This window comes from Amblyomma americanum, chromosome 8 (genome assembly GCF_052857255.1).
Source record: "Amblyomma americanum isolate KBUSLIRL-KWMA chromosome 8, ASM5285725v1, whole genome shotgun sequence".
Taxonomy (NCBI): domain Eukaryota; kingdom Metazoa; phylum Arthropoda; class Arachnida; order Ixodida; family Ixodidae; genus Amblyomma; species Amblyomma americanum.
Window position 1 is genome coordinate 134,897,665 of NC_135504.1, and position 144,179 is coordinate 135,041,843.

The 144,179-nt window shown below is 47.0% G+C and overlaps 1 protein-coding gene and 1 pseudogene across 1 annotated transcript; both read left to right on the forward strand.

Moving 5' to 3' along the window:
• The first annotated feature begins 16,483 nt into the window (after positions 1-16,483).
• On the forward strand, positions 16,484-94,674 carry LOC144100700 (uncharacterized). Its single transcript, XM_077633548.1, has 9 exons — positions 16,484-16,619; positions 24,712-24,773; positions 31,733-31,771; positions 75,695-75,730; positions 79,701-79,788; positions 83,332-83,471; positions 92,646-92,693; positions 92,778-92,813; positions 94,428-94,674. Exons 1-9 carry the CDS (start codon positions 16,544-16,546, stop codon positions 94,614-94,616), a joined length of 714 nt encoding a protein of 237 aa, XP_077489674.1. The 5' UTR covers positions 16,484-16,543; the 3' UTR covers positions 94,617-94,674.
• Positions 94,675-128,548: 33,874 nt separating this feature from the next.
• On the forward strand, positions 128,549-129,898 carry LOC144100701 (uncharacterized; annotated as a pseudogene).
• The last annotated feature ends 14,281 nt before the right edge of the window (positions 129,899-144,179 follow it).

Sequence of the window (144,179 nt, forward strand, 5' to 3'; positions counted from 1 at the left end):
TCTGTAGTATCCACATGTGATGGATGCACTGGACGTTTGGGCGTACCATTTGATCCGGGAAGGTGAGCCGCTTGTGCATATGTACGCTGGCGAGGAGACGTATGGTGAGCAGGGTATGAGAGGGTATATTAGGGTATGAGAGCTAGCTCGCCTGAATTTTAGCTATTCTTTTTACTTTTAAAGAGCGTAGCGGCATTCAAACGGCCGACATCAAAAAGTATTCGCGGATATAAATGTTTAAGTTTATTCTTTTAATAATTATTTAAGAAAATTTCATATAGCTTCCCTCAGAAACATTCTGAAGCTGTTCAGCTGTTGTCGGGCAGAACACAGAATTTGGAGTCTAAAAGCAAATAGCGTCTAGATAGACGTTCAGGTTGTCACTGGCACGTTCACCTGTAATGCTTTCAAATTAGTGACTCAAGCGTTGTCCGAATATGGTGACTCGAGTTTGCACTTAGCGTTCTAACCTGGGTTCAGAACCTTTTGTTTTGGTCAACTAATTTTAATAAATGTGCTCGTTTCTATAGAAAATATATTAGTATGAATGTATGAATGAAAAATTTCACGCATGATCACTATTTATACTTTTATTGCTGCAGCTATTGGCGACTTTTTTTTCTGTTCTTTCCTTCTTACTTCTGTAATATGCATGCATGACGTATTGCCGGGATCCATCCTGTGTAACACAACTGAAAAAATGAGGCTTCGCTTTTGAGGCACGAAACTTCGCTTTTAAAGATACCGCAAGATACCGGCAACTCTTTTGCATTTTTGCAAACAAATTGGTGAATTTAATTGTGTCCACTTCTGTGCTACGAAAAAGCGCCTTTACATGAAAGTCATCAAGGAAGCAGTTCATAACGGTATATATAAATGGTAAAATGGTGGCTGTCGCAATTTGCGACGCTGCCAGTCGCTGCTACGCTGCTTCGTCGGCCGATTGTCATGATATCGCAGTTAATTCTCCCGCACCTCCCAGAGTAACATCGCAATGGGCCGCCAGGTGCAACAGGGTTAACCACGGATTAACAGGGTTAGTCGCGATGTCTTATCAATCGTCTTAAGCGACTGTCTTGAAAGCCTCCTTTGAAGAACGTTTGCATCTGCCCTTTGAGGCTGGGCTGTAATCATTTTAAGCAATAAATTTTTCTACTCCACCAGTATAATAGATAAGTTGCGTTATCGCAAACAGCTTGCTTTTAAGGTTCATCTTCTTCGAAATGCTATGAAAACGTGTAAAAAATTGACCGCCAATAGCAAGATCAAAGGGTGTCAAGGGGTATAAATTACAGGGCGAAGAAAAATAAAAAACAACTAAGTGTCCTGCCCACGCCAGTACAAATACTACATAGAGACTGTTAAAAGAATGAAAACTAGAAGTGCCCCCCGTTAGGACGGCCAATAAAAATCAAGAGAAACACCCCCAAAAATACATTCAAAGAGAGAGAGAGAGGCGGGTGGGGGGTGGCAAAGTCTTGCAGAAGGTGCCGGGTGATGTAAGACCGGCTCAGGACCCAGCCGCTATGCCCACATTTCAGCGTACGCGAAATGCAACAACGCTCCGGCTGTTTACCCCCGGGGGGTCGAATTAGTTCGAAGCGCTCCAGTGCGCTGTCCCTCATAGCCCGTAATGGAACGAATTTGTATTATTTCATTGTAGCTTTTCCCAGTTCCCAGGTTACTCTGCCTGCAGCAGCTTTGATTTCTGTGGTCACGTGAAAAACTAATTATACTGCACTGAACAATATTATCGCTTACTTTGGAAGCAGCAGCGTTTGGTAAATCAAACCAAATACAATTGTAATAGAGAGGTAGAGCGCAACAAAAATAACCAGAGCTAAAAAGGAATGTATAACAATAAAATAAGTCACGAATTGCATTCTATGTTACAAAGTTAATGAGAATATCAAATAGCCGGGATGTCATTATAGCAGGCGGGGATGTCATTATAGCACGTAGCGGAAAGCACAATGTCAGCATATTACCATGAATGAAGGGGAAGCCTTCGTAACGATAACACTCATGGGAAGTGATTTGTTACGTTTACAGTAATATTCGAAGCCTTGGAGGTTATATTTCTTTTCTCCTTTGCACCTTTGGGGAGGAAATCGAGCAAATGTAATGGGTCTATTTTCATCGCGTCGCTGTCAATAAACTTGCACTTGTCACACTATCTGATAGCTGGTGCGGACGGAGTTATAACTTCCCCGCAAAAAGGCAAGGACAAGGGTTATAGTGCCGACATAAAATATTTTATTATACACTTTTTATACAACATTTGGAAACAAAATGTGTACAGTCAGAATCACATAGCGTCATTACCTTGTGTTCATGTTACATGTACAACCAGAACGATGCACTCCAAACGTAACGAATATGAATATAACTAAACACACTTCATAGCAACATGGCATACAAAAGAAGCAGTACTTTGCGAAAAGAATAAAGAACAAGGCAAACTTTTAATCGGTTGCCAAACAAAATGAGTTTGCAAAGAAGGACATACAAATGAACATAAATGATGGCATTGAATGTGCGTAGTACTGCTGTCGTCACTTTTCTCGAGCCTGTTTTTGCGCATTGTGCACTTGATGCCAGTATCATATGATCTACGCCCGATACGCCCAATCAGTTTTCTTAAATTCGCTGCAAAATTTTTTCCTGCTGCCCCGCAAAACTTAAAGACGTGTGTGCATGTTCATTTTCAAAGCACCCCCTCCCCCCCCCCGCCCCCCCCCCCCCCAAGTACTTTTTCTAGCTGTACTGATTGCGTTAAAGATCGGTTATCCATGGTTTGTTTACATAAAAGAATTTTCTTACGCAAAAGACAAGCCAAAAGATCATTTTAAAAGTGACAACGGCAATACTTACAAACTTCACATATCACATTTATATTACACCAAAAAATTGCTCAGGGCATATGTGGCAGGTAAACAGTCACATAATACAAATACACTATTTTTAGTACACACCGAACACTTCTTTAGGGGCAGGTTACATAAGGAATCAGGAACAGTACTCTTCATCTTCAAGCAGTGATGCACTTTCTAAACTAGAGGTAGAACACAGCACTATAAATATAGGAGGAAACTCATCTCACCACATAACTGTTATCTCCTCCTATGGCTACAATCATTGCTTTTCTCTTCCTTTCCGTACAAGGTTGCGAAGTTTTTCAATTGATTTGACTTTCGTCGACATTCCCATAGCCTGAAGCTCCGTGCGCAATTCTCCTGCATCCATGTCGTCCACATTTTGTAGACAGTTTCCTTCGCTCACTTTTTCTTCTGCACAGCGTAGCCTCTTCGCCCGTGTCTCTTGAATAAGTCCCTCAAACCAATACTCTTGTTCCCGCTTTTTATATGCACGGCTTAGTCTGATATTCTCACTCATTTCAAGCCTTTTCGCCAGCTTGAGACCGTCAGCGGCTGCATTCCACTTGTTAGACTTCCCATGGTGTAGATGCTTTAGCACGTCGTTTTTTTTGTCTAACCCTTGGCTTGAAAACCAACCAAGGCACTTGAACCTTTCGTGCTTTGCGGAAGCGTGGTGCGCGAGAATATGAATGTACGGCGTAACTCTATCGCCACCATAGCCTTTGCAAGCTTGGGCTGCTAATTCTAAGAACGTGTGGAAGAATTCTGAGGTTTCTATTTCTATGCTGCGACCTTCAACATTATTTTTCAAGTGGTACAAAATTTTCCGCATAAGCTTCCAAAGGAGCAAAGTTTTTTCCTCTCTTTGGGGGTGCAATTTCCCGGCCAGTTTTTCAGGCAAAGCCTTGAGCAGGCGCTCACAATCGCCCCCCGATACCGACGTGAATGTTTTTCCCTTGTTTGCTTCATTGGCTTCCCAGACGTGAAATTTAATCCCACAGTTATTTATGGCGTCAATGATGTCATGAACGTGTATGGTAATACAACGTGGGTTGCGGACTTTTTCACGGTAATCTCTGTCTTCTGCTTCTGAAAGCAATCCATCTACAATGCTGTTACTATTCTTAACATCATGTGGAATACATCAGGAATTATTAAATCAGAGTCGAAGTTAAACAATGGACGTTTTTCATCCCGTTCGCCTCTGCGCAGCAATCAGCTTTCATGTTCTCAAGAGTGCGGATCAAAGGAGGATCATTAAAGCTCCTGTTACTTGTCAGAAATGAGCACCTTGTCTGTGGGTTCGCTCGACAAAATTGACAAGGATAGTGTGATGCAGCAGACTGCAGACCCTGAACAACAAGCAAAATTTTCAAATCTGACCCTAGACAGATGCGAATCGGAATCTAATGCGAATGCGAATCGGAATTTTAATCGACGGCGACTCCCTTCCCTTCCGCGACGACTAAGCCTAGCGAATCCTCAGGGTTACATCTTCGAATTAAAGAGCGAATTCACAAGTTTGAGCGAACGCAAATGATCGACGAGTGTAGTTTTGACAACAATGACCTCAAATCAACTATTGCTCACATCGCAGGGCACGCATACGATGAACGGGAAGCGCCGGTGTGACTCAAACCGCCGAGCACTGCTTTACGACCTGCAGCAGTCGTCGCCGTTGCTATTTTGTGGTTAACAAGTTATGCCGTTTCAATTACCGCGAACAGTCCCCAATCATACGTCTGAATAAAGCAGTTTAAAATAAACTACTGATCGCGTCGGACGAAGTCGGGACAATTAGCGACAAGCGCCGATCGTACACGATGTCACTGGCCCAGCTGTCAAGTGTTTCTCAGGCGAGCGATCGTATCGGCGCTTCCTCCCACAGATTGTCGCACTGCCTTAACAAGCCACGGGTACAACCAGTACAAAAAAGATGAGCTTATTTAATAAAAATAAAGCGCCGAATGTGTTTTAAGTCATGCAAACGAGCGCTAGCTGTTCGTACGCAGCGATGTAAACAATAGTATATGCTTAAAGAAGGGAATTGCGCTAAAAAAGACATGGACGAGAAAAGACAAGGACGGGCGCAAACTCGCAACTGATTTTATTCAGAAAGAACACAAATATATATACACCTAGATTCTTATCCAATCATTGCCTAAGCGCACATGCCAGGAACGTTTTCTCTTTCTTATACAAATTGATACTAGAATCGCTTACGCATTCATCACCGGACTTATCAATGAAAAAAGCCTCTGCGAGTTCACGTGCTACCTGGTTACGACTGGCCTTAAGATTTTTGTTCTAGCCAGCAAAGGCTGGCATGCTTTATCAGGCGTAGCCAAAGGGCATGCGCCGCAATGTAAGGGCAAATTTGACCCTTTTCCGTTAACCATAGAAAGCTTGTGTTCTCTTAGTCGTTCATTTATACAACGGCCCGTCTGGCCGATGTAAACTTTTCCACGTGTCAGGGGAATTTCATACACAGCCCCGACAGAACACCTGACAAACTGGGTGGCGTGACGTTTCGTGCAGTCTCGCACGCATTCCTCGCCGGAGACAATCCGGGGGCACAAAGAGGCCAACTTGCGCGGGGCAGAAAATACCACCGGCACACCGTAGCGATTGGCTACATTCTTAAGGTTGTGGGACACCCTATGAATATAGGGGACAACCGCCGGTCTGGTCTTCGGTTGACCGCCACCTTCTTGAGGTGTTCTAAGTTTCAAGCTTTGCAGAAGCTTCTCTGCCACAGCAACCACAACGGAAACGGGAAAACCAGCTTTCTGTAACCTGCCAATCTGATTGTTGAGGCTGTCCTTTACCAGGTGAACACATGATTTCTGCAGGGCTTCCTTCAGGCACAGCATAACAATGGCGCGTTTAACCGTCTTAGAATGAGCAGACTCAAATGGCAACAGGTCTTTCCGGGCTCGTGGTGAGTATATCCAACACGTGTGATCTGGTGTTAAAGTGATGTTAATATCTAAAAACTGCAATCTATCTTGTTCAGGTAATTCGTGGGTGAAGGTTAGACCCCTCCCGTGTCGTTTAAAGACAGATAAGGTCTCTTGCACGGTAACCGTGTGCGTCAAACCAGGCTGCTTCTTAAAAATCACCAAATAATCGTCCACGTATCTAAAAACTCTCAGAACTATCTTGTCGTCCAAATAACACACCAGATCACGATCAATGCTGGCCAAGAAAATGTTAGCCAATACCGGTGCCACACAAGACCCGATGCAAATGCCCTGACGTTGAATATGAAAATGGTTGTCAAAAGTTACAAAAGTGGACTCAAGATAAAATTCTAGTAGCTTCATGAAATTGTCCACGGTTAGGCCACTAGTATTCTGAAAATCTACTACACCATTTTCGTCGATGCAAGACCTAACTGCACAAAATAGGTCATCGTGCGGTATAGAAAAGAACAGGTTTTCTATGTCAAAAGAGACAGCGTAACCTAAAGATGAGGAACCCTGTAGGAAAGAAACCACATCACCTGAATTCTTTACAACAAAAGGGTCTTGTATAACTAAATTCTTTAAACACTTTTGGAGAAAAGAGCTAATCTCTCGTTGCCACGTATCCCTTTCACTCACAATACACCGGAACGGCTTGTCATCTTTGTGCGTCTTCACGGTAAAAAACAGCTCTAGGCTGTTGCGTTTACAGTTGTTAACAGCTCTTGAAAGTCTATCTAAAGCTAAGTCCTTGCACAGTTCTATGGCTTGAGCCTTCACCTTGGAAGTCCTCACGTTTTTGGTGACAAAGTTCCTTCCGACGGCTTCAACGGCCTTGTTGTGAAACATCCCCTCTGGTAGCACGGCAAATCCTCCCTCCTTGTCTGCCTGTAGAAGCATCAGCTGATGTTCTTTGAAGAAAGAGACGACTTCTTCGGCGTCCCTTACCACAGTTGACTGTCTTCGGCATGCAGATACTTGAGGCTTGGTGGCCGTCCGCAGCAGGCAGTCGACCCCATCAAGAAGACACCTTTCACGGTCCTCTTCACTAGCTTTGCGCGCCACTTGTCGATTCAACGACAGCAACTCGTGCGCTGGCACATTAGGCTCCATGCTGAACTTAGGTCCTTTCTTTAGCACATCGGCTATCTTGGGTGGTAGTTCCGTGTCGCCCAGAAGAGAAATCGCACAGCCAAGACTTTTTTCTCTAGGCCTGCCTTTTGGAAGCCGCAGCAAAAGGCACTTCCACCAAAATTCGACCGCTTGGGAAGTCTGGCGCCGATAGGACTGTAACCTGGCTTTACCTATCCACTCGGAGTCTGTGCTAAAGGCGTGCAAACGCAGCCAGTGATTTAGAAGTCTGACTTGGCGCCATAGCTCCGATCTCAATATCTTGCAGAGGCGCTTCAAATAACCAGCAGACGGTAACACGTGGCCAAAAAGAGCTGCGAATTCTATTGGCACTAAATTCTTCTTGAGGCAATAGCCGAAAAAACGGGCACGGCAGGTCGCAGACACAATGGAGCTTATCAAAGTAGGTATATTACAGTTTGACGTAGAAACACAAAAGAAAGGGCCCACTGCAGAAGAAACGTAATTCAGGAGTGCACGTTGTTGGGCGAGTCGGTCGTACATACTTAAAGAAGGGAATTGCGCTAAAAAAGACATCGGGTCTTTTGTGGCACCGGTATTGGCTAACATTTTCTTGGCCAGCATTGATCGTGATCTGGTGTGTTATTTGGACGACAAGATAGTTCTGAGAGTTTTTAGATACGTGGACGATTATTTGGTGATTTTTAAGAAGCAGCCTGGTTTGACGCACACGGTTACCGTGCAAGAGACCTTATCTGTCTTTAAACGACATGGGAGGGGTCTAACCTTCACCCACGAATTACCTGAACAAGATAGATTGCAGTTTTTAGATATTAACATCACTTTAACACCAGATCACACGTGTTGGATATACTCACCACGAGCCCGGAAAGACCTGTTGCCATTTGAGTCTGCTCATTCTAAGACGGTTAAACGCGCCATTGTTATGCTGTGCCTGAAGGAAGCCCTGCAGAAATCATGTGTTCACCTGGTAAAGGACAGCCTCAACAATCAGATTGGCAGGTTACAGAAAGCTGGTTTTCCCGTTTCCGTTGTGGTTGCTGTGGCAGAGAAAGCTTGAAACTTCTGCAAAGCTTGAAACTTAGAACACCTCAAGAAGGTGGCGGTCAACCGAAGACCAGACCGGCGGTTGTCCCCTATATTCATAGGGTGTCCCACAACCTTAAGAATGTAGCCAATCGCTACGGTGTGCCGGTGGTATTTTCTGCCCCGCGCAAGTTGGCCTCTTTGTGCCCCCGGATTGTCTCCGGCGAGGAATGCGTGCGAGACTGCACGAAACGTCACGCCACCCAGTTTGTCAGGTGTTCTGTCGGGGCTGTGTATGAAATTCCCCTGACACGTGGAAAAGTTTACATCGGCCAGACGGGCCGTTGTATAAATGAACGACTAAGAGAACACAAGCTTTCTATGGTTAACGGAAAAGGGTCAAATTTGCCCTTACATTGCGGCGCATGCCCTTTGGCTACGCCTGATAAAGCATGCCAGCCTTTGCTGGCTAGAACAAAAATCTTAAGGCGCAGTCGTAACCAGGTAGCACGTGGACTCGCAGAGGCTTTTTTCATTGATAAGTCCGGTGATGAATGCGTAAGCGATTCTAGTATCAATTTGTATAAGAAAGAGGAAACGTTCCTGGCATGTGCGCTTAGGCAATGATTGGATAAGAATCTAGGTGTATAAATATTTGTGTTCTTTCTGAATAAAATCAGTTGCGAGTTTGCGCCCGTCCTTGTCTTTTCTCGTCCATGTCTTTTTTAGCGCAATTCCCTTCTTTAAGTATGTACGACCGACTCGCCCAACAACGTGCACTCCTGAATAGTATATGCGCGCAGGCGTCCTCGTCGGCACAATGCTGGAGAAATTTCATGCTCACGCGGTAAATGTTCTTTGGTGCACTGTTATCTTCAAGCACTTACGTTGACAGAACACGAACTATTTGCTAAGTAAAGAGCAGGAAAAAGCGAGCAGCAGATATCAAAATGAGCAGCCACAGAGCCGAAAGCACTCGTGCGGCTGTGGGCGGGGCGAAGCGATGGCGGCGGCAACGCCTATTGGTCGGTTTGGGCAGCGTTCGCGTTTCGACGGCATTCCAAAATCTGGAATATCTCCGCTGAGCTCCGTCGACTCGAATGTCTTCCGAACCGAATGCCGTTGAGAAACTTCATGTAGCAGCATAAGTTCGGCAGTCGAGTCGAATGACATTAGGTTGGAAGGCATTCGAAGCGCCCATGTAGCAGGGGTATAATACTAAATTCGGTATACTAAGGTCGGTGCGACTTACTAATATCAAATACTAAATTGAAGAACTATTTGCCGGCACGCAATACTACGCGAAAATGTTGTGACCCATAACAGAAGCGCAACAAACATTTTTATAACAACATTACAGAAAACGATATGTACATGAACTTGTACATTTTTGTCAATGATACGATGTTGTCTTGCTCGGGAGTAGTCCGGTGCAAAGTGGAGCAAGAGCATTTGAATATGGGAATGCAGTTCGCACCTCGTTCCTAAACCGGGTGAAAACAGTCACTACTATTAGACTAAATGATGCATGAGCGGAGTAAATATAAGTGACCCTCAATGTTTTATTCCCTACCACATGCATACTGTCCTTAACAAGTCTCTGTGTTCGGTGATAGATGAATCATCCACACTTAAAGCAGATGATCTAATACAATGCGTAATTATTTTTTGTTCTTGCGTTGCCGTTATTTTAAATGGAGCGAGTTTTCCAGGGTACATTTTTAACAATCTCTGAAAGACCACTACTTAGGTTTCAAACTTAGTGCTGCAGATGGAATAAATGAACTTTATTTTTCTGATGAAGTATATGGCTGCACATACCAAAATCAAACCACAGGTAATGACTAAATGTACCCAGCAGTGCGTTACAAATATAAAAAAAAGGTTTTAATGTTACAGTATTCAAACAAAAAAGTTAAAAACTTACCGTTTTCGCGATGACTCTCTCGACGGAGTGGTACATCAGTTGCTTCTGGCAGAAAGGTGAGGCTGCAGTTGCTGGGTGTGGACGAATTGTGTTCAGCATCACGACGGTACTGTATTTATAGTACGCCCGCGAACAACCTAACATAAAAACAGCGACAAGGATTCGGGATCACGAGCAAGGCTCACGTGCTTTCCCTTTTGTCCCAAGACGCCTCCCAGAAACTACAATCGCGAAAGAATTACTTTTTTTTTAATTTCGCTTTACCTTCCCACGAAACCGGTTGTGTAAACCAAAGCATTGTCACTTTCTTTACAGCGGGGAGAGACCTATCCTTGGGGTAAACAGCGTGACGTGAAAGGGGAAAGGCCCGATGAGCAGAATCGTCGTTTTCCTTCTAAACTGGCTTTGCACGTGACGAGCACCTGCTACCCATCCATGTCAAAACGCGCATTCCAGCCGCCTGATTCGAAGCGACAAAGGCAGCTACGGGAAAAGCCAAATACCTATGTGTCCTCCTCATTCCCAGCCCATGTTCCTTCAGCTGGTTGCCGACGCCATTTATTATTCGCCATTTTTTTCTACTTTATTGCCGTGCTCCCTGTTTTCCTTTTTTTTTATTTTGGTGCGTCTCTGTCAGGAACTCTGCCAGGTGCGCCAGTCCTTATACTAGTACTGTTGAATGTGGGCGAGTAATTCTCACTATTCAAGCGGCTTTGCCTCCCCAAATCTCTCACGGCGCACAGAAGAAGGCAGCTGGTCGGCCCGACGATTAAGTATCACTGTTTAGTTATTGCGGCGATAAACTCCTCCCCATGGCATAAAGTGGACATGTGCTACTACCGGCGCATTTCGCGAGTGACTTTGGGAATTGGATCCTTTTAAAGACTTTGTATCTATTAAAGAATTTTGAAGACTTGGTTAACTTTCGATGTTTACAGCCTTCAATTTATAGTTCATTAATAGTCTTTTAAATGGACTTTATCACGGACATAATGTCCGCCTTGGCGCACAATCCACCTGCACGGACCACGATGATGCATCTTTTACGGCTTTTAAAAGAAAAATCTGTATACATTAGAAAAAAAAAGCACGCGCTATTTGCTGCAGCCAACACGATATTAATGAACGTACGTCACGTATGCAGCTTGGCAGCGTTCATACCTAGGCACAAAACAAAGAAAAAATTCAGTATACACACCAAAAATTTTTAAAACAGTATGATACAAGCAAGAACGCGAATTCAGCTTCTCATAACGTAATGAAGTGTAAATGCTTACCCATGTATTCTCTCTAGAGAGGCTATCTGTTTAGTTATTTTTTTGTTAAAAGATTTCAAGAGTGAGTTAAGAACGAATTCTTCTAACAAGCGAGACACTATCCTAAAATCGGGTCGCAAACACTCACTGATAGCAGTGCATTGACAAGGAATCACCGTTCGAAGTCTTTACTTTATTGTTATGGGGCCGCCGCCGGCAACTAATACAGCAAACGGTTTCATCACTTTTGCAGGAGCATGATAGTATGAATGCAAGCATGCAAATACTCAGAGAGTAGTTCTACCATCCTTCCGTTCCGCAACCAAGCGTGCTAACGACTACGCTACTTCCTGCCAACGCATGTAGGCACCATGTAGGAGTAACTCCGGCGCGATGCGCGCGCCCCTCGCTGCGGAAAGGGCAGACCGGGTGGGAGACGCGCGCCGGCCCCCGCCGCTGGGATGCAGCAAAACTGCCCGGGAGCGCGTCGTATTCTTCCTTCGCTCGTTGCTTTGGGGATATTCTGTGGTCACACTTCACGTAACTCCGGCGCGATGCGCGCGCCCCTCGCTGCGGAAAGGGCAGACCGGGTGGGAGACGCGCGCCGGCCCCCGCCGCTGGGATGCAGCAAAACTGCCCGGGAGCGCGTCGTATTCTTCCTTCGCCCGTTGCTTTGGGGATATTCTGTGGTCACACTTCAATTGCTGCGCAGCAGTCTACAATAGCACATACTTGAACTCCCCAGGGACAATGTTTTTCACGTCCCCAAACAAGTTCTACGACCCGAAGCGACGTGAATGGCTCTTGTCCCGACGGGCAGTGAGGCGGCGATCATGTCAGGATTCGCCGCATGACGTTGCCAAAAGAGAAAAAGAAGGCACTCACAAACCCCTGCATTCGTAATTTTTCTCACCATCTGAAAAAAAAATCGAGCTATTCGGCAATGTGGTCCTTGTATTTTGTGTTCCCATTTAGCCTAGCCGACAGAACGAAAGGGCGTGCTCTAGGAACCACAGAACGCGCGTGGTGGCGCGCGCCGACGCAGGTTGTTTTTACATAATGCTCAATTAACCTGTGGTTTGGTCACGATATCAGCAAGTGTTAATCAGTGCTTTTGTTCCCTTTTGTGGATTGAAACTTTTTTTTGCGGGAAGGGCCCCACAAACACCAAGCTCCGACACAGGCTAAAAAATATGTATCCATTTTCCAATAATAATGCAGTCTTTAAATAAAACGATACGAAATTTTATAGTTACAATGATTTCCTCAATCATCATACAGATGCGAAAACAAAATTTTTAAAGAAAAGTGTATGTCGAAGGCAAATATAAAATTTAAATTCGTATGTTCCAGTCGGAAAATTTGTAATTAAGGGGTCAACCTAGTATACTGGATCAGCCACTTCCTGTGCGCATACCAGTGCAGTGTGGCGAGAATGATCAAAGGACGTCTTATTAAGATTCGCTGCGAAGACCACCACTACATGCCGTACGTCCTTTAAAAATTAATCTGTCATCAGGAGAAGAGGAATCCGACCCACCGGAGAGATAATTGAAGCCTTTGAAAAAAATTCTGTCAATCTACTACGTCAGTTATCTCAATTATTCTCACAGGCAGGGAGATGTCGCTTCCTATGAGCCTAGCTGGCCGACGTACGCGAATTTTCAGGTCTTTCGTCAGCTTCTGGTATTTTTTCTCCGTTTCAGCTCCTCCTTCGTTCATTCCTCTCTTTCTTTCGTGCCCTTTCCTTCCTTCTCCGCCGCCACTTCCTTCGCAGTGTTCTTTTTATTTTCATTCTCGCAGCTTTTGCCTAAGTGCGTCTTCACCTCTCACAACAATCCGGCCGTCCCGCTTGATCGACTTGCTCGTGGCTGGCATTGTGTCGCGTTGTACCACATGTGGGGGGTGCCACAAATCTTGTTCTGTATTTTTCTAGTTCTTTCTTCACCATATTTTTTATCCCCTCCCTTCAATCCGTTGGTGTGTGTTGCTTCTTGCCCTTGGGCACACTTCTCCTTGTGTCGTCTGCTCCGTTTCTCGTGCTTTGCTACTTGGAAACAGACACCCAGCATAACACCACGGCTCATCCATGTCTCTCTGTGTGGTGTCTTCATGTTCCCGCACTGTTTATTTATCGCTGTGTCACTCCAACTAGGCCAAATCGCCACCACTTCGCTGCAAATATCCCGAAAACTTCCCGACGGCCGCCCCAAACTGGTAGCGCGCCCGACCGAGGCGGCCGCGACTCTCCCAACGCATCTGCTCCGGCGGCCACCGGCGGCACTGCCTGTTCGCCGAGAGTGCTGCCCCCTGGTTTCCTGCACGGTGCCCATGTAGTTCTGCTTGTGTAGGACGCTGGAGAGTGTTTGCAGAAGGGCGTCGAATCAGATGCATGCCTCCCAAATGCCCTGCACTGTCTCCAGCCTTTAAGATTCACAAGCAATTGTGTACTTAATTAACATCTTAACCCCACATCAGTGACACAAGCAGCAACACCGCGCTAAAGGCTTTCGCCTCGCCGCACTTTAGTTTAACAAAGTGCCCCCTGAATTTTTTTTTTCTGGTTCTAACGTAATATTTGTTTGCAGCCTTAGACTGCGATGCAAATGTTACATTTGCGCAGGTAAGAAGTGTATTACACTCCGCTTATTCTGTATAGCAATGTTGTGTCCATTTTCGCGGGGTTACGTTGCTGCATGTCCCAATTTTATCCACAGATTCCCTTCTGGAACTATACTGCAAATGCACAAACGGCATGCAGTGGGAGACCGAGACAGGCAACCGTAGAGGGATATAAAGTCGGAACCCGACGCATGGCGTTGCAGCGCTTTTAATATTGTCGCAACACTGAAGTCAGTGTTCTGAATAATTGTCCGGCCCGATTACGATGTACAAGAGCTGTAGTACACAAAACATGATGAGGACGGTTAGTTTTTTTCTTTTGCTTTGGGCTAGTCTGGTTTGGTTTATTGAGTTTAAACGTCCCAAAGCGACTCAGGCTATGAGGGACGCCGTAGTGAAGGACTCCGGAAATTTCGACCACCTGGTGTTCTTGAACGTACACTGACATCGAACAATACACGGGTCTCTAGAATTTCACCTCCATCAAAATTCGACCGCCGCGGCCGGGCTAGAACCCGCGTCTTTCGGGCCAGCAGCCGAGCGCCATAACCACTTAGCCACCGCGGCGACTCTTCGGGCTAGGCTAATTGAACAAACAAGCGCAAACAATGGTACATTGATTTGTTTGGTAACTACGTAACAGAACCAATAAACAATCCTACTCATGCTCTGTGCAGCTTGTTGGGAGAGCAGTGGTGGTGGTTTCAATGTACATGCGGTATTACCCTTACTGTGGTCTGTCGGCAATTGCTCCATCTGAGCCCCTTAATTTAAACAATGTGTTTCAACCACTGTCCCGCAAAGCAATTGTTGGCAGCTCAGTTCATGAACGCTGAGGGTACACGATGAGAGAGACGGTGTCCAAGAGAACGTTCAGTCTCCTCAGATTGCACAGGAGTGTCTCACTACGGTCACAAAAAAAAAAAAAACCTGGAGTTCGCCGTTATTCTTGGTTTCACCAGTTGATGTTAGATACGCTAAGTTCTGGACATGAAGTCCTGTATTTATTTATTTATTTATTTATTTATTCATTTATTTATTTATTTACTTACTTATTTACCCAATACTGCAGACCTCTAGCTTGGGTGCAAGCAGGAAGGGCACAAAGATGTAACATACAAGGGCAATAAGTCAGTAATAAGAGCATGCACGAAAAATAAAACTGAATATCTCTATACAGTAACTAAAATACATCATCAAAGGCCTTCAGAAAGTCAACAGCGGATATCACTCTCTCAGGAAGAGCATTGCAGTCAGTACCCGTCCTCGGAAAAAAAAAGAAAATTTAAACCGTTACTTTTCGCGAAATATAGCGCTGAACTATAGTCGTGCTGATGAGGATTTCCACGTGTTTCTGAAAACTGTACATGGCATTACGCCGATAAAAGAGCTGGTTCACTGATCCGCCATAAAGATAGGCGACAGCAATTACACAACCAAGACGGCATCTTGCAACTAACTCCCCAAATGATTGTTGAGATTGGCCTTTTGGACACTTCTATTGCGTTCGCCCAAAAAATTCTTCTACAAGCATCTGACATCCCTGCATTCGGCGTCCTTGATTTTTTTTATTTTTATACATATTTGGCTTCTAATCACGAGCCTAAATCCAGGAGTTCACTAAGGTGGCACTTTGGGCTAGTTGTAATGCAGCGAAAAGATACGGCGCCGGTGAGACAAGACACACTGTATCACTGCGCCCTGCTTCTGCTGGGATGTATCTCTTCTCTACCTTACAACGCGTCAAAAAGAACCACGCGTTTTCACTCCACACAGCGTCCCTATCGAACGGCCTCAACAAGCCCTTCAGCTATATTGCCTTTTCCGTCCCCTCTTTCTCTTCTAACTGGGCGCCTTGCTCAATATCCTGCTACTGAACATGCGTTCCTTAGGCGCAGCGAAGGCTTCACGCCGCATTGATAGTTTTTTTTTTCGCCCACAAAGCCCTACTTGATCCTTCCTCCTCCTACAGTGTGGAATCCGAACAATGGTTAACCATCCAACCCAACCCCGCAGCTGTGCGCCCTCCCGTCTGCCCGCGTGCGGCTATGCGAGGCAGGAAAGGGGAAAAGAAAAGAGAAAGAAGAAGTTCAGGGTGAAGCGGCCCGTGGTGGCAGTTTGCCGAACTAAACGGCCATGTCGCTGAAAGCTGGGCTTGACGATACAAAAGGCAGCGAAAAAAACGTGGTTAACATATCAGGATTAGAAAAAGGAATAAAAGTGTTGTTCAGTTGCACATGAACGCACATAAATGCCCTGTAGTCAAGGGACAGCTATAAAGACCTTTTGCAGCTATAGCGTAGGCAATACAATAATCTGCTCAATCTGCATTGTCAGGCATCTTCTAGGAAGTTGCTGCATGTTCCGAAAGGTTAACCATTAAACGAAATAACGTAGAAACATGCCGAGTTTATTGCGTTCAGGAGGAAGTAGACAACATCCCTGCCCCGCTGAGCAGCCATGCGTTTTTTTACAAGTACGCAAGCTGTGTCCCTGGCCTCACTTCAAAAGTTGGATTTGTTTGTTTTTTCTTCGCAAGCGTGCTAACAGCACCTGTTGCCATGGGCAGAAATTTTCCATTCATGACGACACTGCTGAGGTTCGGCGTCGCAGATGCTCAGTTGCGCATATATATATATATATATATATATATATACAGCACGGTACGCTTTACAATTAGGTGCACTTGTGGAGCAAAGGCGGGAAATTTCTCGCTTCAGCATCCTGTAAACAAGACAAAGAAACCCGACTTCGATGGCAAGGCTTACCGCACCAGTCATCATCGGCGCGATCGCCTTGCAGATGAGCAGCGTCTTTGGAGCAAACGAAAGTACGTAACCAAAAGCAAGGATAACTCGTCTTTATAATATCTGGCTTTTATTATCCGCCAAATAGGCGGCAAGAAATGTTTCCCAGAAGTACATCTTGGTACGTGCATCTTTGTGTTGAGTTCACCATAATCTTTCTTTATACCACCTTCATATATTCCGATAGATAAGATAAGGAAGATCAATCAGACATACTTGATACAATGAGCGAAAAACGTAAGAATTTATTGGTGGGAAATTCTTTTCTTAGCATACAGTGTAAGCCAAAAAGCAATGTGATTCCGTTTTTCTAATGAGTCGAAGGGATAGAAAAAAAAACTATTAGTTCTTCGAAACCTTTTTCGAAGATTTAGCTCAGTCCTGATTAGGATGCATTTATCGAAAAGAGAAATAAAAAGTATTCTGGTGCTCTTTGCGAATGTTTAAAAAAAAGATTGCTGATCAAAGTTTCCTTCCAAGGCTGATTTTCTTGTCAATAGGTATGACCACTGTTACAGTTTTAACCGCGTCCATTATCTTTTGTTGTTTTCTTGTGTGTCTTGGGCGTGGCTGTGCATTTTCGTGTAAGGACTATGTTCATCTTTGCATCAAATTACTGATTTATACGGCAGTAAAATTACAGGTAACTGCTATCCCAAGATATTAACAAAAAATATTTCCACGTTCACTCACATCACTCAATATGAATGCCCTTAGGCAGGTTAGCCACATTTGGAAATCTAATGCATTCCTGAAGGGTGAAACGTTTAGAGAATCCTTATTGATGTATTAAAGGCACACTGAACACTAGTCGAAGCTATATTGTATATATCGATTCCGGCATTCTAACGGAAAAGAGACCACTCTCACCCCATACGGTACTTTTGTAATGTATAAAAGACCCCAAAAAATTAAATACACATGTCGCTATCGCAGGGTTATTACACGGACTTATAGCGGTCATCCCCCTGTATACGCAACAACACCATTCGCTTAAAAACACAGGGAGCCAGTCCTTTTCGGCGTGGACGCCGCGATTGCGGGCTAAATTTTTAAGCTACATTTTATCAGCCTTAAATGTCATTTTTGCTCCCGCAGAAAAGGTCACATACAAAGAAATAATCAGAGAATAATATTTATATCTTTTTAATGAGAAATATAATAGAATTAAATTGTCCTAAGTGTCCCTTGAAGACGTCACTGAGCGAAACATTCTCAATCATCATTGTTTTCGGTGTAGAGCAACAGAAACCGACAGGAGGACAAAAATGAGTGCTGAAATCAACTTTATTTCTCTAGACTGCGGATCACCTCCGCAGGTACCCGCGAAATGACCAAGAATAGGTATTACTCAGAAACCTGGCCAAGGGACTGACACATGCACATACGAAAAAAAGCAAGGAAAAGAACAAATAATTGCGCCTTAATTCGTTACCTGCGCAGACAACACCCAAATCCCGCGACATTACAAAGGCGACGGAGAAGTTCTAAACCATAGAGCCTGGTCCTAAAGCACAGGAGAAGCCGTACCCATAAATAGAGCACTGAAATCATGTCTAGTAAACTCTCGCAAGGAAAGAACCCGCCTACAAGTTAGAGCAGATATGCATAAAAGATACGAGCAAAAAATGCAAACCTAGCGAACACATTTAAACGAAAGTTCTTCGTATAAGAGGGTGACACGAAAACGTCAACATACGGTGGCTTTGAATGGTCACTCAGGGGGAAAGCGATGCACATGATAAATAAAATATGCGAAAACTAAATGCTGACAATAAATACAGCTAGAGAATTAAAGACAGAAGCTGGTAACGTCTCTAATAACGTCTAGACAGTAAAAATGAGGCAGGCAAAAAAAATTTGAAACCAGAAGAAAATTAAACAGTCTAAATGGTGGAGTGTAGATGCATGCAAACGGAGGCAAAGAGAAACAGGGTATAGCCACCCTGAACAAGCCTAAAGCCAAATCTGTTTACCCGAAAGGAAAACAGAGGACATTCTGACGCATTCACCTTCAAGGATCGAAATGTTGTCGGCTTGCACTATTTCGCTTCTCAACTTATTGTGGAATGCTTTCAAAAACTACTGTTCGATTGCACATAAAAGACCATTGTCACTCATCACAGCATCTTCGAAAATGGGAGGGCAAGGTCATCAATGATGACTCTGTTAAATAGTTTTCGCTCCCCTTTACCTCATCAATGAAACATCGGGCATTTTGGCTGATCTAAGCCTTCCTGTACGACAGTGAGATTTCATCTGCTTATCGTATATAGCAAGGCGCAAATCAGCCAAAATGTCCGATGTATCAATCTTAAGCTTAAAGATGCCCTATGGACACCATCTCACTCTCCGGAGATTCCACCTCCCGTTCGTGTGTCCGCGTTTGTGTCAGCGTTTGTAGCGCCGTTTTGATATTACTTTCACAAGCGGTCTCCTGTGTATATCATGCTGTTAGAGCTAGTAAAGAATTTTTACTCGCTACTACGTACAAGCAAGGAGCCGCTGCTGTAACAAATACATCGAATCAGATCTCTCTTTGCTGCCCATAGCTAATACACTGCTGTGTTTTCTTTTCACAATACGGAGATCACAGCTGCTGTAAAAGTGCAGAAGGCTTTTTGTCGCTAATTTCTTTTTAGGCGGTCTCAGCCTGCACTGTATTCAATAATCACTTGCCTTTACTTTCATTGGAACGGTTTCCCTGAAATCTGTCCGCCTGTGCAGACAACTGTTAGGGCGATACTAGTTGTTGGGCTAGTTGGTTAGGATTCATGATAGAAGCGCACTAAGAACGAGGCGCAAGAACAAGAAGTATGATGGGACGATGCGCTGAACTGTTAACTTTTATTCTGAAAGGTGAGGCGGACCGGTATTTAAGAAGTGTCATATCAGGCCACATTACCACGAAAAAACAAATCAAAAACCATACGAAACAAGAAATAAAAATATCAGGTACGAAGAAGTGAGGGCGAAGCCTCAGGGGCCTAACAAGGAAAAAACAGAATCAGAACAAGGCAAAATATAAAGTATCTTCCTGCAAAGGAAACCAACCAATGCAAAAAAAAATTGCGCACCTGAAACTTATACAACAAGGTGAACCAAGAACAAAAAACCAAATCTACAGAACATATTTTGCCTTGTTCTGATTCTGTACTTTCCTTCTTAGTCACGTGACGTCTTGCCCTCGCTTCTTCGTACTTGAAATTTTTGTTTCATGCTTCGTTTGGTTTTTGATTTGTTTCTTCGTGGTCCGGTGGCCTGATATGGCACCACTTATATACTGGCTCGCCTCGCCTTCGAAAATAAAAGTTGATAGTTCAGCGCCCCGTCCCGTCGTACTTCTTGTTCTTGTGCCTCGTTCTTAGTACGCTGCTAACACGAACTCTTAGGGGTCGGTTATATCCTGCGTGTTTATTTATCTCTACCGGGTAACAGAGAGAGATTGAGAGGGAAACATTTATTTCCCCGCTTATGAATGAGGGAAGAAAAAATGATAGGTGTAACGTTAAGAGACGAAGCAGGCGCTGTGAATGAGGGAACTAAAGGTGGGTTAATGATCTCCTAGTCGAAATCAAAAGGAAGAAATCGGCTTGGGCAGGGCGTTTAATGCCAAGGCAAGATAACCACTGGTCTTAAGGGCTAACGGAGTAAATTCCAAGCGAAGACAATCCTAGCAAGGGACAGGAGAAAGTTAGCGGGGCAGAGGAGATTACGAAGTAAGCGGGGTTACGGTATCCGCAGCAGGCAAAGGACAGGGTTAACTGGAGAGACATGGTGAGGCCTTTTTTCTGCAGTGGGCGTGGACAGAGTCCTAACGATGCTGTTTAATATTATGATCAGTATTATTTCTGAACCTACGTAGTCGCCCTTTTAATGGGTGCTATGTAGCGGCTGAGGCGGAGTACGACCACATGTCCCTTGGATGTGAGACATGTGGGTAACGAGAAACGGCCAGATTCACCAAGTCTAAGACGCTATCTTGGGCACTAAGACCTCGGCGGAATCCTGTCATACATGTTGGCAGTGCCTTGCTGTCCTCAAGCCACCACGATAAGCGTTCATTTACCAGCTTCTCCATCAACTTAGCTAGACAGCAGGTCAATGACACAGGGCGATACGAGGCAAGGTCTTTCATATCTTTGCCAGGCTTCAGTACTGGAACTACATGTGCCACCTTCCATGACGGAGGAACATCGCCAATCTCCAAAACACGATTGTTGAAGTTGAGCAGCTCCTTCCTGAGTTGCAAGGGCAGATTATTCAGCATTTGATTGGTGATGGCGTCGGGACCTGGTGCACACCGGCACCGCAGGCCACTGAGCGCAGTCTGAAGCTCACGAAGCGTGAACGGGACGTCTATAATAGGCCTGGCGGAAGCAGGTGGTGTATATATGTCTATTCCAGAGTTAGCACGTACGAGTGCGTCTGCAAATTCCTCTGCCAAGCAAGCAATAAGTTTCTCCTTGCGTATTGCAAGAGCTTCAAAAGGCTTCCAAGGGCGAGATTCTCCAGCAAGGCTGCCAATAACTCGCCATATTCTCGTCTTCGGTGAGAACACAGTCAAACTAGCGCAGAATGAGGCCCATTGCGACCTGTACAGCTTGTTCGTGTGTCGTCTAATAACATATTTCAGCCTATTGAAGGTCGTCTTCAGTTGCCTGTCGTCCTTCTTCCGCACGAGTTAGCCATTTTTCTTGACGTTGCGAAAGCTTACGACAACGTGCTTCAGAGCTCAATTCTAAACAGTTTGCAAGGCATGGGCATAGATGGTCATGTGTTAAGATTCATTTACATGTTTATAAGTGATCTCGCGGTTCGTGCACGGTTAGGGACTACGTTAAGCACCGAAAGGGTTCTATCACGAGGTGTGCCTGAAGGAAGTGTTCTTTCCCCCATGCTCTTTAACGTCGTAAAGGTTTGCCTTCCCGATTCGTAGAATAAAAGTTGCAGACAAGTGCGTATGTCAATATATGCTGACGACATTTGTATTTGGATGACTGGCTACCAACACAAGCGATTATCCCTGATAGCTCGACAGGCTCTACTTTCGGCACAAGCTTACCTTCAAGATGTGGAATTGTCTCCTTCAGTGGAAAAATCCGGCTTTGTACTGTTCCCAGGTGCAGGAAGACGTCAAGCGCGGTTGAAGATAGACCTCTGTCACTCCTGCATCCGTCAATTCAACCACACGCGTTTTCTGGGCGTCATTATTGACTCCCGTCTACAGTGGCGAAAAGCTGTAGACGCGATTGTTTCATTTATATCTTCGCGTCTCAATGTGATCCGTTGAACTGCACGTGAACAATGGGGAAACCTTCCTTCTTCAATGGTCAAACTTAATGAAGCGCTGGTGGTCAGTCGCATACTGTATCAATTACCTTTAATTTCCCCCTCAGCATCACAACTTGAACGTCTCGAAGTTGCCCACTGAAAGGGCCTAAGAAGAGCCATTGGAGTTCCTCAGGCGGCTGCGAATAAGGCAGTACTTCACGATGCTCTATCGAAACCTCTTAGCCTTATCGCTTCTCAGAGACTAATAATGCATCTTGGCTGCCTAGGAGAGACAGTAGCTGGGCGATCCCTTCTCCAGCGGCTCTGCAAGAAGCATGAGTCGAAGGCTTACTTGACACTCGATACTCCTAGTTCTTTAGGCCTTAATGTCCGAAGGCAAAGGAAACGGTTGAAACGCCCCTGGTCTTTTCTGACCCTCAACTGTAAGGTCACAACTCCCCATGTGAGGGCAAAGCGCAGCTCTCCTTTGGCAGCAGTGCGTTCGCTTGTACTTGAACACTTGGAAACAGAGTATGACCACCATCTTCAAATTTTCATGGATCGTTCCGTGGACAAGGTCAAACAAGCTAGAGCAGCTGCTTTTACATTCCTTTTTCGGACTGTAAGTGGTCCGTACGCTTTACTGCTGTTGTATCCTCCACAATGGCTGAAAGTGTTGCTATTGAGGCGGCTTTACGAAAGGTAGGGTCTTGTCCGGCTCAACCTGTTATCATCCTAACTGATTCAAAACCTGCCCTTCAGAGGTTAGAGCGAAGTTTCCATACTGACGCCTTGTCTATAAGCTCTCTGCGCTTGCTGCAGAATCTGCACAGCAGAGGCTTTACGCTATACTTCCAATGGGTGCCCTCTCACATAGGAGTCAACGGTAATAAGATGGCAGACAATCTCGCCCATAAAGGTCTCTCAAGGATTGCACCAAAAAAAAGTACCTCAAGATGGAAAAAGTCTCTACAGGAAAACGGGGCTCGATCATTTCAGTACCCTGTGGAGTGCGCCCCACAAACCATGTGTGACCAAGGGACTGTGAACATCTCAGGCGACCCTACTACATCGAATTCGCACAGCCTCTGCTCGCACTATTGCCTGGATGCATAATACGGGCATAGCATCGTCTCAGCTCTGTTCTTTATGTGGTGTGTGCGGGGATGTCGAGCATTATATTATGTACTGCCCAGAGTTCAACGCGGAAAGGTATGTGATGTTCGCTTCCTTCAAGAAGACAGGAACCCGTTACAGTGCAGTTCAGGACATTGTCTACCCGAGTGGAAACCAGACATGCAGTAGGGAGGCTGCCGCCTTCTTTTAACATTTCTGCAGGACATGTATCTTGTTTCTAAATGGTGACATCAGGAACAGACTATGGCCTACTGTGATTGAATGTGTGCGTAGATGGTGTCTTCCGAAGTGGACTACGTTATACTGTGAGCGAATGTGTGTATGGTTTGTGGCACTACAATGGCCTATGTTCTACTTTGACTGAATATGTGCATAGATGGTGACTTCTGGAGTGGACTGTGATGTGGACTGTGTGGATTGATTGTGCGCATAGATGGTGACTGAGGGAGAGAATGTGTTCTATTATAAGAGACTGCGCGCATAGCGGGGTAGATGCGACCGGCTTTAGGACATTGTCAATATTTAAGGGACGCTACGGGGGAGCAATTGCCGGCAGATAAAGCGAGGCTAACCCCACCAGTAGCTTTCAACACCTCAACTCAGCTCAAGCGGCCAAAGAGCGGGCTGCAGAGGGGTTGCCGGAGAGGTCCATCGAGTCTTCGTGACGTGATAGGAGAGAGGCACAAAATGTGAGGGAGGTATGGTGCGGGATTTAGAGGCAAGGAGGCATAACCAATATGTATGAATGCTTGAAAATAGTTTAATATATTCTTCTAAAGTATCTCATTCTGTTTTCTCACAAGGCTATAAACGTCATCGCTAATGGTGTCCAGAAATGCGCGCAATATAACTAGCCGCCCTACTTAGTCTTCATCGATAACAAGAAAAGATTTCACTCAGTTGAAACCTCAGCATTCATACAAGCATAGCGGAGCCGCAGTGCTGAAGAGGCATATCTAAAGGTCTACCAAAAAATTAATGTAAAGACATCTGAAGTGTTCAGTAGTCTCTGAGATACAAGATTTGCGGTAGGCAGCGAAAAACTAAACAATTTTTGGGAAATAGATCAACTTAGGGCAGGTAGCTACCACTGACTCGGGCGACTCGGGAGAAGGTTCTTCACTCCTTCTTTTAACTTTCAATCCCGTGCATTCCTTCCCCCCTTTCCTTTTTCAACTTATGCCTCATGGCACACTTCTCGAATAAAAAAAAAAAAAGACTCGGGCGACTAGTGTGAAATGACTAGGAATATAAGAATGGGGTGGAGTTCATTTGTCACGTACTTTCCATTCACGAATAGCATCATGCCAGTATCCCTCAGGAAGAAAGTAAACAACACTTGTAGCTTGCCAGTACTCATCTATGAATCGGAAACTTCGTGGATAACAAAAGGCTTGGAATTATACTGAGGACAGCGCAGCCAGCAATGGAAAGGACAATGATATGTGTAGCGTTAACAAGCAATAAGAGAGCAAAGTGGATCAGAGAAATAATTGTTTTCGGTGACACCCTAGCTGAAACTGAGAATAAATGGGCATGGATAGAGTTTGAACCATGTTTCACTTTACCGCGTGCACTATGCTTGCTATCCTCAATTTAATATTTTTTTTTTCGGGAAAGAGGGGGAGGCCTGTTTTGTAATCACCATGGCCAACGTGAGCGCATTCATGCTGACTATATGATTCTCTATTTCTGTATTTGCAGCTTGGACGCCAGAGGAAAAATGCCTCACTTTAACGCTGCCCAACTTCATCAACCTTGGAAAAGTAAGTGAGGCGGCGCATTGTTGGCATTTAAATTTAACGTGCGTATGGTGTACGGTGCGTGTGCGTACGGATCAAGTCTGCCGGGACAAGACCATCGCGGGTGGTAAAGGAGAGGATTAATTGGAGAGATATGGTAGAGATCTTTGTCCGGCAGTGGACGTAGTCAGGCTGATTATCATGATGGTGATGATGACTGGTAGTATCTTCCCTGTTTGAATTGCCCAGGCAGTTAAGAACCTTTACCTCAGCACAGTGTATCACTAAAAGAGTAAAGATTTAATCAGTTCACAAGAATTTTTTGGCGCTGCAACGTGACTACGGGACGACGGCAAAAAGGAACGAAAACCATACGATAACACGGTTAAGAAAATGGTTATGTGTTGTTCGTGTGTTTTAGTTGCTTTTTACCGTCATCTTGTACTAATGATGCCGCGCCAAAAAATGCTTGTGAATGCTAAACAATTGGCCCGAACTAGCCCCAGAGCAAAAATACATGAGTGCCCACCAGTGTTTTGTTGCCATAAAGAATTAATGGTTTTCGAGATTTATTTTTATTCATGCATGTGTTGCGTTCTATCGCCAAGGACGGCGAGTTACGGAAGGTGTGAGCAGGAATACTACTCGTAATTCATGCTGGTGACCTGTACATGTCGCGCAAAAATGTAGTCAATGCATGTGGCGCTTCTGATGGTTGCTTGAAAAGGGTTGTTAAAAATCGTGATGCCGAGATGTTTGCGCATAAACTTGTGCAACCATTGGGATTGCATATTGTCGCCGTTAAAGTATCCAAAGATGAAGGAGGGAACGTCAAATTTTCCCCCGATGCACATGTCGATATTAGCATAGTTCATACAGACCGTGGCCACGAAATCACTTGTCTTTCTGGGTGGTATAGGCGAAATGTATACGCAGGCTATCACACATCTCGACCGCGGGTTCGGATTAGACATGACGCTGCCGTTTGACAGCTACCAGCGTTCCAAAGACGTTGCCCGCGAATGTGCCACGAACGCAGGAGCATGAGGATGCGGGTACTTGTCGTCGAATACGTCTTCGTCGAACGTCGCTTCCTGAGATTTGGTTATTATGAGTGAACTTGCCTCTATTATTGGCCTGCAGATGAAGGCCCGTCTTGATGATCACAGTTCATGTTACCTTTGCGAATGGCGCTCGTCGAGTATGTCGCGGACACGTCGGCAGCTATCCCGAAGTAGGGTGCCTCATGCAGCTTTCCTGTCCTGATGCAGCAAGTTACGCCATCTGGCGTCCTCACGGCGTATCTTGTACGTACACTCTATAGCACACCCTCGCAGCGCGCTGCCAGTGCGCTTGCTCTTCACGTTCCCCCCGACTTACGCTGCCAGACGGAATACAGCAATCTACTTTAAGATGCCGTGCGTATCTATTGCATTATTGCAGGTGATAATTCAGAAACCTACATATTTGGTCCCGCACAAATTGATGATATCGTGAATTACTTGAAGCATCAAGCTAATACTTGTGTACCTCGTTGCAGCACTCTAGTTTTCCACATATGCACGTCCTGCGTGGGCGAAAACTTTACATAGATTTTGCGGACAAAGACGGGCACAAATATAACCGTCAACTTCATTCCTAGAATAAAATTGCACCAGGCAACTTGTGGCGCTAGCTTTGGGATCCGTAAGCTATCGTTATCGTCCTCTGCAGAGTCGGTATTTTAAGCGGGGAAACCTGTCACAGTGTCTCCAGTTGTGCCAGTGTTTTGTGAGCTACCGACATCCTAGTGGAGCGAACTGTTTAGCCTCATTACCTCCTTGCGAAATTTCAAATCGTTTCCCTTCCCCTGGTGTCCATTCAAGCCCATTGATAGCCTTCTCGATATTGCTTTTCCGCCGTGCTTGTTTCCGAGTTGATTCCTCTGCAGTCAATAACCGGTGTAATAAACATTCGCGTCTACTTGATATCCGGACATTTTTGTTGATAGTTTTCAGTGAAAAATAACACACCTGACCTCTTAGGCAATACCGTTTTGCCGACAACAGATGCCTAGAAAATTTTTTTGATGGACGTTATCATGAAATTGCGACAGCTCCTAGCTCGCGCCTGTACGCCTGACGGCGTATGCCCCTTGAATCGGAAAAGTGTCGTTACAATGTAAAAGTAACTCGGCTGATCCTGAACTGTTTCTTTCCAGAGAATTCGTTTAGGTGATGTCCCTAACATGTCAAAGGTAGCAGCGTCTCGATTCCTCGCTCAATAATTTTCTCTAAAAGGATCAAAGTTCGAACAATTGATCTCTTTGTAAGCGGCGAAAATTTGGAACCCTTTGCGGTGACAAAAACATTAATTTTGATAAATCTGCGGCCACATAAGCTTCTTATCAGCGGATTCAATTAGAACATAGACTGAGCTTGGCTTTCTTTAATGCCACGTGTTTCGTAGCAAATTGGAAGTTTGTGCGAAATTGACATTTTCACAGCACGGTTACCTAATCTCAAGTGGTAGGCCTATAAGCCTATGCGCCCACACGCAGACATGCATCGCCCCGTAGCCAAGCGGTCTAATATGCTGCATCGCCCAGGTAAATAGGTTCACATATCGAATCGTCACTACCGCTGTGTACGTCACGTGGTAGACCTACAAGCCAATGCCCCCTTACACAGAAAAGCGTGGGTTCCAAGCGAAGCCAAACTGTAGTCGGAGACGGCTGAAAGTGATGTGAAGCCATAAAACTATAGGGCGTTTGACTTCATATAGGGCTGTCGCCCTTAATACATGAAAAGAAGAATTGGATGGTATTAGCAGTAACGTTTATCCTGTACTAGACCTAATCTAAACGGCGCGAATGGTGAAGGAGTGATAGAAAGATCCTGCGCGACGAACAGAAAAAGAACAGATATCCACGGCTATACCAGTAACTACATCTGTTTGTCGGTTTACTTGTCAACAGATTGTTACAGGGTAGAGCACGAACTAAAGCAGCATGCCGAAAGTTAACCCCTAGTGGCTTTTATAGATGTGCAAGTGTCAGTAAATGAACCAGAGGTCCATAGAGAGAGCAGTTCACTGTTGGATATATCATTGCTATTTAAGTTCTCATCAAATGACATGAAATCATGCTTGACACGTTGCGATGGTGACGAGCATCTCGAATCGCTTCCTATGAGAGCCTTTAGGTCGAGAATGTCGGTCTCTTATTGCACTGCTGAGCCAACTTTCATTGAATCTAAGTGTCTCAGAACTGCGCAGTGCTAAAAGGTTATCCCGCTTTCAGCCAAAAACCCGCATAGAGTTGTCCAGTTTCCGCTTCAGGTTTATTCCCCATATTGCGAATGGAAACCATAACAGAACTATTTGTTTAATTTTTACTTTTTACTTCCACGGTATATGTGCACATACATTTCCGAGGGCTGGGGCATAGCAACAAATACATGTACGAAAGGACAGAACAGCAAAAAATAAGACTACTTCGTTGAAATGAAAAGACAAAGGATAAAAGACACATAGACAAAGCAACATAATGTAATGGTATTGTAGTAATGAGTTATTTACCGCATTATTAAAATGTGCTCATTATATCATGCACACGAAAACTGAAGACATCTTATTACTATCGATATTGCTCTGAGCGAAGGATGGGGGAAAAAGTGTTGTGGTTTCAAAATGCGGCATGGTTAATTTGTGCCTTGTGGAGCGAACATAAGAACGAGGCTGGACGTCACGAAGGAAGGAGAGAGCCGGTTATGATTTGAAAATTCCCGATCTTCTCATGTGCAAGTGATATCGATATTTTATATGCTCTAGACAGTTCATTCATGGATGACAATTCATGGATGACCAAAGATATTGCACGTATGGGTCGTAAACTGAAGAAAGCGAGACAGCAACACCCAAAGTGTCCTTTATCGGCCACTGCCAATAAGTTTCCAGTGCAACGCCTGTCGCTGCGGAACGCTATCAATAAGGCCAAACACCAATTCCACACTGTACATATGAAAAATTTCCTTGTTTCCTCTCCAAGCAAGTTATGGCCACATCTGGCACCATGCAAGGAATTAATTCTTCGCCTTTCTGCAGATATTGCGGGTATGCACGACAAGTTAGAAACAGCACAAAGGCTCAAATGGTACTTCAGCTCGGTATTGACTCACGATGACGGCTGCACGCCACAAGTTCCTTCTTTTGATGATTTGGCACCAATCAGTGATATTTGTATAACCAAGGAAGGTCTGTTAGCTCTTGTGCTTTACTTAGACACAAGGAAGCCGCCAGGGATTGACGAAATACCTAACACCTTTCTAGTACGGTAGCTGAATACTGCGCGAAATACTCAATTTAGTATTGAGAAAATCACTAAATTGCTCAGAATTGCCGAGCGATTGGAAACTCGCGAAAATCGCTCTATTCCTAAAGAACAAAACAAATCAGCACCCTCTTCCTGCTGGCCAATTTCTCTTTTGTGCACTTCAGTAAAATTGCTTGAACACGTCATCTGTAAACACATGACTAAATTTGTCGAGGAGAACCACGTCCTTGATGACATCAGCACGGATTCCTTCGCGGTATTTCCACAGTAACACAACTCATTGTAACTGCTCACGATTTGGTGGCAGCACTAGATAGGCAAAATCAAGTTGATGCTGTTTTTCTTGATTTCTAGAAGGCGTTCGACCATGTATCTCATCACAAATTCTTGCAGAAGTTTTACTAAAACCTTTTGCAGAACCTTTACCAAAACACGAGTGCCAACTCGCATAGATCGAAGCCTATCTTTCGCACAGATGTCAAAGTGTCAAAGCGCTGCTGTTGATGGCGTCCTTTCTGATGCTGTCCCAGTAGAATCCGGCATTCCGCAGGGCTGAGTCTTGGGTCCCCTTTTCTTTCTAGTATTTATTAATGACATAGTTCATAATGTACAAGTTAAAATACTACTTTTCGCGGGCGATTGCATAATTTACCAAGAAGTTTCTAGCCCCGAAGATCAACTCCTTTTGAGCGAATCTCTGTCTGCAATAGAAAAATGGTGCTCCACGCGGCAAACGACTTTGAATCACAATAAGACGGTAGCAATGACCTAGACACCTAGAAAGAATGCTTTAAGTTTTACATACCGTATTGCCAATGAACCTCTCTTAGTGGTCAAAACTTTTTAATACTTAGGAATTCAGATAACATCTGGCCTCCGATGGAACGACCACATATAGCATATATAAAAAAAAGCCCCAAGACAACAGCACTATTTGAGAAGAGCGCTGGCACAATCCACACAAGAAATGAAGCTTTTAGCTTACAAAACATTTGTTTGGCCAATATTGAAATACGCTACGGCAGTGTGGAATCCCTGGACCAAAACTAACAAACTTATAATAGAAAATTTACAACGCAAAGCAGCGAGGTTTATCTGCAAATTCTACTGATAAAATATTTCCCCAACCACTCTACGGCAAACCGCAGGACTTCAACAACTGGTCATGCGTTGTCATCGCGAAAATTAAAGTTATTCTGCTTTAATTATCACAATAACACAAAAATAGAGGAAGGAATTTTAATTTAGCACACACCTCGCCGCCCTGCACGCTCCAACCATTCTGAAAAACTTGCCCCGTTTTCATGTAAAACCAATGTTTTTAAATACTCGTTCTTTCCACATACCATCGCTAGCTTCAACCTGTTTACTAGCTGATGTTGTCAATTGCGAATTGGTAAATTTGTTTTTACAAACACTCAATGAAGCATAGGGCTCCCATGTATCTCTGTTCTCGAACAAGTTCGATGCCACCGTTGCCAAGTTCGAAGCCATGGACAGTTCTCTGCCTTTGTAATCGATTTTGTGTTGTATTCTGCTTTTGACTGTTCGCCAGCTACTTCTGTTGCAATTTAGTTCTCGTTTTAATTATTATGTCTGTATCCCACTCCTGCCTAAGGTCTGTAACACAGGGCGGCAGTATTTGCTAAATGAATAAGTAAAAGTTATTTTTTCTGAAATAAAATTGCTTCTTCGGATTACAAGTGATGCTGAATTGGAAGCTTACTTCATATGCCTTGCTCTAGCTCTTCTGTGGTAGTTTGCTGAGAAAGAAACAGGCTGAACGATTTATACACTGCTCATCTATCGTCGCCCAATGCTACAGAAAATCAGCTGTACAATACCAGGCAACACCCTAGTGCGATGTGCGGTGAATGCCGTTTCTTGTCAGCTGGAGCTTTTGTCATTTCTGGGATCTTGGCCAGAGCAAACTATGCAAGGATAAACGCTAGAGGGACAGGGCATACATTAGCCTGCACTCTCCTTTATTGCTTTCTGTTCATCTTTCTTGTGTCCTTGTCTATTTTATTGTGGTCGACTTGCCTGTAATGACGACTAACCAACTGTAAGCGCTCTCCTATTAATTTAATAAGCAGTGCTATATAGGGTCGTCTTATTCAAACAACTAAAATGTATTCCATTCCTGGAGAGCACGAGTTCCCTACATAGTCCGGGTGCATTTCCTCAACTTTTGCAACAGTATCTGCATGCCCTAGCAGAATCAGGCCTCGTGTCCATGACGTCAAAAACCCACAGCGTTGTTTATGGTTTCCTTTGTCGGGAACTGCGCTTCCTACAGGTGGTGTTTCGTCCTGAAAAACACCCAGATATCTGTGTTGCAGGCCCGTGAGGCTAATAGCTGCCCTCCTCATTATATGAAAGCATGAAGTGTGCAAGTGGTGATGGTGCATTGGCGGTGGTGGCGACAATGTGGAAATATACAACGCTTTGAGATAAATGTCCCCCGAACTTCTTTTTTAGAGTGAAGCCTCTGCACAAAACCACGAAGTTCAGATGAAACAGAAAAGAACAAAACAACGTATTAAGGACATCAAGCTATCACAGCAGAACAAACTAAAATTATATTGCAAGCGTCAAACTGAGCACACTAATTTTTCTATCGCCAAAGCTTTACTCTAATATTGTCTCTTCTCATTGTTTTTATTCCTAGTGCACCAAGTCATACAGCGACCTTTGCAGATCACAGAACGTAAGTAAGATATATTGGAAAATAATTAGCGCGCATTTCCGTTATGAGCTGCCGCAGTGTAGGTCGATCTAAAATAATCCCACAGATTATCTGATAGAGTTCATTCAACTAGGTTAACGAAGCTTACTATACAATTAGCATTGCAGCGTTTAGGTTACAATTTTAAACTTTGCGCTAAGTAACAGATATTTTTTGTGCGCAATGCCCGATTCAAATTATGAGCGTGTAAAGTTATGCACACTAGAAATGCTGCACAATTGAACTACTGTTGGAACTATGCAAAAAAAAAAAAACACTTCTGAATGATTTCAACTTCAGCTGGAAACATCTCTTCGCATTTGAAAGGGAAGAACTAACCAAAAAACTGCGCTTTAATTCTACCTCTGATTAGTCCTACTATACACACAATCTGCCGCCCCGTAAATCTGCGGATTATTGGGCAAAACATAACCGCTGGAGCGGGCGGCGCTGGTGTCGATTTTGCGACATAGGCAGGATGTCTTGACCTCTCATTATAGTCAATTAATCAATCAATTTATTTAGCATTTCTTTCAATACAGAAATAAATGCAAGGATAAGAACAAAAAGCTGCTTCTCGAGCAGCTTGACAACGGTTCTTACCCCTTGTTTTCTCTTGACAACGGATAACAGCAGAAATAATACAAAGCTGCGATTAAAAATTGTACAAAGATAAGAGCATGCAGTATACATAGAAATTGTAAACACAAAATATATAGAAACACAAAATACATAATATACATAGTAATTCCAAACACAAAAATGCCGCATATTAGTAAAAAGTAATAATACCGGTTCAATGTAACTGATAGACATGGATTCAATAAGACAAATACTAATACTTAATCACCAATATTTTGCACACTATATGGCTATATATGGCTATACAGGACTACAAACATTTCCTGCTACATTTGCAGGCATAGAAGCGCAGACCACAGTTTTACGACACACAGCTGTAATACAGCCACCATTGAAAATACGTGTACAAAAGGCTGCAATAATAAAACAAGATTTCAAAACATTGATGTTACCTTCATAAATTGTAAGTGAACAAACGCTTAAGGTGTTGTTTCGATAGTGTGTGGATGTCCGTGTTTGAATTATGATAGTTGTTAAGTAAAGTAGGCATAATGTATTGTAGTCTGTTCTGACCATGATTCGTGCGGGAAAACGGCACCAACCATACTTCTCTTGTTCTTATATTGTACGGTACCTCGGGTGGTTTTGTTAAATTGCATAATCGTAGAAAAGGCATCCGATTAAATTTCAGGGAATATTTGTATTTTAATAGGGCATTCAGCTCGTACATATGTGTCACAGGAACAACACCAAGTAAGGGGAACAGGTCACTTGTGTGAGCGTCGTATGGAGCATCTGCTATGTGACGGAGAGCTCTTTTTTGTAAAAGAAGGAGTTTGTTATGTTCGTTAGTGATGTAGTTCCCCATACAAGATTACAATAGTTTAGGTGAGGATTGAAAATAGCATTATAAAGTAGCAGCTTTATTTTGAGTGGAAGAACTTGTCTAAATCGGCAAAGTATCCCGCAAGCCCTGGCCAGACATTTAATCACAGTCTACATGGATATCCCAGATCAAGTTCTCGTGAAAGGTGACACCGAGCGTTTTCACTTCTTTTGTTATTTCTATCTTCTCAGATCCTAAATAGAGATTAAGATAACGGTCAACAAATTTTTGTGATGGCGAGAAAATGACAGCCTTTGTTTTTTTATTGTTTATTGCTAAAGAATTAATTTTGCTCCATTCTGACAATTTATTCAGGGTAATATTTCCTAATTTCTCGAGTTCCGTCGTATCGTCACATTGAATGAAAAAGCTCGTGTCATCTGTATAAATTACCAAAGAGGCTTCTGGGGATACCCGTGTTATATCATTAATGTATATATTGAAGAGTACCGGTCCGAGGACACTGCCCTGTGGTACTCCGCATGTTATGCTTCGTAATGTGGACTGCTCTTCTCCGATAGAAACGCATTGTTTTCTGTTTTCTAAATAAGATCTTAGGAGAGCAAGGACAATGCCACGAAAACCGTAGTGCTCTAATTTAGCGAAAAGAGTTTGATGATTAATTCTGTCGAAAGCCTTTGAAAAGTCAACGTAAACACCTAATGTTATTTTTCTTTCTTCGAATCCTTTGATAATGAAATCTTTTAGGGTTAGAAGAGCCAGTTCCGTAGACAGATTTTGGCGGAAACCAAACTGGCGCTCCGACAAAACATTATGCTTATTACAAAATGACATATTCCTTTTACAGATGACTTTTTCAAATCCCTTTGAGATAACTGGCAGCACCGAAACTGGGCGGTAGTTCGAAAGCTCATTTTTGTTTCCAGATTTGTACAGGACAGTTACTTTAGCCCTCTGCATGTTCACTGGAAAGACACCAGTGGCTAGACAAACATTGAAAATATGGGCAATAACATCTTCCAGGAGGTCGACAACAAACTTAATAGGCCTGATTTCCAGCCCGTCTATATCTCGTGCTTTGCTGTTTTTGCAGGACATAAAAACTGAGTGAGTTTCCTGTGGTGTAATAGGTTCAAAAAAAGCAGAGTTTGCATTAGGTGCACCTAAAAAGAGTTTTGCATTTTCATTATGTTTGCTATTTGCAAGAGTTGTGAAGTATTCGTTAAAATGAGATGCTAATTGCATACCAGTTAATTGCTGATCGTTGATCGTGATTTGCAGACTATCATTCTGTTTAGTACCTGGTTTCAATAAATGATTTATTTCACGCCATATGAGGTCACTGCGGCCAGATGCCTCATTAAAAACATGTTCGTAGTAATCTTTCTTAGATTTCCGCAAGAACTTCGTGACATTATTTGTGTATTTTTTAAAAGCAGAAAAGACTGCGGGATTTCTAGTTTTCACAAAATGAAAGTACATTTCATCTTTTTCGCGTATCATTTCGAGGCACTCATCTGTGAGCCATGGTTTGCGAATAACTCCAGCAGGAGCGGGTGCTTACAGAAAAGGCTACGGAAATAAAATGATAGGTGCAGCGTTAAGAGACCGGAAGAGGGCACAGTGGGTGAGGGAACAAACGTGGGTTAATTATATTCTAGGCGAAATCAAGAGGAAGAAATGGGCTTGAGCAGGACATGTAATGCGAAGGCAAGATAACTGCAGGTCCTTAAGGGTAACGGAGTGGATTCTAAGAGGGGGCAAGCGTAGCGGGGGGCGGCAGAAACTTAGATGAGCGGATGAGATTAAGAAATTTGCGGTGATACGGTGGCCGCAGTTCGCATGGCAGAGATATGGGAGAGGCCTTTGTCCTGCAGTGGGAGTGATCAGGCTGATGACGATGATGATGACCATTACCACCGACAGTTTTCGTGGGCAAATTTTGTTGAAGCAATAGTTTATCAACTAGCTCAGAGCAAAAACCTTACTGAACTTCAGTTGCATACATTTCTGCGTCGACTGAGATTGTTCTGATGGCACAAGCTCGCAGTTTACACACCTCCGCGTAAGTTTGATGCATCTGCCCAATTGTGTTCAAAATAATAATAATAATTGGTCTTTGAAAGGAAATGGCGCAGTATCTGTGTCGTATATCGGCGTACAACTAAACCGCGCCGTAAGGGAAGGGGTAAAGGAGGGAATGAAAGAAGAAAGGAAGAGGTGCCGCAGTGGAGGGCTTCGGAATAATTTTGACCACCTGGGGATCTTTAACGTGCACTGACATCGCACAGCAACGGGTGCCTTAGCGTTTTTCGTCCATAAAAACGTAGCCGCCGCGGTCGGGTTCGAACAGACTGACGCTTTTGCACCCGACGGCTGCCAAGACTTGCTGTCGTCGCCACTTATTTTTTTTAAAGAGCACCTGATCAAAACCTTCTTTTCAAGCCATTGTTTGATTTCTTGGTAGCCAGCCTGTCGTCACGTTTAGTTTAATCGCAATTTCGGATTGGTGCCTTCTTCACCGGTGCTTACAGATCGAAGTACTGTAGCCCTAGCCACGCCGAACTCGTCGAGACATAAAATAACTTGCATCTCAAGCCAAGGGCAGACGACGCCCTGGATCGACTGATACTTGCGAAGTATGATTCTTGTCTATAAAATTAAAGAGGAATACTGCTAAATTAAGATGATGAAAGAAAGCAGAGAAAGACAACCTTTTTATCAATCCTGACAACCTGCTCCAATTATGGCCTGTGCCGTATGGCATCCGATCTATACCAGCCTCGTTCCATTGGCAGACAAGGCACTTCAGGGTCGGGCAGCAAACTTCTGATGTCTACCTTGAAACCATCGCCGCGTTACAGAACTAGCGGACTGGCAGCAAAGATTAAAGGAATCAGGTTCTCTGAACTCACCATGCAGTCACGGAAATGCCGCTTTGCTTCAGAAGAGATGGGGTTTCGACTCGACTCTATGCCGTTGGCACCATGCAAAAATTTTAAATCTCACAGAAGGATTAACCGCTGCTTTACACCCTCCAACCGCTGCGTAGTCCGTCTAAACTACACGAAGAAGAAATTGCCCCTGTAGGCATTCAGGCCGTAAAACAGTCCGCGCACTCCCTCCGCAAAAAAAAATAAGAAGTTTGAGGATGGTCATATTCCTTCCTCTTATTCCTTCCTCTTCTGTAAATACATCTCAGCATGGTCTCTTACAACCTGCAGCAATCGCGAAATTTTTGTCAGCGTCGACAGCGATGAAGACGAAGACCTAACCGCCAATCTCTTAAGAGACCACAATAAGTTTTTCTCTTTCTCTTGTCAGAGAAACCAGCTACTGTCACTAAGGAAAGCTGTCAGAGCTGCAGGAAAAGTTGTCTCAACAAGTACCTTTGATCTATTTAGTCGATGCATACATTTGGGAACGTAAGTTTGATGACACAACGCTTGTGAAACTATCTCATTTATATCACTATGTGAAGAGATTCTACGTTCTTCAAGCGTTTTGTCCTTGCCGCCGCGGTGGCTTTGTTATGGTGCTCGGCTTCTGGCCCCAAAGGCGCGGTTTCAATCTCGGCCGCGGCGGTCGAATTTAGATGGAGGCGATATTCTAGAGGCCTTTGTGCTGTGCGAAGTCAGTGAACGTTAAAGAACCCCAGGTGGTCGAAATCTCCGGAGCCCTTCACTACGGCGTCTCTCATAGCCTGAGTCGCTTTGGAACGTTAATCCCCCTTAAACCATCAAACCATCAAGAGTATTGGTTAAATTTTACTCCCTTTCTTTCGGAACAGACACCTTCTGAGATAGGACAGCTTCTCACAAGCAACAAATGCTCCGCTCAAGTGAAACACTTCCACTAAGCGCACATAAATCTCCGTGATCTGCGAAACCTCGATATGAATAGTTCAGAGTGCAGTGCGAATACAGGGTGAATGCGCTACATGAGCCGTAAGAGAAGCTGAAGTGAATTTTTCTGCGGAAACACTTCTACGGTCCTGCCTTTCCTCCACGCACATCCTCCACCCTATAACTCCTCCCTCCAGAAACACAACCCACCAGCCACCTTCCTACCACATTTCCTAGCTAGGGCTGGGGCCACCTAAAAAGAATGAAAAATAATGAGCCCCTGCCTGCACAACTGACGTGGAACAAGCTTAATCCAATCTTAAAATAAATGAAAAGGCCCGAAGGCAATGGTATTCTATTGCCACCCGTCGGTGGGGAAAATAGAAAAAAATGAGGGGGGCGGTAAAAAGCTACATAGCGACCCAGAGCCGGGGGAGTGCGCCCGGGGAGACTCTCCTGATCTCCCATGGGACGTAGCGGAAGGGGTTGGATGACGGGTATGGGAATTGGTACTTGGGATGGGGTTATCGAAATTGGGAAGGGAATGGGGACAGCGAGTTTTGGCTCTGATCCTTCACTCGTCTCGACTTCAATGCTGGCCTGTCTGGCCAGAACAGGGAGAGCATCGAGATTGCCCAATGGTACGGCTCCAATCAAGGGATGCCCGATTACCCACAAACGATACGGGCTCCGACCGCCGGAGACAAGAAAACCTAACCCTGGGTCAGCTACCTCCGGCTCCTCTATGACTTTGCGGGTTTTTTCGGACCTACCAGCTAGTAGCCGTCGAGTGCTTTTCCCAGTTTTTCAGACTCCGGAAGTACGTGTGGTGTGGTCCAGCTAGTAGAGGCTTAGGTCGTCGGCCTATCGGCCCTCCGGCCTTCGGCGCCATGACCTAGCTCCTCCGGGGGGACCCACCTGTGCTTCCAACCAACCCACCGTACACTTATTTTCTCCCCTCGCTTGTTCCACGCCTACTGAGGAGGGAGTGTTCTATGCCGGGCGACCGGGCCACAAACCAAGAACATGGCTTTGGGGTGAGATGACTGGGCCTACTCCGCCGGTAGTCCACAACTTCGACGGTTTTTGCACTGGCCGTACTACGCACCCCTTACCAAGGCGTCCCGCAATGGCCCCATCGGCACCGTGGTCAGCCGTGAGGCTGCCTCCCCGAGGACGTCGATTCTGAGAAGCCTGGCTGCTGTAAACCCCCGCGCGGAACTGGCCTATCCGTAGCCAGAAACTGGTGCGTGTCTGGATGCATGTATTTTAAAACCTTTTCACTTTTGACATGCCTTCCGTGCCGGATTCTGTGGGTCCAGCCTGATGATATAACCAGGCCTGTCTCCGCTCAGGCATCGAACCTCAAAGGCGTGACTGGCCCTCACAGTCGCTTGGGAATCGCTGCCACACCATTGGGGTTGTGGATCCCCAGAGGATGGGCCCCGGCCAACCCATCCGCACTGCTAGGAAGCTGGCCACCACTCCACACTCGTGTACCTTAACCCTCCAGAAACACCATCCACCATCCACCCACCCATGCCTGTCTTCAGAAGGCACCACCTATCACCAATCCACCTACCACCACTCTCCATAAGGCGTACACCCACTAGAAGCCCTCGCAGCAGCAAAATGAAGTGACGGCCATATCGAATTTAAAGACTCGCTGGGAAAAGCATCTGCACACTAGAAGCATCGCCCACCAGCCACCTCGCCCCCACATGCCATAGATGTCACCACTATTTCATTTCCGCCCATCTTCACTTCGCAAATATGTTCTGTCGCGCATATCAAGCTTCAACGTACAGTAACAGCATCAAAATAACCATTGCGGCTGAATCCAAATGATTTCACAGAATTGTCACATGAGATGTCTGATCGTCCTATAATTTTCTTTCTGCCCCTAATTACATAACAGAACTACAGTATCAGCTGTTGAAAGGGCATAGGACGTATTCCATGAACTATCTGCGCGATGGTAATTTGCTGACGCGTGCAGTCGTTTTCTAAATTCTCTTTTTATGTACCGAAATGTGTAACTGTTAACGCAGAAGTGATCCATAAATAACTTGCCAGTCTGATCGCATGAAATCTCAATAGATGTACAGGAAAAACGAAAGGAATGAGAGAGCCCAACTAAATTTAATGGACGCTATCTTCGGTTCGAGAAAACGAAACTATGCCGCCATTTCGTCTTCTGACGTCAAATACCACATAGTGCCATCTCTATCCACCATATTGCACCCTGACGTCATCATTGGCACGCGGCAGGCGATTGTTTCTGCTATGCTATTGTAGTCTCAATGCGAGATGCGCTGTTTTTTAGTTGATGCCACAGATGGCGCTGTGATCAAGGGTGGTAGCAGACCCCACGAAATCTCGAAACGTGATAAGTGCTAACGTTCTTAAAAGCAATTTTCCGTTGCGCGTCTAGAAATTATTCCGGAGCCCTCCACTACGGCACCTCTTTATTCCTTTCTTCTCTGAATCCATCCTTTACCTCCTCACAGCGCGGTTCAGGTGCCAGCCGAGATGTGAAACAGATACTGTGCCATTTCCTTTCTCCAAAAACCAGATCCATTCAGTTGTGCGTCTCCGTCGTGATTATGATTTTAGAGGAAAGGAAAGGCGCAGTAACTGTCTTATATATAGGTGGACACCTCAAGCACGCTGTGAGATAAGGGAGGAAGTTTGTAGTGAAAAAGACAAAGGAAGCAATAGAGACCTGTGTCTCGCTGCTGTTCTGGAGTACACGAGTTCGAACCCGACCGCGGCGGTCGTGTTTCGATGGACGCGAAACGCACAGGCGCCCATGTGCTGTGCGATCAAAGTGCACGTTAAAGATCCCCAGGTGGCTGAAATTATTCCGGAGCACTCCACTACTACACCTCTTTCTTGCTTTCTTCGCTCAGACCGTCCCTTATCCCTTCCCTTACGGTGCGCTTCGGGTGTCGGCCAAGATGTGAGTCAGGTACTGTGCCATTTCCTTTCCCCAACAACCAATTTTTTTATTGGCGTCGCATTCGTTGACCACAACAGCACACACAGGCGTACGTACATCACAGGCGCTCGGGTGTACAGGTTCCATGATACCGCAATGGTTGACATCCGCACAAAACATGCACAGAGGTCCGGACGACCCACTGCGGTGGCTCAGTGGTTAGGGCGCTCGGCTACTGATCCGGAGTGCCCGGATTTGAACCCGACCGCGGCGGTCGCGTTTCGATGGAGGCGAAGCGCAAAGGCGCCCGTGTGCTGTGCGATTTCAGTGCACGTTAAATATCCCCAGGTGGTCGAAATTGTTCCGGAGCACTCCACCACGGCAACTCTTTCTTCCTTTCTTCTATCGCTACCTCGTTTATCCCTTCCCTTACAGCGCAGTTCGGGTGTACGCCGATATGTGAGACAGATACTGCGACATTTTCTTCCCCCCCCCCAAAAAAAAAACAATTTATTTATGCCCGGTTGCCGCTGCCTGCCCGTCCGAGCTCGAAGAGATCGCTAAGGGTTGCACCGACGCTGCCGCACGCAGAAGCGAGATAATCGTGTCATCATTGGACTCCGCGTTTGGACTAGTTGACGTCTTAAAGGTTTTGTTTGCCAGTCCTGAAAATTCAAATCCACAATCCTTGTACGATGTCCGTGCACGTTAATGAACCCCGAGTTGCCGAAATTACAGAAGCCATCCACTACGGCGTACGTTCCTCATTGCCTTTGTCGCTTTGTCGCTTTGGAAAGAAGAACTCCATAAACCCCAAAAAACTGAACTAAGGGTCCTCTATTTTGTTGCGAAAGCAACACTACGCCATCCAGGCAGCCAGCTCGGCTCGTCGCGTGGTCGCACTTCAGCCGTATGCGGTGGCGGACGAACGACCTTTCAGCCGCCGTTGCCTATAGAAATGCCGCAGCCGCGCTCCAAAAGATTGCGCCGCCATCGACGCTGCTGCCGTCAGCGCTTGCTCCACCAGATGCGCTCCGCTGGGGTAGAGGGATACAACGTGTAGCCTCGCGGGAGGGATATATGTATGAGCTTCGCCTCAGTGTATTACAGCCATTATGGGGAGCGCGAAAAAGACGCTATAACGACAGAATGGAGGGAGGAAGAGAACTTGTTCAAGAGGGGCCAGAAGAATGCGCCGCACGACTCGAGAAGCGTCGTACGAAAGATGCGGCTAGAAGAAGTCGTGACACGTCCCGGAGTGACTCTTCAACTGCGGAAGAGGTCGGTTTCAGTTCTTTAAAGCGTCGGAATGAGACGCTGCGTACACGACGTGCCGATGAAACGAAGCTTTAGCAATTCAACTAGAGTTAACCAGAGCTTAACCACAGCCAATTTTTTTTTAAATGGAAGCGACCACTACACGTGCGCCCTCTGGCGGGGTCCAAGGAGCAGCGCCAGTAGACTACACGCCGATCTCTTCCGTGCATCCCGCGGACGCCTGAAACCACGCTCGGTGCACACATGAGCAGTCAAAAGAAATTTGTAGCCTGTGCTGCTCAGTAAACATTAAATGGCAAGGACAATAACTAGCCCGAGTGCACCACGTTATACGTTGAAATAAAGCGTTACTGAAGCAAATAATTCTTCTTAACCGTCCTCCAGAGATGCGGTCATACAGCGAAAACGAATTTCTTTTCTTGCTTCAGCATTCAAGCATAAGCTTGGAGTCGAGAGAATGTTTTGTTCATCTGACTGTCCTAGTTTCCTGGTTCGAAGGAAATAAGCGCATTTCGACCCATCTGCTACTTTCGGGAACGTTGCGCACCAAGTGCCTTAATAGTGTGCAGTGAATAATACGCACATTAGGGGCTTCATTTCGTTTGTCTCTGTTCGGCACAATTCGCATGGTTACGCGGTCCTTCTAACCTGGGGCTATTGTGTAGGAGTACTAAATGGCTTCAATACGGAGCAACTATGGATGATCAGCAAGAAAAGCTGAGTTAGGTGTTTATTACGCAGAATACTAGAACATAGAGGCCTTAATCTTACCTCGTGCTCAGCCCCCTGATAGAACATGGCAAGGTGTATATAAAAAAAACTAATCCCAAGGGGCCCTTTTTTTGTAGCGCAAAGTCACCTCCTCCAAAAAAAAAAAAAACAACAGCTGCATACAATACGGCCGCCTGGCGTGTGGCGCATGTGCACCGCGATAATACCGCGTGTGCCTGTAATGCGCAGAATTAAATCAGTGCTCGGCACCTTTGACATAATATTTAGGTCAACGAGTACGTGCCGGTGATATCGAATATCTTGTGCGCGCATTAATTCGAAGTTCGCGTATGTATGCTATCCCTTTTAAACGCATTAAACGGCAGGGACACGTTGAAATAACGTTGCGTATCACAGCCCGATGCATTGCAGTCGCGTTATGTGCTCTAAATAAATTATTCACCTGCATGGCTGTTTCAAACAGGCGGTCATATTAACGAAAACCCATGGGTCGCAATAAAACAATATTCTAGGCCTCCTCATTTTAATCAATGCTCGGCCAAAATGCGGGCTGTTATCGCAGCTAATACTCGCGTCGCAGGCAGCTAAAAGAAACGCGCTCTGTTGAAATCCGAACCTATTTATTTTTATTTATTTATTTGCTTCAGAAGTACTCCCAGCCGTCGCACTCGTGAGAATTAGTGGCTGCGAGACCACAATGCTTATTACATGCAAATCTACGTTATAAGAATTTTGAAACAATACAAGTGTTGCTGAGATATTGGTGATGCAACTGTATATGCACGAACGAAAGCACACCAACCAGGAGAAAAGCTGCCTGACATTAAGCTTATCGCAGTGTTTATGCTTAGAAAACATTGCAACTCAACCGCTTCTCAATGTAAGGTGTTTGCGGTGGGCACAAAGGCATCGCGCCTGATTCCGTGAGGCCGTGCCTGCATTATTTATTTATTTATTTATTTACAGAAGACTGCTGGCTTTATTGCAAAGCCTTAAGCAGGAGTGGGTGTAAAATACACTTTGACAAAAAGAAAACCTCCCTGAGGTACACGCAACTCAGCACACAATACCGAAAAAATGAACGACGAAAAGAAACAACATTATACAATATTAGACGACGCCTGGCGTCAAAATGAGCACTGGGGGAAAAAAAAAGGAAAATGTTGAATGCTGCAAAATTTTTACGAATTCCTAAGCGACTCCGTAAATGACTCCACAGTAGAAGCCTCTACAATATTCGCTTTGAGGACATTCCATTCCCGTACAGTACGGGGGAAGAAAGAATTCTTGTATGTTTCAGTGCGGCATGAGTATTCCTTCACTTTTAAAGAATGGTAGGATCGTATCGAACGACCCGGGACGAGCTCAATGTACTTGCTGCTGTTAATTCCTAATTTGTTGTGAACAATCATGAACATGTATTTAAGCCTCTCGCGGTATCTCCTGAGCTGCAAAGAATCCAAATTTGCTTTCTCAAGTAGCATGGTAGGGGACGTCTGCCAGCTGTATGAATTATAAATAAATCGCACTGACTTTCTTTGAATATTTTCGAGTGTTTTAATGTTTTCTTTAGTATAAGGGTCCCACACAACAGAGGCGTATTCTAAAACAGGTAGGATAAAAGTTTTGTAAGCTAGTAACCTTATTTCCTGCGTAGAGTACCGGAGAGATCTTCTTAAAAAGCCAAGTTTTTTCATAGCTTTATTTTTAATATTAGAAATGTGTTTGTTCCACCGTAGGTCAGAGCTAATCGTTAATCCCAAGTACTTGTAGCTGTCCACGGTAGACAGGGGATGGTTATTAATAGTATAGGCAAAACTTAATGGCCGCTTCTTCCGCGTAATAGACATTGAAACTGTTTTTTTAGTATTAATACTCATCTGCCACGTTGAGCACCAATCATGAATTTTAGCCAAGGCGTCATTAAGAAGAAGCTGGTCAGCAGGAGTTCGTATTTCATGATATAATACACAATCGTCGGCAAACAGCTTGATTTTGACAGGAATTTCTTTAACAATGTCATTTATAAAAATTAAAAAGAACAATGGCCCAAGTACTGAGCCTTGTGGGATACCGGAGCTTACCAAAGCTGGGCTCGAACATGCATTGCCGATTGATATGGACTGATATCGAGACGATAGATATGCTTGTACCCACGCCAACAGTAGATCGTTTTTAAAGATAGTATATTATATAGTATATTAATATTATCTTAACAGCTAGTACTGGAAAACAACTTTTCCGGTCTTCGTGCGGCTGCGGCAACCGAACGCAAAGCATCCCGCGGCAAGTATAAGTTTGTCACGCTTCAAAGATTGAATTCCGACACATAATTCCTGCGTCCGGTCGAGCATCGGGTACATAGACACTTCTAGTTTACAACAACAGTGCAATACAGGTGCGTGAAGTACTTTTTTCCCTGCATATCGGCCCACTTCCCGCTCGCAAACGCATAGCTCCATGTGTTTCGCCGGTGCACCGATCACTGCTGCAACATTTGGGCGGAGCGCGAAGCCGATGATGTGGCGAGTCGCCAACGGGCCTAGTCCAGCGTGCGGGGGCTGGATCAAGATTTTTTGGTGAATTTAAATAAGTAGAGGAGCCTCAAACCGAACTTGGTCATAACATCACCTATCCTGCATCAGCGCAAGCTATTCGCATTTGCTTTCATGTCTACAACACAGGTCGCGCTGCGTTCAACACCTCATTACAGCTCATTAGGGTCCCTTGATGTGCGCTCGCCTCCGCTTTCAGCGTAGAGACACCCTTTGTACCACCCTGCGCCGCCGTTTCCCCCTCGCAGCGGCATGTTGGCTTCCACGAGCCGGTCGCGTACTACGCGCTATGCTTTCTTGATGATTACAGCTTTCCAGGCGTACATCGTCGGTTTCCTTGCTTCTGGTAGACGAAACATGCCACTTTTGACAGTGTGAATCTGAAGCTACGACGTGTAGCGAGGCGGCTGCAATGCAGGGAAAAAATGTCGCGACGCGTAACGAGGCGTCTCTAATCGGGGGAAGAAAGGTGGCGGGGAACGGTCGAAACAAGCTAAATTGTGACGAAAGAGGGCAATTTCGTCTGCTGGTCAACGGCCCTCTCTTTGATGTGAGCTTCTGTGGTGTGAGTAACGCAGCTGTCGGAGATCAAGCAATGAGGGCCTATTGTGTTCCTGGCTGTTCTGGCCACATTAAAAAGCAGAGCGGCTGTTCCACTTTGCTCGGGATCGCGCACGGAGAAAAAAGTGGCAATCGCAGGTCAAGCAGAAGGCTGGAAACCAACGCATAGATCAAAAGTAGGCTAGCTAAGTCTTGCGAAGTGCTTCTATTCCAGAACAGGTCTTATTGGGATGGCATCGGGAGTATAACGCACTACTTTGGCCTTGCATCCTCATAATTCCTCAAATTTTAGCAGCCGTCAAAGGCGACTTCTTGCACTTGGTTTCATAGTGAACGAAAAGCTCTGAGTGGCAGTCAATGGCAAATGTGCAAATGCAGCTGGGAATAAGTAATTGTTATTGTTCGATCCCGGTATATTAGTATCCGAGTCAAAAGATTGCAGTGGAGTACGCCACGCCCGTTGTATGAATTTACCGACTGCTCACAAGGCGGCGAGTTCCTCGGCAGGATAGCTGCGAAAGATGATATACTTTAGCGCATCTAATTCAGATCACTATTTAAACAACCTCGGCCCCCCCTCCCCTTCTATCTAGGGAGGACACCAAATTTGTGAAATCCCATTCGGTAGCAGCAGTTCTCTCTTCAAAACGTGCCGCCGCCGCATTGCGCCTAGTGCATCCCAACGGGAGAGTGGGACACAACATACCGCCGTCGAGAGCTGTGGCTTCATCGCGAAATCGGCGCTGGCCATCGAGGCAGGATCCGGAGTTCCCGGGTTCGAACCCGAACACGGCGGCTGCGTTTTTATGGAGGCAAAACGCTAAGGCGCCCGTGTACTGTGCGATGTCAGTGCACGGTAAAGATCCCCAGGTAGTCGAAATTGTTCCAGAGGCCTCCACTACGGCACCTCTTTCTTCTTTTCTTCTTTCACACCCTGCTTTATCCCTTTCCTTACGGCGCGGTTCAGCTCTCCGCAAATATTTGAGACCGATACTGCGCCATTTCCTTTCTCGAAAAACCGATTGTTGTTGTTGTTGTTGTTATTATTATTATTATTATTATTATTATTATTATTATTATTATTATTATTATTATTATTATTATTATTATTATTATTATTATTATTATTATTATTATTATTTTCATTAATATTATTTCTTTATTACTGTGTACTCACGCCTGATTGTCTGTAACGCGTTCACTAATTACATTTCTTATTGTGTATGATTGTATTTCTAGCTTGTATTTCAGAGATCTCTTATTCGTTCATATTAGTATTGGCTTTATTCTTGTTTGTATTTTGATATATGCTGTACTTAGCTGTTATCGGTCGTTCTGTTGTTCATTCTCTTTGTTTATTGTTTTATTAGTTATTTATATGTCTGTTGCCTATTCTAGCTGTTTTCATTTATCGCTGTTCTCGCTGTTTCCTTGTTCTCGCTTTTTTGTTTCATGCTTGCTGTCGCGCCTAGTTTATGTGTCTTTTTTTTCTATCGCCTTGACTGCTGCATTACCTCCCCTGAGTGTCTTCCTTTGTAGTGAAATAAATGCACATTTTGTGCGTGTGAATGGTGTACCAGCACCAAGACCTTTGGGTTGTTCCTGGGCACCGAAAAAATAAAGATTGATTGATTGATTGATTGATTGATTGATTGATTGATTGATTGATTGATTGATTGATTATTATTATTATTATCTTCATCGAGACACGCTACAACTCATCAGGGTCACTGGAAGCTTTGAAAAATTTTCCAATGACTCCACAGCTCATTGAAGTATATTGAAACGCTTTATAGCGTTGAAAGCGATATTTATAGGGTCTCATTGCAAAATTTGCGTGCTCTTAATTACTCATGCACGCATCAGTACACAAAGAACATTGACGAAGTCGAACACCCCTGCGCATTCACTGCGTCCACTTTTTATTCAATTCAAACCAACGAGCCTTCGTGGCCTTCGTAGCGTATTGGAGAGTATTGTCGTGAATCTGTTGGAAGAGTTATTGAAGGCCACAAAATAGAAGACCCAGTGCCTGAGTGGCTTCTGATAATAGAAGCTTTGTTATACAAGCGCAAATTTTAATGTGTTTACGTAACCCCAATTTCGGGTGACGTAGTTAAGAAATCTGTGTTGTGTTGTTCGCGGGGATTGGTTTGTAAATGACGCTCTGAAGTCGGCAATAAAAGAAAAAAAGACAGCTTTCGTAGCGTGTTCTGCGCGTGCTCACCTCACAGTCTTAAAGACATTGGTTCAATTCCTCCAATCTCCAGAAGAATTTTTTATTTGGAGGTTATCCTGTTTCGTGTTACGACGACAACGGCCCACAATGCCGACATCAGCTTACCTGCGAATCCAGCATTCTTACCGTTATCGCGCTAATACTATCCTGGTAATGTGCTGATTCTGTTCCAGAGGGTGCCAAGAGGTAATGCTTTCGGCTCCCAAACCAAGTTCTGTTGCTCCGTTCCCCACTCAAGTGGAGTGTCCGTTGCCATTGTTTCGTATCTGGGAGAGAGAGAGAGAGAGGAAAAACTTTATTACCAGGAAGATGGTGATATTCTTTGGTCACTTTAGCCGCTCCAGGTGGTCGGCGCTCTTGCTGTGGCACGGGACTAAACGTCCGGGTCAGGGCTGGCGACGACAGCTTCCCGTTTTTCAAGCGTGGGAAATGTGACTAGATCTGCCGGAGGCGTGTCCTCCATGCAGTCCCAGATAATGTGGTCTAAGGTTTTTAGGGTTTATAGGGTTTTAATGTTCTAAAGCGACTCAGGCTATGAGGGACACCGTAGTGAAGGGCTCCGGAAAGGGCCCACGCCCGCGTGGGCCGAGACCCACACCACATCCACTTCCTTCCTATCTTTTGGCATCGTACGAATAATTTTGTATGCAGTGGCGGAGGTACGTCTAATCGCGAAGTTGCGAAGAGCTGTTTTGGAATCACTGAGACTTGTTCTGGTGCCTTCCTGAACGAACTGTAGTGCTATTGCAGCCTCTTCGGCCTCCTCCACTCGGTCCGTGACCACCGTAGCCGCTACCCTGCGGGAGATGTTCACCGCGCTCACAGCGAAAGCGTCTTTTCCTGTAATGTGATAATGGGGCGCATAAACATACACGGCACTATTGTCCCTCTCTATATTGTTTCCTTAGCGTCATCGCCCTTGCCCTCTCCGGTTTTCGTGACGGTCCGCTTGATGTTCTTGGGGATCGGTTTGACCCGAATGCGTTCGCGCATCTCTCTAGGTATAATCACCTGGCCTGAAGGGTGCTCGCCCTGTATGCCTAAGCTTCACAAAATGTAGAGCCCCTGTCTGTCTGCCTGGGCCGCTGCTCTTGCGATGTCAGTTGCGCCTCAATATCTTTTCAAGGGTGTTGCGGACCCCAAGAGACAGAAGTCTCCCGGTGGACGTCTTTCTGGCGAGGCCGAGATCCGCATTGTACGCCTGCGTTATCAGGCAGTTCAGCTTTTCTCTCTCTGCTCTCTTGAGATCAAGGTAACAGGTGGCGTACACGAGCCGACTGAGGACGAAAGCCTAAACGAGCCTTCATGCGTAACGCTCTCTCATGCCCTTTCCCCGAGTCGCCACGTGCTTATTGAGCCGTATGGTTTGCTGGACCGAGATCGTCAACCTGTCCAGCGTTACTTTGCTGCATCTGTTGGATTGTATAAGCATTCCAAGCACCCGTATCATGTCTACTTCCGTAATTTCGTTGCCTTGGATTTTCAGTTGCATCCTATTCGACTCAGTTTTATAGGCCCATCCTTTATTACGGACGACCAGCATTTCCGACTTTTGTGGGGAGCATTCCAGTCCTGTACAATCGGTGTGGGCGTCTGCGACAACCGCCGCCTCTTGTAGGGCCGTCTCGATCTGCCCGTCCGATCCGTGATTCATCCAAATCGGGACGTCATCAGCATATACGGCATGTTTAATACCATCTACGCCGTCAAGTTGTCCAGAGAGCGTGATCAGCGCAATGTTGAATAAGAAGGGCGATAAAACTTATCCCTGCTGGGTACCCTTACTTCAGAGTGGTATGTTTCCCGATTTGAGTTCCGCTATAGTTAGCTGCTCTGTCCTGTTAGACAAAATACCTTATGTACGCGTAAGTGTGTCGCACTACGTTTAGGTTCGAGAGGTTGGCGAGGATCGCCTCGTGCGGGACTTTTTTCAAACGCTTTCTTTAAATCCAACCTTAGGATGGCCCGCGTACCGTGGCCGTTCCCTGGGTCTACGGTTTCCCTAGAGAATTGCAGTATTACGCCCTGCGTGGACATTTGTGGCCTAAATTAGATCATCGTGTGCGGCATGAGGCGATGAATCTCTACGTAGTTCTGCAAACGCGCGAGAAACACGTGCTCCATGAGCTTACCCAGGCTCGACGTGAGGGAGATAGGTCGAAGGTTCTCGATGTTCAGCTTCTTTCCGGTTTCGATATGAAAGTGACTCTTGCATGTTTCCATGCCGGCGGGAGGCTCCCTCCTTTCCAACACTTGTTCATGTAGTCTGTTAGCGCCTGAACCTAGTCGTCATCCAGATTTGTGAAGATATTGTTAGTTACTCCGTCCGGCCCCACGGCCGAGGACGTCCGAAGTCTCCCCATCGCAGCCAGCAGTTCCGTAGCAGTGATTTCCGCGTATAGTTCCTCATTCTGCGCCCCAGTATGCACCGCGCCTGCGTTCCTACCTTGTGTCGGTTGAGGTACTTATCCTTCAAGTCGTTCAGTAGTTCTTCGTCCGTGTCATTGCACTGATGTACTATCTGGTTCAGGCGCGTCCGAGCCGTGGACTTATTCTGAGTCGGGTCTAGAAGGTGCCGCAGCAGAAGTCACGATTTCCTATTTCCTAGTTGCCCGTTCAATCCGTCACATATCTGCCACCACGGTGGCCTGTTCAGCTCATTGGCGTGATCGTCAATCCCCCTTTCCAACCTGGAAATGTGGAGTCTCAGCTTCCAACTATGCTTGCCCTACTTCCACCTGGCCGATAGGGACGCGTGTGCCTCCCACATGTTCATGAGCCGTTTGCCGTAGGGTGTTATTCGATGGTATCCACCTGTTCGGTGGCGCGCTCTGCGTCTTGCTTAAGATCGCTTACCCAGTCGTCCAGATCGGTGATGGTGCGGAATCTATCTCAATCAGTAATTTCAACAGTGGTCGTTCTGCGTTTGTGTTGCACCGTGCCGAAGGTAACAGAGACCACATAGTGGTTGCTGCCCATTGGCACTCCATAATTGAGCCACTCAGCCCTCTGAACGTCCGCCGCCAACGTGAGGTAGGGGATCGTATCTTTACTAACGATATTGCCTATACGGGTTGGTTGTTGTGGGTCGTTCAAGATGGTTAAGCCCAGGTCTTGAATGATTTCGAACAGATTCGTGCCCTTCGGGTCGCCGTAAAGTATCCCCACGCCGGATGCCACGCGTTGAAATCCCCAGAGACGACAAGCTGCGCCCTACCCGCAAGCTTTACCGTACGCTTGAGGTGGTCCGGGATGCCCGAGCTCCTGTCTTTATGGGAGCTGTATATGTTAAGGATGAAGACGTTTGGTTCGCCTTTTTTTCTATGAACCGTCTCTACTTGCGTGTAATCCGCAATGACGCCTTCTATCTCATGCTGGATCGCTGTGATATTCCTGTGAACTAGGATGGCGGTAAGTTTCGCTTCTCCTCTATGCCTAATTGATGATGCTCTTGATAATTGGCTATAGAAACTAGCCCCCTGTTTTTTATAGTGCTATAATATCGGGCTTCATCTCGACATTTTGAATGTCCAGGTGCAGGGGGCCCTTCTTCCTTCCAAACCCCCTGCAATCCATTGCCGCACCCTAATTTGTTTTGGGCGTTTGTTGCGTGCCATCTTGAATTCCGAGTTTCTGACAAATGAGCTGCGTGAGCTCATGAAATCTTACGCTAATATAGATAACTAAGTGCTCCAGTTTGGCCTCTAGGCCGTTGACCCTGGCTTCTAGCCAGTTTTCGAGTGCATTTATTCTAGCGTCTTGAGCGTCCATGCACTCTTTCAGCTGCGTTAAGAGGTCTGACCTAGCCTTGAAAGTGGACCTGCCCTCCTATCAGGAAACCTGCCTCCTCGTCGGCTCTTTCTGCTCAACGTCCTCCTTTTTATCGGGAGGGGCCTGCCTTTTGAGCGTGTTCACTATTTCGGTGTCCGCCGCGTTTTAAAGCGAAAGCTTTGCTATGCCAGCCAGCTACCTATTTCGGCTCGTCGCGCCGTATGCCGTATGCCTATGTCGTATGCCGTGTGTCGTATGCCGTGGTCGATCTTTAGCCTCTGTTGCTTAGCAACGCCGCAGCCGCGCTCCAACAGATGGCGCTGCCACTCCCTCCACCTGATGTGCTCCGCTGGGTAGAGGGAGAGGAGGGGTCGCCTCGCGGTGGGTGTATATACATGTCCTTCGCCGCAGTGTATTGTAGTCGTTATGGAGAGCGCGAAAGAGACGCAAAAACTACAGAACGAAGCGAGGAAGAGACAAAGGGCTCAAGAGACGCCAGAAGAACGCGCCGCACGGCTCGAGAAGCGTCGTAACGAAGATGCAGCTAGAAGTCGTGTCACGTTCCGGAGTGACTATTCAACTACGGAAGAGGGCTGCCTGTTTGAGTTCTCGAGAGCGTCGGAATGAGATGCTGCGTAGACGATGTGCCGAAGAAACGAAGCTTTCGCAATTCAACTAGGGTTAACCAGAGCTAAACCACAGCCACTTTTTTCTTCTGGGTTCCACCCGCGGAGTCAACCTGCGTTCCTCTCGTGGGCGTTGCGTTCGTAATCGCTTTTGGTGCCTGTACTGGCGCGTCTGCCGTCGCTTTTGCGCCCAATTTTTAAAGCGAGAGCTTTATTGGCCATATAATTGGTTTTTCGGGAAAGGAAATGGCGCAGTATCTGTCTCATATATCGTTGGACACCTGAACCGCGCCGTAAGGGAAGGAATAAAGGAGGGAGTGAAAGAAGAAAGGAAGAGAGATGTGTCGTAGTGGGGGCTCCGGAATAATTTCGACCACATGGGGATCTTTGATGTGCACTGACATCGCACAGCACACGGGCGCCTTGGCGTTTCACCTGCATCCAAACTCGCAATTTCGCCGTGGCGGTACTCCATCGATGCACGTGACATCACAACGCGCGCCTCGCCGCGGAAGGTTACTGTGCTTCACGCGCTCGTCGCGTCATCTGGCATGACGGCACACCGCACCGCTCGCCGCCACCACCGTTTGGTAGGACGTGACACCGCGTTCCTCGTCGTTGCGCTCGCCTACGGTCACTTCGACAGTTACGTCGCATGCGTGATAAGATGTCACAGGATTGAAAAGGAGAGCTGGCGTGCGTTGCACCCAAAGTTGAGGCGACAGTATGGATGGCGACAATTCTGGTGAGCTGGAAGAGGCCTGGAATCGAGAGCGGAACGAGATGAAGAGGAAACTAATCGCCCAGGAAACAGATGAACAGCGCGCCGAACGACTGGCTAATCGCCGCCTGAATATGCCGCCGCGAGACAGGCACGTTTAGCGTCCGGTGTCTCGACCGCTAGCAGCAGCGACAACAGCGGGAGGAGAAAGCTGAGTCCTGCTTCACTGAAGACGGCCCGTGATGAACGATAGAATGCGACCAAGGGACTTCAGCGGCGGGCTCAAGAAACCGAAGAACAACGTGCCGTTAGCCTAGGGAAAAGGCATAAGAGTGACGCGACCCCTTCAATGTTTGGATAGCCTCGGTGCTGAAATCAGACATGGACCTGCAGGTCAAACTGGACGTTTATGCCTGTGCTTCATACGTTGCGGAATATGTGAACAAGGCCAACCGGGGGTTTCACACTTGCTTTCGCTACATATATACTGGCATAGCCGAGCTAAGCCACTGCCATTTTTTTAATTTTGGCTTGGTGCCTTCCTTAATCAGGGACTGCAAATCTAGTATGGTGTCAGACATCTCCCTCACCTGTTTACGAAGAGCTGCTATTTCCTCGTCCTGTTTCCACCCGACCGACTTGCGGCCGACCGATGGGCTCCTCTCCCGGCTGGAACTCCTCTTTCCGCAGGGGTTCCCGCCTTTTGACGAGGACCCTCCACGATCAACTTGCAGAGGCGGGAAGGCCGATGAACGACTCCTGTTCCTGTTCTCCAGCTGGTGCTTGTCCCGGGGTCTGGACCTGCCCCGCTCATCCACTCGGTCATCTGTCCCTTGCTTCACATCGGTGTCAATGCTATTCCAGTACTTGCGCTTCATGAAGCGATACTTGCAGTTTCTGCTGCCGGTGGTGTGGCCCCCGGTGCATGTGATGCACTTGGAGGTGCCTGTAGGCTGCGCCCTTCCGGAGGGGGTGGGCGCTCTCCGCCACAACGGCGACACAGGTTCCAGTGAGGTAACGGGCACACATCTGTCCGATGCCCCGTCTTCCGGCATGTAAAAAGATCCCTCGACACGGTCATGAAAAGGAAAGAGTCAACGGTCACACGCAAGGCATGGGATCTACTTCGGCAACTGCCTCCCTGCTTTTGTGATTATCATGTGTCTTGATTTACCCAGCCGCCGTCCGCCGACCACGTTGAGCTTGGGGTTACGCTTCCGGAACTCGGCATAAATCGCCTTATCCGTTTTGTAGCTGTAGGCATTGCAGACAATTCCTCGCCCTGAGTCGTCTGGCGGTGGAACATACGCGTTCATCTCGTACTTTTCTTCTCCAACGCTGAAGCGCTTCAGCGCTGCGTAAGTTCTGGCACGCGTCTCGTCCGGAGTACTTACACACTAAACACGAATGACAGGAGATGGGAGGTTTATCCGTGCTCGTCCGCTTTAAAACACCGCATCGCCAGACGAGAACACCGGTAAAACGGTGCACATGATATCATGAACACCGAAGCAACACCAGCTAGAACTGACAGTGTGCTAACGATGTCCGCAATCGTTCATCAGCCGTCTCTAACGGAGTGGTTGTCGCCATTCGGAACCTTCCGAACGGTGTAGAAAAAAACACCGTACGGCAACTGAGACGGAGCGAGGTCGAATTCCTGCTCCTGTTCAATAGAATGCGCCAGTGGAACTGTGTACTTTTATCTGTTTCGCTTAGTTCCGGAACGAAGCAGCAAGTTTTGGTTTCGGTCGAGATGTAATCGACAGCAGGCGGCGCAAAGGATCAGAAGACGGCGAGAGAGTCGTGACTCGTGAGTGCGGACGCTGTGACCGAAGCGGCGTAGGCGCTAGGCCTAGCAGCGCAAGCGGGGCCATCTCGGATTGCGTCTCAAAATTGAGCGCGGCTGGTTGTCTGCAGCCTCTCTTGGAACGGATATCGTGAGCGGCGACTGTGCGTTTGCCGCTGCTGCTTTTCGATGCGCGACGGAGAAAGGAAAGATGGATGCTTAACCGAGTTCACCGAAGTGGATATCGTAAACGACGGCTGAGCTTGCCCCTCGCTCTGGTTTGCGAATGGCGGTATGGCGCCGTTGTGAGCGAATTGAGACAAGCTCTGGCATTGCCGCGCCCTTGGCCACTGGGAGAGAAATTTCTACCTCGACACTGCTGCCTGGAAGGATATTTTTGAATTCCTGCCGTCTCACTTCCGCCTCGCCGTCATGGTAAGTGATTTTTCGTCTTAAATATCGTTGTACGATAAAGACGTGAGCAGGCTTGTGTGAAGCGCTGAAGCACTCTGCTGCGGAATGGAGCAAAACATTAGCGCAGTTTTCTTAACGACGCGCTGCCAGTGTAAGGGTTGTTTTATTTGACTATGCGCCAGCGCTTGTGCACCTGCATTGTCAGTCAATCCCACTGCCTGCGTTATAAGTTCGCCTTCATTACGCAAAGAACCGCACGAGCGCTCTGAGTATAAGTCTGCTTGAGTCTGCACTGAAGCACTCCTTGCAAGCGGCTGTATGTTTTCGGCATTGTTATTTTAGTGCCCTCCGAAGCATTTGTGTGATTTTAGTTTGGATATGTGCAGCATTTTTGACCACTCTTAATTTCATGCATGTTCGCAGAACGAGGTATGCGGCATCGCTATTAACATAAAAAACATCAGGTTGCTTTTTCTAAAACGCCATGGTTCCCCACAAAAAACATAATTTTGCTTATCGTGCGCGTCGCAGCAAATGAATGTGCTGAAAGCTTCTGAAGTGCATACTTGTATTCTGCCGTCATAGATTCGGCCGCCACATTTAGAATTCCGATCTGATTATTTGTTGCTTTCAGTCAAAGGCTCAATCCCTTTGTCACTGGAACACGAGTGAAAGCGAGAAAGCAACGGCTGTCAGTTCTTGCCTTATGTTCAGCAGTTCTCTGCGGCATAACTTCGATGGGTGCAGTATAAACGTGCTGTCACTATTTGTGAAAATATAACAGCTGCTTTAATTTCAAAGCATCACATGCTTCATTGCCTTGCTCACCTATCATTATTGGAGTCAGTAATCAGAACGACATATATTTTATTCGTAATGATTTGTTTCGTATCAAACGTGACTGGACATTGTTCTATACAGGTTCTAATCTATGAAGAACTCAAAGGTTGCATCAGTTTAATCTAAAAGCAGTACCAGACAGTTCAGAGTTAAGTCGCAAAGAAAGATGCCCCCTGCAACACTTGTTGGTATATTTGTGCAAATTATTGATGAACATAAGCAGGAACTGAAATTGTTGTACGAAAATAGCAGCTGAGTATTTATCTGAGCATCTGTTGACTACCTTTTAGGCACAGAAGTTACTCAAATTTAGTCATTGATGTCACGAGCTTTATCGAAGCTTGAGTTTTGTGATTATTTATTTTAGAATGGGGCTGGCACAAAGCCCTGGGGTTTCGTTATCTTGCAAAGAGGCGGGATGCAAACAGTGACAGTAACGAGCTGCAGGCCCCCAAGGGATTTTCATTAAAATTCAGGCATAGTTACTTGTGCAACTAAGAAAAGACAATAGTAGGAATAAGGAGCCAGTGTAACTGCTGCAACTATGCTCAGTTCTGAAAGTAGAGTACTTTCATGACTAAACCATATACAGCGTACTGACACGCTGCTATTTTGGGATTTGCATTGCTACTGTCTCATTTTCACGCGTGTTCACTACCACTCTTTTCAACTAACCAATAATCCAATGTTGAGACGGTTGTGGTTTCTTTTCTTTAGACTTGCACAAAATTATGGAGAGGTGATCATCATTACTTGCTTTTGTGACTGTTTTTTTTTCATTTTATTGACAAATGGTAATGAGGTCTGGATACGGTGCAGCTATTTTTTATTTTCAGTTGTAGGAGAGTGTTTTGTGTTGTAGTCTTCGGTGGCATCCAATCATTGTGGAGTGCTACTTTACAAGCTGTGTATAATGGCGATATACTTTGAACAACACCATACCAGTTTTGTATTTTTAGGTCTTCATTATACACACGCAAATATGATTCATGGGGAGTACTGATTGTTGCATCCCGGGCTGTTATAGGTGCTCAAAATGTGATTCCCTAGAGAACAATTGCTTCTTCGATGCTCAGCAAAAATTCCTGTAGTCAGCATATGTATAAAATATCACGGATAAAGCAAGAGTGGTAGATTTCGTGTGCAGCTGTAGCTTTCGAATACGCACCTTGTATCACGTTCCCTTATGAGCAGTGGCTCACCATTGTTTCTTTAGCCTCTAGTTTGATTACAGTTAGGCTGTTGCTGCACTGGTTACAATTAAATGAGATTGAGCAGCTCAGTTGTCTTATAGCTGGAATAAGGTTTTCAAATCTTTGGCAGGGAGGCCATTGCAGCATTTTGTTTAACTTTTGCATAGTTGTGGTGGCCCACTAAATGTGATCATGGCTCTAATGGACAAATCATATGTACAGTTGCACCTCTGTAATATGGACACTTTGGTTTCCGAGCAAAACTCTCGCAAAGTGATTCATCCATACTAACGAATCATGAATGAAAAAGTTTTGATAGCAAAACTTGTCACCAACGTCTCCTGCACATAGTGGTGGGCAATGAAGTGGAAGCTAGACAGTGTTGATAGCTCCAATACATTAGCCTGGTTACCATTATGTTTAAAAATTGGTCAGCGCCATGTTTGAACCTCGCATTTCTTTGATTTTATTCTTGAAAAAATTTTGGTTGAGCATGGTTTTTCTGTGTCAAATTTTTCACTTTGAGGAGGGGAGACCACCCCCTCATGAATTCGTCCCTAGGATAGTGCAGTCATAATGTGCATTATACTGAAATGCGACAGTATTTTTTCGCACTTCTACAAGTGGTAGAAATGTCAGTGATATTTCGTTTTTAATTTTGCAGGACCAAGCACTTACAGCATGCCTCCTCACCTATCAAGACGCAGTTTTCCTCTTCATTGGTCATCACCCTGTAGTGAAAACCTCATCGCTTCTGTGGGGATTCTGCTGTTTGCAGCCTTCTGGGTGTTCCGTTTGGAAAATCTAAAGAAGGCACTTTGTCTGCTGACCTTTCTTGAGAGTGCTTTTTGATATTTGGATTAAAATAAACCACGCTTCGATGGTTTCGAGCTCACAAGTTTTTAAAAACCACTTCGTCTTTCCTTCACAGCTGCCTCTTCTATCCGCCTGTACGTGTTTTACATGTCTAGTTTTTTAGTACTGTTTGGAATACTGGTAGTGGAACACAAACTGTGCTGCTATAACTTATTAATGTTAACATGATACAGTTGGCCAAAGCGAAGAAAACTGAAAACAATATCAGCATGAATCTGTGAGAAAACTGATGTATAGCCTAAGTCAAAAAGAACAGAGCTAAAGGGTTTGGCTTCTAAGCTGTGTAATAAGGCCTCTGAGCATCCATGGATGTCCAACATTCACGGTGGTCAGGGCAAGATTTTTGGTACCTTCAAGAGATCTGAATTGCTAACGATGCACAACAAGGCTCAGAAGCGAATTCCTTGGGCTCTAACCTTCGACAAATGCTGTACTCGCATTATGTGACAGCATGGAAAGACATGACAAACAGGAACAGCAACATTTCATTGACCGTAAGAATCATCACCCCACTGATTTCTTGTCCCTGCATGGGCTAGTCATGGTTTTTCGCTTTTTGCATCTAGCTTGGACAGCTTCCTGCGAGCACTGTCAGCATTTTGTAATTTTTTTGTTTTTTAATAGACTTCCCGTTCTGCCACTTGACACATTTGCTAGCATTTATACATATGCTGTAATTAGAAAAAAAATAATGGTGATAATGGATTTGGTGAACAATTATGTTTTCAAGCAAATATGTGCTTAAACACAGGTCTTCAGAAATTCAATTACTTATTTAATCACAAAGTTACTTGTCCTTAGTCTGATCAGTTGCCATGGGAACTTTTCTGGAATTTTTCTGCACTTCGTCCTAAAGTGAAGGTGATGAATGCCTTCTTTGCGATCAAAGAGAATGCCTGTGTCCTGAGTGCTTTGACCTTAGCCAATGTGTGTTTGCTTTGCTTGTAGTGCGCACAGTCACGTAATACCACGTTGACTGATTCCTTGTGTTTCAGCATTAGTCATTACTTGTTAGCTAGATTGAAAAGCATGTGTGCATGTGTTTCTGTATTCTAATTTTTTCCATATAAGTTATGAGTGCTGCATTTTATTTCCGACAGGCTCCTTCAAATGGATGGCTAACATATCTTTCGGGACACATAAACTTTCTCTAGAGCATAGGCCTCCATATATTGTGTGTAAAGTTTTGTTATGTGTTCTTTTTATGTGATTGTGTGTTAAATTGAAAGTATTGTATACGTTCTCTAAGGTTATGTTCATGCTATGTGTTTTTCAAGAATACACACAAACATTAGAGGTTGGATACCTGTGATATTTTACTGCAGATTTAGTGGGCTGCTTTAGGATGTCTGTTTAGTATTTCCTTTACTGTAATTTGTAAACTGCATTTTGAAGTTAGCCACTTGGAATTAGCCACTGGGAATTGTCTGGTGCATAACATTTTTTAGCTTATCTTATCTGACAGCACTAGTTAGCCTGAAGTGTAGCGAAGAAGTTTTCAAGTCAACTCTGCATTGTTTTTCAAGATTTGCTATTGTATTGTTTTGGTTACTTTTAGGTCCTGATTTCAAGTTAGTCCCTATCTCTAATACCTGTCCAAGAATTGTGGTTTCCAATGTTGTTTATTGTCCTCCATTTAAAAATAAAAAATTGTAATGGTTTATGGTTTATGGGGGTTTAACGTCCCAAAGCGACTCAGGCTATGAGAGACGCCGTAGTGAAGGGCTCCGGAAATTTCGACCACCTGGGGTTCTTTAACGTGCACTGACATCGCACAGCACACGGGCCTCTAGAATTTCGCCTCCATCGAAATTCGACCACCGCGGCCGGGATCGAACCCGCGTCTTTCGGGCCAGCAGCCGAGCGCCATAACCACTCAGCCACCGCGGCGGATTAAAAAATTGTAATCTACAGGTCCTTGTGACCTTTACTTTATGCAGGCTCTTCAATTTCTCTTCAGTTGAATAAGCTTGACATGTTAAGCAGCCTTTTAATGCTGCTGGTGTTAATATTTCAGATATGTGTGTAGGTTACTAACTGACATTTGTGATAATCCAGTGCTATTTGTAGCGGTGGTCTGTGTAATTCAGTATTTTCGAACATCCAATGGAATGAATGTAAGTCGCATGCACAAGTTAAATTGCGAACAGTGTTTTGAGGACGTGCTAGTAACAATGTTCTGTAAAGTGCTTAAAACTGCAGTCTTCAAAAAATATGTAACGAACTTACACAGCTACCTTGCACTATGAAGGTAAAATCCAAGAACTATATTTTTGTTCGAAAATAAAACCATGGAGCACAAGCTGTATGCAATGTTTTTGTGTAATCCTTACTGCGAATCCTGCCTTTATCGACTTTGAGGACTTATAGACTGGACGAAAATAGTGCTCGAAAAATATTTTCAAAGGGCGAGTGGAACACGGAATTCAAAATTTTCTTTAAAAAGGACCATTGTGGACTGCAAAAATAAGAAGCAGTAATGAATGGATTTTAAGGATACAATATACGAATGCATTCTTTTAAAAAACTTCTAAAGGCAGAGAGACAGCAAACATTATTTGTCCAATGTGGAGCTGCCCGAGAGTGGCTTGTGCACCATTCAGGTTCTTTAACTTCAGGGATTCGGTTTTTGGACCACAGTGAAAAGATGGTATACTTTTACGAGAATAAAAATGTGGCAGGAATTTGGCACGTAGATCCGTTACCACGGTCTTTTTTTCAGTTTCATTGCCTGTCGTCTGCCCAACTCTGCTTTTCTTTCCCATTGCGAACCACCCCGTCAAGATACTTTCGGCTAGCGCCGGAGCCATGGTTTGTGCATTTTTTACAGAAGTGCCGTATACTTAGCGGAGTCAGATTAAAGACGTTTCCTTGCCGCCACCGCTGGTGTCGTTTTGTTTCCGCGATGTACGGCAGTACGCTGCGACGTGACAGGGACGTCGTGTGTATGCATTGCGCCACGATCGTGCAACGCAGACATCCAGGAGGAGGTGAAGACAGCGGTCCGATGCACTTTGTATCCAGCGTTCTTGCCCTGTTCCTTACAGTACTACTTCATAACGGCATGGCCGGAACGGGGCTGGTTGTTATATCTTCACATTCAAGTTCGATTGGGCTTTATTCATGATTACAAAGCACATTCTAACCTGATTATTGTGACTAACTATCACCGTTCCGCCTATATAGTTAGCAGTTCTAGTAGCCCTGTAAGAAAGAGCAAAATTGCAATATAGAAAAACGGACCGCTGTCATCACCTCCTCCTAGATGCCGGCGTTGCAAAATCGGCGCCTGCATAAACACGACACCGCATCCACCGCTCAGCGTATCGCCGCGGTTGAAACCTCCCATTGAAAACAGGAAGAGCATCGTATATTTTGGTGTAAAAATCTACACCAAATATACTCCCATTGTCAACCGCAAGTGCTTCATATTTTTTGGTGTAAAAATTTACGCCCAATCTGCTCCCTTCGCCAACCGGAAGTCCTCCGTATTTTTTGGAGCTGAAATCTACCCCAAGTCTGACGGTGTATATCGAACCTCGATTTGGGAGTACGCTAGAGGACAAGCCAAAAACACCCATCTTTGTTGATTTGTGTTTAGTGTGTACGGTAAAGGTATTGTTTTCCGGGTGGATCCACTGGTGGTCATTGTCGGCCGCCACCTGTCCCGGATTCTTCTCTGTGGTGCAAACCACGTGTAGTAGCTGTGCCAAGCCGAAGTCCATGACCTCGACGGGGCAGCAGGGACAAAACACGATCTTTACTCCCCGTCCGGCAGTCGTAGAATCGGGCCCCTTCTCGTCTTGGGTGGAGGTCGGGGCTTCATTTTGCTTGCTGTGTAGGATGTGGTCTCCTCCTTCTTTGTTGCGTCATCGCCCGTACTGGCGGTTGGCTGGGTCGCTGGTGGGGAGGAGGGTGGAGGCACTGGCGTCCCTCCCGCGTCTCTTGGGGCGCCTTGACAAACGATCTTCTGCTTGCGTCCGAATTTCTTTTGCTGGGAAAGCATTTTCGAACTCCCTTCGAGGAGTTCGGTTTCAGTTACGGTGGTTCCTTCAACGACATATGGTGCTGCGGGTCCCGAGAGATCCATGTAGACCAGCGTGGTGTCAGCGTTAGGCGTAGCCATGGGTGGAAATGCCGGCGGCGGCGCCACAGGCGTCGTGCCCGCGTTGGCGCCGTCGAAAAAGGGCCGTGAAATGGCCAAAATTCGCTTGCCTCAGCCAAAAGTGGTGCCCGTCAGTGCCTCTTGACTTCACAGATCTTTGCTTGTTCGCTCCTGCAGGAAGGGCACTGAGAACAGCTTGCTACATTGTGACTCGTATAGAGTTCTCATTTATCTCAACAGTGTAAATGGTAGATATGAATTACTAGGTCAGGTGTAATCACTGGAGCTCCTTTCATCTTTTGTTACACACACCAGAACTTTCATTGCTGATTTTAAGGGCGCCAAAGCATAGCAAGTAACACAAAGGGAGACAACAGGATGAAACGCCACTTGCACCGTATTCTGGTTTTTAAAGGTACCATACCACAACACAGATAATGCAGTGGCGCTTCGTCCTTTCGTCTCCCTCTGTGTCGTGTCCTATTTTTTTTGGCACGTTTATAATAAATAGAGAACCAAAAACGACTTGAGTACCAGCAACTACTCTTGTTTATATTGCAACTTTTCGTTTATTTTACATTTTTGGCTGGTTGAAATTTAAGTTCTATCTTAACCGCAGCCAACATGGCAGAGCATCCGCGACCAGTGCAACATGGCTAAAAAAAAGTGGAAATCAAAAATAACAAAATACGGTCAACACATTGTAGCGCAGCAGGAGACGAGGACACAAAACAGAGACGAACGACACGAGTGCTAACATGCAACCAATTTTATTCATCTCAGGAAGCAGATTTACATGCTATAGCATGGAATATTAAAACAGTTAGCATACCGTGTTACCGTTTCCGTGACCAGAGTACCAGGAGCCCGCGCGCCGTCACTGCGCATGCACAGAGCACCTAGAGGCTGCCAAATAGCGCTAGGTACCCGACAGCTGCGCGTAAGCTTTCCGCACCGGGATCAATCAGCGTATGCTTATTGCCGGTGGGCCGGGATTCCGATACTGCGTTCGCGGTAATGGTAACACGGTGCACGGTATGCTAAAGGTGTCTATTAACACAAATACGGAGAAGTTCAGTGCCTTAGATAAAAGAGCTTTTTATCAAAAATTGCTAATGGTTTAGCACCGGTTAAACCTACTTTGTACGCGAAAGTTGACGAGACGACATGGCTTCGCTCGCGGCTTGTTGCTGTCGTTTCGTCGCTTGACGGCGTCTTTTGGCGAGCCGTTTTTCTCGTTCTTCAGGCGTATCGGCCGCGCGCTTGGTATACCTTGATTCTTGGGATCGTTGTCGACTCGCCTTTTACCACGCCACAACTTCGGGATTCGGCGACGTGACTTTGTGCAGTCGCCGTTGATGTCGGTCGCAGTATACACGCGGACCTCCGCCGCACCACCCAGCGTTCATCTGTAGAGCGAGTGCTTCGCATCCTCAGTTTAGAAAGTGGCCGAGCAATGACGCGCATCTATTGCCCAACTGCGCATTCGCGACGCGCGCAGTGAGGCTGTGGAGTCGGCGGCGACAGTGGCGACGATGCAACTCCGACGTCACGCGCGGCAGCAGCGAGGGCGGCGGAAGCATGTCGTCGTGACAAGTGCGCTTGCTCTCGTTATAGCTGCAGATCGTTGCCGGCCGGAATCACTTACAATTTCGTCACCGCTCCTACCAGCTGACTACTCCGGATCACCTAGCAAGAGACGTCATCAAGAGCGCCGCCACCAGGGGGCAAAAGTACTATAAGAATAGCACTGCGGACCAGCGATCACTTGGCAACAGCGGGGGCGGCGGAAGCATTTCGTCCTGACACGTGCGCTTGCTACCGTTACAAGTTCGACACACTTCTGCATTGTGCTCAAGCCACTGTAATTGCACTTCCCTGGTTGCTGCCCCTGTGTTTTCTGTTTTGCCTGTTCTATTTCCCATGTCGGAATTTACTTGGTTCCGTGATGAACTGCAAGCATAAACGAACGAATTCAAAGGAAAGCTTGAGCAGGAGATGAGAAAGGAAATAAGAGAATTTAAAACTGCTTTGGAATTTTTCAATATTGATCTTAAGGAGCTAAAGAAAGAAAAACCCCAACTCATATATGACACCAAAGCTCTCAAGGAGCCTAATGAGGCACTGCGAAAAAAATGTGAAATGCTAAAAAGAAAACCACAGAACATGAACAACACATGACTGCCTCAGAGCAGTGCTCTAGAAAATGCAATCTAGAGATAAAAGGGATAACAAAGTAGACAAATGAAGATCTTTCCAAGACCTTGCATCAAATCGGCGCGCTGAAAAACGAGCCGATAACCGAATCAGACATTGAAGTGTGCCATCGCATCCCCGGAAAAGAATAGAATGCGACTCCTAATAACATTATGCAGTTTAGGAACCGTTCCAAGCGTGACACGGTGCTACAAAAAGCCAAGAAAATTAGAATTATAATGGAGGATTTCTGTTTCTGAACCAAAATACCAATATACATAAATGAACACCTCTGCACTGCTCTCGAAGCCCTGTTGAGTAAGGCTGTAGCACAGAAGAAGGCCGCAGGCCGGAGCATTGTTTGCACAGTTGGCGGGAAAATCCTGGTAAAAAAGACGAATCGTCATCTACAGTGCGCATTCGAGAGGAACAGGATCTGGCAAAAATTGCATATGTAAAGACATCAAGCGCTTCTTCGTTTTTTTAGCATGGCAGTTTTACCCCGTGACGTAAACTCTGTGAAACGCTCTTACACCGATCTATATCTAACCTGCTTTCATCTAAACATTCTGTCTTCAAAACACGATTAATTCAGTTTTGACATCGAGGCCATACTTTTGGCAAACTTGGTACACACGCACCACTGAAGTTTACAAACGAGACTGCTACCAAACCTTCTGCCGTAAATTGGACATTTAAACATGGAGGTGGCGTGGCAATACTAATTAAACATGCTCTTAAAAGTAATATTATACCTGAATTTTCTTTCGTAAGTGATGATGCAGAATGTTTAACAGTTGGGTCGCAAAGAAATCTGTTTTCAGTCATGTCTTGACCACCGTGTTTTTATGATGATATTTTTATCTGTCATTTAGATCACTTCATGAATTATGTCAATCAGAAAAACCCTAACCTAATTCTCGGTTGAGATATTAATATCTACTTGCTGAAGCCATCTCCTGCTCAAAGGACGTTTGCATTAACGGTAAAGTCCAGTGGCTATCTTATTTTAACCCAAACTGCAAGCCTCGTCACAATGCAAACTCCTACCCTTCTTTATATCTTTGTAACCTACAGAAATAGTAATTATGTTTTCCCCTGAGTTCTATGCAAAGATATTAGTGACCACTTACCCGCCGTGTACACAACACAGTGCATCACACACGCGACTCTTGAAGCGTTTCGTTCAAGTATTATAAACGAAAGTTGGAGTGGTTTATTTTCTTCCCATGGAGCCGATCATGCATATGAGCTATTCATTTCTCGTTTTAAGTCATTATATCATGAACAGTTTAAAGAAAGGCTGATTAAGAAATCAAAAAGAAATTGTAAACCTTGGATCAACCACGAATCTCTTAAGATGATTAAAAAGAAATCCAAGTTGTTCAAGAAATTTCTGAAAATAAAGTAGCTGGCTGATCGACAACGATTCGAAGAGTGTGGTAATAAATTAACAGCTTACTTAAGAAACGAAAAAAGAAAGTATCTGCATAACGAGTTTATGAGCGAAATTTGCAATGGAAGCGCTCAAACCTGGATGAAAATCAACAAACTGCTTGTTCGCAAATCAAGTTCTGCAGGTGTTACTAGTAGAATGTCATAATGTATAACGAATCGAGCTTGCAGAAAAGTTCAATATTTTCTTAAGGATGCTGTTTCACAAAAGACACCACCGAAATCTGTAAATTCGAATATAAAAGCCAATGATCACAGTGTCTTTTTAGATCTTACGAGTAAAAATGAATTTCGCAGCACTTTTGGCTACTATAATATTAGCAGAACTTCTGATATAGATAACATTCAAATTGCGCCGATAAAATACGTAATCGACTGCATAACTTGTATTCTTACCCATATTTACAACCTCCTCATATCTAAGGGTTTATTCCCAAACTCAATGCAAGTATAAAAAGTTGTCGTTCTCTAAAAAAAGAAGTTGAAAGTGATTTGTCTAATTATCGATCAATCTCAATAATACCAGCCTTTTAAAGAGTATTAATTACCGACAATGATCTACAAAGGAATAATTATTCTTTGCTTAAATCTCTTTTTCTCTTCCTAGCATGGCTTTATCCACGAGGAATCAAGCTAAAAGGCGTTATTGCTGTAAAAAAATCATACTGGTTGCAATTGAATATCGAGAAATCTGTATCGGAATTTTCGTAGACTTTTCAAAGGCTTTCGACCGCCTCAATCACGGTATTTTACTGCAGAAATTGGAATTATAAGGCATACGCGGAACGCCCCTAAACCTTATAAAGTCTTACCTTCAACATCGTTCTCAGGAAGTCCAAATAGGGTCCCATCTGTCATCATCTGAAGCAGTTTGCACTGGTGTGCCGCAAGGCACCATTTTAAGGCCTCTCCTCTTCATATTATATATAAATGATAGAGTTACTGTACATGATAAGCCAAAATATTGTCATTTACGCAGATGATACGTCTATTTTTTCCAAGGCACGTCATTTCAGCTTCTTCTCTCAATTATAAATGACGCATTGAATAGATTGAAAACCTGGAGTGAATATAATGTACTACCTTTAAATAATGAAAAAACTAACGCCATACTTTTCATGCAAAGCATTCAGCAATTATTCAGAACTTCGACATAAAGCCTGGGAGCACCAACATAGAATTCAAAGGCATGTTTAAAAAAGTAGGAATACTTTTCCACAATCACAAGAACTGGAACGCCCAAGTTGATTCTGTCGTCGCTTATCTGTTACGATGTGTTGTATTCTCGCTATATTCTGACACTCCCTTCCTGTCTAAGCCAAGTTAAAGAGATATAATGCCATTTTTTGTACCATTTAAAATACTGTTTCTTGGTGTGGGGCACTACAACAGAAACAAATGTGCATGAAATTTACATGCTGCAAAAGAACGCTATCTGTTACATTGCCAGTGTTGACTACCATGTCCCCTACCGGTCACTTATTTGAACACTACCTGATTATACCATTTCATAGCATGTACATATATTACTTAGCAACCAGATACAAAAATGTCTGCAATATAATAACCGAGGGTTTCTAGACTTGAATTGCCTCACTCAAACTCTACCGGCTTATACCTTGCGTAATACAGAAAAATGGTTTATTCTTTTTTCCGCGCCAACTATAGGTATCCGATGTTTCGGTACAATATGCCCCACTTGTTAAACCAATCACAGTCTATGAATGTCGATATTTCGAAGAGCAGCTTGCGCGAAATTAAAGTTGTCTTTGCATAAGCAGCAAAACGTTATGTTTTATGTATAATATATTTTGTATGCATATCTGTGCCTGTGTAAAAGGTTTTGTCTGTAGTGTTGGCCGATCTTCCGAGTTTTGCAATCTTTTACATAATACACATATTTCCTGCTGTATGCCATGTAAAGGGATGTTGGGGGTCCATCAAGTGATCTGCGATCGCTCTTTATGCGGACCTATCCACATCTCATCATCATCATCATCATCAGCCTTACTACACCCACTGCAGGGCAAAGGCCTCTCCCATGTCTCTAATTAACCCTATTCTTTGCCAGCCGCATCCACCCTTTGCCTGCAAACTTCTTAATCTCATCCGCCCACCTAACCTTCAGCCGCCCCCTGCTACGCTTAATTTCTCTTGGAATCCACTCCGTTACCCTAAACGACCAGCGGTTATCTTGCCTTCGCATTACATGCCCTGCCCAAGCCCATTTCTTTCTCTTGATTTCGACTAGGATGACATTAACCCGTGTTTGTTCCCTCACCCACTCTGCCCGCTTCCGATCTCTTAACGTTACACCTATCATTTTTCTTTCCATGGCTCGCTGCGCTGTCCTTAACTTAAGCTGAACTCTTTTCGTTAGCCTCCACGTCCCTGCCCCGTAGGTGAGTACCGGTAAGATTATGCTGTTGTACACTTTCCTCTTCAGGGAAATTGGTAAACTGCCACTCATGATCTGCGAGAGTTTGCCATATGCGCTCCACCCCATTCTTATCCTTCTAGTTATCTCCCTCTCATGATCCGGATCAGCTGACACTACCTGCCCTAAGTTGACGTATTCCGTCACAATTTCTAGGCTCTCGGTGCCAATTGTGAACTGTTGTTCCCTTGCTAGGCTGTTGAACATTACCTTGGTTTTCTGCATGTTTATTTTTAGACCCATCGATCTGCTCTGCCTGTCTAACTCATTGATCATGATTTGCAGTTCACCTCCTGAGTGACTCAGCAAGGCAATGTCGTCAGCAGATCGCAGATTATTTAGGTATTCTCAATTTATTCTTATTCCCAACTGTTCCCAATTCACGCCTCGAAATACCTCCTGTAAACATGCGGTGAACAGCATTGGCGAGATTGTGTCTCCTTGCCTGACGCCCTTCCTTATTGGAATTTTATTGCTGACTTTATGGAGGACTGTAGTAGCTGTGCAGTTGCTATATATATCTTGCAGTATTTTGACATAAGGCTCTTCTACCCCCTGATTACGCAATGCCTGTATGACTGCTGAGGTCTCCACTGAGTCGAATGCTTTCTCGTAATCAATGAAAGCTATATATTGTCACGCTGCTGACTTTCTGCCGGCGCCACCTGGAGTTCGAACTGTGTTCCCGAGCGCGTGGCCGAACGTCTTCTTTGTCCAGAACGAGCGCGGCGGTGTTGGCAAACCTCGCCCGAGTGAACAGCTTTGTTCTCTGTATTTTCGCCGGTGACATTTTTGGTGGAGGTGCTGGGTATCATCCCATGTACGCTGACCGGGACGATAGCCCTGACGCTTCTCCCCGACGAGCAGACGCCACACCTGTCCACAAAGCGAGCCGTCGCCTGCGAGGCCTGCAACCCGAATTTGAGCCACTCACGATTCCTGCTCGGGCCATGACTTCCGCCACTGGCAGCCAGACAGGTCAGTCCTTCGGCAGGGCCCCGCCGTTCGTCTTTCTTGCACCTCGGTCGCCACCATCCTTCCACGGCGACCGGTTCGAGGATGTAGAAGATTGGTTGGCCGGTTTTGACCGTGTGGCCGCGTTCAACCAATGGGACGACGAGCGAAAGCTGCTGAACGTGTACTTCGCACTGCAAGACTCGGCGAAAACGTGGTTCGAGAACCACGAGGCGTCCTTCTCTAACTGGGCAGCTTTTCGCCGCGAGGTGCTCGCCACGTTCAGTTCGAGCGAGCGAAAGGAGAATGCAGAACTTGCCCTTCGCTCCAGGTCACAGCAGTCCAACGAGAGCGTGGCCATGTTTATTGAGGACATGACCCGCCTCTTCAATCGGGCCGACCCAGTCATGCCCGAAGCTACAAAGGTGAGGCACCTTATGCGTGGGGTAAAGGAGCAGCTGTTCGCTGGCCTCATGCGCGACCCTCCGAGAACTGTCGCCGCCTTTGCCAAGGAAGCGACGACCATAGAACGTTCCTTGCAGGAACGGAGTGCCCAATACGGCCGTCAGGCAAATGTAGCGGCCGCTCAGTACTGCACGTCCTTGCCAGGCCCCGGGGATGAGGCGCTGCGAGCGCTTGTGCGGAGCATTGTCCGCGAAGAACTGCGACACCTCCACTTGAGTGCTCCGTCAGAAAGCGTACCTTCGACAGGCGATGTTCTCCGTGACGAAATCCGGCGAGCGGTGCAGCCACCCCCAGCACCCCTTTCGGAGCCGCACGTAATGTCCTACAGCGATGCCCTGCGCCGACCTGCCTCGGCGCCGCAAGCGTTTCGCCCCGTTGCCGAACAACCACCACCCCATCGTTACGTGCGTCCCATCGAGCAGCAGCAGGGCCCGTACCCTCCATTCCGCAAAGCGTACGTGTGGCGAACGTCCAACGATCGTCCGCTCTGCTACCACTGCGGGGAGCCCGGCCATGTTCTGCGGAATTGCCCGTACCGGCGGATGGGTCTGAGAGGATTCCCACCGGACGCGCCTCGACCGCGCTATGGTGAAAGACCGCGGGACATAGAGGAGTACCTGAACTCTCAAGTGCCGCCCCCGACCTCACAGCGGCGACAGTCGCGATCGCCATCCCCGAGGCGCTTTGCTACGCCCAGTCGGCCCTCAACCTCCGGTCAGTTCAGAGGCACGTCCCCTCGGCGGGAAAACTGAAGACGGCGTCCTCCGGGGGTAGGGCCGCCGCCGCTGCACGAAGTCAACAGCCTCCACCCGACGATTGGACGCGACGGCCCGAGCGTCAACGACCCGATCCGACGACCTCACCGACGTGCTGCGAACGATTAGTTTCCGCTGAAATTTTAGTAACCGTCGACAGTTATGAACTGACCGCTCTCGTCGATACCGGCGCTGATTTTTCTGTGATGAGCAGGGAGCTAGCCATGACACTCAGTAAGGTTCTGACGCCTTGGTGTGGACCCGTGATCCGCACTGCCGGTGGCCATGTCGTGACACCAATCGGCGTCTGCACTTGCCGCATCCAAATCCGTGGTCTTACTTTCACCGGCTCCTTTGCCGTGTTAGCTGACTGTTCAAAGGACCTCATACTGGGCATGGATTTCCTTCACGAGTATGGTGCGATCATAAACCTTCAGGAACTCATGGTATCCTTTTCCGCCCAGCGAGCCATTAACACAACCACCGAGCCCTGTAAAGTAATGTTGCGCATATGTGACGACCACATAACAATCCCTCCGCGAGCCAGCAAGTTCGTCACAGTCGAGTGTACTGACAACACCGGCGCTCTTGGCATTGCTGAAGCGAACATGTCCCTGCTACTCGCTCGGCAAGTTTGTGTCGCCCGAGGCCTAGTAGACCTTGCCAATGGTCGTACCGAAATCTTAGTCACGAACTTTACTCGTGAACCGCAACATTTGACGAAGTCAGAAGTCATCGCTTATTTTGACGAGCTTGGAGAGTGTACGAGGCAGTGCTCTTTATCCACCACGTCAGACCTCGCCGACGCGACGACTACAGCCATTCCGACTGACGTGAACCCGCACCTCTCGGCCAGTCAGAAAAACTGCGTGCAAAGCCTAATCTATTCCTTCCGCGACTGTTTTGCGGAAACTTCCAAGGTCCGACAGACGCCGCTTATCAAGCATCGAATTGTCGTTGCTGACGACCAAAGACCAATTTGCCAGCGCCCTTATCGCGTGTCTTCCAAAGAACGCGATGCCATCCGCCGCCAAGTTACACAGATGCTCCAGGACGACGTCATCCAACCTTCCACGAGCCCCTGGGCATCGCCTGTTGTTCTCGTCACGAAGAAAGATGGCACCCTCAGGTTCTGCGTCGATTACAGGCGCCTGAATACCGTCACGAAAAAAGATGTGTACCCTCTGCCCCGCACTGATGATTCCCTAGACCGCCTGCGCCATGCCATATAGAGGTTGGTTATATTCTGCGCATTTCTCTATCACCTGATTGATAGTGTGAATATGATCTATTGTGGAATATCCTTTACGAAAGCCTGCCTGATCATTTGGTTGATTAAAGTCTAACATTGCCCTGACTCTATTAGCGATTACCTTAGTAAATACTTTGTAGGCAACGGATAGTAAGCTGATCGGCCTGTAATTTTTCAAGTCCTTCGCGTCTCCCTTTTTATGGATTAAGATAATGTTTGCATTCCTCCAAGCTTCTGGTACAGTCGAGGTCATAAGGCATTGCGTATACAGGGTGGCTAGTTTTTCTAGCACGATGTCCCCTCCATCCTTCAACAGATCTGCTGTTACCCGATCCTCCCCAGCTGCTTTTCCCCTTTTCATTGCTTCTAAGGCTTTCTATACTTCATCTTTCGTTACTGGCGGGATGACGCATTGCTGTGCACTGCTGTCTTTCTCATTAACGCTCTGTTTACATTGGCTACTCTACAGGTCTTTGTAGAACTCTTCGGCTACGTTAACTATCTTATCCATATTGCTAATGACATTGCCCTGCTTGTCTCTTAATGCATACATCTGGTTTTTACCTATGCCTAGTTTCCTCTTCACTGTTTTTAGGCTACCTCCATTCTTTATAGCATGCTCGATTCTCTCCATATTTAACTTCTTTATGTCGGCTACCTTGCGCTTATTTATTAACTTTGATAGCTCCGTTAGTTCTATTCTATCGGTAGGGTTTGATGCCCTCATGTTTTGGCGCTTCTTAATCAGATCTTTCGTCACCTGAGAAAGGTTCCCGGTATCCTTTTGAACTGTCCTACCGCCTACTTCTACTGCGCACTCCGTAATTATTGGTGTCAGATTATCGTGCATTGAATGAACATCAAGATCATCTTCCTCAGTTAAAGCCGAATATCTGTTTTGCAGCGCTATTCTAAACTCCTGTGCTTTCCCTCTTACGGCTAACTCGTCAATGGTCTTCTTCTTCACTAGCTTCTTCCGTTCCCTCTTCAAGTCTAAGCTAATTCTAGACCTTACCATTCTTTGGTCGCTACAACGCACCTTTCCGAGGACGGCCACATCCTGAATGATGCCAGTATGAAGTCGATGCATAGTATGAAGTCGATTCCATTTTTAATCTCACCATTGGGGCTCTTCCAGGTCCACTTCCTGTTTTCTCGTTTGCGGAAGAAGTTATTCATGATCCGTAAATTATTTCTATCCGCGAATTCGACTAATAACTCTCCCCTGCTATTTCTAGAGCCTACCCCATAGTCATCTACCGCGAGGTCGTCAGCCTGCTTCTTGCCCACCTTCGCATTGAAGTCGCCCATCAGTACAGTGTACTGCGATTTTACTTTATTCATTGCCGATTCTACGTCCTCATAGAAACTTTCAACGGTCTGGTCATCATGGCTGGATGTGGGTGCGTAGGCCTGCACCACTTTCAGCTTGTACCTCCTATTCAGCCTAATAACTATAGCTGCTACCCTCTCGTTAATACTGTAGAACTCCTCTATGTTGCCAGCTATATCCTTATTAATGAGGAATCCCACACCTAGTTCTCGTCTATCCTCTAACCCGCGATAGCACAGTGTGTGTCCGTCCTTTAGTGCTGTATACGCCTCACCTGTCCTCCTAACTTCGCTAAGCCCTATCACATCACAACCTTCTATGATCAAACCAATTAACCCTCGGCCCTCAGTCCCCAACGGCTGCTGAGCAAGTGACCACGGCGGCGGTCAGACCTGTGACGCAGCGGAGGGTGCTAAGAATCTCTGGCTCCGGACAGGCCGCCATTGGAATCTGAACCTGGCAACGTTTAACGCTAGAACTTTAGCTAGTGAGGCTAGCCTAGCAGTGCTGTTTGAGGAACTAGCGGAAATTAAATGGGATCCACATCTATGATGTAAATAAGATAAACTTGAAACTTGAAACCAGTTGCTCAGCGCAGCGAGGCTGCGGAGTCGGCAGCGGCAGTGGCAGCCGCGCAACTGTGACGCCAGTCGCGGCGAACCTGTTGCTCGCCGCAAGAGCACTAAAGGTTCCGGCTCGGCCCGGTGACCTTGGCTTTGCATGGCACATTGAAGCTATCGCTTCAAAAGGAATATGGAGAAAGTGTTTGCACATATATCTGTATCTCTTCAGCTTCAATTATTTACCTTCTATTTCTCTTTTTGCTTTTTCCTACGGCGCCACAATTCCGAAGGAAGGCTTAGGTTTCTTTTACTCGCAGAAATGTGTAGCGTTAGGAAGAAAAGTATAATCATCATCATCATCGTCATTCATCATCAGCCTTACTACACCCACTGCATGGCAAAGGCCTCTCCCATGTCTTTCCAATTAACCCTATCCTTTGTCAGCTGCATCCACCCTTTGCCTGCAAACTTCTTAATCTCATCCGCCCACCTAACCTTCTGCCGCCCCTTTATATATAGCTTTCATTGATTACGAGAAAGCATTCGACTCAGTGGAAACCTCAGCAGTCATACAGGCATTGCGTAATCAGTGGGTAGAAGAGCCTTATGTCAAAATACTGGAAGATATATATAGAAACTGCACAGCTACTATAGTCCTCCATAAAGTCAGCAATAAGATTCCAATAAGGAAGGGCGTCAGGCAAGGAGAAACGATCTCGCCAATGCTGTTCACCGCATGTTTACAGGAGGTATTTCGAGGCCTGAATTGGGAACAGTCGGGAATAAGAATAAATGGAGAATACCTAAATAATATTTGCTGATGACATTGCCTTGATGAGTCACTCAGGAGGTGAACTGGAAATCATGATCAATGAGTTAGACAGGCAGAGCAGATCGATGGGTCTAAAAATTAACATGCAGAAGAAAACCAAGGTAATGTTCAACAGCCTAGCAAGGGAACTACAGTTCACAATTGGCAGCGAGAGCCTAAAAGTTGTAACGGAATACGTCTACTTAGGGCAGGTAGTGACAGCTGATCCGGATCATGAAAGGGATATAACTAGAAGGATAAGAATGGGGTGGAGCGGATATGACAAATTCTCGCAGATCATGAGTGGCAGTTTACCAATTTCCCTCAAGAGGAAAGTGTACAACAGCTTAATCTTACCGGTACTCACCTACGGGGCAGAAACGTGGAGGCTAACAAAAAGAGTTCAGCTTAAGTTAAGGACAACGCAGCGAGCCATGGAAAGAAAAATGATAGGTGTAACGTTAAGAGACCGGAAGCGGGAAGAGTGGGTGAGGGAACAAACACTGGGTAATGACATCCTAGTCGAAATGAAGAGAAAGAAATGGGCTTGGGCAGGGCATGTAATGCGAAGGCAAGATAACCGCTGGTCCTTAAGAGTAACGGAGTGGATTCCAAGAGAAAGTAAAGTATAATCACAAGAGAAATAATCGGAGCTGAAAAGTACGCAGCTCAGGCCGCATACGAGTAAGCACCCTGTCCATAATCTTTCTAATGAGATCGCGTATCTAAGACACTGATCCTGTACGTAGTTTTGATAATATGCCATATTATGGCGTATACATGTTCTTCTTGCGATAAATAAACTTTGTTGCAAGTTAGCGGTCGTGACGATCTCTCAGTTCTGTGTCCTCGCCACCTGCTGCGCGAGAATGTGTATATTGACTATGCACCAACGAACCAAAAATGACTCACTGCTGAACCAAATACGACCTCAGCAGTATGCGTTCACCGCTTAACACGGCTGAGGATCACTGCCCTTCTTCATCCCGAAGGGTTATTTCAGTCACCTGGTTTGCGCCTGTATTATAAATGCGGTAAGAGGGGAATTTGATCGGGACTTTCCTGCCTATTCAGGCGCCGCAACGATGTGTTTTTCTAGAACGACCGAGTTTATTTCCAAATATGCAATCTCCGTGCGTTTTTGTGCAAAACCTAAATAGAGCGCGATTGACCACAACTCGAAGTCGGGTACTATGATCCATAGTATACAAATATTGCGAACTGCACCATAGATTCCCTTTCGTTGGAGCTTCCAAGTTCACGCTATAAGAATTTTCCTTTGAAATCATTGGCCGTCCTGCATGTCCTCAAAACTGCTTGATAATTCGCTCAAACTTCATTAAGGCTAGCACAGATGCGTGCTGACAACTATTCATATATTGACGGTCTGCAGCCACAATGGAACTAATGGTGAATCCCAACGTTGAGTAGAAGGCCGAAGCTTATAACCAACCTTTGAACTGCTAAGCAGAAAAGAACTAAGATTTCTTTTTGAAGACATGACGAATATAGGTGTTTGCGTTGACATCTTTTCGTGCATGTTTGTAGTTGTACACATCAGCACCAAGCATTAATCATTTTGTAATTTTTTACTAAGCGGGCTAACATGCAGCTTCGACTGCTAGAAACAGTGATTATATAGTGGGGCACATTCACTACCACGTTATTTCTTATTTACTTCTGTTTAGTCAGCGCGTTTGTGTTGAACATTTCCTTTGCCTGAAATAACGAGCTTTCTTGCGTGTTTTTCTTTTGTTTTTTTTTTTCAGGATGGTGCCGCGGGACTGGTTCTTCGGATTCTCGAGGTTAGGATTGTTTGATGTCCCATTCCTTTTGGCAGTGAGCGAAAACTGCCTTGTGACCAACGCACGTGGCCGTCGCAGGCGCTAAACGGCTCCACGAGGCACCGACTGCGCCCGAGAAGTGCAGCAATGTGCCTGCCACCTGCTGCTGTCTGTCACTTGCGCCTGTCCTAAACATGTCCCCCCCCCCCCCCCCCCGCCAGCTGTATGGGCTGAGTGGGGTCTCGGCTACGAAGCTTTGTTCAGTCCCAACGCTGGCAGTCGGAATGCGACTGCCGGAGACCAGTCTGCAGGGGTGGCGAATCCATTGTAGAATTGCAAAAATTCTCTCCGCGGCATTCAGAGCAAGCTGCAGTCCACGTTGTCAGTTGCCAGATGCCGGAGCATGTCTGGTGGGGTCTGGGCTTAACACGTGGAACGTGGCTGCAAAAGACCGCACGAATTCAAAAGCCAAAATGTAATATGCCTCTAAACTCCTTCTTAGCACAAAGGGCGTACCACCCAGCTCTGGCGCGCTTGTTTTCGATTCCGTGGAGCTCGGTGCCTAGCGGCAGCTTGCGGCCTGGTTGGATCCTGAGGATACTCTCCTTTGGCAACTATCGGCGAACCAAGAGATGTTGTAAGTCGAGGCAACAAAATGAATAAGAATAATGACCTCTACCGCACCACTACTGTATTGCTGGTGTAATCTCAATGGCAACATAAAAGATGTGGCGAACAAAGACAGAGCGATTAGCCACTTCGAGGATCGGCAGTCTTTGAAACTTGGGAACGACCAGTGGTAATATCGAGTACAGACTAGTAGCCCCCGGTTCATCCGGGCTTGTTCCATGTCCTAATGTGGTTGCAGTCAACCCACGCCACAGTAAGGGACAGGTCAGAGAGGGACATTAAGGGACAGCGAGTGGGCCAGATGCCCCGCGAGATCAAACCAAATTCCACATTTTTGCCGGTTGATGACACTATCAAGAAAGTTCAACGACGGGACTAGAACTTTGGAATAGCTACCGAGCGCCCTCTGGGTTGGTGAAATCAGTCTTGTAGTAACCATAAATGCCAGGAAGAGGGAACCTGGCTTTACAGAGGGAACCTCACTTCTCACCCCGGGAAGGATCTGTCTCCAAAGGTCTGAGAATCCGGCAAACGTTTCGTGGTATCGAAGTACACTTGGAGGCTGATGGTCGCATGTACAGGCACCGAGCAAGTGCTCGCCTTTTACAGATGCCTGGAAAATACTTCGTCTGAATGAGCCCCAAATGCAAAATTACGCGCTGTTTTTGCTCCTATCGAAATTTACACAAACGACGCCTCACCAACTTGTTCTTTCTCACGCATCCCACGAGTTCAATGTTCTCCCAGAGCAAATGCGGGGATTTTACCTCTTACCCTTCGCAGCATTGTGCTTTAGTTGCTACGTGTATGATTTCTTCCCTCTTCATTTATGTTGTAGTGGGGAAGAATATATTTACAAGTAGTCACAGGGAGACATGCCTGAAACCTGGATAGCTGCGAGCAGTGCCGAGCAGACCTAGCAAGAGATCTTCGTCCTCGTCGTCCGTTGTCGAATCGTGGCATAGTGCATCTCTTGATAGTCGCCGTCAGCCTGCTACATGACCCCGGGCGGCAGAAGCGCCGTCCTGGCGTTAGGAGGCCGAAGTGTCAGCGACGTGGTAGGGTTTCAGACAGCGGACGTGGAGGATGTCGGTGACAGGGCGAGCAGACGGCGGTGAAGTAGAATGTTCTTGCGGGCTAGTTGGTTCATTCCAGATAAAACATAGGACTGCGGGAATGGACTGGACAGGTGAAACAGGAACGAAAACGTCTGCGCCTGTGTTGTCATTTTCGTTTCTCTTTCACCTTTCCAGTCCCAGTCGCGCAGTCTGGACGGCGGTGAGGACACATGGGGAGCGATTTCATAGTTGACGTCAATCACTCTGCGCACCACTCAGTAAGGACCATTGTAGCAAGAAATAAGTTTTTCGGAGAGACCAACTTGACGCGAGGGCGACCACAGAAGGACGAGTGATCTAGGTTCGTAGGTGGCTGCACGATGTCGGCGCTCGTAGGCGGACTTCTGGGATGCATGGGAGACTTGGAGCCGACGGTGCCTGGGTGGCTTGATCGATGGCGTCATGGGCGTAAGCTGTGGTGGGGACTGGAGACCGTGGCATGCGAGTGTCCAAAAGCAAGATTGGGTGGTTAACAAACAAAGGATAGAAAGGGGAATAGCCCGTGGAGTCATGCCTTGTAGAAGTTTATGCAAAGGCCACATAAGGCAAGGCGCTGTCCCAGTCGCAGTGGTCTGGGGAGGCATACATAGATAACACGTTTGTCAAAGTTCGGTTGAGCCGCTCGGTAAGCTCATTGGTTCGTGGGTGATACGCTGTGGTCAGCTTGCGCTGCTTGAAACATGTACGAAGGATGTCGTCAACGATTCTGGGCAGATCTATAAGACCGCAGACGGTGAGTAGTTGGCGAAGAGCACCATGCTGCAGAATGACATTTTGCAAGAGAAAATCCCCGACATCTGCAGCGCAGCTCACCGAAAAGGCGCGTGCAGTGACGTACTGAGTCGCATAGACCTCCACCGCCAGATCCACGGGGACGCTGGTAAACAGTGATCTGACGTTAAATGACACCATTATCTCGTCGCTGTCAATCGTGATTTTGCGTATTTTTTCAATAAAATCAAAGGAGTTGCGTACGAAAGTCGGTCTCTTGCCAACGAGTGGCGAAAAAACTTTGTGCAAGTAGCCTGAAAGCCGGTACAAGGGAGAGCGGGTAAAATCCACTATTGGTCGCATTGGAACGCCTGGCTTGTGGATCTTCGGGAGGCCATATAAAGCAGGGGCAGATCCATTGTGGCAGAGGAGCGTGAAGTATAACGACCTGTGCTGTGGTGGAACAAACTGGAAGACGTCTGTCAAAAGCCTTTGCAACTCTCGCTCTACCTTGAGTGTAGGGTCCCGGTTGAGTCGCATGTACGTGCCATCATCCTCCAGAAGCTTCGTCATTTTCTCAACGTAGTCGCTGTGGTTTAGGATGACGGTGGCGTTGCCCTTGTCAGCAGGTAGGATTACGATATCCGTATTGCTCCGCAGGCTCCTGACTGCATCACGCTCCTGAGCAAGGAGTGGGGTGGGGTGCCGATGTGGCAGGCGTGGAAGTCGAAACGTCCTTCCATCTTGACAACACCTTTTGGTCTGCGCTTCATTATTTTCGCCAATGTATTCACCCGACCAGACGAACAACAGATCAGACGCTCAACCGTAACATCGGCAATCTACCGCCCTCGTACGCTAGATGCCTGCGACGATTAGCACAACGTACTTAAGCTTTGTGTGCGAAATTTTTCCATCAGTGAACAAGACTTCCGTGTGGAAGTCGAAACGTCCTTCCATCTTGACAACACCTTCTGGTCGGCGCTTCATTATTTTCGCCAATGTATTCACCCGACCAGACGAGATTTCGTCGAACCTTAGATTTCTTAAATGGTCTAACTCTCTTTGTTATCTCGATGACGTTGTTTTCTCGCCTACCTTTACCCTGCACCTCCGCCAAATATGTAGTGGTGAAGAAAATATTTACAAGTAGTCCCAGGGAGACATATACCAGCAGCCACGATAGCTGCCAGCAGCACCGTGCCGACCTAGCGAGAGATCGTCTTCATTCGTCGTTGACTCGTGGCACAGTGCATCTCTTCATCGTTGTCGTCAGCCCGCTGCAATTTTTCCCCTGCAGATGTAGTAAACTACAACTTTCATCCTTTGGACTTATTCACTTAGATTCATTATTTGTTTAAGCCTGCTGTGCTATTTCGATCGTTTAGGGTAGCTTAGACCTATCGAATGTCCCTTACATGAATTCTGCCTGAGCAGACCAGCCATTTGAAAAAGGCGGATTAAATGGTCATAAAAACTTTAGACCACCCGGCGTGTCACTTAATAAGGTTTTCTTTATTTTTTATTTTCAGTGCTTTGTAGAGGGCATGCTGAACTTTAACTTGGCAACGCAGGCATATTTTCTCGGAGAATTTCTGAAGGAGGTCTTGCACGAAGCTGGTAAGGAGCCTGGTGAATTCAGCTGGCAGCGTTGCTCTATAGAATGTTTAGAGCGCGCAGTTCTTGAGTTTCTGACCAGATGGCGCCGCAGGTGCGATGAGAACACGGCGCCATTATGGGCCTCGCAACTCGCCGGCGTGTATGCAGTGACGCAGCAGTGCAAATATCACCGGTGGCTGCTGAATATTTTCTTTCCACGATGATGTGGAAAGGCAAAGGAAATATGCGCTGAGTTGTAGAATGCAAGAATTGCGACAGAGAGTTAAAGGTGTGGGATGTGGTCGTTTGCGAGCTTCACAGAAGCGAACTGTTAAGGCCGCACTGCCCCTTTTCCGTACACCCCTTTGCCGTACGCCCCGTTCCCCTTTTCCCCTTGCGATTTGCGCCCGTTTTCCCGTGCACCCTTTCCAAACGGGCGAACGCAATAAACACGTCTGCCAGCGCTAGACAGCGACTCTAGAAAGAAAGGTTCCTTCCTTTCCAGCTGCTGGCAGTGGCTTCTGCGTGTGTAGCTAGATCCCATTGCTCATAAGTTAAGGTGTGCGGCCATTAGTAACAGGAGCGCCCACGGTTGCATTTTGAACGGCAAGGAAGAACGATTTAGGTAGTACCCTATATACCGCTACTGTGGGTTATACAGTGCACAGCTGCGCAAGCGGACACCGCTTACCGTCAGTCCATGTGTTACATGCCGTATTGGCGCTACTGCTGAACCTCGCTTCGAGAAACTTGGCTTTCGTGGACCATATTCGCAATAAAGCATATGCGTTACGGCTGCTGTGCTAGTTGGTTGTCCCTTCCTAGCGGTCCATGCGAGACAGTCACTGAAAGTGACGTCGCAGGCCGGCGCTCGCACTGAAGTTGATTACATACGACCATCGAGACCTCGAACAAATTCAAGTCCACATATCGAGCGAGGAGTGCACCACAATTTTATGTGTGAGGCTGACAAAATTGTGAACTTCGTGTGGCATGAACGCGTTGCCTTGTGCGCGTTATAACAGTCGGGGAATGCTTCTCAACGATTGCACGCCAGTTCGTGAAGGCTGCTTGATGCATGGTACTGCTGTCATGGTAGTTAAGATTTGTGTATAGATTTATTTTTATTGCCTTTCTGTTTAACAAATCAGCAGAAAACACTTGAAGGCTTCCGAAGCGCCTTTAAGAGGTTGCAAACAAATGCGTGTGATGTGCATGTGAGCATTTTAGAGCGGTGTCTGTTTGCATTGCTCGTACACAATACGAAAGCGACCTGCACTGCCGAAAGGGCACTGAGCCTTGCCGTTCTACATCATAAAAATTTAAAATATTCAGCAAAACCTTCAGAGGAAGAAAGAGAAACTTTCAAGCGTTGGTTCGAAGAGGCTAAGGGGCTCTCCGCGACATGAAGCCCGATCATGCTTTCGCGCCTCAAGTGATCAAACTAGGGTTGTCACATGTTCTTTTAAGCTTGGGCTAAATTTTAATGCTGTCTTCCCCATGTCAGCCGTGTCAGCCGGAGCACCGAACCACCACACGCAGCAGCCGTCGCGACGAGGCAGGCGCCAAGCAGTCAGGAGGTTTGTATTGGTGGCGTGATCACGTGGCCAGCCATGGCAGCCCCTGTGATACGGCGCTGTAAATCGCCTATAGCCTAGTTTCGCGGGTTTAGCGTCGTCGGTGTCTTCGCCGTCCTGTTTGCGTGGCCCATCCCGCAGCAACTACATGCACATGGGCGAAGCCAGGAGCTAAGTTGCTCGTGCAGTCTAAAAAAAACCAAATTGTGGCCACAATGAGGCGATCTGTTTTTCGTTTCGTCGTCACGAAATTTTTCCAGTAGTTTTTCCAATTTTTCCAAGGGGCAGTACGATAGTACAGCAAATTATTTTGTTACTAGAGGAATACACGTATCTGTTCTTACTACAAGTTCATGACCAAAAATAACTGGTGGGACACGGAAAGCTTTTTGTAGTTTTGTGACGTGGCGGGTCATTTAAGCCGCTCTCCACTCTGCGGCGAATTTCAACTAGGGAAACCGAATTCAAATCGGAGGGCCTAACCCAGACCCAGGTGCAGAGTACGATACCCGGTCTACACATTTCAGCGCATTGTATCAATAGAAACCAAATTCAAACTTCTTTTTTTTTTGCCCTAGAAAACACTTATCGCCAACTACACGACCGTCTGTATTGAGAGCGACGAGGCAGATTAAAGTGCACGCCGCAGAGCAATACTTGCAGAAACTCCTAACGGCTTGCCTAGGCACTGATGCACGTCAACCAGTGGGCGAATTGCTACAATGGTGCGCACCTCGTTTGCCCTGTTTCGGTTTTGTGCGCGAAATAATTGTGGCGACTTTAAGTCGCCTTAAGAGTTGAACGCGAGGGCATCGTAAGCAACGTATCTGCTACATATTTATGTGGCTGGGTTAGTTCTTTCACCTCATGCACAACGTTGTCACCATCATTGTATCTTTATTTGCACACACACAATCAAGCACTGATTGAGTCTGCCGAGTACCTTTTCCAGACCTGCTTGTCTCGCCCCTTCCTGTTGGTGCGCTCCCTCCTTGTTTTGAATTTTCGCGAATCTGTGGACGGGGAGAGTTTCATATAATTGCATTAAATTAATTGCCACTTGCTACGGTAGAGAGGGTGTGATGACGCCACAAGGTCACGTGACCTCTCTCGATGAGTCACAGACTTTTGTGACCGACGCAGGACGCGAAATCGCGTGATATGAAGTTGAATGCTCTCCATTTAAAACGACTGATTTTCTTGCACTGCAAGGTTTTATAGCACGACGCATTCTCCGCTCCAGATATGGTATGGCATCGTGTTGTCCGTGCACACGAACTCACCAGTGGCCTTAACCTCCAGTGGGCTAGTTAATTATTAATCAGGAATTTTTGTAACTGCCTAGATAATTATCACAGTTTTCACAAATATTGACGTCCACCCAGTCTGATAATTTGCTCCTAAAATGATGTTGTTCCCATTTTAACCCCCACATATTTTGAAACTTTCGAAAGTGTTTCCTGAAATAACCAGCATTATTTTTTCTGCGCCATTACAGGATAAGGACAGGGATTCCGCTTCCTGCACATATCTTAGATGGACACTTTAAAACCAAATGGTTAGCCTTTCTGGGAGACCTCGCAGTCAATGTCCATGTTTCTCGCTAAGTTGGGAAGTCTGAGGAGCTATTGTAGTGTGTGTATAGTGCATGCGTTAATGACTTCATACATAATCCTTGCATGAATGCAACCTTCCCGATAATATAACACTGTTCTGTGTTTATCTTGTAGTTTGGGATGTACAACTCTGTTACTTTTACGGAACTTTTTGGCAAAGGTGTCATCACAGTGGAATCATGCCGCCTGAAATGCCTGTATGTTGGAACCTTCTATTGAGATTGTCGCTGAGAAGGAATAACCGTCGCAGTCATCTATTTTGTATATCGAAAAATAAAGGAGAATTTGCACTTTGCGAAAAGTTTTATGGAGAGAATCTAGCTGCGATGTCGCCCTTTTCATTCCGATTTCGAATGTATTTCTTGCTGCAGATCCTGTGACGAGCATCCTAGAGGACTTGTGCTCAGCAATTCCGCTTTTACCGACATGCGGTATATTTCAATTAGACGACGAGGCGCTTTGCGAAGGCAAGATTAAGCTGAAGATTCCAGTCACGCTGAACATCTCACAGGTAGGTGCCATGGGCAGAAGCGCGTTGATTGCAATGGCGTTATTACCTCAGGAATAGAAGCAGGTACTGCTGAAAACACAATCAAATATTTTATTTTAGTGAGAAATTAAGACCATATCACGTAAAGCCACTAACAGGTTTCTTCATGAGTGCGTGGAAGACGCAACAGTGCCCAGTCAGGCACAGTGGAATTTCTTCCGAAACTTCTTCCGCTCACCGGCTACGAAGACCTTGGCACAGGCAATCTACGAGGCAGAGAGCCCAGAGACCAGACACAAGCGGCAGTGTTCCATCCAGCACGAGCATCCAACCGGCGGCGCGAGCGCTTCGTCGTCGTTGGCTTCGGGGCTGGTTCATCTTCTTCATTCCAAGTGCCCGGCGGAAAGAGGGAGCCATCCTGGCGACTGAAGGAGAGGAGACTACGAGGGGTCTATAATACGGCTTCAAGCGGCTGACGCGAACGACGTTGCGGCCACGGCGGCGATGGTCCGAAGAAGGTGTCACCGGTTCGATAATGTAGTTGACCGGTGACGTACGCTCCAAGATGCGGTAAGGGCCGATGTGCTTGGCCGAAAATTTGGACGTATTCGGAACAGAGAGCCAGACCAGTGAGCCAGACCAGTGAGCTAGTGGAGAAGTGAACCGCGGGCGTGCCTTGATCGGAAGCATGGGTACGGAGACCATGACGTTCGGCGGTGAAGGAGCGAGCCAACTGGCGGCACTGCTCAGCATGGCGGGTGATGTCAGAGAGGGAAGCATATTCCGAGCTGTCGGGGTTGTAGGGAAGGATTGTATCCAACATAAAAAAAGGTTCACGTCCGAATAAAAGAAAGAATAGGGAAAAGCCGGTGGTTGCTTGAGAGGCGGTGTTATATGCATAGGTGACGAACGGAAGAACCTGATCCCAATTGGAGCTGTCGGAGTGAATGTACATGGCGATCATGTCCCCAAGGGTACGGTTGAAGCGTTCGGTGAGGCCGTTTGGTTTGAGGGTGGTAAGCAGTAGTGGTGCGGTGGACTGTGTGGCACGCAGCGAGAAGATCGTGAAGAACTTCAGACAAGAAAACACGGCCGCGGTCACTGAGAAGTTCGCGAGGAGTGCCGTGACGCAAGACAAAGTGATGAAGAAGGAAGAAGGCTACATCGCGAGCAGTAGCCGCAGGTAGGGCAGCGGTCTCAGCATACCGAGTGAGGTGGTCCACGGCGACTATGATCCAGCGATTCCCAGCGGTCGTGAAGGGAAGTGGCCCATATAGGTCGATGCCCACACGATCAGAAGGGCGAGCCGGACACGGTATTGGCTGTAACGGGGCAGTCGAAGGGCGAGGTGTCGACTTCCGCTGCTGACAGGCCGTGCAGGAGCGAACGTAGCGACGAACGAAGTTGTACATGCCCCGCCAATAGTACCTCCGGCGTAGTCGCTCGTGCGTTTTCAGCGAGCCAGCGTGAGCGCTCTGAGGATCGGCATGGTGGTGTTCACAAATCTCAGTGCGGAGATGTCGGGGAATCACGAGAAGCCACTTGCGGCCATCTGGACAATAGATGCGCCGGTACAGAAGACCGTCGCGAAGGGCAAAATGGGAAGCCTGGCGACGAAGTGCTCGAGGGAAGGAGGCCGTAGAGGGTGCACGAAGTACGTCGAGCAACGATGAAATCCATGGATCTTGGCGTTGTTGATGGGGCATGTCCATGGTAGTGAGCGCTGCGAGTAGGGATGCAGATATTGGCGAAGAGGGCGGAGGAGAGGGCAGTGGGGAGCGGGACAAGGCGTCGGCGTCGGAGTGCTTGCGGCCCGATCGGTAAACTACGGTGATATCGAATTCCTGAAGACGGAGGGCCCAGCGGCCTAGGCGCCCTGAGGGATCTTTGAGTGAAGCCAACCAGCACAAAGCGTGATGATCGGTGACGACGGTGAACGAACGGCCATTTAAGTATGGGCGGAATTTTGTTAGAGCCCACACTACGGCGAGACACTGCTTTTCCGTCACGGTGTAGTTCGACTCAGCCTTGGTGAGGGCACGGCTGGCGTACGCAACGACGTATTCAGGAAATTCGGGCTTGCGCTGGGCAAGGACAGCCCCGAGGCCGATTCCGCTTGCGTCGGTGTGCACTTCAGTAGGGGCACTGTGGTCGTAGTGTCGAAGGATAGGTGGTGAGGTGAGAAAATGACGGAGCGCAGCAAAAGCGCCGTCGCAGGCCGAGTCCCACGTAGACAGGTCGGCGGGACCATTAAGAAGTTTCGTCAGGGGCGCGACGATGGAGGCGAAATTGGGAACAAATCGCCGAAAATAGGAGCAGAGACCCACAAATCGGAGCACTTGTTTTGTAGAAGTCGGTTTAGGGAAGTCAGCGACAGCACGGAGTTTGTCAGGATCGGGCAGGACGCCGTCTTTGGAGACGAGGTGGCCGAGTATTGTCAGCTGCCGGGCACCAAAGTGACATCTTTTGAGATTAAGTTGAAGGCCAGCATTGGTGAGGCAGCTCAGTATCTGGCGCAAGCGCTTGAGATGCGTTGGAAAATCGGGCGAAAACACGACAACATCATCTAAATAACAGAGACAGTCCAATTCAGTCCGCGCAAGATGTTGTCCATCATTCGTTCAAACGTTGCGGGAGCGTTACAGAGGCCGAATGGCATCACGTTGAACTCATAGAGTCCGTCAGGGGTGACGAACGCCGTTTTAGGACGGTCGGACTCAGCCATCGGGACTTGCCAATAGCCGGAACGGAGATCCAGGGAGGAGAAGAACTCGGCGCCTTGCAAGCAGTCAAGGTCGTCGTCAATACGTGGTAGCCGGTAGACGTCTTTGCGCGTAAGTTTGTTGAGCCGGCGATAGTCCACGCAAAATCGTATCGAGCCATCGTTCTTTTTAACCAGGACGACAGGGGACGACCAAGGACTGGCGGAAGGTTGAATAATTCCGCGTTGTAGCATGTCGTCAACTTGCTCAGTTATGACGCGGCGCTCGTGAGGCGACACACGGTAGGGGCGCTGACGGAGAGGAGTATGGGTTCCGGTGTCAATGTGGTGCTCGACAGTGGTCGCACGGCCCAAAGAAGTCGACTGGTGGTGAAACGATGAGCGAAACTAGTTGAGCAGGGCAAGGAGCTGCGCGCGGTGAGCAGTGTCGAGAGCGCGGTCAATGCAGCGGTCGAAAATGTCCGATGACAAAGCTGGAGTAGCACCACGTGGGGTGAGGGCAGCGACTTCGGCACTGGAGGAGGTTACATCAGTGTCGAAGGAAGAGGTCAAATCAGCGGTTTCAAAATGGCCGAGGCACTCGCCACTGAGCAGGGAGAGCGCGGAGAATGAGGGGTTAGAGACGAGGATGGCGGCAGCACCGTGGTGAATGTCGATGACGGCGAAGGGAAGACATAGGTGTCGGCGAGAGGCAAATACAGGGGAAGGCATGAAGAGAACGGTGGCGTCAAAAACTGAGGCGGCGCAAACAGGGACAAGCACGGCACTGTCAGGGGGAATGTCAGTGTCCTCGGCGACAACAAGCTTAGCAGCACAACGAATCGGAGGCTCGTCGAGGAGCGCATCGCAGAGTGGAGAGATGACGTGCGCACGGTCACAGTCAATGACGGCACTGTGCAGGGAGAGAAAATCCCATCCAAGGATGACGTCATTGGAGCTGGCACGGAGGACTAAAAATTCGACAACATACAAAACATCGGCGATGACGACGCGTGCTGTGCAAGCGGAAGAGGGATGAACGGTATCGGCGCTGGCGGTACGGAGTGAGAGTCCAGAAGATGGGGTTGTAACTTTGCGAAGCGAGCGGCAGAAGTTTTCGTGAATAACAGAAACGGTGGCCCCAGTGTCCACAAGCGCAAGCGTCTTGACTGCGTCGACAAAAACGTCAAGAAGGTTCGGCGGGGAAAGGCGAGGACTTAAGCAGGGCAATGAGTGCGCAGTTTGTGCCCCCGGAACTGCGGCTGCTAGTTTTCCGAATCGGCGCGGACGTTGCGACGCCTCATGGGCGACAATGAACGGCGGCGAGGCGAAGGCGAGCGGTGGGAAACGTAGGGCTGGCGACCGTGCTCGCGGTCAGGAGAGGTCTCCTGAGGTTGTGGTCCGAAACGTGGCGAAAGGTACGGTCTGCATCAGGGTAGTCTGGCAGAGGGTGGACAGGCGCATGCAGAGTACGTCGTCAGAGGCGCGCGACGTGGCCCGGAAGACCGCAGGCGTAGCATATCGGACGATTGAAAGCCGTGCGCCAAGGGTTGTAGGTAGGGGCGTGAAGCGGGTCCGTGGAGCAGCAGGCGCAGGCACCACTTGAGGAACGTACGTATAAGCCTGCGGTCGCGGTGGTCGCGCGACAGCCTCGGCATACGTGAGAGGCACGGGAGTGGGGGCAGGCGGCACTTCAACTGGAGGACCGTAGCTCAACGGAGCAGCAACAGGCGGTGGCGGGGTCGGGGGAAGGCCGACCTGGGGATCCAAGGGGGCTGGTTGTGGAAGAGGAGGGAGGGCGTCATAGACCGCCTGCGTGATGGCGTGCCGGATCTCAGCGCTGAGGGGGGTCGGTGTCTTACGTTGGCGAGATAGGAGCGAGAGCTGCCGGCCGACCTCGTCCCGCACAAAGTCTTTGATGGTAGCAAGTAGATCTGAATTGATGGCCAGGCTGGAGATGGAGTCGGCAGGCGGAGGCCGACGAGCGCAAAGACATTGCTTGCGCAACTCGTCGAAACTCTGGCAAAGGGTATACACCGAGGTAACGGTGGTGGGACACTTCGCTAACAACAGCTGAAAAGCATCGTCCTTGATACCCTTCATGATGTGTTTGATCTTGTCAGCCTCGGACATAGCCGGATCAACACGCTTGCAGAGGTCTACTACGTCTTCAATGTAGCTGGTGAAAGTCTCATCCGTGTGCTGAGCTCGGACGCGCAGGCTTTGCTCAGCGCGCAGTTTCCGCACTGCAGGACGGCCGAAAACCTCCGCAAGGGTGCTCTTTAGAACGGCCCAAGTGGGAATGTCGGCCTCGTGGTTGCGGAACCAGAAGTTCGCGACATCGCTGAGGTAGAAGGTGACGTTGGTAAGCTTGACGCGGTCGTCCCAGTTGTTGTGGCGGCTCACCCGTTCGTATGATTCCAGCCAATCTTCCACTGTTGATTGTTGACGGGGCTGTTGACTGGCCTTGGTAGTGGACGTCGGCATTGTGCGGCTGCGAAGGTCCACGGTGATGGTGAAAAGGGGAACACAGCAACCTTCACCAAATGTAGAGCGGTTTATTGGTACGATGGAAGTGCCGGCTACGAAGACCTTGGCACAGGCAATCTACGAGGCAGAGAACCGAGAGACCAGACACAAGCGGCAGTGTTCCATCCAGCACGAGCATCCAACCGGCGGCGCGAGCGCTTCGTCGTCGTTGGCTTCGGGGCTGGCTCATCATCTTCATTCCAATATTTTTATTTGGCAGAATGAGTTGTAAAGGGTGCAAAAAAATGTGTCGCCTGAATGAAAGCAGATTGTTCGACTTGGTGGTTGCGGAATGAAACCAGACGAATTTTTCAGCGGTGAATAAATAAGAGCACATACATACTTACCGAGGAGTCAGTGGACTGTGCAACGAATTTCATTCAATGCAAAGCTTGACGGGACGGGATGATGAGCCTCAGTTGACAAACTTTATTCACAAAGAAAGGGGCAAAAGGATGGCTATCATAGAACTTCTTTGGTCACACTTGATGGGGCAAGCCTGCATGATTGCTCAGATTTTTTAAATGAATATCTAAGTGGAGGAAATGAGGACCTTATATGTTTCTCTTAATTTCGTCTATTACCTTATACGAGAATGCGAAACAAATACAAAATGCACCGAAAAGCAATTTATTTTTTTCACATACTAGCATTGTTTTCGCTCTGCAGGGAAATTCGACAGCCCTGTACTAACCTGTATATGCTCTATTTAGGAAACGAGGATACGCTGCGCACATGGCAATATGTCGGACTGCAAGAGAAGCTGGCGCGGTTTGAAGAAACACATAGTGGATAAGAATGCATTTTCGGGGCATGTCCGGCTTCACAACACACAATCAACATGGCATTTTAAAGCGATAGCTTCGAAATCACGCCACATAGTTTCGCACACTCTTCGAATTCTTGCCAACTGATAACGAACGGCAGCCTCCATGAGTGCACTGTGAAACGAGAAAAATCGCTAGGAAAACTTTGTTTACATCTCTTTCTATAGGTCGTGCTCCCGTTCCGTACCGACAGACGGGGTTGATTCCCATGCACATTTATCGCAGTGTTTTAAAGATTCCGCGTAAGAAATGACGATTCATAATTTCACAGTCTGTTCGCACTTGGTCAGTCTTCAAGAAGGGAATGGTAGGTTTCAAATTAATAAAAAGATACTCACAGCAATGTTCAAGAATTAAATGGCACTTGATTACTTACGTGCTGTGAATGCGAAAGCTTTCCGTGTCGTCATGGGCTACAAGTTAACTTTATTTGTTTTTGTACCTAGTACTACCTAGTAAGCGGCATTAATGTCTGTAAGGCGTTAGGCAGAAGGTTCTTAGGAAATACCGCATGACATAAGCGCACATATAAAGCGTAGCTTTAACCTAGCCACCGCATCAATTCCTGCCTACTTCCCGTTTCACTTCCGGCCCTGTGGCGTCACTTCTGGTTTCACTTGCTGTCGGATGCAGGCTCTTCCGGTTCCGGGACTACGGTGATGTCAAACAAACTAAATTGTGGCTGGCTGGGTTCGAAACGTAGTTCGGAAGAAATTTCATTTTTCTGTCATTCCTTATTATGTAGGCACCGCCGATGACGTCATGAGTGCACATGGGTTTTCTTGTCGCTTCATGTGGACGGTCGGTTAGCGCAGGACTTTGATGATGAACCATGTAAGGCTTTCGGCTGCTTAATTACGGAAAGATGATATTACAAAAGAGGAGAGAGAGCATTCGAAGTTGCTAAGCTATACCTATGCTGCATAGGAAACAGCAGTTCACAATTGGCAGTGAGCGCCTGGAAGTGGTAAAGGAATACGTATACTTAGGGCAGGTAGTGCCAGCTGATCCGGATCATGAGAGGGAAATAACTAGAAGGATAAGAATGTGGTGGAGTGCATATGGCAGGATCTCTCATATCATGAATCACAGTTTACTAATATCCCTCAAGAGAAAAATGTACAACTGTATATTACCGGTACTCACCTACGGGGCAGAAACGTGGAGGCTAACGAAAAGGGTACAGCTTATGTTAAGGACAACGCCGCGAGCCATGGAAAGAAAAATGATAGGTGCAAATTTAAGAGACCGAAAGCTGGAACGTGGAGGCTAACGAAAAGGGTACAGCTTATGTTAAGGACAACGCAGCGAGCCATGGAAAGAAAAATGATAGGTGCAAATTTAAGAGACCGAAAGCTGGCAGAGTAGGTGAGGGAACAAACGCGGTTTAATGACATCCTAGTCGAAATCAAGAGGAAGAAATGGGCTTGGGCAAGGCATGTAACGCAAAGGCAAGATAACCGCTGGTCCTAAAGGGTATATCAGAGTGGATTCCAAGAGAAAGTAACCGTAGCAGGGGACGACAGAAGGTTAGGTGGGCGCATGAGATTAAAAAGTTTGCAGGCAAAGGGTGGATGACGCTGGCAGAAGACCGGGTTAAATGGACAGACATGGGAGATACCTTTCTCTGCAGTGGGTGTACTAAGGCTGATGATGATGATGATGACATATGCTAAGTGCAGGTAGCAACCGCTGACCCGAATATCTGGAGTGGAAAATATTACGACGGACAACATTTTTCAGCTACTGTCATATCATGAATGACAGCTTAAGTAACGTAAATGGAAACCATAAAGGCCTGTATCTTACCGGTAATCACCTATGGGGCTGAAACGTACAGGCTAACGAAAAACCTATGGAAAGGAAAACGATGTGAGTAATGTTAACACACAGAAAGAAATAATAATGGGTCAGGGGATAAGCTTGAGTCACTGATATTTTATTTGAAGTCAAGGTGACTCAATGGGCATGTGCAGGACACGTAATTCGAAGGCATGTTTACCAATGGTTCCATAAAGTAGTGGAGTCGATTCCGGAAAAGTCAATACATGGTTGGAGGAATACAGGAGAGGCCTTTGCACTTCAGTTAAATTCTTCATGACATTGTTAGGCGGATGGTGATGATGCTGATGGCATCTGACCCGCCGCAAGGGTGGCTATGGAATTCGACTGCAGAGCCGGAAGTACTAAAACCAAACAGTTCGTGCAGAATGTTATTTCTCATAATGGCGCTGATTTGAAATGTTGACCGTCATGAAACGCTTGGCAGTTATGGAAGCTTGGTTTTTACTAATTGCTACCTACATTAAATGACAGGCATGTGTGATTAGATGTCGAACTATTTTTTTGGTCACTCTTCCTTCCTTCATTGTGCTTTTGATTTCCTTAGCAGTTTTGTAGTTGTACAATTGCGTTTTTGGATGCAAAAAATGCTTTCAATATACTTAGCAAACGAAATGAAATACTAGTGTTCTTTCCCGCACATGTTTTCGTGAGTAGGTAAGTGAGAAAGGGAAAACAATGCCTTAGCATTAGGGGACTCCTTGTTGACCACATTTATCTTTCGGTGCCACATTACTGCCACATATAGCGGTTTTTACCAAACTCCACAATTCAACTTTTTCATTTAGTTCCTTGCATGAAACAAAACGTACGGACTATCGGCTTAGGCTACAAAATAAACTTCACCCAAATAGTTCATTCATATCATATAGCATAAAAAGGCAGTCTCTAATGAACAGCATGTGATTGATAATAAATTTGCAGTTGTCAACGCTGTGTGGTTCATGGTTTATGAGTTTAAAGTTACAAAATGACTGAGGCTGCGGTTAACGCCGTAGCGGATTACCCCGGATAATTTCAGCCACTTGTTGCTCTTTAACGCGCACTGAAATCGCACAGTACACGCGTTTCTAGCATTTCGCCTCCATCGAAATCGCCGCCTCCGCTGGGGAACGCTCCACAACCACTGCGAAGTCTAAGTGGTCATGGTGGTCGCATGCTGGCCCAAAAGACGCAGGTTCCTCAACGCTGTGTATCTCATTTCTGTGTGTTGTTCTGTACAATAGTCTACTAAAGGTAAAATGTTCCCTAAAACTTATCAGGCTTTACGTCTTGAAATCTGTCCTTTTATTGCAGTGTTTCGGAGCGGTGCCTATAACATGCATCGAAGGCGAGGTGATTACGGTAAGTTTTCACGTGCTTTGGTTTTAGTGCGCACACAGTTCGTTAGAAATATACCGATTACAAGTACTCTTTCTTTCCTATAAGGAGCCCCTGCTGATAGGCTTCACAGAATTTGTAGCGGTAAGTCAGGCCATTATCTCCCATTCTAATGATATATTGTATTATCGTTTGTAATACGAACTATTCCTACAAGCGTTCTCGCTATGTGCCTTCATCCAAGAGATCATGGCCCTGAATTTTATTAAATCTGCGTCTGCACACGGCTTATGCACTTCTGATTATGGGTCTCACGCCTACAGTGACCCTTTGGAAAAACGTGTATTTATGCCTAATGTTGCACACGCTGCCACGTGGCACTTTGTAAAATGAACGCGTGTTTTTATTGAAATACCCATACAAAAGTTTCCATTTATGGTCCGGATAGTGGCCGATGAAACTGTGCCAAAAGATTAGATGTTGTGCCGTGTTCTATTCCCTTGCATTGAAAACAGGCGTAGGCACTACACACCAAGCGGGAAGAGGTGAAAATCTTCGCGCGCAGTTATCACAGCTTATTTTTTCTTCTTGTTTTCATATTAGCAGTTACAAAACAGAGAATAAGCGAAAAGGACATGCTTGCAAAAATAATAAGGGCGAGACCGAAACGAGCAGATTGAGTGAGGGAACAAACGCGGGTTAATGACATCCCAATCGAAATCAAAACTGCTACGCTGAATCCGTCACCCTCGTCTGATCTCGAATACATTTTAATGCAGACTTGTTTTTATGACATTAAAAAAAAACACACGCATCACTTCTGCAGCACCAAGCGTTTGTAGCGCCCCTCTCGCCGCACTCGGCTCCCAGGCCATGGCACGCGGCGCCGGAGAAGAAAGAGGAAGTTGGGCTAGGCTGCAGCAGAGCGATGTGACCAAGGCAACAACAACAATAACAACAGCAGCGCGAGCATCGCAAATAAACAGTTCGAACCACAACGCTGTCGGAGCAGGTTACTGCTCGCCTTAGTTCCGACACGTTATTGGATGTCAGAGAGTGCTCAGTGTGCTCCCATGTAATTAGCTTTTCAAGAATTGTTAAAGAAGGGTGCTCTGAGCAGCCATGTAGGCTGCATTGTATAAATCAAATTTCCGCTCACAGCACCAAATGCTTCTCTATTTTCTCGTCCTTTAGCGAGAGATTATTTGTAGTGGTGATTTATATCGCATTCTGTCGGTCATGTATTCAATGAAATGTGCGTAATAAGACTTCGTTGTATGTTTATATGGGCACAGACACTTAGCAAGAGCATGGAAAAACTTGTAGACGTAGAACATTTGGACATGTGGCTTTGAAATGACGTGAATGCGTACAAGGAAAAGCCACAATTGATCAATGCATTTCGGTTAGAGCTTAAGACGAACATTTGCTCGGTTCTGATAAAAAAAAATCGCGCGGAGGGCACGTTTTTGTCTTTTTTCTTGTTTTTTCATACAGTCCGCCCTAGATTTGAGGCAAAGGCAGTGCGCATCGGTTCTATTTGCTGCTTCTGTTTCTTTCAAAGAAAAGAAATGGAATGCTTAAATTGACGGACGTGTGCCTTCTCCCATTCGCCAGAATGATCTGTGGAGTAGCTAAGTGAGACTTCTGTGTACAGCGTATGCCCAACGTCGCTGCAATGATAAAGTTTGCGCAATCTTTCACCAGTACTGCGTAAATAATGTCAATTTCTCAACACCGCTCTTCGCTCTTTTACAGTGCCTCGTCACTTCTACCGTGAAGCTTGGAGTTGGCGGGACGACCACTGAGCTTTTGTGCTACATCGTCAAGATTCCCGAATTGCTATTTGGGACGAAGTTGATTAAAGATTTCGGGCTAACATCTCCACTTGTCACCGCTGTCCAGGACACATTTGGGGTCAAATGTAACAGCAGTGTCGTGGCATAAGGAACAAGGCTGTAGACCGACCCTCATGCGAAGAATTTCCATCGAGAAATAAAATGGATGAAAGGATGAATCCTCGTTTATTCCAACATGAACGCTGTGATTTACACCGTCAGGATCAAGCGTCGGATGCGTCATTTAGCTGACAGGTGCATAGGTGAATGCATGAATGATTGTTAGAAACGTTTCCTTGGAAACGGGATGGTAGCGGTCGCGGCAAGTTCAGTATTCTTTCCCTCTGCTTTTTTTTCTAACTAATCAATATACATAAAGCTGGTACCTACACATTTTCTCTTTTTTAAATAATTATTTTGAATCCAGAACATGTATTATTAGGTCCCTATTCGATATTTCAAGCCAACAATCCCCCCCAACGTTTTTTGGCTAGTGTCTACCGCAAATGCACTTAAATGCGTCTACATCTGGGTGGATACTGTTAAATTCTATAATAATATGCCGCATATGGATGCATTAAGCAAAGATATTTTGGCCGCAGCCACGAGACACAATGTATTTTACAACAAAAACTGCTCACAAAACGCTCGTGGCGTTGGCGTAGATGTCCGCACAACTCGGGTCGATGCAGGAGAGACACGCCTGTGTCCACTACCCTCCGCTCGTGTGAGGGATAGAAAAGCTGCGGGGATACTTAGGCTCCGACTTTAAGGGTGCGCGTGACAACAGTTCCTCTTGATCAAGTCACAATCATTAAGTCAAAAACGATAGGGTATACTTATAAAGCCAAGCTTTTACCAAGCCCCACGAAAGTGCCTGCGTGGCGTACGGTAGCGTGCCTTCCTCCCAACCCGAGAGTCAGGGGTTCGATTCCTTTGTAGGCTACATACGTACAGCTACTAAAAATACAGCCATGTATTGTTATGTAGCAGCTTGAAAGGCAAGGCTTGCAACGTGACTAGTCGTGATCTGCTCCGTGTTCACACAAAAAGTGATGAGGAAGACTGCAGCCTTCGGCCCCTGCGCTTGGCGCGTTGCTCGCAGTTGCCCCGATCGCTAAAGATGGGATGCGCCGCTAGTGTGGCTGGCGGCATCAACGGGAGCGTCTTCTAACAGCCACCTTTTGGACCAATCAGAATTTTTCCGTCACGTGAATGCCAATGCCGACAGTGGCTTTTCTGCAACACACGGAGTAGGTGTGAAGAGGGAGGGCGTCAGAGTTTAGAAGAGTGCGAAACACCGCCCAAGATCAGGAGACAGACCTCCTGGGCGTAGGAAGGTGAGAGTAGAAAGCGCTGCACTGTAGAGGCGCAACGCCGAGGGTAAGATTTGGTGTTTATTGGGCATCGCGGTGGGAGAGGATGAGGCTCCGCAGCACGACACAAGAGTCCGCAGAGTAACAGCTACTGCTGGGCTCTCGCATTACGCAGCAAAGCGTAAACCTTTATCAGCTCTTTCCTCCTTTCTAGCCCCTTTTTCAATCTAAAAATAATAGCTGCACACAAGCGTGCACTTACCCGGCATTGATATCTACTAGTAGTCAAATATAATCCGAAGCTCTGTATTACAGCGTTATACCTAGCATGCATATAGATAGATATTTTTAATGAAACGAAGGCACAGAGGTTCGCCAGAAATATTGATATCTGGCGTGCTACTCTGCACTGGGGAAGGGGAGGAGGAAAAGAAAGAGGGTCGTGATGGGTGACGATGTGGTGAGAAGGGAGACGAGAATATGGGCACGAACATATGTGCACGCACATGTGCACGCACGCGCTATCGAAACAAAATTTCATACACGGATCTGGTCTTTTAAAGCTGATGTTCCAAGTGTCTGGCTGGGCTCAGTGTCTTGCCGTCACATTCTTCATAAAATTCGGAAGAAGGCAAGCGGTGCCCGGTCTAGAGAGAAAAAAACAACTGAGCGCACTCTTTGCTTCAGCATCGGCCTTCTCATTTCCATCAGTGTCCAGGGATCAACAGAAATACTAATCTGTGACTTTTGTCTGGAGCAGATGAACGTAGCTGGCCAGAGATTGCCGGAGACTGGTAGGCGATGCGCTGTAGAAGGCGTCCTAAAATTTGCAGTCTAGGCTTGGAGTTCGTGAATATACACCATCTTTGAGGTTGCTGCCCACAGATGCGCCGAATCGCTTCCCTAAGAGCCACAAGCTCAGCACCGGTTGACGCTGGAAGATGACCTAGAATGAAATGGAGAATTACCTGCTGAGCGGGTGTCACCACAGCTTCTGTTGATGCCATTGGTGACACAGATCCATCAGTGTATACATGAACGTAGATCTGATATTCTGAACAGGTTTACGCCACAGCAAATTGCTTCAGGGAACAGTCTGGCATCATTGATTTTTTTAGTATTCCGGGGACATGCAGGCACACTGAAGGCTTATTCATCACCCACGGTGGCTTGACCGGGTGAAGTGAAAATGTATTGCCTGATGGTATTTGAGGCTGATGGCAGCAGAAGGCACTTGAAGAACTGCTATCCGGCCGCTCATTCAAAATTGTTGTCAGTGGGTGACATCGGTGTCGGGTAAGTAAGCGTAAATACACAGGAAGGGCTCCTGTAATAAATATATCGATGTTATTCAGGCATGTGCTTCCTCAAGTGCGCCTTTGGGCCTCTTCGGTTATCCGCCTCTGGCTGCCGGCGGGCTGCCTGCGGGCTATCTGCGGCCTGCCAGAGCGCGAAGCCAGGCGTTGAATTTTCTCGCGCTGCTCCGCGCGCTTCCGGTGGTTGCCCAGAACGCGTTCGTTTTGCAGCGATAGCTACACTGCGGTAGCATTTCGAGCCTTCAGCGTGGCGGCGCGCAACTCCGTGGCGGCGCCGCCACGCTATCACGTGCTTGGTCACGTGGTGCGGGGCCGCTGCCGTCGGCACGTGGATCACGTGGTTCGTCACGTGGCCAAGTTCCACTCGGCCAGCTGTAGCTATCGCGTCACTCATGATTTAACCAGAGCTAAACCACTACCATTTTTTTTCTCTGGCGGGGCGGTTTCGGGCTGCCAGCGGGCAGCCAGGCTCGCCAGAACGATTTTGTGCTGGCAGCGCTCGGGCCACTAGCAGAAGACGGAGAGGTGGTATGATACTAGGATGCGCGAGTGGTCATATTTATATCGACTGGAAGGAACCCGGTTCTTCATGTGACGTTTTGCGCGATGCTGGCACTTGCTTCGACTAGACCACGGTGCATATGATCTTTGGCACCTGCAATGGCGCCTTTTGCGATAGTTCTTGCTGTTTATCAATTTGTTTTGCGTGCATGTGTGTAATCGCAGTTCGACCGTCTCACCACCTCGCAAGCACAAATGCTCGCTTGATATTACGATCAAAAATAGTTCTGATGCGCAATATATTTTGGCTGTTAATTTCTTGCGCCCAGCTGATATAGCGATGGTTTTCGAGGCCTTTTGCGAAAGCGATCAGACGCGCGAATATATGCATGTCCTCAACGTGTTTGGCGATGTGTTAGTTGAGCGCGATACAAGAGCGTATGGTCTTCATTGCGTTCTGGGGACTGGAAAGGCCTATATGGTTTGAGAAACACTTGGTTGTTTGAAACATGTCCTTTATTAAAAGCTTTCACGAGCACACTACTCGATGGATCTCTGCGCGCGCATATATGTGGCCCCACCGTTGTCACTTATGGGAGCCCATCTATGGCGAGGGCTGATTCGGTCGTCGCCAACTTTCGTGCAGCTTGATGCTCGAGCCGTCTGCCACAAATGCTTAAAATATTTGAGAAGAACCGTATGCGTGCATCTCCTCACGTTTGGTTCTTTAAAGAGTTTAAAAACTTTTCCCAGCCCGGATCATCATGTATGCACACGTACAGGCGCCGACAAGCAAGGCCAGATTTTAGCGCCTTTCATTCGAGTGCTAGTCCTCTCCGGTAAAGGTGCAGAATTTTAAAATACGCTGCACAGCTAAATTTGTACAGTAAACCCACTTGTTCTAGATGAACGTTCAATCAGCTGATCGCTTTTGTCGAGATTTTGCGTGCATGAATTCCTGGCCGCCAGCAAAAGCCGACGGCCGACAGACTACAGTTGAAAGGCACATACCCCATGCTTTTCTGAGTACAGCCCTTAGGAGTTCACGAACGTAGAAATCGCAGCGACTAGAGCGTATAGAGTCAATCACCATGCAAAGTCCACTGTCTGCGGTCATACGTCAGTCTTATATATATATATATATATATATATATATATATATATATATATATATATATATATATATATATATATATATATATATATATATATATATATATATATATATACGCACACTTAAGGCTGTCTGCCATGGGCTCTACAATGAGCGTGTATTGTTTTTGCCATTATCCCGCTGAAACTCCGGTTCGAAGCGATTCATTTGCACTAATATGGCATGCATGAGTCACCTGAAATTTTGACACCTTTTCTTAAGTTTTACTGTAGTTTTCCTATTTGATTACAATTCCGATGCATTATTCACCTTAATTCATTTTATTAGGGGGGTAACTTCGAAATGTTGGGAGTCGTTAGGAGTTTTTGGGAGTGGGCCAATTTCCAAATTTGGAGAGTCCTCATATCTCAGCTTTCGCGGGGCCCTATGATTGGACAACTAGTGGTCACGCGGTGCTGGCGATGTGACGAGCCCGAACCGGCTCAAACCGCTACTGTCTTGATCTAGAAGCCGCTGACGGTAGTCTTCATGAAGCCCTTGTCGAAGCTGCCAGCTGAGTCGTAATCGTGCAGTTAGACGCCAGGTTGGGCGTCGTGGCTAGCATCCAGGATTTCTCTGGTCACCAGGGCACTGGCATTGATGATGCGTAAAAGATTCTTCAGTGGCACCATCGCCTACCATTCCCAGCTCGAGTGCTATGATGAACCACGTGATACTGATGGTGTCCTCTGCTCGCCGATATTTCCTGTTCCGACGCACTGGAAGAACATCGCAGATCGAAGCAATATAAGTTTTTCGGTATGCATGATTCATCAAGAACGTCCGAGCACCTCTTGTTTGGATTATCCTATTAGATTATACTATTCTGACGCACTAATCCACCTTAATCCATTTTCAAGAGTGGGCCTACTTCAAAATTTTCGGATTCCTCACATTTTCGACTTTGGAGGTGACCTACGATTAGTCCAGTGGTGGGCACGCGGTGCTGATTGTGTGACGAGCCTACACCGCACCATCTTGATCGAGAAGCCGCTCTAGGTATTCTCCATGAAGTCCTTGTCGAAACCGCCAAAACAATTGAATATAACCAGTCACAAAAGACAAGGGACAAGAGAAGGAGTGTTCACGCCACAACGACTGGACTATGAACTGAGGACACACAAGATATCACATCTACCGCGACCGACCTAAACAAGCAAATTCTTTCTCGAGTAAGCGCACCGAGGTTGTGCTAATGCCATCATGGTGTGACAAACTGATATGGTAAGCTTCCAAGATTTCTCGCTCTTGTTATCCCTTGCCTCTACCAAGAATCGTTACATTGCTGAACATGATTGCCATGATTGCATTAGCATGATTGCATGAGGCGATGATTACATAAGCACAACCTCGGCGCGCTTACTCGAGAAAGAACTTGCTTTTTTTAGGTCGGTCACGGTAGATGATATATCTTTTGTGTCCTATGCGCTGCGATTTGGGATGCTGCTGTTGCGCATGCTCTGCTGGCCTTGCTGGGACTATGTCTTTTCTCATAAATCTCCTTCTCCCGTCCCTTGTATTTTGTGACTGGTTATTTTCAATTTACAATGTATCAACTGGCCTGCATTTCAACCCTTCCGCCACAAGTGTCGGCGCCACAGGCGTCATTTTTGCCCCTCCGCAGTGCTGTTTCTATCCAACCGATCAGCGGGTGGCACTTAGTTTAAATTGCGAGCCCGCACTGGCTAAAATCACCGCTGTCTGGATGGAGGAGCCACTCGAAGACGTCACTGTGAAGCTCCCACCTGCGGCAGGTTGCTCACTGCAGTCAGAGGCCAGGCTGGGCATCATGGGTTGCGTAAAGGCTTTCCCTGGCCGCCAGGGCTCTCGTATCGATCTTGGGTAAGCGATTCTTTCGCGGAACCATCGCCTGCTATACCTAGTACCGATGGCATCCTCTGGTCGCCTCAAGAAAGAAGCGACATACCAGGTGTTTCATGGAAGACTGGAAAATGTTTAAAAATAGTCCTTCCGAAGTAAAAATATAGCTTCTGCGGCATACTATTATTACAGAGTCAGTTCAGCAGCAGGAACGATAGGGCGCCAACACAAGGCGCCAAAAACGAAGTTGCTCAAGCACTACCTGCACCGTCCTCGTCGTAGTAAGAAACTGTATGCCAGCGACAGAACAACGTCTTCTTCGCTTCGCGACAGCGTACCATAACAGTATTACCAGTGTTGGTGGACACCAGAAAGCAGGTGAATCGTCTTAGTAGTGAGCTGGTTTGCTCATTTTTAACAGTTAACTTTTTAAACAGTAGAGTTAAGCCTAGTTGCAATTAGATTTGTAACCGGTCCTCAGAATATCGAAAACGCGATTATCACCGCCGCTATGTCTCTACAACATATGGTTTCATCGTGCCGAAATACATGCGGTTTCGAAAGCATGCAGGCAAAGCAACCACTCCTGCACACTTAACTAGCCGAAAAAGCCAAATTTTGTCCAGCCACGGCGCAAAACGGTGATCGTGCTTTGGAAATTCTAAACACTGAAATACCTATTGCTAATGATTGGCTACATATCTCTAATCGTAACTGGGCGCATAACTCTACTTGTTGAAAACTTAGCTGAGAAGCTTAACTTGGCACTTAAAAAGCTATATATATAGAATGAGTTGACCAGCTTACTACTTAAGACGATTCACCGGTTTTGTTGTGTCCGCCGACGCTTGTAATAATATGCCGCAAAAGCCGTATTTTTACCCCAAGCACGGTATTTTTTATTTCTGAAAGTGTTCTGTGAAACAGGGGTATATTGTGAGAAGATGGCTCAGCATTGCCGCGCTTCGTTATCAGCGCTGGTGGCTAGAGTGGGAGTCTCGGGCTGAAGCTGTTGCCTCCGTCTAGCTGTCTTGTTCTGCTGCGACCTGGCTGCTGCCTGCGTCGGTTGCCTTGAGCCATCAATAAATGCGCTCTTTAGATATATCTATACATCTACATATGAGTGTCTATGTTTTTATATGCCAAATTTTATTCTGTATTCATTTATTTTATCCTCCAGGCTTGGGGCATTACAGAGGGATTACATGTAGCCATGCTTTCGAGGTTAGCAGTCTGCTGTAAAACATCAGCTGAAGAACATCAGCCCCCACAGGTGACCCCTCCGATTGTTATGGAAGGGCCATATATGAAAGAGGCTCCAGCGTGTACCACGCGTGCAGCCGAGTTGTACGGTCAACAAGCGCTGTAACAGTATTTTCCAAACATAGCGAGATGAGAAGGGCCGCACTGAAGACGCCGTTCGTTCTAGGAGACCTCGGTGCTCAGCTACAGAAGTCAACGAACTCATCGTGGCCGCGGTGGTGGCGGACCCATTTCAGAGTGCTCGAGATGCCACACTCCGCCGACGCTTGTACGACTTCTTACCGAGTGAACTTGTTCCAGGCCCCAGAATTCCGGGCCCCAAACTGTCGCTGCCTTTCATTGGAACCAGCTGGCAGTACTCCAAGTTGTTGGGCCGCTACAAATTGTACCAGCTTCACGATGCCAGTACAGGTAAGCGCCACCGGTATGGTGACCTCGTGACTGAAGAGTACCGGCCGCGGAGACATATTGTTATTTCCTTCAACCCGGATGACTTTTGAAGTCATACTCCACAGCCAGGGTCGGTGCCCAGTCCGCCCACCCAGTGAGTTTGTCTGCAAGACCTGCGTTTCTACCCGTCTTCCCCGTTTTTCGCACTGTTATTTTTGAATATGCACTGACCCCATTACAACGAACTGTTCATTCGTGGGCTGCCAACCGCAAGGTGTTACGTCATCGGCAACAAAACTACTAAAGGAGCAATGAGACTACGACTAGATCAGAGGGCACGGCACCTCAATGGCCTGTGGACAGCATGGCTCAACCGCTGTTGCTCTTTTTGCAGGTTGCTTCCCGGCGCAACTATTGTTCTTACCAAAGTGACAATAGATTTAGTTATTCTCCCGTGTCCTGGTAGCGTTTGCCAAGGCAAGTGACTGAGGGCATGTGCGTTGGTGCTTTCAATGATTTTTTGGTATTCTAACTTGCCCTGATAACTTCATCGCATCAAGGCCAGTCATTCAGTGTGGGCAATGTGGGGAATAGTTTTTGTGTGCACAGAATAGTCCTAAATATTTGTGGTGGTGACTAAGAGAAACTGGTTTCCATACAGACAACCACAAAACTGAAACCAAATACTAACGTCAGAGCCTCTTTCTAGTTGCAATTAGTTCGTTTCTGCCTTAGTTTGAGATACTTGAATCTGATAGGGTGATTTATAGGTTTGATCCTGTGGAAAAGAAGTGCTCCCACTGCAGTGTAGTGCTAAATTGTTATACAACCAGAACTGCAAATTTGGGTTGATTATTGTTTTGATCCGCATATGCTACTGGGTGGAAATTTCGCATGTTAAAATCTTGACAGTAACCTTGTATCGTAAGCTGCTTTTTACTTTATCCACCGGTCTTTCTTGTTTTCACCTTTATTTTGCAGCTGTATGGCCTACAGCACAACTGGGTGACACAGTGGGGACCACGAATGAAGCTGGAGAGGTGCGTGGTATTTCGCTAGTTTTTGTTCACGTACTGTGTTAGTCAGAGGGGAGAAATAATAATAATAATAATAATAATAATAATAATAATAATAATTGGTTTTGGGGGGGACAGGAAATGGCGCAGTATCTGTCTCATATATCGTTGGACACCTGAACCGCGCAGTAAGGGAAGAGTAAAGGAGGGAGTGAAAGAAGAAAGGAAGAGAGAGGTGCCACCTGGGGATTCCACCTGGGGATCTTTAACGTGCACTGACATCGCACAGCACACGGGCGCCTTGGCGTTTTTCCTCCATAAAAACGCAGCCGCCGTGGTCGGGTTCGAACCCGGGAACTCCGGATCAGTAGTCGAGCGCCCTAACCACTGAGCCACCGCGGCGGGGCAGAAAGGATTTCTTGAGACTTCATAATGGCAGTGGACACTGGATGCCTTCTGTTTGCCATGCTCGGGCAGCTTGCTGGCCGCTAGAAAAGTCTAGACAGGAAGGTTCATCGTAGTCGTAAGGGATCGCGGCCACGGATCACGGAAGCACGCTGCTTTGCGGGCTACTGCGTCTCGTTGCTTGCACATGTACAGCAGATATTGGCTCCTTGGGAGCAGAAGAAACGACGTGAAGTTATTGGGCGGCTGCAGGCTGTAGAGCAAACTGCTGATCGCGTTTCGCGCACATATGGCTACGACGACACGAGTGTATGGCGTTGTGTGCTGTCATGAAATCTGAACTTAAGCTTCGAGAAATCCTCAAAAGCATGTGACGGGCAGTTGCACTGGCCGCTCGCTTCCGCCCGCACGTCTTGTCCCGCAGCTTTCCACCTCCCCTCCTCCATGCAGTGGCTGAATCGCTGATGTGAAAGCTGTGGGACAAGACGCACCAGCGGAAGCAAGCGGCCCCCCTTGACAAAAGCCAGCAAGAGGCTATGCCCTATGTGCATAAATGGCACATAACCTGAAGAAGGTGGCTGCTAAGCAGGAAAACCGTCTTGTGTTCTCCGCCCCCTGCAAGTTGTCAACTTTGCAAACGTGTGGCGGACGGTCCGTGCAGCACCGCTTGCACCACTGAGGTGGTGTACCAGTTTCCACTGCAGTGTGGCAGAGTTTACGTTTTCCAAACTGGCCATTATATCAATGATAGACTGCGGCAGCATTTCTGTTCTCTGAAGGGTGAGATTGGCGCTAATTTCCCCAGACATTGCAGGGAATGCAATGGTTGCTACCCGGAGCTTAATCAAACAATTATCGAAGGAAGGGGAAAGACTAGAATTGAGCGGGAGATTTTAGAAGCAGCACACATGCACATACTTGGCCTTGACAGCAGTGTAAGTGAGCCTTATCTGTCTCTCCTAGATAAAGAGACCTGGTTTTTGATCAAAAAAATATAGTTGTGTAACCCCTTTGCAGTCGTTTTTCCTTTGTCATCATCTGTGATTTTACCACGTGTGATTCTTGATTGTATTGTTTTTATTATTGCATAGCATTGCACGCGCAGACGCAATGTTTTGCTGCTATGTGTTTATTCATACTAAAGGTGTCTACTTCTGTAATCTTCCACGGTTGAACACATAACTTACGCTGTGCCACATGTAATTGTTTTGTACCACAGCGGCAAACTCAGACATGACGGAGTCCTACTATGTTGCCACTGTTCAGAGCATGCTTTGGGCAAGTCACAATGCCTGTAAAGCAGTTAAGTTTCCGAGCATGCAGGAGAAAACTTTTCCAGTCTTTCATTGTACTGTAAACAGCATGGAACACAGCTGCAGAGAAGTAAACGGCAGGTGCTGTGCTATATATTAATTTTTAGACCTTCGCATACCAAAAAAAAAACACCAATTTGACTAACTTGCCATAATTCTACGCCTCTTGCTGTTACTGGCGTCTTTGCCAAAGGGATGCAAGTCACGAGGTGCGGTGCCTAGGTCTCCAACAAAGCTGCCCGCTTGGACCTGAGAACTGAATTTTGGCCCTTGCTAGATTGATATTAAATATCGCTGTACTGGCTATGTGTGTTAGTATTTTAAAGGCGCCGGTAGTGCGCATGTAATAAGAGCAGACAGTGTAACAGTCGGTGTGTCTTGACTGCTGGGGCCCATGAAACTAGTTGTTTTTGTGCAGTACTGATGTGATTATGGAATATACAAGAACCCCGTCTGATAGAAATTTCTGAAGCTCTCCATTCCGATATTTCTTTTAGCCTGAGTTGCTTTCACACCTCAAACCCCATAACGCCAAACTAAATAATTTTTTACCATACACATGAATACTGCAGCACGTATCATGCTTTAGGAAGCAACTAGTCTGCAGCATTTGATAGAAAATACATGGAAGCCAAAAATTTGTTGTCTCCACCCCTGCAATGTGTCTTGGTTACTTTTAGCAGAAATTAAAATGTGAAAGTGCTTCTCAGGAAACGCATCTAAGACTGTGTCCTTATTCTGTACATTTTTATGTGGCTTTTATGTTCAATCAAAAGTCAGATCACTAGCAACTATGTTTATGTTGGCATTTCATTTCGGGTGAGTTCTGCATTTAAAACATTAAAACCATCTGTGCTCTGTGTTCATATTCAGGTCCATGTAGGGCATGCGAGTTATGTGCCAGTGGCTTCGTGGAATCGCCTGCTAGCATTCGGTAGCGGCTCCACATTCTGCAAACAGTTGGCAGTGTGCCTGTGGGGCAACGAAACCCTTGCCCAGAGGAGCCTCACAGGTACGCTGTCAAATAATGCCATTTCTAAGGGTGATGACGAAAATACATCCACCGCTTTCCCCTCTACAGGTGGCTTCAGTGTCAGGTAAGCCACTCGTTCTTGTTTCATAGCTGCACGCATTTAGTCACTCTTACGGGTGACCATCGACCCCCTTTTTTTGGAATGCGGCCCATTTGAGATTGTGACTTTGTAAATAATTGCATTACTGTCATTGTTGTCAGGCTTAAGAGAGCCAATCCACACAATAAAGAGGACTTGAAAATGAAAGCTCGTTAATTAGAACCTCGATAATTTGAATTCTCGGATAATCCAAACTACATTACTTGGTCCGGCCAAGCTGCATTGAGATATGTGCATAAAAAATCCCGTTAATTCGAAAGCGAGTCGGTTCGGCTACGGATAATGCGAACTACGCGCCGCCACGTCTGGGCAGCTTTGCACACAGCACTTGGCCAAAAAAAAGCACCTCCGCATAGATATAGGTTGCGCACGTCCTAAACGAGGATAGAAGAGGGAACCAGATAAAACCGTGAAAGAGTGGGAAAGCCTAAATGGCGCCATCACCGGCGCGGCGTCCGGCGGCGCCGACGGGTTTAGGGGTTGGCGGCCGCGGTGGCGGCTGCCTACCCTCATTTCCGCGCAGCCTCCGAAACTCGCCACTAAATACTCGTTAATTCGAGCACTGTTAATTCGGAAATACGGATAAGTACTGTCGGCGCGGTCTCAGCTAACGCCCATGAAAGGCTATTACTTCGGACGGGCGCTACAAATTACCTGCGAAAAACATTTTTTTTCCTTTCCCGAGTGTCGTCCATCCTTCCACCCATCAGTCTCCAACGGAAGCACCCGGTCAGCCGCTATCATGACGCCGGCTTTTACCATTGCGCAGAGGTCAGCCTCTGGTCGGAAGCGGCCAACGTGGGCTATCAGCGCGGACCAATCAGGGCGCGACCGCGTCTGGCTTCCGCCCGCTTCTACAACAAGGCTGCGCCTGCCGAAGCAGCCTCTCGTTTCACCACGAACTCGTCGTTGCCGCTACACTGTGCCTCATGTTCACGGGAAACAAAAGTCGCACGAAGCTTTCCACTTTGTCTGAAGATGTCCGCAGCACAAATTTTTAGCGATGAATCGCGCCAGATTTTCAGAATGCTTCTGGATTTTCAAGGCTGCTAGGCTTAGCCACTACGCGTCGGTTGGCGTCAAGAAGCGCCGCAGGTTCAAACAGGTTAATTATTTTGGTTCAGAAAGGGGCCGCGAAGGATAATTCGCCCTCTTTGTCGTCATTAAATAAATAATAGTTTAATTGTAAATGCACAGCTTGTCTTTTCAGCATTTTACTCAGGATATGAAATCACGCAGTTTCGAAATCCTGGCGGCAGGCGGCCGTTTTCCGCCGCTTGTGCCGCTGCACGGCGGCGTTGCATCGGCGTTCCGCCGCGCCGCTCAAAATCCGCAGCGCAAGTTCGCTCCTATGGGTCGCCCTTAAGGTGAATGCACAGAAAACGAGGCTTGCACAACCGGACAAGCGCTGGCACTCTGCGAAGTTTGCTTCTCCCTCTTGCTAGTGCTATCGTCAAAAGGTAAACACACCGTGATGTTATCGCAGCGCAGCACCTTGGCGCACTGCCAAGAAATACGTTGTGGTCCGTGACTGCGCGAAACAGAGGGAAGTGTCAACGACTGACGCTTTTCTTGAAATTCCTAGGAAAGAATCGGGAGTGGGTGGGTTCATTATGCGAGTGGCTTCGTTACACGAGTAAATACGGTACGCATACCATAATTCAAATGGTTCTTATCAGTTTTTTCGAGGCCATTCGATATTCGATCATCGTATAATTCAAACTTTTTTCCCGATCCCGTGAAGTTCGAATTAACGAGCTTCTACTGTATATGAAAGTCACTTGAGTGATGCTCTGCTCGTCTAGCGGCAGTTGGAAAGTGTACAGTGGGCTGTGGGATCAGGCAGCAGCTGTTGCAGCCGCTGCTTTCCAACCTTCTTGCGAGGGAGATGGTTTGAGAGGTCAAAATAGAGGTCGTGAAGACATGACGTATGATTCACTGCAGTTTCTTTTGCGTTGGCTCATGATGGTAGCAAGATCTTTTGCGTCAGACTGATGTCTGCTGTAAAAATAGACTGATTGACTATACGCATTCTGTTTGCGTTGCTGTCGCAGCAGTTACTTAAGTGGGTGTGTTGTTCAACAGGTACAAGGAAATAACAGTATCGTCAGCTGCCCCATTTTAGATGACTGTGTCCCGGAATGAACATGGCAGCACCAGTACAAAACAACAAAGATGCAGCGAAAACTTGACACACAAGCACTCCAGTGCCAGGAAAAAGTGCTAGTGTTGCTATATTTAAAAGCGGAGTAGACTGCTGCTAAAACTCGGTGAAATGTATTTTGTTTTTCAACATGCGCTGTCCATGGTTCCGCATGATTCATACAGAGCAATGACTCCGAATCGCGTGATGCGCAACCAGCTTCTGGAATAGTGATTGACTTCTGTGAATCGACTGTTACTTCATCTGTTGTTAACGATTTTAAATTGGATGTTATCAACAACACATATGGCAGTGATTACATTCCTGTGTTAATAAGTTAATAAGACATCTGCACCAGAAATCATCCCAACTAAACCGCGACGTTGGAAGCTGCATTTAGCAGACTGGGAAATTTTTACAGCACAAGCCAATTCAGAAGATTTAGTTCTAGAAAACATCAGCATCGATGAGATAAACGAAATGTTCACGAATTGTATAATTACTGCCGCACTATTAGCTATTCCCAAGTCTTCATTAGACGTGCGGCAAAAACACAAAGTGTGGTGGGCAGAAGCATGCAAGGAAGAAAAAAACAACATAGAGCTTGGGGTAAATTTCGCAGGTACCCTACACATGATAGCCTCGTACGTTTTAAAAAGGCAAGAGGCAGAGTTCGGTACGTCCGCCGCCGTGCCGAGAAAGCGTCTTGGCAGTTATTTTTCATCTATAAACCGTCAAATCACATAACAAAATGTGGGAGCAGGTTCGAAAATTAAATGGCAACTTCTCACCGCTCACAATTCCTCTTCTAACAACACCTGGTATACAAGCAAGCATAGGGGAACAGGCAGACATTTTGGGGGAACACTTCGCTGCAGTTTGTAGTTCCATCTCACTATACGCAGTCATTCCTAAAAAAGAAAATTATTGCCGAAAAACAGACTTCCAACAAGTGGAGGGGGAAATGAAGAATACAACAATTTAATTACTCTCCAAGAAATAAATAGAGTACTGTCTGCCGGAAAAAACTCCACCAAGACCCGATCAGATAAGGTAAGGTAGGAAGAGCTGAGTGGTCGAGAAGACGATGACAAGGATGACGTGTACCAACGCAAAGGTTATAAAAGCGCAAGGGATACTTTCAGCACGCGGCAGCGAGCGTGGTTCAGCTTGAGCCAGTGGGCAGGCCAATGCACTTTCATTTTCTGCCTTCCTGTCAGCAACAGCAGCAGTGGCACGGGGAGGGGGGGGGGGGGGAAGAACATAGAAGCGGAGGTTCCGATGGGTCAGAGACACCTAGGATGGAAGAGAGCAACACCAGCGACGGCTCCGGTGATCTCGAGTTCTACATCGTCGCACCGTGGACTTCCTGCCGTTCCCGAGCCCGTTCCGGGTAATCAACGGTTGACGCAACCACCAGTTACAGCCAGGGGCGCCTCCAGCGCTGTGGCCACCCATCCAAGTGGTGCCCACAACGCCAACGTCACCGGCATCCCCTCCATGGGCATTTTGACCGGGAGCTCGTACGACGCCGCGAACAGCGCAGCCAGTGAGACCCGCCCGAACCCTTCGAACTCCACCTCGACGCCGGCCACGTGGATACCACTGAATGGACCCATGCAGCGCTGCATCAGCACCGAACCGTGAGCACCAACGCCAAACGCTAGTGAACTGGGTATTCCCGGGTCGTGGGTATCGGTTCTGTTTTGTGTTAGTTTTGTGTGCTAGTGTGTGTCACGTAGGGTGTATTAAATGTGCGTCTGTGTGGGTACACCTGTGACTTAGTTTATTCTCTCGACCCGACTGTTATTCGCAGATCTCTCACAATTACAACCTTGAAATGTTTGTTGAAAAAATTGCTGGTGGTTTAGCTCTGGTTAACCCTCATCGAAAGCGGAAAACTGCATCTCCCTGGCTACCTTTGTGGTCAGCGACTGGCGGTTCCCATAGATGGCCATACTGACACACAGTAGTAGGCATTTTTTTATTTGATAAACAACTTTGTTTCTTTGAAACGACATTAGAGGCGCTCACACAAGACAGTATATGTTTAATATAGTTTCGCTGATATTTAAAACTGTATTATCAGTCGTTGTATGCAAAGATATGGAACCAAATCCGGTTCCGAACGACGCGCGAACTCTGCAGATAACTTCAGAAAGACAAATTGGAAAAGAAATTTTTGCAAAGGAAATGGCGCAATGTGAGACAGGCGTCATTTCCTTTGACTTCCAGCTACATTCAAGGTCGAACTTACAGGCCCGCTGACGGCTCGAAAAGCTGGCGTAGTGAAGCTCAAAAGAATATTCAAAAGGGTATTCAAAAGAATACCCTCAGCACCGACATAGCAGACGTCACTCATTTCACCGAGTGCAACTTTCTGATGTTTTAGGCAAGACGTAACTGCAGCGTCAAGTTTTCGCTAGGACGTTCTAGTTCTAACGAAGCTGATAAAGCGTTGTTTAGAATGTGTAATAAAGTCACCCGACATGAGTCAAGCTAAATAAAATGTGGATAATATTCTGGAGCGCAGTTCAGAGTTCTGTCCTGTCGTCCTAGGGCTTCGTTTTTGTGCGCCCAGTCGTGCAATCATGAAATCAAACCAACTAGCCCAACAACAAGTATTCCGAAATTATAAGGCTTTTCGCATTGCCTCAAGAACTGGTCTTTCAGGTATTCATTCTCCTCCTTGTCGTAAACTACACGTCTTTCTGCGGTACACAGCGTCTGAAATCATAATCGATGGTTTCTTTTAGAACGCCACAAATGTTTTGTCGGCAGTGCTTTGCAGGGTGCTAGATGTCTCGAAGTGTTTTCAGTTTAGTGTGCCTAGGCGCAAGGTATTTTCTGATAGGTACAGCCACGTTGAAACAGCACATCCACTAAGGAGCTTTTGGACGCATATTCGATGGTCTCAGGGACACACGATGACAGAGTCAGCGACCCTTGCGTTGTACTGTCGGCTAAGGAAGGAATGAAGGGGGATGCCACGTTTTGCTGCTTGACTGTCCCGCCGTCGTTCTGAATGTATCTGCCGAAAAGTTTGATTAAGTACGCACGGCCAGCTGAAAGTCTTTGCGTAGGTTTTTCGCGGCGTTCTTTCTTTTTTACCATGCGTAGTTTCTCAAGGTTACAGCACTTCATCAAAACTACGTTGGCAGCCCTGGAAAAAATTACTGGTGCTTTAGCTCAGGTTAATCCTGGCCGAAAGCGAAAAGGTGCATCACCCTGGCTAGGTTTGTGGTCGAGTGACTGGCGGTTTCCATACATAGCCATACTTACATACAGTAGTAGGCATTCATTTTACTTGTTATATATCTTGCTTTCTTCGAAACGACATTGAAGGTGCCCACACAATGCAGTATATGTTTAATATAGTTTCGCTGATATTTACAACGGTATTATTGCTCGTTATATGCGCAGATATGGAACCAAATACGGGTTCAAACGACGCGCAAACCCTGCAGATAATTTCACAAAGCCAAACAAAATATTCTTGAAGGATGAAGGGGGGGAGGAAATGGCCTAATGTGAGACAGGCGTCATTTCCTTTACTTAAAACCAACCTTATTTCATTTTCCTTCACTTACGGGCGTGGTTCGGGCGTCGGTCTTCACGGCAGGCGTTGCGTCGATCACACGTAGCGTTCCGCTGAACGCACCAAAGTATACCGGCGTTTTATAAATAATTGGTTTTTGGTGGAAAGAAAATGGCGCAGTATCTGTCTCATATATCGTTGGACACCTGAACCGCGCCGTGAGGGAAGGGATAAAGGAGGGAGTGAAAGAATAAAGGAAGAAGAGGTGCCGTAGTGGAGGGCTCCAGAATAATTTCGACCACCTGCGGATCTTTAACGTGCACTGACATCGCACAGCACACGGGCGCCTTAGCGTTTTTCCTCCATAAAAACGCAGCCGCAGCGGTCGGGTTCGAGCCCGGGAACTCCGGATCAGTAGTCGAGCGCCCTAACCACTGAGCCACCGCTGGCGGGTGAGCCACCGCGGCGTTTTATGCAGAACCCACTTTCATGACTTGCGCATGTGATGCCGGCAGACGCTTTCCCACTTGACCGAAGGTCAAGGTCAAAGGGTTTGGGTTTATGGGGATTTAACGTCCCAAAGCGACTCTGGTTATGAGAGACGCCGTAGTGAAAGGCTCCGTAAATTTCGACCACCTGGGGTTCTTTATCGTGCACTGACATCGCACAGTACTCGGGCCTCTAGAATTTCGCCTCCATCGAAATTCGACAGCCGCGGCCGGGATCGAATCCGCGCCTTTCGAGTCAGCAGTCGAGCGATATAAACACTGAGCCACCGCGGCGGGCTAATCTTAGCAGTCTCTCAGACGAAGATTTGCTAACCGCACTGAACAGCAACGAGAGAGCGACGCAGAGAGAACACTGCGATCGAAGACAACGGGCGAGCATACGACACGTTGATGTGCCTTTTCGTTTCAAACAAGGCAGTCATGCAAGGATCTGCCGGAAGTATGTCTGGACCACACTGCACAACACGGACCCGGAGGATGTTTTCATCATTTCACTGCTGCTGCCACCAGAGAGAAAAGATATGATTTTCGAGTACGCGCTATACAGCGACGATGTCACGCGCCGCATATGGAACGGTGCTTTTTATTTCGTTTGTTTGCAGCATCGGGTCGATGCTTTTCAAGAGGGGAGGTAATGACACGTGTCATTTTTTTGTCGGGCGACCACGTTTCACCGCCTAACAAGTGTTATCGCACAGCGCGGCACCCGCCTGCATCTATCCGAAGTTTCTGGCAAGTCATCGATGCTTCTATTCGTTGTCTGTTGTAGCCGAACCTTATGTTATCCGATTTCATCGCCTGACGCGAATGGTGTAGAACTTTTTGGAAGGCACGCGGGTCCCACCGATTAGTCTGGAACATTCGACGACTGCTATATAACAGCCGACGGGCTTTACACGCGGGGCAGATTTTAGACGATCGCCGACCGTGTTCGCCGCTACCGTTGGGCTGGAAGTGTAGCCTCTTTTTGCGGGCACAGGTTCGCCCAATAAAAGTTAGTTTTGTCTTTCACAGCATTGCTACTGTGTTCTTCAACGTCACCACCACGTGACAACATACTCAGCAATATTCAAGAGAGCAGGAGAAGCGCTGACGCTTTCTACCGACGCAGTGACGCTTACTACCGAGCCATCGAAAATGTCAGATCTACCTTTAAAAAGTAGATATCCTATTATCATTGTATGCGGCCGATGCACTATCATAAAGCCGTAATACTCGCTTCTGCTACACATACATCTCAATCATATCCTCTTCATATTCTTCAAGCTTTATCTTGATGATGATGATGCCTGACGCCTCCAAACACATAGCACTGATGAGCCTTACTTATCAATACACCAACAATAAATTTCATTTCGTGACATCTACATTTACTGCACACCTTAACAGTCATCCACCACCTGTTGTGGGTTTGCCAGGCGCTGAAGCAGACGAATTCAGCACCTGGCGGCGGTGCTGAAAAGATACGGTTTTCGAGTACGCGCTACACAGCGACGATGCCACGCGCCGCATGTGGATGGGTCTGATGTCCGAGTACGCTCGACTAGCAGGGACGTGCAACAATCAAGAATCTAAACTCATCCGCTGGGCTGGTAAACACGTTCTCGAGCGCAACAGCACCGACAAGGACGATAATGATGAAGATGACAGATGCATTAGATATCTCACCCTGGTATCATCATCAACTAACACAATCAACAACACGATGATTGCCGGCAAAGATGTCATCTTGGATTGCTCTTCCAGTGCCCCACACAGTTATCTACTGAAAAAGTTCGGTAAAAACACCATGACGTTGTATGTCTATGAGCGCCAGGCAGGCAATTTAGTGTGCCTATACGAATACAGGGCGGGTGAGAACCGCCGCTGGTCATTTACCCAGTGTGACCCCCAGCCTTCGACTGCAACTACAACGACCCGGGTGTTCACCCCATCTATGTTGTTTGAAAACGCAAAATTCTCATGGATGTTGCCGCGACATGCGCGAGCGACTATGAAAAAGAGTCCGGTTACAGCGCAGGTCACGATGACGATGAAGGTGTGACCCTTTAATAATGGAGTGAGGCTAGCCTGTTTGCTGTTGTGCAAAAAGAGGGTTTAGACTTCAGTTGCGTCGAGGTGGTTGACGACGTTATGCCAATATCACCATGATGACGATAAACAAGTCCATGATGCCGCACTGGTGTATTCTCTCCGCATATTTATCTTTTTCGCCAACACAGGCAATTTCGCCAACACAGGCAGTTTCTCCAACACAGGCAGTTCCTCCAACACAGGCGGTTTCTCGAACACAGGCAGTTTCTCCAACACAGGCAGTTTCTCCAACAGGAAATTTCGTTTCAGGAAAACGCTCACTTTCAATCATGAACGCACCGTTCCAAGGCGCCTTGGTGTCGTGTAACAGCAGTTCTGTTTTACAATCTTGCGATGGTTCTTGAAAAAAGTGCTGGCGATTTAGCTCTGGATAACTCTGGTCGACAGCGAAAATCTGCGTCTCTCTGGCTACATTTGTGGTCCAGTGACTCGAGGTTTCCATCGATAGCCATACTGGCACACAGAAATACTCAATTTTTTATTTGTTAAACATATTGCTTTCTTCGAGACGACATTTAAGGCGCTCACACATGGCAGTATATATTTCATATAGCTTCGGTTATATTTACAACCCTATTGCTCGACACCTCGACATGGTGAGTGACATTACATAGATAATACCCGCACTCTTCGCTCCATTGCGCAATATGGTCCGGCGAGGCGCTAAAGAAATGCTATGGAAATGGTATGGAAAAATTGAAAAAAAAACTTTCAACGACTCGACCGTATACACAAAATCAAAAGTAAGGCGTTTTCCATGAGTATATGATCGAGTTCTAACTCGCTGTCAATCATCATTACTAGCCAGGACACGTTTAGTACAGGGCAAATACCTCTACTAAAGATCTGGAATTAGCGACTTTCCGCGCTCTTGCTATGGAGGACCATAACAGTCCCTATAAATTGCATTCGCCGCTCTTTTTTTTCAGGGCTCGAAGACAGGAGGCTCAAGACTGTGGTCGCCTGCGTGAAACGGAACGGCGGTGTTGCGGTTCGTTCCTGCAATGAATAGTGCGCGGAAAAATTCGAGGCTATTAGTCCCAAGAGGAATAATGGAAAGTGTCCCATAAGCTTCCCCCATGTCTAGTACTCGCAACGGCACAGGTTAGGAGTGCAATATTTATACGGCCCAGGAAATCCCTCAAAGCTCTTTTGGTATCTATTAAAACCTGGGGTCTTTTTAACCACATGCTTAGAGAAGGAAATGCGACACACTTTAGGCTGCCTGCCATGGTCCAGTCCCTACAATGAGCGTGTATTGTTCTTGCGATTATGCCGCTGAAACTCCTGGTGGAACCCCTTCAATTGCACTAATATGGCATGCATGAGTCATGTGAATGTTCCAGCACCTTTTCTTACATTGCATGGGAGTTTTCCTATTTCATTACGCTATTCCGATGCATTATTCACCTAATTCATTTTCAGTAGTGGGGTTACTTCAAAATGTTGGTCGTTCGGAGTTTTTGGGAGTGGGCCAGTTTCTAAATTTGGAGAGTTCACATTATCAACTTTGGCGGGGCCCTATGATTCGTTAACTGGTGGTAACGTGGTGCTGACGATGTCACGAGCCCGGAGCGGCTGAAACCGCTACTATCTCGACCGAGAAGCCTCTGCAGGTCATCTACATGAAGCCCTTGTCGAAGCCCTCACCTGCGTAGGAATCGTGCAGCTCACGTCCCCGAAGAAGTTAGACGCCAGGCTGGGCGTCGCGGCTAGCATACAGGATTTCTCTAGTCACCAGGACACTGGCATAGATGATGGATAAAAGATTCGTCAGTGGAACCATCCCCTACTATTCCCAGCTCGAGCGCTACGATGAAAAACATCGTACGGAAGGTGTCCTCCGTTCGCCGATATTTCCTGCGCAGTTCCGAGGCACTGGAAGAACATCGCGGATGGAAGCAATAGAAACTCGGAGAGACGCCAATGAACCGCCTGAACATCGCACAAGATGTGTTTTGCTTGATTATTCGTGGCCGATGGCAGCTATTGCAGAGGGTCGCGCCAAGCTCAGGAAAGCGATAGCCAAGGCCAAAGGGGTTTATATCGTTCTGTTTTATAACCCAATATGAGTCATCTGAACTACTGCTGCCTTGTCTGGGGTATCACATCTTCCGCAAATGTAGTTTGGCTACTCCTACTTCAGAAACAGTTTCCCAGCACAATATGTGGTGTGCTATCGGATTCCCCAAGTGAACATTTGTTCCAAAAATCCGATTTGCACTATCCGATTTGCATTATTCGATTTGCACTCAACAGCTAATCTTTAAAAAAATATACTTCATTACACAACGCGATGTCCGGAGTACTGGTATGTTGCGCACCCACGCACTACTTATGGTAAGCAAATGATCGATTATACCCTATCTGAATTGCTTATCACACTGATCTCGGAGAATATCGATGTTTTACATGTTTCCGTTGTCCAGAGTGCGCAGTTATTTTTGCCGCCAATGTTGATTGTGTGTATATTTGTTAGTCATAAGTGTTACTGTATAATCGCTACACCTAATCCTTGTGATTTTGTCAATGCTGCCTATTCGGAGATATTATGTAACCTATGTAGCTTGTAAAGTTTAATTTTTGTTGCGGTCACGTTCTTTTTGCCCGTTCTTTTTTTTCTTGACTGTGCTTTATTATCTTCGTGTTCAAATCATTGATTGTCATTTTGCATTCCTGCTGCTGCTGATTAACAGGTTTCAGGACTTTTTTCCTCAAACCTCTTTAATAATGTTTATTTCTAACTGAAAATAAATCACTTACTGATGCGGGCACTGCCAGAACAATATATGAACATATAAATGGTGTGTTGCTGTAGTATAGTGAATGGGAAAAAAATAAACGGCTGAAATTGCTGCGTATTGCGATGCAGAGAGTATATTAAAATATTAAAAAATGTATTGGAGTCCGTTCAAAACAAAGCTGGCCTACATGTTAATGAGAGAGGTATGATGGAAATTCCAAATGACTGATGCGTAGTCTATTGCAGGTTCGATTAGAGTGTTGAATGTGAGTAGTCTTGTGTCATATGTTGGCGTAATGCAAATAGTACACGAGTCCAAAAAGGTGGACTCCCCGTTCCACAGCTGTATCACGGGTAGAAGGAAAGGAAAAGGAAATTTAAAATAAAGATATATCAGAATAGTTCCGAAATATTTTATAAGTTCCTCTACCTGTCTTTCTACACGTGGCCTGATGCAGTCGAAGTTTAAGGACAAGTTTCAGGCTTTGAAGTGATTAATTCAATATGAATGCCCAAGCATGAATTACAGTTAAAATGCACGGCAAGATATTTTCCCCACTCAGCCGTTTCAATTAGGGTTATTTTGCGTTAGGACTCATGTTAGTAACGCACTTTAAACCTTTGCCTTTATCTGCGTTAATTATCATTTGCTACCTACCGCGCCAAAGAGTTAGGTCATCGAGATCAACCTGCATGTAATGATGACAGAAGAGTTATATAGTTTTTTGAAGTACGAAACTATCTGCATATAATGCTATTGCTGATGTTTTGATTTACTTAATGTCACTACTAAAAATTAAGAGAAGAAGTACACCCAGCATCAAACCTTGACAAGAAATTTTCTAGCTTAACTTACTGAAGGAGGTTTGTTATAAACACGTTAATCTGCTGCATAGTATGTTTTACTCGCTGCAGGTAACGTATTTCTATCATTAGGGCGTTATGAGACAGGCAATCAAAAGTATCCCCGAAAGCAATAATAATGGAGTTAACCTAGAAGGAAGAGAGGAATAACTGATGAAGTTTCGCTATTAACAGAAATGAATAGCACGATCAATATTTGCGGAAACCATACTGGTTGTACATGAAGTGAGTTGTGGTTAAGAGGAGTTATATTGCGAGTGGATACGTGTTTCGGTATCTTGCAACATACTCAGGCTAGTGGGATCCACCTGCAGTTATTAGGAGCGAATCCTTCACCAAGCAAGAATACCAGGGATACGTAAGCAGACCTCAAGCAGAAGCTTAAGCAGAACAATGTTGTAAGATGAGAGTGAGCACGAGAGGTGTAATGATATTCCCTGATGGTACAAAATGGGGATATGCTATAAGCAATGGTGTGTGTTACACCTTTAACTGCATAAGAACCAAAAATCAAAGGAATGAAAGTAACAATGAGCTGCAACAATAATTATTTCACTTACATCAGACAATCTATACATACACAAGATTTTCAGGTAGTGATGCAGAATTATTGGTAAATTGGCTACCGATAGTATCTAGGTTTTTTAAACTGTCGATGGTATAGTAGTATTGATAGTCCTATTGATTGTACTAATGATAGTACTCTTGATGGACAGTATTGCTATCGATAGTTATACAATCCTTACTGAGACTACCACTAATTATGCACTTGATGGCCAGCTGTATTGTTCAAAACATTTGCGATACCCGATTGGTTTCATGCGTTTATGAGGCCTAACGTCCCAAAATGACAGGCTGTGAGGGACGCCAAAGTGGAGGTTTCCGGCCACTTGTGGTTCTTTCATGTGCACTGATTCGCGCAGTGCACGGGCCTCTAGCTTTTCGCCTCCATTGAAATTCAGCTTCCCCGGCACAGGATCAAACCCGCATCTTTCGGGTCAGCAGCAGAATACCATAACCGCCGTGCTACCGAGGCAGCATGTGCGATAACTGTCAGCAATACTCACTTAATGCATGTATAAATCATCTTGTGGATGAATGAAGAGAGTAATTCCGCAGTAAAATACCTGGATTCTTCATCGTTACATTCATACTCGAAAGTAAACAGTTACTCCATGACAACTAAATTAGTGGCAGATGTTATTTTTATTCTTGTACCAGCTTCAAGGTGCCAGCACAGATAAGTACCGCCGGTATGGCGACCTCGTGAAGGAAGAGAACCAGTGGCTGAGACCAATTGTTCTTCCCTTCAACCCAAAGGCCTTTCAAGTCATATTCCACAGCCAGGGTCGGTGCCCAGTGCGCCCGCCCAGTCAGTTTGTCTGCAAGACCTGCGTTTCTACCCGTCGTCCCCGTTTTTCGCGCTGTTTTTTTTAATATGCACTGATTCCGTCATAACAAACTGTTCATTCGTGGGATATGCCAATCGCAAGGTGTTACGTCATCGGCAGCGGACCTACTAAAGGAGCAACGAGACTACGACCAGGGGTCAGATTACGTAACTCTCAATTACGAAAACCGTCAAAAACTTGTCACAAAGGTGTCAATAAGCCTCGCTCCTATTGGTCGGTCGTGGCCGGCGGCCATATTGCTTTTTTGCGTCATGGGTGACTGCAGATGACGTCACGGATGTGGCAGAAGTGATTACGTTGCACACCTAATTATGCAGCCGCTATTTGACAGCTTTTTTGTCACAGTTTTTAGGCTGTCAATTTGACCGTTGCCGTTTTGACAGAAAATGGCGGCGGTGTACGCGGCAATACGACTGAGGCGGATGCGCTGGCGCGAGCAACGGCATAGGAGGGCGCACGAAGACGCGTTTGACTTGCTGGACGAGCTGTTTCGACGCCTTTTTCGACTAGAGAAGCAGACTGGAGTGGCTATGCGACAAAGTCGCCGATGAACTTGGAGGTGTGCGTACGAGCGCGTTGTCGGTGCGGCGGCAGGTGCTATGTGCACTGCGGTTCTTACCGGCGCTACCGGCGGCTTTCAGGCTGTCGTTGTTAGCGAGGCGCACGTCGGCATCGCACAACCGACGTTGAGCAAATGCGTGCGGCAGGTATTGCAGGCAATCTGGTAACTTAGCGCGCAGAAGGGGCGGGTTCCCGCGGTCACCTCTGTGCCACAGATATATAAATAAAATAGGCTTAGGCTGGCAAAGCACTTTATATTTCCCAGCAAATCGCACTTCGTGGTCGTTTCCTGTTTCCCAAGGGGAAATAAACAACCGCACAAAACATACTGCAACACCTCACTTTTTGGCAGTAGAAAAGACATCAACAAGTTGTCTCCGTCGATTTCGTACAAAGCGCTTCATGTGAGTTCGCTCGGTAGGCACATAGCCGTCACTGCATTCCTTCAAATTTTTCTGCGCACATAGGTCAACCACACATGTAGATTCACTTAAGACGCCGCGTAACAAACAGTAACACGGTGTAGAATCGGCTGCTTTCGTTCAAAGGGACTTGACATGTTACCGCCCCCAGCGCATCCCCGCGGCAGCAAAAGTTACCTACCAGCCAATTTAATAGCACAACTTCGAACGCTTTGTTTTGCTTAATATTTTCAAACTTCAAACACAATGTTTCGGCAAAATAAAATATTAGTTATTTTCATCGTTGCTCATTTATTTCTTTTTACAAAAAATTAAGCAGAAAGCCCCTCGAATGCTCTCGGGGCGCCGCCCTCCTGTAATTGGCTGATTCCTCGTTGCGTCTCGTGGTGACGTCTTATCGTGTCGTCATTTTGACGTCACTGTCAATAACTTGTGACAGAATTTGTCACATTTGCGTAATCTAACCCCTGAACTTGATTTGCCCGTCACAAAGAATGCTGCCCTTGCACACACAGTTGTCACAGTATAGGCAAAAAGCGCATGTCTACCTGTTCTCAACTTCAGTATGCACGTCCAGACGCTTCCTCAAGGCATGTGCCTCGCCAAGCTGTCCCTGACCGAAGAGTATCTGATCTCCGCTGTCCCAAACTGTGTATCGCCTTCTTCGGACGGTCATTTCACAGCTATTTCGAGACGTGACCATTATGCCAATATGATCGCTTCCGATCTCTCCGCAGACTAAGCACAGGCGCATAAACATTTACTGGCATCCTTTCAGGAGATATTCGATTTCAATGACCGCCCTTTAGCGCGTACGACTATTGTGCAGCATCGTATCAACACCGGTGACGCCACTCCTCTGCACTGACGGCCTTACATGGTGTCCAGTTCCGAACGCCAAGTGATACAAAAGGAAGTCGAAAAGATGCTCACTAAGGACACCATCGAACAGTCCTCCACTCCTTGGGCCTGTCCCGTCGTCCATGTTAAAAAGAAAAACGGCCTTTGGCGTTTCTGCGTTGATTACCACCACCTGAACCGCATCACAAGAAGAGACGTGTACCCACTCCCAAGGATCGATGACGCTCTCGACTGCCTCCACGGATCTCAATACTTTTCTTCCATTGAACTTCGTTCCGGTTATTGGGAAATCGCCGTTGATGAGCAGGACCGCGAAAAAACAGCTTTTGTCACACTTGACGGTTTATACCAGGTCAAAATCATGCCGTTCGGACTTTGTAATGCACCAGTTACCTTCGAAAGGAAGATGGACACGCTCCTTCGCGGATTTAAGTGGACTACGTGTATGTGCTACCTCGACGATGTTGTCTTCTCGCCCACCTTTGCCTCGCACCTTGAACGTCTCAGCAGTATCCTGATTGTATTTCGTACGGCTGGGCAACAACAACTCAACTCGTCCAAATGCCGACTCGGCCACCGGCAACTCACCATTCTTCGACATCTCGTCGACGCCCCCGGCGTACGTCCTGATCCCGCTAAAATTGAAGCGGTGCAACACTTTCCTCGTCCACAGTCCCAGAAGGACGCGAGCAGTTTTTTTGGGCTGTGTTCCTACGTTCGTCGTTTTGTTCCAGATTTTGCCCTTATCGCTCGTCCCCACACTGACCTACTGAAGACCGACACCGAGGAAGGAAGGAAGGCCTAAGATATTGCTGGCACATACCCACTACGAGCGAGTGGCCAAGACACAGGCGGTTAATTGCTGGATACAGGAAAGTTTTGGAAAGGAGTGGTAATAGTATGTAGTCTGATATATTGGAAGACGGAAGAACAGGGGTCCCGTTAACTTGGAGATCGTGGACGGGACAATGGCTTAATGTGCATAATAGTATACAATGCCTGTAGTGTTTCAATGCGGAACTGACTGAGAGCGGGAAAAAGGAGTTAGAATGGGAGTCGCTGCGTTTCATGAAGAAAATTTTCCACAGCAGAGCGCACACGCCTGTCGCTTCGTCCAAGCAAAGAAGCGCCAATGGAAAGAACAACCGCGGAGGACAGAGGCAAGCCCAGTTGATGAAATGGAATTTCCAAAAGACGCCGAGTTTACCTAGGGCCCTGATCAACAAAATGCGTTTTCCACGCTTGTCCGCTTGCTGACGTCATCACCGATTCTGGCACATTTTGATCCCTCGGCCCCTACTGAACACCGCACAGACGCCTGCGGCTACGGGATCGGAGCAGTGCTCGCACAACGCTACCGGGGTCCAGACCGCGTCGTTGCGTATGCTAGTCACCTGCTTTTACCTGCCGGGCGCAATTACTCGATTACCGAACGGGAGTGCCACGCCCTTGTTTGGGCTGTAGCTAAATTCCGGCATACTTGTTCGGGCGTGCTTTTTTCTGTTGTCACGGACCACCATGCCCTTTGCTGGCTGTCCTCGCTTAAAGACCCCTGCGGGCGTCTTGGCCGCTGGGCGCTACGCCTTCTGGAGTATTGAGGAGGAGGAGGAGGAGGGGAGGAGTTGCGTAATCTAGCCCCAGGTCAGAGGGCACGGCACCTGGCTTGGACAGCATGGCTCCACCGCTGTTGTTGCCGGTGTGTTCCCCCTGCAACGACAGTTCTTACCGAATGGCAATCGATTTTTAGTTATTCTGCTGTGCCCTGGCAGGTTTTGTTGCCCGCTTATTGACTATTGGTCTGTGATGTAGCTGCTTTGTCAGGAGACGCTGAAGAAAATTCAGGGAGTAAGACAGCTGAGCTGCTGCAGATAATTAGAGACAATCAAGCGGAATCTTATTGTCGAATAACTTCTATCAGCGAATACATTTCTCAACTAAATGCTAGACTGATCACCTATCGGAATTCCTTCCGTTCATTCAGGAACTGAATAAGAAAATAATGTATCTTGAGGCTACTGTACAGCAACATGCCGGAAAACTTGTCCAGTAAGAAAATAAAAGCACGCGCAACAATTTTTTGCTTTCGGCATGCCGGAGGAAACGGTGATCCTGAGTCGCACTTGAAGGCAGCTCTCGTGGATGAACTGCATCATGAAAAGCTGGGGGTTGAAGTCAAGTCCATAGAAAGAATTCATCGCATTGGTAAAAGAAAAGTGAACGACCGAGACCTATTATGAAATTTTATGATGCCAAGGAAAAGGAACAGATACTGAAAAACCGCAAAAAAAACTGACAGCAGTTAATATCAGCAATGACTGTGCGAAAGACGTAAGTGGTAGAGGTACGACGAAAGTTGTGGGCAACTGCGTCTGAGGAGAGGGCGAAGGGCGAGAAGGTCTTGTTGAACAAGTTAAACATAAACGACAAGGTTTACGTATGGGACCTCAAGAAAGATTAGCGCTCGCTTCTAAACCACTCATCTAATAGGTAACGCGCTGGAAGAGCTGAGGACATGCATGACGATTCCGGCGCTTCGGATGGTCCTGGTTATTCTCCTCGTAATTTACAGTCCAATGGTGGCCACGAATTTTATCACTGAATTCCCACAGTGTTAACTATCTGCGTTAGAGTATGTTTTGTCGACAGAAAGTCCGCATGTCCTAGTGATAAGCGAAACATGGCTGAACAGTACAATATCAAGTGACTGTGTAGTGCTCGAAACAACCAAATATTTAGATGGGATTGAGATACTAGTGGTGGTGATGCCATTCTTTTCAAAAGAAACATCGAAGCTGTAATAATTGGGTGCACTATTCCTGAGACTGTTTAGTGCAAATTACACGCACTAACGCTACACATGTTAGTGTCGAAGTATAAAGGTCACCTGCCATTTCACCATTTTGGTTCAAGTAAATATACTTATGCGCTCATTTCAGCCGTACCACATGTCTAATAATGACCGGGGTTCTTAATTTACGAAATGTTAACTGTGAGAGATTACTACCTGGGAATGGTGGATATTACTAGTTGCGAAAAAATACTACAGATGCTCTCGCACAATCTTAAAACAAACCGTGAAACACGACACGGGGTTAACAATTGAATCTCGGTGATTGTTGGGTTTGGTGTTTCTTTCGTGCAGATTTGGTGATTGTACAGTGTCTGTGGAAGTTTTGATATATTAGATCAGAAAATTGCTATTGTGGACATACCGCTTAGTGCAAGCACTCATGCGCAACGCTTAGCACTCGTGCCAACCAAGGGCTATGGACGGGCAGATGGCTCTTCCATTCTGGATGTTTTAGAATTGTCATTTAGACACTCCGAGCTGCCAGCGATCGTGATTTGATTGACGAACTGGGGCAGCATTTCAGGAATAATATAAGACATTGTGTTGAAAAATACGTTGCCACTCGGGTGAAAAAAGATGAAGCCGCGTAATCCCTGGATAAGTCGGCCTATAATTCACATGAATCGCCAGATAAAGCGAATGAACAAAAGGGAAGGTAAATCTACTCAGGTGCCAAAATTGTGAAGGGCATTAAAACTGCTCTCAATGAGTCGACGGACCGGTGTTTTAACAACACATTGAGTAGCTTTATTAAAACATCGTCTCGAAAGTTTTCGGTATACTTGAGTGACAGGAAAGAGCAAATAAGTATTCAAATTAACAATAAAATAGTGACAGAAAAAACAGGAGTAGCGGATCAGTTGTCATTTTTTTCATTCCGTTTTTTCGAAGCCTAGCAAAAATTGCGATGACGACTATCAGCCTAATTCCTCGTGTTAAATGCAAGCTGTGCTCATCACTCACGCTGGCGAGTTTAACCAACTGTTGCTTTTAGATTCAAAGAAGGCTAGCGGGCCTCACTGAATACCAACCCAATTCATTAAATGATATGCAGAATAGGTGTCATTTTTCTTAACCCTAATCTTTGCGAATTCTGAAAACTAACTCTGCCACAAGATTGGCGTAGCGCAGTTGTAACGACTGGTTTTAAGGGGCGATGCGGGGCTAAAATACCGACTTTCAGGAAAATAGTGTGTTTATGTTTCATTTGTTTTGATTGATGGCTGAATGAAGAACTTTCTCAGCAAGTTTGGTTGTTATCTGAGCAGTAGAAAGGAAGGAAATTACTTCTTTTGACGAGGCAGTTGGACGCGTTTGCGGTCGAAGGCGTCTATGCACGCTGTTAGATGCGGGCCCCTGGTTCGCCTGTGCCGTCTCTCGCCAAGGTCGGTGTCCCCGGGTTCCGGATCGGGAGACTGGTGTTGGGGGGTGACGAAGAGATGAGAGGGGCTTCGAGGTGAAGAAGAGACTGAAAGGGTTTATTTACATTTTTACAAAGTTCGAAAGAGTGAATCGGGAGCTGGCTGATCACACGCCAGATCGGTGCTTAAATAGGGTCCGCTGTCCCCAGGTCCCTAGTTGGGGAATCTAGTTCATTAAAAATGCGTCGAATCACTGTGATGTAGATCACGTGTCCAGTCTTCCGGGTCCGCCTTCCAGGACGCCCCCAGCCACACACTCTTGCCACTTCTGGCAGATTATGGTCCGCGCTGTCCAGGCTTCAGTGATGAATAGCCCGAAGGGGGTCCCATGGCAGCGTCGAAGGTCAGTCACCTGCACTTCACAGCGGTAGCGTGGGAACGAAAGGTTTCCACCGCAGTTTGCAGAAGCTTTCACGTGGAGCGTGGGACCGAAAGGTTGCCACTGCAGTTTGCAGAAGGTTCCACGTATAAGGAAAAGCACAGTCTAAGACGAAGTTGTTTTCGAAGCACGAGGATTCCGGCGACGTTGGCTTAGTCAAACCCGGCCGCATTTGCCACGGCTCATTTGCAGTCTCGCCGCTCGCCGGCTCCCCCGTCGTCCCCTCCGGTAGAAACATGTCCCGGGTGGGTCCGGCGTTGAGAACAAAAAACAGGTTCACCAAAGCCGTTCTCAGACAGCGGAGGGCCGTTTCACCCAGTAAACAGAAGGGGGGGGGGGGGGGGGGGGGAAGGACCCTCGTAGACGCCACCACCTGCACTCGTGGCGCTGCAACCACATCGACGGCCCTTTGAAGCCTCTGTAGATTGATGATTCCCAGTGGCTTGAATATTCTTGGCATGTTGGCGTCTCCAAACGTAACAACGCCCTTCTTAACACGCGACCGCAGTGCAGTCAAAAAGCCGAAGGCGAAGTGAATGTCCACGTTATAAAGTTTCTTTTTCGCGCGTTTTGGTCACGGAACACCTTTGAGATTACGCAAGGCCACTAACGATTAACTAGGAAAGAAAGGAATATTTATGGATGCACCAACTGCAGAGTCGAAGGCATAAGGAAATAAAAGCTCGGATTGGCGGAACGGTACCAAGTCACAACCCAATACTGTTTTCGCTCATTCAGAGTTGCTGCCGCTCTGGTTGTGTTCGACCTTTATTCCTACTGTGAGTTTGTTGCGATCAGCGGGTGGCCGGTAGTGTGACCCGAATACGCTGGCAACGAAGGCTTCGAATCGGAGTAGCTTCGAAAAGCGAAAAGGCACTACGAAAGCGGGAGGCCTAGACAGCACGGTGATCACCAGCATGTGAGCGTCTGCTTGTACGTTCCTTAAGGCGCAAGCCTGGCACCAGCGTCTCACACGAACCCTTCGGGCTGCGATGATGGTTCACCACCTGAAGACCGAATCTGCATCACTAAGAACCGTGTAGACTGCGGCAGCCCTGGCTGCGTTAGAATTTAATGAGGTCACACGTGGAATCAGGGCAGTGTTTGGCAAGCTGGAACTAGAACATGGAGTCCACACGATGAAGCACGTCCAGCAAGCAACCCATCAAAGTATTTCACGACCGAACGCAAGGGCGATGAACAACTCTGAAGCGTCCTGGCTGTTTATGAACAGTATTAATATCTTTTTTTTTCAATAAACCTCAGTTATTAGCCAGTACTTGTTCTTTTTTCGTTGTCTGTTGTCCCTGCGCCGTTTTCTTTTACTTCGTCTTGTTTCGACTGAAGCAAGTAACGAAACCTCCAACTTTCCACCTCTTGAGCATGCGCTACTACATGGCCATTTCGCAGCATGTGCGTTTCGCGCTTAGTCTACTGAAGACATCGTCAAGAGCACACAGCGGGCCTATTTGGTTGGTCTTGACAGAAATAAACATGTTGCCGACACGAGAAACTATGCAAGAAGTGCAGCCACAAACGCTGAATCCCAAATAAATAAAATGCATGCACGCATGTATGCATGTTTGGATATACACACAATGAACGACTACCAGTCTAGCGTGTAATGCTCTCACGAGAGAACAGCGTATCCGGTAATGTTACGCCCTTTTTGTGAGAAAAAATATGTCAAGTTCTTTATCCAAAAATTGTTACTGTATTAATTGATGCCTTTGTGTTTTGTGACTTTTTTTGCTCATTACTGCGCAGGAAAGATGCACAAACCCTTGACGCATTGGGCATCCAAATATTGCCATGGCCCCCAAAAGGTGCAGACAAGCACAAGTGACAACGCATGGGGGCAAATGAAAAGTCGATTAACAGGTCGTCCAATATCACGTCAGACTCGAGAGGATTTGTGGAGGGGCAGCCAATGACGAACGGGATCCCCTTTGCTTCCTGGTCTCGTTCCGGCGTTGTACGCCTCCATTCCAGGGCGACTTCGTGATGTGGCCGCTGCCGGGGGGGATGTTTACCAAGCATTAGGCAAGCTTAAGATTTGGTATGTTGAGAAAGAATCTCGTATGTTAATCCGAAAGATCAACGGCTCAAAGAATGCGCGAAAATCACCGCATTAAAATGAATTGTTCAAATACTCTTGCTGTGGCAACATTCAATCGTCACTGCCCTGAAAACGCATGCATCAAGACATTTTTTGCACAGCCCACAGATTTCTCGTCATTTATTACGTAGAGTGGGTGTATGCGAAGTACCATCATCTTATTTTGGTCAGAAATGCTGTTATCATCGGCAGTTACCAAACGTGTAAAAATATTGACACGATTTTTGACGATCGCCGACCGTGTTCGCCGCTACCGTTGGGCTGTAAGTGTAGCCTCTTTTTGCGGTCACAGGTTCGCCCAATAAAAGCTAGTTTTGTCTTTCACTTTGACGATCGCCGACCGTGTTCGCCGCTACCGTTGGGCTGTAAGTGTAGCCTCTTTTTGCGGTCACAGGTTCGCCCAATAAAAGCTAGTTTTGTCTTTCACAGTATTGCTACCGTGTTCTTCAACGTCACCACCACGTGACGTCTGGTGGAGGTGCTTCTTTTTTTTGTTCATGTACCGGACGCCCACGACAAGCCGTAATCCAAGCCCTGACAGCAAAGAGAACACCAACGTACCCACGAACAATCGAGCAAGCCGCCGTCTTCAACAGCTGCCCCCGGAGCACGGACTTCTACCTGGGAAGGCCAAGAAGATTGTGGCCGAGGCAACCCCAATGGCAGCCCCAGCGTCCCCCATCGTGCTGCAGCAGCCCAGGGAACCACCGACGTTCCGCGCGTCCACATTTTAGGACCCGGAAAGCTGGCTGTAAACGTATGAGAGGGTCGCTACGTTTAACAGCTGGGCAAGCGACGACAAGCTGCGACACGTCTATTTCGCATTGGAGGACGCCGCTAGGACGTGGTTCGAGAATCGAGAAGCCACCTTGACGATGTGGGACCTGTTCCGAAGCAGCTTCCTGCAAACATTTACAAGCGTCATGCGGAAAGTGCGAGGATAAGCTCTACTGGAGACCAGAGCGCAGCTGGCGAATGACACGATCGCAATCTTAACTGAAGAAATGAGCCGTTTGTTCCGCCACGCCGACCCGGAAATGTCCGAAGAGAAGAAAGTCCGCCTACTGATGCGTGGAGTAAAGGAGGAACTTTTCGGCGCAATGACACGAAGCCCACCGGCGACCGTAGAAGGGTTAATTCGCGAGGCCACCAGCATTGAGAAGACACTCGAAATGCGGAACCGACAATTCAACCGCCGCACGAACTCGACAAACTACGCCGGAGGTCAGTCACTGTCCACCGACGACCTGCGCGAGACCATCAGGGCAGTCGTACGAGAGGAGCTTCAAAGGATCTTCCCTTCATCGCAACCTCAAGTGGCCTCAGTCGCCGAAATTGTCAAAGAAGAAGTCCAGCGATCGCTGGGAGTTCCAGAGGTACAACCACAATCATCGCAGCCCCAGCCAGAAGCGATGACCTACGCCGCCGTCGCCCGCCGTCAAGTTCCCCCTCCACGACCGCGCCAGGACCATGTAACGCCGCAATTCCGTCGACCACCGCCGCCGCCGCCAACACGCCCACCCGTCGACCAGCGCAGCTACCCGAGGAAGACCGACGTTTGGCGCGCTCCTGACCTCCGCCCGCTCTGCTACCAATGCGGGGAAGCCGGCCATGTGTACCGCCGATGCTCATACCGCGACCTGGGATTGCGAGGGTTCGCCGTGGACGCACCGCCCCCTCGGGGAGACGAACGCCCTCGTGACATCGCCGACTACCTCGCCGCTACTCAGTGGAGCCCTCGACGGCCGTCCCGGTCGCCGTCACCAGCCTGCTACCTGTCACCGCAGCGCCGTCCATACACTGGTCCAGCACGGGGCCGCTCTGCGAGCCCATATCCGGAAAACTAAAAGCAGCAACCGATGGAGGTGCCGTTGCTGTTCGTCGAACTGACGAAGATCCTCCGTCGCCGTTGAAGACGACGCAGAGGCCATCTCGACGACATAATAACGACACGCCGCCGTCCCGACGAAGTCAGGAAGCCAAGACTACACCGACGAAAGACGACTTGACGACGCGACGTTCCAACTTCAGTTCAACACGACGCAGCCGTGATCCGGCGCCAAGACCTAACTGCAACGCCAGACAAAGAACCACCGACATCGACGTGCTTCTCGACGGCCACGCAGTTACCTCCTTAGTGGACACAGGGGCTGATTACTCCGTAATGAGTGGACACATCGCCGCCCAGTTGAAGAAAGTTAAGACCGCATGGGGAGGCCCTCAAATTCGGACCGCTGGAGGACACCTCATCACGCCGACTGGAATCTGCACGGTAAGAATAACCATTCATGACCGCACATACCCTGCCACCTTCGTTATTCTCCAACAGTGTTCACGAGACGTCATTCTCGGTATGAACTTCCTGAACCAACACGACGCAATTATCTACCTGAAGTCGAACTCAATAACGCTGTCAGAAGATAAAGCGATACCGCCGGAGAGCGCTCGTAGTCACCACGCCTTGAGTGTGCTCGAAGATCAAGTGAGCATCTCGCCTCGCTCCAGCATTGTTATTTCGGTCGGCACCGAAATACCCGCTGACGTAGAAGGTGTCATCGAAGGCGACCAAAGTCTACTGCTAGACCGTGAAATTTGCGTCGCAAGAGCGATCGCTCGACTGCATGGAGGGAAAACTGAAGTATTGCTGACAAACTTCAGCCAGAAGTTCAAGCACATCAACAAGGGCACGAGGATCGCGTACATCGAGAAAATTCTGGAAACCAGTAATGCGTTTGTCCTCTTGGATTACGCCGCATCTACCCCGACGACCATGGTTCCCGCACCAGACTACGACATTAATCCAAGTCTCCCCGTGATTAAGCAAAAGCAGCTCAGAAGTCTGCTCCGACGATACAAAGGCTGCTTTTCGACGTCATCGAGGATTCGACAAACAGCAGTCGCCAAGCATCGCATAATCACCGAGGAGTGCGCTCGACCACTCCGACAGAGCCCTTACCGAATTTCGCCGCGAGAACGTGAAGCTATAAGAGAACAAGTCGTCAAAATGCTGCGCGACGACATCATCCAGCCGTCGAAAAGCCCGTGGGCATCCCCTGTTGTCCTGGTGAAGAAAAAGAACGAACCCTCCGTTTCTGCGTCGATTATCGTCGTCTGAACAAGATCACGAAGAAGGACGTATACCCCCTCCCACGGATAGACGACGCATTGGATCGGCTCTGCAACGCAAAATACTTCTCGTCGATGGACCTCAAGTCTGGCTATTGGCGAATAGAAGTCGACGAAAAAGATCGCGAAAATACTGCCTTCATCATCCCAGACGGCCTCTACGAGTTCAAGTTTATGCCATTTGGACTGTGCTCGGCGCCTGCAACGTTCCAGCGCGTGATGGACACGGTTTTAGCAGGATTGAAGTGGCAGACCTGCCTTGCTTACTTGGATGACGTCGCTGTCTTCGCCGCAAATTTCGACGATCACCTTAGGCGACTTGCCACAGTACTAGAGGTCATAAGGGCTCACTCTGAAGCCAGAAAAGTGCCGCTTCGCTTACGATGAGCTTCTGTTCCTAGGCCACATCATCAGCAAGTCTGGAGTCCGCCCTGACCCGCAGAAGACAGCTGCCATCGCACAGTTCTCGCAGCCCATCGACAAGAAGGCAGTGCGTAGATTTCTTGGCATGTGTGCCTACTACAGGCGATGCGATTTGTCAAGGACTTTTCACGCATCGCTGAGCCGCTGACACAGCTAACTAATGTGACGTCGAGTTCAAGTGGGAAACACCGCAGGCAGACCCATTTCAAGAACTGAAACGATGCATGCAGTCGCCGCCCGTACTTCCGCACTTCGACGAGCACGCCGATTCCGAAATCCACACTGACGCCAGTAGCCTAGGCCTCGGTGCCGTCCTAGTTAAGAGAAAAGATGGGCATGAACACGTAATAGCTTACGCTAGCCGGTCGTTATCAAAAGCGGAAGGCAATTATTCTACAACCGAAAAGGAATGCCTCGCCATCGTTTGGGCCACAGCGAAATTTCGCTCTTACCTATATGGCAGGCCATTCAAAGTGGTGAGCCACCATTACGCATTTTGTTGGCTAGCTAACTTAAAGGACCCTTCAGGACGGCTGGCACGGTGGAGCTTCAGACTACAAGAATCCGACATCACTGTAACCTACAAGTCCGGACGAAAACACTAAGATGCCGATTGCCTATCACGCGCCCCCATTGACCCGCCGCCGCAAGATGACGACGCCTACCTTGGAATAATAAGCGCGGAAGACTTCGCTGAACAGCAACGAAGAGACCCGGAGCTAAAAGCCCCAGTCGATTATTTTGAAGGGCACACCGACGTTGTCCCTAGGGCATTTAAGCGTGGATTGTCTTCGTTCACGTTTCAAAACAACCTACTCGTGAAGAACTTCTCACCACTCCGCGCCAACTATCTTCTTCTTGTTCCGTCGGCGCTGCGTCCAGTAGTACTGCACGCCCTACATGACGATCCGACTGCTGGGCACCTCGGTTTCTCCCGGACGCTATCAAGGATACAAGAAAGATATTACTGGCCGCACCTAACCGCCGATGTCAGCCGTTACGTCAAGACATGCCGAGAATGCCAGCGACGCAAGACACTACCGATAAGGCCAGCTGGATTACTACAGCCGATCAAGCCTCCTTACCGACCTTTTCAGCAGATCGGGATGGACTTGTTAGGACCGTTACCGACATCAACTTCCGGAAATAAGTGGATCGTCGTGGCGACGGACTATCTCACCCGCTTCGCTGAAACTAAAGCTCTGTCGAAAGGCAGCCGAAGTGGCGAAATTTTTTGTCGAGAACATCCTGCTGCGACATGGTGCTCCAGAAGTCCTCATCACCGACAGAGGAACGGCTTTTACAGCAGAGCTCACGCAAGCCATTCTGCAATACAGCGAAACAAGTCACAGGAGGACAACTGCCTACCATCCGCAGACGAATGGTCTCACGGAGCGCCTGAACAAGACCCTCGCCGACATGCTAGCAATTTACGTCGACGTCGAGCACAAGACATGGGATGCGGTCCTGCCGTACGTAACATTCGCTTACAACACGGCGGTGCAAGAAACACAGATCACGCGATTTAAGCTGTTTACGGCAAGAACCCGGCGACGACGCTCGACGCCATGCTGCCGAACGTCACTGACGAGGAAAATCTTGACGTCGCTATCTATCTCCAGCGCGCCGAAGAAGCTCGACAGCTCGCCCGCCTACGGATCAAGAACCAGCAGCGTACCGACAGGCGACACTACAACCTGCGTCGACGCTTCGTCGAGTACCAGCCCGGCGACCGTGTTTGGGTATAGACCCCGACACGCCGACGAGGACTGAGTGAGAAACTATTGCGACGCTATTTCGGGCCTTACAAGGTCATTCGACGTATTGGCTCACTGGACTATGAGGTCCTGTCAGACAGCATTTCGCATTCACAGCGGCGCCGCGCACGATCTGAAGTGGTCCACGTGGTGCGCCTTAAACCCTTTTACGGACGCTGACAAACTTCCTTATTTTTGTTGTTTTCTTTGCTACGAGTGCTTTTTTGTATTTCGTTTGTTTGCAGCATCGCGTCGATGCTTTTCAAGAGGAGGAAAATGACACTTGTACTTATCTTTATCGGGCGACCACGTTTCGCCGCCTAACAAGTGTTATCGCGCAGCGTGTGACGTGCCTGCATCTATCCGAAGTTTCTGGCAAGTCATCGATGCTTCTATTCGCTGTCTGTTGTAGCCGAACCTTATGTTATCCGATTTCATCGCCTGACGCGAATGGTGTAGAACTTTGTGGAAGGCACGCGGGTCCCAACGATTAGCCTGGAACATTCGACGACTGCTATATACCAGCCGACGGGCTTTACCCGCGGGGCAGATTTTAGACGATCGCCGACCGTGTTCGCCGCTACCGTTGGGCTGGAAGTGTAGCCTCTTTTTGCGGGCGCAGGTTCGCCCAATAAAAGTTAGTTTTGTCTTTCACAGCATTGCTACTGTGTTCTTCAACGTCACCACCACGTGACAATATACTCAGTAATATCCAAGAGAGCAGGAGAAGCGCTGACGCTTTCTACCGACGCAGTGACGCTTACTACCAAGCCATCGAAAATGTCAGATCTACCTTTAAAAAGTAGATATCCTATTATCATTGAATGCGGCCGATGCACTATCATAAAGCCGTAATACTCGCTTCTGCTACACATACATCTCAATCATATCCTCTTCATATTCTTCAAACTTTGTCTTGATGATGATTATGCCTGACGCCTCCAAACACATAGCACTGATGAGCCTTACTTATCAATACACCAATAATAAATTTCATTTCGTGACATCTACATTTACTCCACACCTTAACAATCATCCACCACCTGTTGTGGGTTTGCCAGGCGCTGAAGCAGATGAATTCAGCACCTGGCGGCGGTGCTGAAAAGATATGGTTTTAGAGTACGCGCTACACAGCGACGATGCCACGCGCCGCATGTGGATGGGTCTGATGTCCGAGTACGCTCGACTGGCAGAGACGTGCAACAATCGAGAATCTAAACTCATCCGCTGGGTTGTAAAACACGTTCACGAGCGCAATAGCACAGACAAGGACGATAATGATGAAGATGACAGATGCAATAGATATCTCACCCTGGTATCATCATCAACTAACACAATCAACAACACGATGATTGCCGGCAAAGATGTCATCTTGGATTGCTCTTCCAGTGCCCCACACAGTTATCTACTGAAAAAGTTCGGTAAAAACACCATGACGTTGTATGTCTATGAGCGCCAGGCAGGCAATTTAGTGTGCCTATACGAATACAGGGCGGGTGAGAACCGCCGCTGGTCATTTACCCAGTGTGACCCCCAGCCTTCGACTGCAACTACAACGACCCGGGTGTTCACCCCATCTATGTTGTTTGAAAACGCAAAATTCTCATGGATGTTGCCGCGACATGCGCGAGCGACTATGAAAAAGAGTCCGGTTACAGCGCAGGTCACGATGACGATGAAGGTGTGACCCTTTATTAATGGAGTGAGGCTAGCCTGTTTGCTGTTGTGCAAAAAGAGGGTTTAGACTTCAGTTGCGTCGAGGTGGTTGACGACGTTATGCCAATATCACCATGATGACGGTAAACAACTCCATGATGCCGCACTGGTGTATTCTCTCCGCATATTTATCTTTTTCTCCAATTTCTCTTAAATCACACAACGGTAACGCGATTAGCGAACTAGGAAACCTGATTATGACGTAATCGAGAATAAACTCTTCGTCGTCTGTTTCTGTGATTACAATAATTATGTATGAAGTGGGTGGTCTTTAGTCCACATTGCCGTTTTTGCTGTGCAATATTGTTTCAGGAAAACTCATTTTCACTTATGAACGCACCGTTCTAAGGGCCTTGATGTCGTGGAGGTGTTTATAGAGAAAGTGCGGGCGATTTAGCTGTGGTCAACTCCAGTCGACTGCATCTCTCTGGCTAGCTATGTGCTCGGGTGGCAGGCGGTTTCCATCGATAGACACACTGACACACACAATAGTACGCATTTTTTTATTCGTTAAATATCTTGCTTTCTTCGAGACAGCACATTTAAAGCGCTCACACAAGACAGTATATATTTAATATACCTTCGATGATACAACTTATTGCTCGACACCTCCACATGATGAGCAACATTATTACATAGATAATACCCGCACTCTTTGCCCATCGTCCAATATGGTCCGGCGAAGCGCTAAGAAATCGTATTCTGTATGTGAGGGTCCTGAAGGTACCTCACCAGGACCATTTAGTATCATCCACTTCCCCTGCACGCACTCTGGATGGGGCACCATCGGCATGAGTGCAGGCCAGTCTCGCGGTTCGCGTGGCCCACGGACGCCCAGAACCTGTGCGCCGACGAGTGCCATTCGGGGCAGCGCCGCTAAATGCCGCTGATAATCCAGTGGTGCTACGTTGTCTGAAAAGAAGAGAGCCTGCTTCCCATCAGCGACAAGTTCTGCGACCTGCTGGTGCATAGGGACAAGACTGCATACGCACCAAAGCAGACCGTCAATATAGAATGGCTGGTGTCGGAGACCGCTCAGTGCCTTCCATACGCAACCTCCAGGTAGAAATAAACAAAAACCCAGAACATCGTAACGTACCACGTGGGGCTTTACGCGAAATACAACGCCACGGGGATGTTCAGTCAGTCACTCCTACAAGTTGCCGCAATCTCCGATGCGTGATGATAACGCGAGCAATTTTTGAGCGATGACAGGCGGGCTGAGAACATTCCTTGAGCATGTTCTGGCGATGTACTCGAGTGAGATTGCGCAATATTATGCCTATAAGGCAGGCAAGTGGCCTGCAAAAATTTTCTGAGTGCATCTAAAAAGTGCTTGCTTCTCTAGCTAGGCTGTGCTATAGCACAGCAAGCTTCGTCGCAGGTTGCCCACAGAAAAATATGTTGAGACCAGTGAGCTCGCTTATGCGAGAGCCAAGCCCAAAGCCACCACGCGTGAAATTTCAGAGGCCCAAAGGTCCCTCCAGACGGTCGTTTGCAATGTTCTCAACAAGCTCAAGATGCATCCCTTCCATATCAGTCTTCACAGGAGTCGAGCGCTAGTGACTACCAGCGACACTGATTTTTTCAAGTGTGCATTCATTCAGATCACCCGGAATTCCGGCTTTCTTACAAAACTGATGTGGTCAAATTAGTTTTCTCTGCATTTCATTTTTAAACCTTCACAATGCCCACTGATCTGAACTCATTGGATACGCCAATGCAAGCACCAGGTAAGGTGGTCAGCGAATGTGTGGTGTGAGGTATCTAACGACAGAATTGAGGGCACGTAAATCTAGAGATGAGGCATACACTGAGAAGTTGGGGACCGAAAACAATCATCTGCACTTTGGAAGCGTTCACTGAAAACCACATCCCTGTGCTAAGAAACAGATGGTTCTAAAACAATTGGCCTCCGGCGTGTGCAAGCTCACGTGGAGTAAGATACTCGGCCGAAACCTTTGTCCGACAATCTGCTATAGATGGTATCTTATGTGGCAATTACCCATGCGCATAAATTGACCCGGAACTGATGAATAGGGTTTTAGTTTCCATGTGATACCGCTTAATGTGGGTAAGCATCAATGGGTGACATGCTGAGTATGTTTACCGGCCACGAGCAAGGCTACAGTAGTAAATCCGATTCATTTCACTTGGCTTCAGCCAAAAAATTACCGTGACCCTCAGTCCGGCGGGGGGGGGGGGGGGGCAGTAACCATCCATGAATGTAGTTCTTTCTACTATAGTAAAGACGTTTGTAAATAAGGAAACACCTCGTTCTCAGGACGTGTAGTTCCTTGAAATTGAGAGCTGAATAGCACTCAAGGATTATTTCACGAGGACTGGCACAACGCGCTAATGAAGCATTAGCTATAGAAAAGGCTTGTAATATTCAGACAAGGAGGACGCATGCGACCTCTAGAGTAGAGTATGTGGTGCTGTAAGCATTTGCGCATTGAAGTCTTCCCTCATCAACAGGGAAGCAGCAAATGAAAAACTATCACTGCGCAAGCAAGCACCTGCCGACAAGATACCACAGCTGCGAAAAAACAGTCCCAGAAATAGACTACAGAATATGAACTAACAAAGTGAGCGCCCGTTCCTGTGTGCACAGCGAACACACAACTCGCCGCAGATAACGTCGACGCCCGTGATCGCTCTGACTGCGCAGATTTCGGTGCGCCAGGAGACGGGGAGCCGCTGGGCTGCTGCTGGGTGCGCGCGGCAGACTCGAAAACCTGGCTGGGCGATTCCTTCCCTGGAGCGACGACACGTATGACGCAGAACCAGGGCGGAAATCAGGCGGTTGCCGACTGTGAATCAAATGAACGCGTTCTACTCCGATTATTCACGAACACGATGCTGTGCCCGGCAGTACTAAAACACTTCGATCCCGCGTTCATTGGCGGGTGCAAACACTGTGTGGGGACGTGGCTGACACCTACCACATGGTTTGGGCATGCCAGCGCAACTCAGCTCCCCCCTCCCCCTCCAACCCTACTAGAGAGGAATGGGAGGCGGCCCTGCTTGTCTGCTCGGCTTTGGTCAAGAGGTCTAAGCTGGTGGCATCAACCAGTGCAGACCCGGAATAAGGACTCCACCCATTGCGGAGCACTTTAAAGTTTAAAGAGCCTCACCTCTTTCATTCAATAAATACTTTTCACCACCACCACCACTCCGCTACTTCCATCTCAACCTATGTTGGAATGCCGGCAGTCCCGCTGCTGCGTGACGGGCGAATTATTGACCTGGGTATTGTTTAGTTTGAAATAAATATTTGGACCCATGTGTATATAAGCACTGCTTGTGTTCAGAACTAAGAAGCTATTCAATATGTACAGAAATAGAAGTTAACTAGTTATACCTACTTATTTACCCATAGTTTTGTGCGTCTCAAGAACACCTTTTAAGTCCTTGATTTTTATGGTGGCCGCCAAAACCACTGTACCTACTTTCGTTACTACAGAACACTAGCACGTATTGCTTCGGCGACGACAGCTGTCTTACTAAGTGTGATCCGACGACACTGATACCGCGACGTCCGAGCCATCACGTGGCCTAAGATATAACTAAAGACAACCAGATGGCTAACGCAGCATAAAATGACGGGGAATGGCATGGCAGTTGGCGGGAGACAGAGTTGCCGCGACGTCAGAACTTACACACGACCTGAGAGGTAAGTATGAGGAGAAGGTGGATGCGCAAATCGAATGCTTTAGCTGCAGTTCAGCTAGTGCTATGGCCGGAGTAGCACTGCCCAGCGGCAGCGCTCAACAGCATAAAAGTCGTCACCACTGAAAACCCTGTTATGCGTCAAAGCAATGCAGAAATAAAAAGTTGCACAATATCGGCTCTCTGCACTGTACGTACAAGCATAGCACAATGCGACTGTATAATGTAGAGTCTTTGTGCTACATAAGCAAAAGAAAGCAGTGCAGCTGAGCACAGCGCACAGTAAAACTGTCGGCGGATGGTTACGTATTGAGCAGCAAAGGTTAGCAGTGGCTGTATGTTTATTTCTGTATGACTGAAGAAAATTACTGTGCACCAAACACCCCACTGCCACCACTAGCAGATGCTTATTCGATGTGGCCGGAGTTAAAGCCAATGCTATCCGCAACACTAAGAACACTGGACTCCCTGCGGAATACCTGTGGCCCGTTCTTCACCATTCTATGCACATTGCCGCTATCGAAAAGAACCACACATTGTCACCCTAAAGGTGGTAAAGTTCTTCGAGGAAGAATGAACGGGCCAAAACGCTAGTGCCCAAATACCGATTGCCTCATGGCAACTAGGATAGTTTTCCGCAGGTTCACAAGGTCTTAGGCAGCAGGGCGGCTGCCCTACCGCTTGTGGTTATGCAAAAGCTGCATCAGGCCTGCAAGACACTGCAGACCAGCTATCCTTAGAACCGAGTATAAAAGCGTTGTGTATGCTGGGTGTTGTGGCACATCAGTAGCTAATGCTACCATGCGCCAATGACAGCCTTTGAAAAGCGCCACTTCGATCTTCAGAGTTGCACTCAATTCTTCGGCGACTATCGTGTGTGTGATTTTCAATCATTTCATAATAATTTCCGTACAAAAGAAATCGACATTTTTACGTAAACAGCATCCATATGGGACTGCTAATTTTACGCGTTGTAGATTGTAGTCGCTGTTTCACATTCTTCTGACACGTCTCGCATACTACAAACAGGTCACGTTTGACCTGCCGTACTTGGCCAACCTGCCAACTTTCCGCTATTTTAAGCACTCTCGTGAAGTGCCAAATTGTCTACGTAGGCAGTCGCAGAACGAGGATTACACATATTGTCACGGGTCGTTCAGACGACGCGGGTCGAAGGCACGATGGGGAACCAGGACCACAGTAGCAGGCGCCAGAGACAGGCCAAGCGGTCGCGGCCGGGCTCACGAGCGAGTCCTGCCGATCTTCTACCTCTTCACCGTCGATCGGCACCCAGCTGCTTGAAGATGACGTTACGTGCAAAATGAGGGAATAAAAGCAACACACACGACAATATTAGCGGTTTAACATTGGCACTAATTTGCCAATAGACAGGCAGCATCAACAGCAGTGTCGATCCAAGAGTATGGGAAAAATTAGAGGCCGAAACAGTCTAGCTCGATCGTTAGGGTCGCAGTTTGACCCTCCGAAGACCGTTACGAAAGCGGCCAGAGCGGTCGCCCTTCTGTTCGAAGTGCTCGGATGAAAGACTGAAGGAGCTCGGCACAGAGCCTGCAAAACCGTTAGCCCGAAGGGCTCGGTGGTTGTGGACGTTGTAGTGAACACCATCAAAAATGCAGCTCTTAGCCATTCGCTAGTTTTGCTGGCTCCTGTGAATATGCGCTGTCTTCTCCGCATGGCCGTCGTCATGACGCAGCTTTGTGTCCCAACTTGGTCCGGTCAGAGGCTGAAGAAACTGGCGATCTTCAACCGGGAGTCACCTATGGCCGTCACCTTCACCGTGGAGGATCGTGCAACACGCCTGCGCACACTCTTCCAAGAGATCTCCCTAGGAGCAGGCAAGTCGGGCGGGGTTCGCCTGGACATAAACTTCCGGAAGCTGAGCGCTGACAGTGCCGCTTCTCGGAGCGGACGTTAACACAAGGAGGTTCACAAGGATAAAAAGAGAAGGGCTTGCTGCTAATCAGTGAGAGGAGCGACTATCTGCTGTTGCAGATCGCAGAGCCGTTGTTCGCGACCAAACAGACAGTCAAACTATTAATGGCGGCAGTTTGGGATTGCATAATGCTTGCTATGGGCGAATTGGCGACATTGAGAGAGAAATAATGTGCAGAACACAGTCATGTACCAGATGGAGTTGAGGGCGAAGGGCAACGCCACAGGGATGGTCAGTCACTCGTAAAACGTTGTCGGAAAAGCTGATTCTCGGCCAGTAGAAGGCAGCCGTCACTCATGATGCTTCGATTGCCATGTGATCACCTATCGTCGTCCTCCCCACAGTTCCTTAAATCGATTGCGCGTGCGGTTACACCCAAGAAATACAATATACACCATTGTGGCTATACCCGCGAACACAAACCGAAGGCACAGGCCTGTGAGCAGGTGACGCGCGCTTGTAGCTACCACTGCATAGCCACAGAAAGCAGTCACTAAGTATACCCGCGCCACGCGTTGAGAAGTGTATCCTATAAAAAACCAAATGTCATTAATGAACAGCTTAAACCGATGACAGAACTATCATTTAAACCAATATCTATGCTATCGCAACCCTGGTTATCTTGTCTATTGACAATAACCTTCGCAAAACAACGCACGCGCCACTTTAGATGGAACCATTTAAGACCAAAATCAGGTCTTTGCAGCGCTGCATCAATGAATGTGTCCACTGATCTGCCTCCGAGTTTGTTGGTTTCAGTTTTATGGCCCACAAGCACCTAACGCTCTCATGCGCCAGACGCAATGTTTAGTGTGTTCGCTTTTTGGATACGTACCAAAAAGTTACGATACAATTTAGAAGCCCTTCTAAAAATGTAAGCGTTGACTAAGTTTGGGGGGGGGGGGGGGAATCCAGATATTAGCTGAAAATTTTGCTCTCGAATACCATGTGTATTATCAAACTCATCTCCACATGCTCCACTCGTTGATATATCTTAATTAAATAAGAATGAAGTTTAGTGCCCGATGTGCTTGTTCGAAGGACACAGCATTAAGTGGTCTTGATGCCTACATGGCTTCATTCAAATACAAATGTCCTACCAAAGTGGAGTATTGTTTACATTGCTATCATATGCTGTTTCGCGTCTGCAGCCGCTCAGACCACCGACTGGAATCCAAGGCGTGCGAGGGACACTGCACGAAAAAGGACGTTACTCTGACGGGTGCACGACTGCAAGAGCTAACTTGCCGCGAATGTAGTGCATGCCGCGACAGGACAGCGCACCAGAACTGTGCACGCAGACTTTCAGCATGCGGCCGGCAAGTCACGGCATTTTATGTGCTTTTAGATTCCCTGGGGAAAAGGGCCCCGCAATATTCTCACGCTGGCGCATGTAAGACTACTAAAAACAGGACTGGCGATTCGTCAGTGTACATCACGTATCCCCATACTGTACACCGCGAGAGTTTCGCGTCCTGAAGACTACCGGTAAGCCCTTAACTCATTACACCCGAGCAGTGCTTCGCTTTTGTATTTTCAGTTAAGGGAGTTAAGAACATGTTCCAACAAGAAATTTCTCCAACAGGAAATTTCTCCAACAGGAAATTTCGTTTCAGGAAAACGCTCACTTTCACTCATGAACGCACAGTTCTAAGGGCCTTGGTGTCGTGTAATAGCAGTTCTGTTTTACAATCTTGAGATGTTTTTTGAAAAAAGTGCTGGCCGTTTAGCTCTGGTTAACTCTGGTCGACAGCGAAAATCTGCGTCTCTCTGGCTACGTTTGTGGTCGAGTGACTGGAGGTTTCCATCCATAGCCATACTGGCACACAGTAGTACGCATTTTTTTTTATTTGTTAAACATATTGCTTTCTTCGAGACGACATTTAAGGCGCTCACACAGGGCAGCATATATTTGATATAGCTTCGGTGATATTTACAACCGTATGCTCGACAACTCGACATGGTGAGTGACATTATTACATAGATAATACCCGCACTCTTCGCTCCATTGTGCAATATGGTCCGGCGAGGCGCTAAAGAAATGGTATGGAAAATGGAAAAAAAACTTTCAATTATTCGACCGTACACACAAAATCAAAAGTAAGGCGTTTTCTATGAGTATATGATCGAGTTCTAACTCGCCGTCAATCATCATTACTACCACAACACGTTTACTAGAGGGCAAATACCTCTACTAAAGATCTGGAATTAGCGACTTTGGAGGACCAGAAATTTCAGCTTACTTGCGTTTACAAACATAACAGTCTCTACAAACTGCATTCGCCGCTCTTTTTTGTTCAGGGCTCGATGACAGGAGGCTCAAGACTGTGGTCGCCTGCGTGAAACTGAACGGCAGTGTTGCGGTTCGTTCCTGCAATGAATAGTGCGCGGAAAAATTCGAGGCTACTGTAGTCCCAAGAGGAATAATGGAAAGTGTCCCATAAGCTTCCCCCATGTCTAGTTCTCGCAACGGCACAGGTTAGGAGTGCAATATTTACACGGCCCAGCAAATCCCTCAAAGCTCTTTTGGTAGCACATAAAACCTGGGGTCTTTTTAACCACATGCTTAGAGAAGAAAGTCGACACACTTTAGGCTGCCTGATATGGTCCCTACAATGAGCGTGTTTTGTTCTTGCTATTATGCCGCTGAAACTCCGGTTGGAAGCCGTTCAATTGCAGTAATATGGCATGCATGAGTCATCCGAATGTTCCAGCACCTTTTCGTACATTGTATGGGAATTTAACCTATTTTATTACGCTATTCCGATGCATTATTAACCTTAATTCATTTTGAGTAGTGGGGTTAGTTCAAAATGTTAGGGGTCGTTAGGAGTTTTTGGGAGTGGGCCAATTTCCAAATTTAGAGAGTCCTCACATTATCGACTTTGGCCGGAGCGGCTGAATCCGCTACTATTTCGACGGAGAAGCCACTGCAGGTCATCTCCATGAAGCCCTTGTCGAAGCCCTCACCTGCGTAGGAATCGTGCAGCTCACGTCCCCGAAGAAGTTAGACGCCAGGCTGGGCGTCGCGGCTAGCATACAGGATTTCTCTAGTCACCAGGACACTGGCATCGATGATGGGTAAAAGATTCGTCAGTGGAACCATTCCCTACTATTCCCAGCTCGAACGCTACGATGAAAAACATCGTTCGGAAGGTGTCCTCCGTTCGCCGATATTTCCTGCGCAGTTCCGAGGCACTGGAAGAACATCGCAGATGCAAGCAATAGAAATGCGGAGAGGCGCCAATCAACGGCCTGAACATCGCACAAGATATTTTTTGCTTTATTATTCGTGGCCGATAGCAGCTATTGCAGAAGGTCGCGACAAGCTCAGCAAAGCGATAGCCAGGGCTAAAGGGGTTTATATCGTTCCGTTTTATAACTCTTTATGAGTCATATGAACTACTGCAGTCTTGTCTGGGGTATCACATTTTCCGCAAATGTAGGTTGGCTTCTCGTCCTTCAGAAACAGTTTCCCAG

Coding starts and splice junctions, on each gene's coding strand:
- LOC144100700 (XM_077633548.1), top strand. CDS start 16,544: ATGGCAAGGCTTACCGCACCAGTCATCATCGGCGCGATCGCCTTGCAG. Junction 16,620..24,711: donor CGTCTTTGGAGCAAACGAAA/GTACGTAACCAA, acceptor CTGTATTTGCAG/CTTGGACGCCAGAGGAAAAA. Junction 75,731..79,700: donor TGGTTCTTCGGATTCTCGAG/GTTAGGATTGTT, acceptor TTTTATTTTCAG/TGCTTTGTAGAGGGCATGCT.